The 107,190-nt window shown below is 37.2% G+C and overlaps 3 protein-coding genes across 52 annotated transcripts in view; all 3 read right to left on the bottom strand.

The window, feature by feature from the left end:
* Positions 1–5,004: 5,004 nt before the first annotated feature.
* Positions 5,005–38,232, bottom strand: LOC117291697. The gene is made up of 30 exons (XM_033773544.1): positions 38,146–38,232; positions 35,826–35,891; positions 34,947–35,085; positions 33,456–33,487; positions 33,112–33,157; positions 32,441–32,466; positions 32,193–32,229; positions 31,193–31,206; positions 29,282–29,366; positions 28,322–28,417; positions 27,230–27,325; positions 26,507–26,617; positions 25,830–25,945; positions 24,746–24,871; positions 23,757–23,879; positions 22,920–23,048; positions 22,166–22,285; positions 20,991–21,113; positions 19,222–19,362; positions 18,321–18,401; positions 17,895–17,921; positions 16,642–16,812; positions 15,766–16,056; positions 15,022–15,192; positions 13,457–13,741; positions 12,225–12,401; positions 10,582–10,860; positions 9,062–9,235; positions 7,774–8,053; positions 5,005–6,254 (listed from the first exon to the last, which is right to left on the bottom strand). Exons 2-30 carry the CDS (start codon positions 35,878–35,880, stop codon positions 6,251–6,253), a joined length of 3,555 nt encoding a protein of 1,184 aa, XP_033629435.1. The 5' UTR covers positions 35,881–35,891; positions 38,146–38,232; the 3' UTR covers positions 5,005–6,250.
* A 7,917-nt stretch (positions 38,233–46,149) lies between these two features.
* LOC117291880 (neurogenic locus notch homolog protein 1-like) lies at positions 46,150–98,729 on the bottom strand. 50 transcript variants are annotated; one of them, XM_033773826.1, is made up of 76 exons: positions 98,667–98,729; positions 97,047–97,144; positions 96,463–96,535; positions 95,057–95,091; positions 93,981–94,100; positions 92,246–92,321; positions 91,777–91,808; positions 91,457–91,556; positions 91,047–91,078; positions 90,717–90,836; positions 90,469–90,588; positions 89,966–90,059; positions 89,587–89,618; positions 89,225–89,324; positions 88,748–88,779; positions 88,427–88,546; positions 88,179–88,298; positions 87,676–87,769; positions 87,297–87,328; positions 86,935–87,034; positions 86,446–86,477; positions 85,998–86,097; positions 85,516–85,547; positions 85,195–85,314; positions 84,947–85,066; positions 84,444–84,537; positions 84,064–84,095; positions 83,702–83,801; positions 83,215–83,246; positions 82,767–82,866; positions 82,286–82,317; positions 81,965–82,084; positions 81,717–81,836; positions 81,214–81,307; positions 80,834–80,865; positions 80,472–80,571; positions 79,981–80,012; positions 79,521–79,632; positions 79,268–79,299; positions 79,029–79,128; positions 78,538–78,569; positions 78,080–78,179; positions 77,671–77,702; positions 77,223–77,322; positions 76,734–76,765; positions 73,527–73,646; positions 73,024–73,117; positions 72,643–72,674; positions 72,389–72,500; positions 72,136–72,167; positions 71,895–71,994; positions 71,417–71,448; positions 70,969–71,068; positions 70,480–70,511; positions 70,161–70,280; positions 69,914–70,033; positions 69,409–69,502; positions 69,082–69,113; positions 68,717–68,816; positions 68,062–68,126; positions 66,898–67,014; positions 66,634–66,679; positions 66,275–66,300; positions 65,803–65,916; positions 65,099–65,221; positions 63,560–63,679; positions 63,227–63,343; positions 62,340–62,459; positions 61,316–61,330; positions 60,294–60,461; positions 59,358–59,636; positions 58,510–58,683; positions 57,235–57,510; positions 55,804–55,974; positions 54,875–55,163; positions 46,150–47,653 (listed from the first exon to the last, which is right to left on the bottom strand). In XM_033773826.1, coding segments are annotated over exons 2-76 (6,660 nt in total). In that variant the 5' UTR covers positions 97,102–97,144; positions 98,667–98,729; the 3' UTR covers positions 46,150–47,652. The 50 variants fall into 50 exon arrangements, with proteins under 50 accessions (XP_033629717.1, XP_033629716.1, XP_033629722.1 ...); XM_033773825.1 differs by lacking the exon at positions 46,150–47,653 and adding an exon at positions 52,560–53,861; XM_033773831.1 differs by lacking the exon at positions 46,150–47,653 and adding an exon at positions 52,560–53,861 and having other exon boundaries at positions 70,969–71,062.
* Positions 98,730–105,480: 6,751 nt separating this feature from the next.
* Positions 105,481–107,190, bottom strand: part of LOC117291879 (neurogenic locus notch homolog protein 1-like) — a 36,701-nt gene continuing 34,991 nt past the window's right edge. Inside the window, exons 42-43 of the mRNA XM_033773824.1 lie at positions 106,664–106,952; positions 105,481–105,663 (exon numbers count right to left, since the gene is read on the bottom strand). Coding sequence (XP_033629715.1) covers position 105,663; positions 106,664–106,952 — 290 coding nt within the window. The 3' untranslated portion in view covers positions 105,481–105,662. The remainder of the gene's footprint in view (positions 105,664–106,663; positions 106,953–107,190) is intronic.

Below are 107,190 nucleotides of genomic sequence, written 5' to 3'. Positions count from 1 at the left end.
AAACTTACTTGGTTGATAGTATCAAGCATTGTGAGAAACGGCTCCCTCTGAAGTGACATAGTTTTCGAGAAAGAAGTAATTTTCCCCGAATTTGATTCCGAGACCTCAGATTTAGAATTTGAGGCCTCGAAATTAAATATCTGAAAACACACAATGTGTGACAAGGGTGTTTTTTTCTTTCAATATTATCTCGCAACTTTGACGACCCATTAAGCTCAAATTTTCACAGGTTTGTAATTGTATGCATATGTTGAGATACAGTGAGAAGACTAGTTTTTTACAATTACCAATAGTGTCCAGTGTCTTTAAAAAAGCTAGAGATAAAGCCGAGCTTGGGTTCATTAACATACCGTGTTGTGATAGGTAGGTCTACGACGAATACAATTTTACTTTTTTTTTGGGGGGGGGGGGACCCTTTAGCGCGTAGTTGTGCTAGCTAATTGAAAAGAGTGTAATTTGGGATTGCTTGCGATTCGAATTAGCTCTCAAATTTTAAATGTATTTTACAAAAGCATGGACATTGATATTACATATGGACAAACAACAGTTGTTAGTACAACAGCAGGCCACATTGGGCTACGAGGATGAGATGTTGTAGACATGCTTGGACTATTATTACTGCTGTTAACTTCTTATATATTTGATTGTTTAAAATATGGCGATTTATTTGTTAGATTATTAATATTTTGGTTGAATTAGTTAACTCAATTATTTATTTATTTTTCTTTATTTTGTTATTTGTTTATGATATATAATTATTTTAATTTCTTTGCACTGTTTAGTCTAACAACTCCAAAATGAACAATAGTAGTCCTATTGTTGTTACACTATAAGTGTTCCTTATTTATTAATTTGCTGTTTGGGTGTTCGTTTGTTGATTTTTGTATTTGTTTGTTTGTTTGTTTGTTTGTTTGTTTGTTTGTTTGTTTGTTTGTTTGTTTGTTTGTTTGTTTGTTTGTTTGTTTGTTTGTTTGTTTGTTTGTTTGTTTGTTACTGTTGCTGCTGTTTTTTACGAGGGGTGGCGGTTAAAATCATGTGTCATTTTGTGCTCGTTTGTTCTGCAAAAAGAATTCTGCAGAATCGAAATACATGACCGATGCCACAACCGCAATGGGGGGGGGGGGGGGATAAGCCAGCTATGTAAATCCACGCCGTGGTTAAACAAACCATAGAGCTATAACAAACATTGGCATAACGTTAGATCTTACAAGGAAAGTGGTCAGTTGTGGTCCTGTCTCTTTGGTTGAACAATGACGGTATACGTAGACCTTTAAAATACGTAGCCACAGGCCACACCCAAAGAGAGTAAGCAGTCTGCCCTATACACACAGGCCATTCGAGAAAAGAAACAAATCCGAACATTGCCATATCGGCTATCGCAGCTGTCAAGTTCTTGATGCTGCAACATTTCCCCCGCGACTTTACTTTTTTTCAACAAAAATAGCATATAAGTTATCATTACATCATTCAACCCTGTATACCGTGTAGCATTCAAGCCTTTATATCGCGTACAATGAGTGAACTACTTTGAAAGATTCAATTTTGAAAATTTGAGCTGTATTGATGAATGATGACTAGAAGTTTTCTTCCGTAAAATAACAGAGAAAGGACTACTATTATAAACACCTCACAGAGTCCAGGTCTGATGCTTCACGGAGGCAACACAGGCCACTATTGGGTGCGTTCGTTTAGCTTCCCTGGGTCGACCCCGGTGTGTGGCGTTTTCTCCCCCCAGGACGAACGTGGGTAATTATCTGCACACGTTCATCCTGGAAAAAAAACCGCCACACACCGGGGTCGGTGCCTTAGTGCCCCTGAAATGCTCCAGTAGAAATGCACAATTCATCATAGGGTGCACTGATAGGGTGCCTTAACTTGCTCTTTCAGACACGAAGCATCTGATGTCCACCGTAATGTATTGAAATAATTCGGGGGAAAACTAAACTGACTAAACTAAACTAATAGTTACACTCCCATTGACATTCAGTGTATTGTGATCTATTGGATTTGTGTTGGATTTAAGCAGATAGTATGTCAAGAATTTTAAGCGTAAAATCAAACATAGAAAATGTAAACACACATAGTGGTCTACATAAGACCACTCAGAGAGGTAAATCTATTTGAAACACGCATTTTGTTAAGGCTGAGTCTCACTCTGAAATGCTATGCTTCCTTGCATTTAAAGTTTGTTTTATTTGGGGTTATTTATTTAAATATTAATTTTTTTAACAGTAAATTTAATTATGTATTTTTGTTAAGCCCTCCCCTTGAGTGGAGTCACACAACGCCATTTCAGACATGCATGCATCGTTTGTGAAAGGGCAAGGGCACCAAGGCATTTTCTCCTTAGTGAAGGGCACCCTATATGAGGACATTGTCAATTGTTACCCTATATTATCATTTCAAGGGCACCAATACAATTACCAGGGGCATGGGGGCAATCGCATTCGTTGCTTCCGTGAAGTATCCGGCCTGCAATTTGTTTCGTCTGTAATTTGCAACAATTTAAAGGGGCACACCGGCTCACCATTTACGCAATCCTGCGACCTTCGTTTTTTGTTTAAAAATGCTCAAAAACGGCAAAATTTGATGATTTGTTAATGGACTATCCTACTTCGTTCATTGAAGGCCGTTGAAGTCATATCTTACTCGATTCTGTAGCCCAAATAGCCAAATTCAGCCGTTGAGATCCTTTAACTCTCCAGCAGGACTGGCTCGTCATTAACCCTGATGAGGGAGTATATACACATATTGTGTGATATGCATGATATGAATGCAACTGTCTACACGGTCGAGCCCATTTCACACGAGAGAGCATTTTAGCAAGGGTCCCTTGCTAAATTGTACCAAGGTTGTGTAACATTTTACAAAGTACCTCGTGTGAAAATACAACAATTTGTGTAAATCGTCCAGGGTCCATTGAAAGAGGCTCGGACATTATATCTTCCGCTTGCGGATTAAACCAAGGACGTGCGCGAAATCATCGTGTGAATGATTATTAGTTGCAGATGTGAAGAGGACCAGGGACCAAGTTCATATAGCTGCTTATGCAGATAGCTAAGTGCAACACAATTTTGCTTACCAGAAAAACCAAAGCTAAATTACCATGTCATGTGTACAGTTTGTGACTGGTATCCTGCTCATTTTCTGCTTCGCAAAATATTGTTAAGCAATAATTATGTTCTGCTTTATTACTATCCGCAGTTCTGTACCCGCATTTATGTTTGCATTTTCGTTAAATCTTTCAAAAAGAGATGAATTTGCCCCGTACCGTCACTAAGAAGTATCTTCGTCGCGTATCACAAACCAAACTAAACTGTCACTCTTATTAATTGATGAAGCCCACAACCATCATTGCCTTTTTTTATATTAAACCCAAATTGGTTTATTATTTTACTCTAGTGCTTTGAAATACGTTGTTATAGAAGTCATGAAAAATCCTTCAATGTTTGCAGTCATTATAAATATTTCACATTGTCTTTAAACCCAACACAAGTCCTTCCAAGTAAAGCATGTGCGTGTGATGTATAAGGAGGTACAGCCCCAAGCGATGTTTCTGGCAATGCAAGGCTACACTTGATTCAATTTGTTCTTGATTGACCCCCTCTTTCTCTCACTCTGCGTCCAGCCGTAAACGTTTTCTATCGGACTGCAAACCATCCAGCCCTTTACTGCAAGTCCCGGTTTATATGTACTGTGAATGCACTTCACCACCGAGCCGAAATGTGGATTCAATTCTTATTGCCCTGGGGTTTTTGTTTCAAGATGGGACTCATTATGTAGTTCACTATTACAAGTTTGCATACCCGACATATGATAGCGTGTGAAGAAAATTAATGTTTTTTTTATTTTATTTATATAGGCCCATATACACGTATCCAATACATTACATGTAACTTGCGAAAGATCCCCACTGCTGATATAAGGAAGTTGGCAAGTAGCTTTCACACGGCATCCCGTCACAATGTTGTTTTTGTTTATAAAACGAAGGATACAAGAAAATCACGACATCGGTATTTAGGGTGGGGAGGGGTAGCTTTAATACGGTAGCACACCAGACAAGCAACCTTTGATTGAAGGTGATCCTATAATTGTGAAAATCATATCGACATATTTTGTTATTGTGTAAACGTTTTTGTGCGGTTATTCATGTTATACTTAATGTAATAATTCAGACGTCGCCAATCGCAAAAACACCTCTGTGTCTATGGGGTGTACCGTCTTTCAAGTTAATATTCTCAATTTTTGACGGTATCTGATGGCAAATGTTTATGAATGGTTTGTGTATGAAGATGCATTGATAGCAAACTAGCTCAGGTCTGGCTGGTCTGGAATTACGATACATTGATATGAATTCAGCCTGTTAACATTATTTTGATAATAGACTGTGCAGGTCTTTCGTATGCTATTCAAACGTTGGGACCCATTTAGTGCCCGAATTTGTTTCCTTGTATAGCCCCCATTTTCCCCCTTTTTTTAAAAGAAACATTTACATGAGGGGAAAAAACGAAGTCAAATCATCCACGACCCCGAACAATTATTGGTTTTGCGTTACGTGCAGACTCGTGTGCCGCCTTGCTGTTAAAATTCAAACTCCCCTACTCGTTTGCCGGTTTTTTTTTCACAGTTGTCCTATACAATGCCAGTCAGTACAATCGAGTTCCTCGGTTGTACACGTCACAGATCTTTACATGAGTATTTACACGTCACAGATCTATATATAAGTATTTACACGTCATAGAGTTATATATAAGTATATGATACACTTACATGTACATGTACGTGGTACCAAAGTGATTCCAAAGTTCGAAAACGCGCGAGACTTGGACTGACCGTTGATCCATCACAGACATGTATCTGCACGCGCGTCACCTAAAAAAAACCACTCATCAGGCACTTGACTCCCAAAATAGCACAACCAAGTATCATAATATTATTATGACGTCAGATAAACTTAAACAATACCTAGAACACTCAATAATGAAAACATCTCGTGTTAATCTGTTAATTTGCTAAATTAGTTTATTATTGACCAACAAAAGCAAGTGTCCCCTTAAATATTCAAACACGTTTCTAAAACTCATTAGACATAGGCCTACTGGTGTTTTTGGAGTTAAAGTATCCACATTCAAACCGGGGATCTATAACGAAGATGATTATTCTTTTTAATAGGGTCCCCCGGTTTGGTAGATATCCCTACTTGGAAAGTGTGTTCAAAACCAAAGGACCTTTGCAAGGAAAAAGACAAGAGAATCTCGGGGAAAAACCTCACAAAATCCAAACAAACTACTAATAAACTACAAACAACTACACTACAGACAGTGGATATGAAGTCCACAAACTTGTGTGTGATGTTGGATTAAACAAAAGAAGTTTTGTTCTATTGTGGTGCGAAACTCAACCGTCGATTCGATGGCACGAGTAGGTTTAAACATGTGTTTAAACTGTTTAAAAAACATGGTCCTGAAAACACAGAACCAGACTACATGTATTTGGAAACGTATAGTAAGACTACATTATGACTGATTATCAATCTTTGTCTCAGCTGAAGTTACAATATCGTACCATCCGAACGTCAACAAGGGCGCCACCAACGTGACCAATGACTTCAAACAGTGTTTTATTCAAGACGTTCTCCTTGTTATGAACTTTAATTTGAAAAGAATAAATGATTCGACACGAACCTATCAATTGGTAAATTTAAAAAAAACTGCCACCAGTTAAGATTATTTTTTCTTTTAAATTTTATCAGATTGACATCACTTGAAGTTGTGAGATTTCCCGGATTTTATTATTCTCTGCATTGGACATTTTGTGTGTTTGTCACACAAAATGTCCAGTTTGAACTTGTTAAATTATTCCATCTGACTAATCAGTTTAATTGCGACGACAAAACCCACTTTTGGCACTTTAAATACATTTGAGAATTCTTTGCAATACGAGCTAAATGAAAGTTGAATAATCTAAAATAAGTAACATCTCATGTAGGATGACGTAATAGTTACATTTAATACGGAACCGTAGTAATATTTTACCGAACAGATAAACCAAATCAACAATTAATCCCAACTTAAGTTACCCAAAATGCTAACTTTTCATGCGTGCTTATATTGATGCTAAAAGTCAAAACCAAATCAATTAAAACCTAGTATGGTACCGTTAAATCAAACGAACAACATACTGAGATTTAATGCGTTGTCCTTGGTTGTTTTACCCAAAATTCTTGTAGCTACAACACCAGCGACAGTATTTATCTGAAAAGAATACCAAAAAGTGTCAGTTAATTTAAACACGGTCAGAAAACCAAACAAGTCAAAGAAACAATGCACGTCAAAATTCAGTGTATACAATCAAATGACGTATGAGGGCGCTGTTGTATGAGTAACAGCCCTGAGTAACAGGACTTCACAAAACTTATCGCAAAATTAATACTAGCTACGCGCGCTTTAGGCGTGGAATGAGGTGCATGCTGGTCTAACTGGCGATCAAGCTTGATCCCTGGGTAGACCAGCATGCACTTCATTCACCAGTTAACGCCTGCGCAATGGGTATTTGCGAAATGGTCTTTTCAAATGAGTCGATCAAGAAGATCCCTTTTTAAAGGGAAGGTACACGTTTGTTAATTGTAAAAGACCAGTTTTCTCACTTGATGTATCATAACACAAGCATAAAATAACAAGCCTGTGAAATATTTTCTATATTGGTCATTTAAGTTGCGAGCAAATAATAAGAAAACAAAACACCCTTGTTGGACGAATTTGTGTGCTTTCAGATAGGAATAAAAGACTGCTGGCTAGAAGTCTTTAATTTTTTTAGGGAGGAATTACCTCTTTCCCAAAATCTATGCTACTTCAGAGGGAGCCGTTTAAAACAATGTGTTTTACTATCAACAGCTCTCCAATGCTCGTTACCGAGTAACGTATTCAAGTTAATATTTGTTTTGTGTAATTACCAAACGTGTACCTTCACTTTTAACTTGAACGAAATTTGCATTTCAATATTGGCATCAAAGTTAAAACAAAACACTACCACGAAAACAAGTAGTAACAAGCAAAAGGGTATTTTGTTAACATTCTGATTTAATGAAAAGTGGTTAACATAATCTGTAACCTCAAAGTACAACTTCAATCGTATTGTGGTCATATCAAAATAATGTATTCTGCTATCGAGCCTTTTCATCGCCTCCCCTGCTACTAACGATGACGTCAGTTCGGACACGGCCTTGTTTATTTTGATTTTATTTGATTTGAAAAGGTTTATTCACAATTAAAAATGTATTCGCGGCAAGTGGCCGAATAAAAACATTTGCACCTGTACACATTACAAACTTTAAAGGCAGTGGACACTATTGGTAATTACTCAAAATAATTATTAGCATAAAACCTTACTCAGTATAAACAAGTAATGGGAGCTGTTGATGGCATAAAACATTGTGAGAAACGGCTCCCTCTGAAGTAGCGTAGTTTTCGAGAACGAAGTTATTTTCCACGAATTTGATTTCGAGACCTCAAAATTAAGAATTTGAGGTCTCGAAATCAAACATCTGAAAGCACACAACTTCGTGTGACAAGGGTGTTTTTTCTTTAATCGTTATTATTTTGCAACTCCAATTGAGCTCAGATTTTCGCAGGTTTGCTATTTTATGCATATGTTGAGATACACCGAGTGAGAAGACTGATCTGTGACAATTACCAATAGTGTTGTCCTTAAGAAATACGAGTGGTCCCTAGCAATTATAAAGTCAGATATAAAAACTTTTCTAAATTAACTTACGGATGGTACAGTATCCAGCGAGATGTTCCAGAACTTTGGAATCCAGTAGCCGTTGCCAGGTGACCCACGTTTTGTATTGGGTTAGGGTCGTCCCATTCCAGAAGAAGCTTCTTGGAAACTCCTCTTCCTTTGTGAAGTTTCAGATGACCATTATTGAACTCGAAGGTGTAATCTTTGGGTTCAGTTTCGTCAAGTAAGCCTGGACAAGCCCCCTCTGCCACCGCCTCACATCCCTTGCAACGACGGAAGAGACACCCTTCGGAACCTTGAGTTCCCATGACTGCAACAAATCAACACTATACTGCTGATTTTGTTTTTATACATAGTATGCTGTAGTTGTAGTAAATCATAATAATAGTAGCTGCTCTTAATGCGCATTCCCGTCCACATGCGACGCTGAATGCGCGTATTTTACTGCAAGGTTGGTTGTTCTCCGTTTGAATCACGAGACCTACTCCTTCCAACATAGCACCGCCATAGTTTACAAGATACTGTTGCGCAATACGATGCCAATCAAACCATGAACACATGGGCGAACCTCTTTTTCTTTTCGATAAGTGCACTGGGTTCACATAAGTGCGTTAATACACAACACACGGAACCAACGGCTTAACGTCCCATGAAGCATAATGGTTCAGTGTATTGCTTAAAGGACACATGTGTCACGGCTGGGACTCGAACCCACACAGTGCGGATCGGAAGCACAAGAGTTTGAATATGGTGCTCTTTACCTCTAGGCCAGGACACGTCACAACGTATTGATAGATTTGCAAGTGAGTCATTGACCGATTGAGCCATTATCTAAAAAATATAACAATCTGGGGAGTAAGGCCGAATCGGAACTGGCGGCTATAGCTATACGGCTATGGCTGTTGCTAAGAACTTCATATGACGCAGGAATCAAGCCATAGCCGTAGCCGCCTGTTCGGACAGTGTCGGCCTAACTTTCATAGATATCCTAGACTGGATTATTCCACAATATTGGGGGGGGGGACCGAACACTTTGTGGGAATTGCACAATTTCAGAATTATGTAAACTGGGTATGAATATTGGCCCCACCAAGCGTTGGGATAAAGTGGGAGGCTGTCACGCATAAGGGTTCTGAACACATGAATTTTACAGTCATATCTTTGATAAAAAAAAGCAGCGGAAATCGGAAGAAGAACTTTTGCAACTTGCTGGTTTGGGAATGCGACAGCTTGAGTGGTTCGGGTGAAGAAAAAAACTCACACATTTGGAGACAGATCACAGAAACATAAACCTTATTATTGTTGAGAGTTAACTTACCAAGCTCGTACATCGGTGCAGTCGGTGTGTCCGCACCTTGGCAGTTAGATACGGCCATATGTGCATCACTGTCTGTCATGACTCCAAACTCCAATACGTTGTTCGTCATGCGAGCTCGTTTGAATCGCAATGGGTATGCCATGTTGCTGTCGTAGGTAGAGAAAATGCCATAAGCTGGAAAAAAAACATTTTATTTCGTAATTTGAGTTTTATACTTTCACTTCCATTAATATTTTTTGTTCCCTAAAGGCACTATACACAATTGCTTATTACTAAACACAAGTATAACAGCTGACTTCTAGAAAGCATTGGAGAGATGTTGATAGTATAAAACATTGTGAGAAACGGCTCGAGCTCTCTGAAAAAACACAGTTGTTGACGAAAAAAGGTAATTTCTCACTCAAATAATAAAAGTCTCCAGCATAAGCCTTTTATTATATAAAGCTGAAACCAGACAAAGTACTGCAACAAAGAAGTTGTTTTTCTTTCTTTAATCACATGCAAATTCGATGACCAATATCCACAATTTTCACAGATTTGTTATGTTATGCATATGTTGGGATACTCTAAGTGAGAATACTGGTTTTTGACATAGGTGTCAAGAGTGCCTTTAAGCATTGACGGAAGTGGACCCTACTGGTAATCACTCAAACTAATTGTTAGCATAAAACCTTACCTGGTGACGAGTAATGGGGAGAGGTTGATATTATAAAACATTGTGAAAAACGTCTCCCTCTGAAGTGACGTAGTTTTCGAGAAAGAAGTAATTTTCCACGAATTTGATTTCGAGACCTCAAGTTTAGAATTTGAGGTCTCGAAATCAAGCATCTGAAAGCACACAACTTCGTGTGACAAGGGTGTTTTTTCTTTCATAGTTATCTCGCAACTCCGACTACCAATCGAGCTCAATTTTCCACAGGTTTGTTATTTTATGCATATAATGTTGAGATACACCAAGTGAGAAGACTGCTCTTTGACAATTACCAATAGTGTCCAGTTTCTTTAAACGTTTACTTCCTTTCCGGTCTCTTCTCCTGTATAATATCTAGCTGCGTTTTTTTTTTTTCATTTAGATTGTTAGATTGTTTAAAGACAGTGGACACTATTGGTAATTGTCAAAGACCAGTCTTCTCACTTGGTGTATCTCAACATATACATACAATAACCAACCTGTGAAAATTTGAGCTCAATCGGTCGTCGAAGTTGCGAGATAATAATGAAAGAAAAAACACCCTTGTCACACGAAGTTGTGTGCTTTCAGATGCTTGATTTCGAGACCTCAAATTCTAAACTTGAGGTCTCGAAATCAAATTCGTGGAAAATTACTTCTTTCTCGAAAACTACGTCACTTCAGAGGGAGCCGTTTCTCACATTGTTTTATACCATCAATCTCTCCCCATTATTCGTTACCAAGTAAGGTTTTATGCTAATAATTATTTTGAGTAATTACCAAAAGTGTCTACTGCCTTTAACATTGACTGTGGCCTGAAGGTCAGCAAGTTTGACTGAAAATAACTCACAGACTGCGTACTCAAACGAGTAGTATATGATGTAGTCCATCATGTCGCCCTTGAAACCTGCCCATGTGAAGACTTGATCTTTGACTGGCACAGCAATGCAGGCTAATGCGTCGTTCTTCTTGTAGTTGTCAATGTCACCCACGCACAGGTTACCATCAGACCAACCAATCCAATAGTCTGAGTAGTCATCATAACTGCCACTGGAGAGGACATGGTTCGCGGAAACGCTCTGGGAACCCTTCTTGACAATGACCTTGGTGTTGGACTCAGCTCCGATAACTATAAGATTTGAGAGGAGATACAAAAACCTTAAGTGTCTTGCCACAAACTGCGTTGCTTTCTGAATGGTATTCGTCTTTGATAACAGATTTACATAAAACTGTCTGGAATTTCTGTCATAAATGTCATATTATTTGATGAGAAATAAACAAAACTAATTTCCCGTTTGGAGATTAAATTGATTTTATGCAAAATGTGTATTTTTTTTATATACTCATGACCAAGATGGCCGATCAATCCCAAACTTCTACAGGTTTGTCAGTATAATGGTACCAGCGAACTGTTAGCAAACTGCTTTGTTAGCAAAATCAATTCTGTAATGTTCTTTTAAAATGTTACTTGCTGAATCCATACTTGGTATCATTAATGGTAAATGCGTTGTATGCTAAAATATCGATCGTCTTCTGAGACGAAAACTATTTTTGTGGCATGAATGTTTTACTCCTTTTTCAAAAACGACCTTTCTCAGTGAGTAAAACATCAAGGGAAGCTTTCTACCATCATAATCTTCAATCTGTGTAAATTTAATGTAAATCTGTGGACATTGCGTTTGTGTTAGGAAAAAAATACACAGACCCTTTAAGCTTCTCTACCTTGCCCAACCTTCTTCACTTAAAATTCTTGAGATTGTGTTTGTCACTGGTATAATTATACAAATTTAAATAATAATTATTACCAATTCTTATATAGCACATTTCACACTAACCGTGTCAATGCTCTTTACATTAGTGCCCTGGTCATAGGGCCAATAAACATCCCTGTAATGTTTCTCAGCTCCCTAGGGAGTATACAAACCGGGCAACAGTTTATATCGCTCCAAAGGCTCTTTCATTCACAATATCAACCTCTACTCTCGCAGGTATCCATTTATACCCCTGGGTGAAGAGAAGCAATTATAGTAAAGTATTTTGCTCAAGGACACAAGTGTCACGGCCGGGATTCGAACCCACACTCCGGTGAATTGTAGCATCACAACTTGAATTCGATGCTCTAAACCATTTCGGCCATGACACTTCTTCACTTATAATTCTTGAGATTGTTGGTATAATTATTAGCCGTGCTCAAGGCAGTCGCATTATTCGCTCCGAAATAAACCCTGCTGTGAACCCACCCGTATACACTGTGCGTGGTGCGTGTAATCGAGTACTGTGCACACAAGTCATCCGCACTCGTACCACTAACCGCATGCGGAGGCCGTCATGCCGACTGACGGCCGACGCATGCGGATAGTATCGTGTCGTGCGATGTTACGCACAGTGAATACGGGTGGGTGTTAATACAGCGGCAGTCTTTTTTCAGAGTGAATAATTCGACTGCCTTGAGCAAGGCTATATAATTATACAAATATAAATAGGTATACTTACTGATTTCGTATGCACTATCTGCCTTTTCTTTGTCTCCCGTAAGCACAATGTGAATCTGTGCATCAGCAGCCAAGCCCACTTGGATCTCCTTTTCGAATGAACGAAGAGGTTCGGTTATGAAGGTCCATGTTTTGTCATTCTGTTCGATAGGGTGTGGCTTCAACGTAATCGTGTCCTCTGAAAAACAGTCCAGACATCATAACAAAAGTTAAAGGCACTGAACACTATTGGTAATTACTTTAAAAAAAATATTATCATAAAACCTTACTTGATTACGAGTAATGGGGAGAGGTCGATGATATAAAACATTTTGAGAAACAGCTCCCTCTTTCAAAAAAGAAGTAGTTTTCCACGCATTTGATTTCGTGACCTCAGATTTAGAATTTGAGGTATCGAAATCAAGCATCTGAAAGCACACAACTTCGTGTGACCACTGGTGCGACAAGGGTGTTTTGCCTTTTTCTAATAATCATCAGCTGGTATATCTGGAAACAATGCTGTACAGTGCTAACACACATCGGTGTATGGGTAAAAACCAAAATTAATATTCATTTCCCCTAATGCAAATTTAACATATATTACATAGCTGGTATATTATCCTTAATGGATATCTTCCCAAAACATAATTGCAAGATCTAATGGTTCCATTTAAACGTGTTTTTCAATGTCTTTGTCAAGTCTCCCACAATGTACGATATACGTAGGCTTACTGGAATGTGTTCTTGCGACGAAACTTGGTTTATTGTTGCCCCGTTCATGCTTCCATGCGATACGATTTTGTACGTCACAGCCCTGTTTTCACAGCGATTGTTTCACATAATATGAGTTAACATTTAACCCTATTTTGAATTTCGAATTCGTGACGACATTGCATTCACTTTCGCTGGAAGTATGAACCGGACTTGAACTAGACTTGATGACAAGTCGTTAGGCGCTGCCTATTTGTCTGCCGTTCATGCAACAGTCACAGTATGATTATACACATGCAACAGTCGTATGAGATAGCGCGTGGATTCACACACACACAACTGGGATCGAGGGTGTGTGTACCGTCCCCGTTACTGCACCGCGCTCCAACTGCACCGCGCTTATTACCGTCTTGACTTCAAGACTAGACTTGAACCAGAAGGATAACATCACTATATTGAACCCAACGTTTTGTTTCGGCAGTTGTTTTTGTTTTGTACAACCAAGACAAATCTTCATCAATAAATAATTGAGTTTCCGCCTACCTTGTATAGTGGTTGACTGGTGTACTTTCCAGCTGGCCTGGCCACCATGTCCAGAACTGATGAAAACGTTAAAAGAGCCCTCTCGTGGTTCAATGATACTGTAAGTGATAAACTCTGTCTGTGTATCCTCATACACGACGCTTACAGAACCGTCACGGCGGAATAAGATAAAGTAGTTGACGAAGTGATCACTAGCAATGTTCCCTGCCGTGTCGAAGTTTTCGCTCACCGTGCATTCCTCGTCCTCATTACACTCTTCAACATGAGAAGACTCCTTGCCGATGTCTAAACAAAACAAAAACAACAATTACAAACATATTATAACATTATGTGGAAAGTTGCGCACAAGAACACGATTGCAACCGAAGGTGGGCTGAATGAATTCAAGGGGAAAGAAAAGAGGAAAGACGTCATTATTGGGGATACAATCAACTTCATGGCCGGTGTGGCAGGAGATTCTGCGCCCCCGGAGATTCTGTGCCCCCCCCCCCCCCACTCCCATACGGCAAACTGTGTACAAACTTCTTCTTGTGGCGCCCTCTTTTGAATCCTCCTCCCACAGCCCACGTTAAATTCCCATGAAGGGGACCAAATCTCCTGCGGACAGAATTCCCTGGGACACCGGATCTTGAGATGTACTAGTGTACAAGCTTGATGATACAGGACCAATCTCTAAGGACAGAATGCAATCAAGGCAACTCTAGAGAAAATAAATGACTCTCTTTGTGAATTCTGTGTAATAAAGAAGTAAAAGCTCCACTCCAAACTGTTGGGCGGTTGTATGCAGAGGGCACTATAGTTTGTCCTCTAAATTAGAAATGAATAGGGTGGACATTGAGGGCGCCATTTTGGCACCCTTGGCCATATCATGTATCTGTAGTACATCTGTTAGTAAACGAGAAATTGTTCTCTGTTTAAAGGTGTTGGTTTTTATTTGTGTTCAACTTGAAAAGGGCTTCGAGCCATAAAATTATGCCACCAAGTTAGGTGGCAAAAGGAAGAACAGTCTGGACATTTTGGGTATGACCATTGGCAAATGAAAATCCCAAAATGAAGGAAATAAATATAAAATGCAAAACGTGATTTTTCGTCAAATGATCACTGTTGACAAATGAGTGACCTGGCCAAAATCTGTAATCAGGCCAACAATGCAGTGGACACCATTGGTAGTTACTCAAAATAATTATTGGCATAAAACCTTTCTTGGTGACGAGTAATGGGGAGAGGTTGATGGTATAAAACATTGTGAGAGACGGCTCCCTCTGAAGTGCCATAGTTTTCGAGAAAGAAGTAATTTTCCGCGAATTTGATTTCGAGACCTCAGATTTAGAACTTGAGGTCTCGAAATCAACCATCTTAAACGCACACAACTTCGTGTGACAAAGGATATATTTTTCTTTCATTATTATCTCGCAACTTCGATGACCGACTGAGCTCGAATTGTCACAGGTTTGTTATTATATGCATATGTTGAGATACACTTACTGTGAAGGCTAGTCCTTGACAATTACCAATAGTGTCCGCTGCCTTTTAATACAAACAATGATATGTTAGAATTCACTTACGTATGATGATGTACTTCTTCAAATTGATCGTCGATTTAAGTCCAATCTGCAACTGCTCTCCGTGGATGACGCTGAACCTTATTTTGACAGTTTGACGGACATCGATAGCCCTGATTCGCTGGAGATCCACCACTGTGTCGCGACCATCTGTGTCTATCTGTACCATTGGAGCTGAATTTACATAAAAATAGAATGGAAAACGAGTCAGTTTAGATTCGAAACCTGACGTAAAATCGGCAGTGACAAAACATTATGAGAAGTCCATTGAGATTTGTTTATTGAAAACGTTTTAAACCAAACTTACTCAACACTGTAGAGAATATAACGAGGATACAAAACTTCGAAATGGCAATAGACCTAACAATAATGTTTATTATCTGGAAGATAGATGTTCACAGCCAAAACGCCAAAATCTTACAGCACCCCAGGGGTTCACCCCCCTCCCCCCGAACCCACAGGGGTCGAAGGGCTAACCCCTGGATCCAAACCTGTAACATTTCTTTGGGGCCAACTATCTAAGAGCTGCTAGCACAAACATTTACCTAGCATGACATTTTTGCCATGATAAAAACAGGATTTTCAGGATAAGCAAAACAACAGCTGAATACCAGCAACGAGCATTATGCATCAAATGGAAATTTGGTTGGTAATCTTGTTTTAATCAAGGAAGAAATTCCATGGTAAGCAAAGCTCTATGAAATTGGTCCCTATGGTTTATGCATACAGAACATGCGACGAACTCACAATCTTCAATTGTTGGTGTTGCAACCGTCCAGTCCACTGGGTACACGCCACCAGCGAAGATGTACATGTTAGCGAAACCTGTCACAGGGTTGGGATCGTTGTAACTCATCAACTCGTAGTCCGGATTGTCAAGGCCTATAATGAAATCGCCTTCTGGTGAAATGATGATGTAGAAATTGATGGATTCAACCGGAGACTTCTTAAGGATGCCCTTGGTATTGACGTCTCTAACCATTTTACAAGTTCCACTTGAAGAACACCTTTCGATGCGGGCAGTCTCCCAACCAATATCTAGAAGGTCAAGACAAATGATTATTATTAAACACGAGGAAACTATAGAGCATGTTCTAGCGTGCACATTTTTGTAGACTACCCGAGTAACGTACATACGCAGCGATGCACTCACTTGAACCATAGAGCTGTTCCTTGCTCGAACGACTCGTTTGGAAGCCTAAAGGCCGGTTTATAGTCGGTCTCGCGATGGTCGCGCAATGGAAATATTGACGCGCGATAATAAAAAGACACAGTTTTTAGGCCTCAGTCCTAGGATTGCGCGCAAGATTTCCATCGTGCGACCATCGCGCGACCGACTAAAAACCGGCCTTTAGTCAACACGGTATTCGACACTCCATTGCTTTCCGCCCTTTCGCTATAGTGTCACTGGTTGCCCCCTGCGCTTTACACATGTTAAAATGGTACGTGAAAACAAAATAAACCATAGAGCAAGAGCTTCGTCTTGAAAAAAAAAATAATAATAAAATCAAATAAAATAATAACAATAATAATAATAATAATGATAATAATAATAATCAATAATCACCACTATATAAAGGCTAGACAGGGAAAACACAACAAATAAAGCACATCTTGACTCACATATGACGTAGAATGCATTAGGTGAATTAGGGTGTTTGAAGGAGATGCGCAGATCATCGTCCCAAATGACGCTGAGACGAACTCTAGTTGTCTTAGACAGATCGATTTTGGTGTTGAATGCAATGTTTTCCTTTCCCACTTGATCTGCTACTTTAGGCTTTGGTGGTACAACTGCAAAGAAAACCACGACCATGCATCAGTTTTGTTGGTTAAAGCCATTATACACTTTCGGTACAGACAACAAATTTAAAGTTCACAGATTTACAAATAATTCACAGGGTTTCACAGAAAGTAATGGTGAACGACTTATCTTGAAATATTATTCCATGAAATGCTTTACTTTTTGAGAAAACATTAAATCAATATCAATTCTCGATATAGCGAGAATTACGGATTTCTAGTAAACACATGTCACGACACGGCAAAACGTGCGGAAACAAGGGTGGGTTTTCCCCGTTATTTTCTCCCGACTCCGATGCCCGATTGAGTCTAAATTTTCACAGGTTTGTTATTTTATATATAAGTTGTGATACACGAAGTGTGGACCTTTTTGGACAATACTGTTAACCGAAAGTGTCAAATGGCTTTAATACGAACTACAACTTTGATATTAATAGTCAGAGCTAGTTTTCATAGAGCTACTTAAACATAAAATTTTGCTAAGCACAATACAACAAAATTATGATTACCAGAATATGGTCATCAGTTTACATGTCACAAATGTAACTCTTATGTATCCTGCTTAGTTGTACTTAGTGGGAACCGTTTCTAACAATGATTTATACCTTCAACAGCTCTCCATTGTTCATTACCAAGCAAGTTTGTATGCTAACAATTTTGTGTAAAGTGTTAACCGATAATGTCCGGTGCCCTTAACAGTATTGAGCAAGGACTTAATAGGGACCGTTCTCATTTTCTTTCCTACTACCAGGAATGATGCACCAGCCTACATGTGCGAACTACGGAACTGTGCGGAAAAAAAATTCGTCTCAGGGATCATGAGACGAAAATTACTTGAGCACATAAAAACGTATATTCATGATTTGTTTTCACTAATTTCTCATATTGAAACTACAGCACCTCAGGAACAAGGTACGCTTTCTATATATCATCATCTTCAAACGGTGTAAAATTAATGTAAATCTGTGGACATAGTGTTTTGTGTTACAACAAGTACCCAAAATCCTTGGGGTAACCAACTTCAAGTAACCAAACAAATCGTGTACAAGCTAAATGTTAAGAAATATTATTACCTTCTTCTTTAGGTGGCAGCGGTAACTCTGAAAACAATTATTAAGAGTAACATGAGTCAAAAAGAAAATGAACACAGTTTTTTTTCATGAGCTTTTTGTTAGGGAATTCAATAGCAAAAGATTTGCTAAACGTATCAATTTGATGAGCTGTGGTGGTTTTAAAATTAATTATCAAAACAAATTACACAAATTCTCATTAATTAAAGGTTCTTTATAAAGTTAAAGACATTAAATATGGTAGGTTTTAGGTTTCTTTATTCCCTTTTTTTTTTTTTTTTTCTTTAGGGGGGTGATCGGCATGTCTCGGCCGAACAAATATTATCGGTACAGCATTTTTTTACTCGCCAAGATGTGGAGCAACTAAACTTTTACATAAAAATTAATTAATCAAAAACAAAAGTTAAGTACAACAAAATCATCGCATACCTTTGCATTGGCATGTTGGACAGCCATCGTTATCATACACGAAACCGTTCGGGCAGAAGTTGTAGCATACACCTCTACATGCTATGTTAGATAACCACAAACAAAATGGTGTATTAGTAACATAAACAAACTCAAATTTTCTGAGTATTACATAATTTGCTGCACTTTCTTTTAAGGTGGTCGGCTTACACAGTGAAACCCATCGCTACACTACTGTTTTTTTCATTCTCATTTTTGTCACCAACCCTTCACTAACTGATTTTTCCAATAAAAGCTTTGAAGCAGAAAATACTGCTTCACACATTTCTTTGCCGAGCAAATAGTGAGTGTGCAAACTTAATGTAATTTTAGCTAGTAGCATGTTTCCGTTAATCAATGATTGTCTGTGCTTAGCAAGTTTCTGTTGCTTAGGCCTATAGACTTTATGAAGATAGGCCCTGATCGGAGCCGGAAGTGTGGTGTAGATGCTTTCAACGATGCTAGTGTCCGGCAACAATGGTAGGATTTGAAACTTTGCATGTGAAAGTTAGGTGAGGTTTGCAACATAATTGGGTCTCAGAAATCATCACTTCAATAGCCTATCTCCCTGAAAGCTTGTATATCTTGAGCACCTTGAGTACCTTGTTTGGTAGATACGTGCGCTATTAAGAATAACTGCGATATTACTATAGTTTTATTATTATTATTATCAACAAAAAATGCAAGTCTCCACAATGTGTGAATTTTGTTCTTTTTCTCTACCCTCCTTTAAACGAGAGGGAAATATTAAGGAGGGAGTTGGGTGTAACAATAAAACAATTGTCTCCACAATATGTGCATTGTTCTTCTCCTTCTCTACCTCCTTTAACCCGGGGAAAATATTAAAGAGGGGGTTGGGTGTAACAATAAATAAGATTCTTACGTTTTCGGCAAACGCGACTGCATCCAGTTGAGCAGCATTTCTCATCTTCTCCTGGACATTCGCTATCTGAATTGCACCCATCTATACCTCTCACACAGTTACCTGTGTTGGAGATAGGGCAGAGTCCGGGTCTCATCTTACCTGCAGAAAAAAAAAAGTTCCCAAAACAATGTCACACTTACGGTTCTTGAAACTCAAAATGATCAGCGGGTAAATACGTGAAGGATAATTTTGAGCTTCAAACTGGTTACGGAAAACGTAAAAGAACGATGATCTACAAAATAATCAGTTTTATTATTGTTGTTCATAAAAGTTGTCCTACATTGGCCCTACTGCTTGTTTATTAATGTCGTGTACTACTGATTAATGTATATTATTGTGAAATATTCATATTTGTTTTATCTTTAGTTTACTGTGTATTACTTGGCATTACTTATAATATGAACATAATGCATTGACAAACTTTGCTTTGAAACATGACATGTAAGGACAGCAATGAAACAAAAGTTTGATGATGATGATGACGATGATGGCAAAAATACATGTAAGTCTAACTGAAACTTGCTTTGACGAAGAAAAAACCAACACCCCTCTGGAAATCTGGACTAGTTATGCGGTAATATTATCAACTCAATTGACAATTGACTATTCGCTTATGTAATGTACAGAATGTAGAAATGAGTTTAGATATTAAAGCTGGACAAATTATGCGGTGATATTGTGACAACATCAACTCATTCAGTTGATAATTCGCCTATAGGTAATGCATATAGTGTAGAAATGAGTGTAGATATCACATAAGACATAATAATAATAAAGATCAACAACAATAATGATAAGCTTTTATATAGCGCCTTTACCCTAAGGCGCTTTAAATAGGTTAAACATTAATTTAAGCAAGCTAAGAAAAACACAGAACAAAATAAGATAAACAGGTTAAAGTATTTAAGAAAATTACAAATGTCAATAGCAATGGTCAAAAATTAAGAAAGTAAAGAAAAAATGCAGACTAATTTAAGATAAACATAATTCGAATGCTTAAGAAATTACAGACTTCATTAGCAGTGATCAAAATTAAGAAAGTAAAGAAAACAAAACAGAAAAAATTAATATAAACAGAATTAGAATGCTTAAGAAAATAACAAACGTTACAAGCATTGATTTAAAGGCAGTGGACACTATTGGTAATTACTCAAAATAATTATCGGCATATAACCTTTCTTGGTGACGAGTAATGGGGAGAGGTTAATGGTATAAAACATTGTGAGAAACGGCTCCCTCTGAAGTGCCATAGTTTTCGAGAAAGAAGTAATTTTCCACGAATTTGATTTCGATACCAAGTTTGGAACTTGAGGTCTCGAAATCAAGCATCTGAAAGCATACAACTTCGTGTGACAACGGTGTTTTTTCTTTAATTTTTTATCTCGCAACACTGACGAATAATCGAGCTCAAATTTTCACAGGTTTGTTGTTGTATGCATATGTTGAGATACACCAAGTGAGAAGACTGGTCTTTGACAATTACCAATAGTGTCCAGTGTCTTTAAGAAATTACAGACTTCATTAGCAGTGATCACAATTTAAGAAAATAAAGAGAAAGAAAACAGGAAAAAAAAATATATAAACAGAATAAGAATGCTTAAGAAAATAACAAACGTCATAAGCATTGATTAAAAAGGTAAGCAATTTGGGAAGAATACACAACAATTCAAAATAAATAGATAAAGCTGCTAAAGAACTTTATGTTTTAGGACATCTTTTGATCTTACCCGTCTCACAGAACGCGCCTTCAAAGCCACTGCGGCACTTGCAGTTGAAGTCACCCGTTGTCAGTGAAATACACTGTCCATTATTTAGACATGGATTTTGTAGACATGGATCTTTTTTGGGAGCTGAGTTAAAAAATAAAACAACAACAAAAATCACAAATGTTTATACATATTTCTAGATTTTGCAATAAAACACAAATAAAATAATCCCTACTGAAGGGAACTGCCAAACTTTAATACGATTAACGTAGCATGTTTACTTCTTTAAAAAAATATGTCATTTTTGCAATTAAAGCTGATATTGCCAATGATATGTAAATACAAGAAAACAAGTGTTCGTATTTAGTGTATGCAAACAACTTGATTACAAAAATTTGTAAAATTTGCTTAAGCTCGAAAACAGCTCGCTTTTTGTGCACATGTTACTGTTCAAAATACCATGCTGTCTACATGGCTTGTGACTGGTATATGGCTGTTGTTAACTTAACATAACTATTGAGTGGAGTCTTGCCCGGTAACCTGATTTTACTAAGCAAGGATTGTTTTTAACTGAAACATATAATATTGTGCTTTGAAAAGCAGCTCAATGAAATTGGGCCTAGCTGTGTAATATCACATTAATAATAATAATAATAACTATAGTAATAATAATCATGAACAGGTTTTTATATAGCGCAAAATTACAATAGGTCTCAAAGCGATTTTGGAAAGTGAAAGAGTGAAACCAGGAACATTGATCACAAAAATGACAGAAAAAAACAGAAAGAACTACAAAATACATTCAATGAAAAAAATAAGATGTGTCTTCAGATTAGATTTAAACTGTTCTACAGAGGAGCTATCTTTTATGCTATTAGGGAGTGAACTCCAGAGTTCAGGTGATGTAACCTGAAAATCCCTTTGCCAAAAGCTTTGGTAGTGGCTGGAAAAAGAGTGTGAAGATTTTATGAGCCCAAACGAAGGCATCTAGTGAGGCAATAGTCATGGATTAATTCTATGAGATACTGATGAGCTATACCATGTTTGCATTTTGTAAGTTGATACTTAGAGTTTGAAAGCTTACTGGTAACCAATGTAAACTATGCAAAATTTGGGAAATGGATTCATGTGAACGAGTATTTATGTAAAAATTCTTGCAGTAGAGTATTGAATTCGTTGAAAGCTTCACAACTTACGAACGTCACATAGATCTCCAGTGTAACCGCCCGAGCACAAGCAACGGAATATGTTTCTAGACGGCACGCAATGGCCATGTGCACACGGGTTGTTGTCGCAAGGTCCGCTATGATCGATGGCTGAAATAATAATGACAGTAAAGTAAGTTTGATAATGGACATAACATTCCCATTAAGCTTGTACAGCGAATATCGATAATGATAGATATTGGATACTGTACATTCACATGGGTTTGTACAGTGAATGTCTACACTCTACATCGATATTTAACATTGGATATTCTTGTAGGTATATAGAGTGAATGACTAAACTCTACATCGATATTGGATTTTGGACATTCTCGTAGGATTGTACAGTGAATGTCTACCCTGTACATTGACATGTTATTCTGACTGTTGCACAAATGAAAGCATTCATTACTTTTTTTCATATAACACCCAGGTAGATATTTTTCCTTTACTATAAAGGATAATACATGTACAAGAACGTTTTCTCAAGTACATCCACTTAACTTTAAAAATCAACAATCAAAAGTCACTAACACTTCAAGTTAAAAGTTATCAATCGTTCAGTGGATGGAATGAAAATGCACAATGGACGGGATAGCGTATACAATAATACGCTAATTCGCTACCACATGACGGACAATCCTCCAATCAAATGAAAATGATCTGATTGGTTGTTATTTAAATTTTACTAATCTTTAATTGCATACACAGAAGAAACCTGAAATAATTTCAATATTTTGCGTACCGATTTTACAAGTCACACCTTCCCAGTCGCCCATGCAGTTGCAATAGAAGGTGTTGCCGTTGTCGATCTCGTGACAATCACCATTGTGTTTACATGGGTTGTTTGCACATGCTCCACTCCTATCGACCTCTGTGAGAATTCAAGAAACAACGGGTCGTTTTGGTTTTGTGTGTGTGTTTTTTCGCTGTTTATAATGTGACACCTACATTATAGTCACTTGTAAATAACCTGTACATGTCTTTGTAACTGCCGTGTAATAATATACAAATTATAACATGGTTTGATGGTGACTAGTCGATATTAGCTCCCCGAGGTATTGGACGTCGACAAACTAGTTCCCGAGGCGAAGCCAATACTTCCAAAACCGAGGGGAGCTAATAATCGACTAGTCACACGAAATAAACCATGTTATATTTGTATATATTGAATTGAACTAATTTGAATTGAATTGAACTGTGAATTGAATTGAATTGCATTGAATTGAATTGAATCGAATCGAATCGGATCAGATTGAATTGTATTGAATTGAATTGAATCGAATCGAATCGAATCGAATCGAATCGAATCGAATTGAATTGAATTAAATTGAATTGAATTGAATTGAATTGAATTGAATTGAATTGAATTGAATTGAATTGAATTGAATTGAATTGAATTGAATTGAATTGAATTGAATTGAATTGAATTGAATTGAATTGAATTGAAAGGTGTCCAGTGCATCGGACACCTTTGACAAGTATTTTCACTTGGTGTATCACGACCTATCCATATTACGATCCATAATTTAACAAATGTGTGAACATGTCTACTCAATATAACATAAATTGGAAGTCTTACTGTTTCTGCAGAGTGTCCCTTTGAATCCAGTCCGGCATTTGCACTTTGCTTCGCCATTTTCTGCGTAACACGTACCTCCATTGTGGCAAACCACGCCTGCACAGGGGTCAAATGATTTCGGCACTGCAGAAAAATAATACCACAAACATACATTCATTATTGCAACACTTACTGTCAATGTAATTATTATTGTGCTTGAAAAACAGACGTTATGGATAATCAAAAATTGAATAAGACATTTTAAAAGGCATGGCAATATTAATAAAAACTTAATTAATCATTAAAAATATTAACATATTATTGAATTTGCTTGTAAAATAGTTTTCATTATACGATTCCTTGTATATTGTTTACCTTAATGGATTCGAAATATTTACAAAGTGAATTGAGTTGTAAAACAAGTTTTGAAACGGTAGCTAAAGGGCAATGAAGAGCTGTTGATATTATAAAAGATTATGACAAAAGCTCCCTCTGAAGTAACATATAAAAGGGTTTGAGTAAAGGGGAATTTCTTATTTAAATAATAAAAGACTTCAGCTGAAGCCTTTTATTATGCATCTGAAAGCACACAACACTTTGTGCAAAAAGGGTAATATTTGTTCCCATAATATTTCCTTGCAACTTCTATTGACCAAAATAATGAGCTTAAATTTTCTCAAGTTTTTTATTTTGGGCATTTGTTGGGATACACCTACTAAGAAAAATGATCCTTGACAATTATTAACCGTGTCCGGTGCCTTTAAAACGAAGAACTGTTTAGAGGGAATTGGCCAGTTTGTTCATGTTTCAGACCTGTGTCTCTGTGTGGCCATCTTGATTTCACTCCGTTACAACTAATTGCAACCAAAATGAGGTTTGGACGAAATAATAGATTGGTGCCATGCTTGCGCAATGAATGTTGGCATTCATTACTTTTATTGAAAACAGGGAACATGACCAAGATTGTGACAGCGTGATAATGGTCTAGAGAATACGTGTATCGTTTTTACCAATTTGACAATTTTCCCCAGCGAAGCCTCTTTCACATCTACACCTGTACCCCGAGCCGCTGGGAATGCATTGTCCATGATTCAAGCACGGGTTGCTATCGCAAGGACGCACCTTGACGACTATTTCTATAACACACAAAAAGTGTCGGTAATATTAGTACTAACAAAAGCAATAATAATCTCAGCTCTGCATCAACAATTTCACGAAGTATCGTGACAGCAAAATAGTTTTATCTATCTGAGTCTCTCCAAAATTTGCTTGACTGATAATTTTAAACCATGATTGTGTACTAATTGACTGGTTAAATTTTTCAGTTCTGCACGAAAACAAGTATTCTGTGACTCCAATAGTATGCCCTCGGTATTATTTGAGGTTCTTCAGCACCGGGATTGATGGCGAGACATTCGGTTAATTTATTTTTCTACGACCATGTAATATCGGAAACACAATTACACGTAACACTCCAAGCCAATTTGCTACATTCCTTTCCAGCAGTTAAGAAAGCTAAACAGTTTTTTTTCAGAACTGAGGAGTCTCCCGAAGCTCCGATGAATCTACTCCGCAAATAATTATAGAAACACACTTGGTGCGATACCGCAAACCGAATATTGATACCTCACCATGGCAACGCCTCAAATCACTATAGACGATGTGACCTATGTTAACATTTAAACCGCCCTCTGTTGACAAAACACTGTGAATGTCATGTTTCGTCGGGCAAAAAGACGCGTAGTCGTGGTGAGATTGCGTGTACTTTCTTGCTGGCTGCCAAACATAAAGGTTTTGCCCGGCGTGGCGGTTTCAGTCTTCCGCCGTGTTCAGTTTTCCGGGAGTCAGTACGGCTATAACAATTGACTACTTTCGCTTGCTGTGCGCAGGCGTGGCATGACGTAATGTTACCGTATTTGGTCATTCGGAAAACTTAACACGGCGGAAAGTTGAAACCGCTACACCTGGCGGTATGCGCGGGATACATGCTATGGTTTTCGAGTGACGTCAGAGATCACATCGTCTATACACAAGATCTTGATTGTAAGTAAAGATATATATTTTTCCCACGTTTGTCTAATTTTATTTACTCACTTTGCTCACAGCGCGTTCCTCTAAATCCAGCTTTGCAAGAACAAGTGTAATCCCCGTTAGGTTTCTCGTAACATTCAGCTCCATTCTGACACGGGTTACTTCGACAAGGATGCTCCCTAGGAGAAGATATCAATATAGTTGAGTTGAGAATAGAGATGGGGTAGAGAATATATTGATATTGGGACAGAGGGGATTTGAACTTAGAGGTAGAGAAGCGGTGGCGACATGGATAGCCCTGGCGGCCTTTACACTTTCGTATTATGCTACAGTGTTTACATACAGCACAGAGGAGGAGTTTTTTATAGGGCTAGCGGCATGGATAGAGATTGAGAGGTGGTGCAGACGAAACAGACAGACAGACAGACGTGTATATGAGAGAAGAAAACATGGATAAAGATATTGCAGAGATGGAGATAAAATAGAGATAGATGTATAGGAGATGTGATGACATGGGTAGAGATAGAGGTAAAAGAGAGGTGGAGACTTTTATAAAGACACCCAGTGATAAACATGGATATAGACAACGTATAGGAGAGATAGAGATATGGATAGAGATTGAGGTAAGACACAGGTGGGCGAAGATGGACGTACGAACAGGAATAGAGAAGTAGGAATAGGAGGGGAGATTGAAATTGAGCTTTTCTCAATAGCTATAATTTAGAGCAAATATTAATTACTTTTTACTGGGAACTGGCCTCTTCTTATCAACTGTATTTGTTTGTTGATGGTCGGAGTTACCACCAGAACTGGATGATGAACTGGATGATGAACCACGTTTCTTTTGCCTCCTACAATTAAAAAAAAGGTAAATAATTGTTTAAAGAAACAGAAGAAGGTTTTAATAAAATTGAGGTAGGGATATAGGTAGGGATAGAGGTATGGATATAACTACGGATGAAGGTTGGGATACAAATGGAGGAGAATGACAGCAATTAGGGATTAAGATAGGAGGAGATAGATGTATGGATTAAGATAGGAGGAGATAGATGTAGCGATAGATGTGGGGATAGAGATTGGGAGAAGGAGGTATATAGGGATAGAGATGGGGGAGATATAGACGTAGGGATACAGATACAGCAGTAATAGAGGTAGGGATAAAGATAGAGGAGAGATATAGTTAGGGATAGATGTAAAGATAGAGATTGGGATAATGAGGTATATAGGGAACGAGATGGAGGAGATATAAACGAGAGATACAGTAGTGATAGAGGTAGGGATATAGATAGAGGAGAGTTAGGGATAGAGAAAGAGGGGGTGGAGATATGGATAGAGTTATTGGAGAGATAGAGGAAATGATGGAGATAGACTAGGGAGTGATGAAGTTCATTAGGGATAGAGATAGAGGGAAGATAGAGCTAAGGATAGATATAGAGGGGAAATAGAGGTAGGGGTGATTATACCTTGTCCTGTTCCTTCTCTTATTGTTTTTGTTCACGTGATGACTGCTGCTGCCGCTGCTGTCCTTGCTGCCAGACCCACCATGTTTCTGTCGTTTCCTAAAAAAACAAAAACAAACAGTATTTACTTGTTTACAAAAACAGAACAGGAAGATGGAGGTAAGGATGGTAGAAGGGTAATATAAAGAGTATAGAGGGAAGTAGGAATAGAGAAACAGGAGAGAAATATGTAGGGTAGAGATAGAGGAGGAAATGGAGGTGGTGATAGATATAGAGGAGAGAAAGAAGTAGGGATAGATGATAGATGGAGATAGCGATAGAGATATATAGAGGGAGATGGAAGTAGCGATCATATAAGATGGAGGATAAATGGAGATAGAGATAGAGATATAGATAGAGGAGAGGTCGAGGTAGAGATATAGATATAGGAGAGATAGGGGTAGCGATATAGATATATGAGAGATAGAGGTAGCGATATAGATATATAGGAGAGATAGAGGTAGCGTAAGAGATAAAGGAGAGATAGAGGTAGCGATAGAGATATAAGGCAGATAGAGGTAGCGATAGAGATATAGGAGAGATAGAGGTAGCGATAGAGATATAGGAGAGATAGAGGTAGCGATAGAGATATAGGAGAGATAGAGGTAGCGATAGAGATATAGGAGAGATAGAGGTAGCGATAGAGATATAGGAGAGATAGAGGTAGCGTAAGAGATAAAGGAGAGATAGAGGTAGCGATAGAGATATAAGGCAGATAGAGGTAGCGATAGAGATATAGGAGAGATAGAGGTAGCGATAGAGATATAGGAGAGATAGAGGTAGCGATAGAGATATAGGAGAGATAGAGGTAGCGATAGAGATATAGGAGAGATAGAGGTAGGGATATAGATAAAGGAGAGATAGGGATAGAGAAAGAGGGGGTGGATATATGGATAGAGTTATTGGAGAGATAGAGGAAATGATGGAGATAGACTAGGGAGTGATGAAGTTCATTAGGGATAGAGATAGAGGGAAGATAGAGCTAAGGATAGATATAGAGGGGAGATAGAGCTAGGGATAGATATAGTGGGGAAATAGAGGAAGGGGTGATTATACCTTGTCCCGTTCCTTCTCTTATTGTTTTTGTTCACGTGATGACTGCTGCTGCCGCTGCTGTCCTTGCTGCCAGACCCACCATGTTTCTGTCGTTTCCTAAAAAAACAAAAACAAACAGTATTTACTTGTTTACAAAAACAGAACAGGAAGATGGAGGTAAGGATGGTAGTAGGGTAATATAAAGAGTATAGAGGGAAGTAGGAATAGAGAAACAGGAGAGATATATGTAGGGTAGAGATAGAGGAGGAAATGGAGGTGGTGATAGATATAGAGGAGAGAAAGAAGTAGGGATAGATGATAGATGGAGATAGCGATAGAGATATATAGAGGGAGATGGAAGTAGCGATCATATAAGATGGAGGATAAATGGAGATAGAGATAGAGATATAGATAGAGGAGAGATCGAGGTAGAGATATAGATATAGGAGATATAGGGGTAGCGATATAGATATATGAGAGATAGAGGTAGCGATATTGATATATAGGAGAGATAGAGGTAGCGTAAGAGATAAAGGAGAGATAGAGGTAGCGATAGAGATATAAGGCAGATAGAGGTAGCGATAGAGATATAGGAGAGATATAGGTAGCGATAGAGATATAGGAGAGATAGAGGTAGCGATAGAGATATAGGAGAGATGGAGGTAGCGATAGAGATATAGGAGAGATAGAGGTAGCGATATAGATAAAGGAGAGATAGAGGTAGCGTAAGAGATAAAGGAGAGATAGAGGTAGCGATAGAGATATAAGGCAGATAGAGGTAGCGATAGAGATATAGGAGAGATAGAGGTAGCGATAGAGATATAGGAGAGATAGAGGTAGCGATAGAGATATAGGAGAGATAGAGGTAGCGATAGAGATATAGGAGAGATAGAGGTAGCGATATAGATAAAGGAGAGATAGAGGTAGCAATATAGATAGATGTAGCGATATATATATAAATCGGGTTGGGGTTAACTGTACCTGCTCCTGTTTCTTCTCTTATTGTTTATGTTTAATTTATGACTTCTGCCCCCACTGTGACTGTGACTGTGACTTTTCTTGTTTCCTACGAGAAATTGTAATAATTTTTTTTTGATAAATAAACATTCTGAGAGTTTCATATAAAACACAATACTCATACAAACACGCAACAGTGAATCAACACTGTATAAGTTACGCTAGTGGTTTTAGTGTTCTAAGCACTACGTACTTTTTTTATGACAACAAACACAATGTCCACAGGTTTACATTAAACTTACACAGTTTGAAGATAATGATAATAGAAAGCTTCCCTGAAAAAATTACTTGCTGTGGTGTAAAACGTATTTTATTACATTGTTTTACTCATTTCTCAAAAACTACAGCACCTCAGAAACTAATACTTTAAGGTTTGCTTTCTACTAACATTATCTTCAAACGGTGCAAGTTTAATGTATATGTGGACATTGTGTTTGGTGGAACAAAAACTACCTAAATCCTTTAATGTAAAGCGACAACCATAATTACCTAAATCCTAGTTCAAACATTATTTTAAACAATGTGATTTAGATCAAATTGACAGCGCAGTGTGAAACAAAGAACACCACGAGGAGAAAGAAGAAAACAAAAGTAAGAAATATTATGTGTTCTGTTTCAAAACATGTTCAAACCAAAAAGGGTGGTTGGGGGTGGGTACATCCATTTAAAATCAGTGTTAATCCGACTTGACGAAAAATACCAATCAGTCTTTATCATAAGAATTCATTTCAATTTGACTATAATGAAAATCCACAAAGACATCTGGTTAAGTAAAACATCAATATTATTAATCCATTGATTAGGTTGTATTGTAACGACTCGCTTAATCAACTGTTGTCTGCGCGTCCTGTTGTTCTCGCTGTTGCTGTTTACCTCATTTGTGCAATATCCAATCAATTAATGAAAAGTAAAGTTTTCTACAAACTTTTCTCTCTGCATTCCTCTTTTTTTTTTCTTTGCCTCACCGTGGACGTCCTTTGCTTGTTTAAAAAAAAAAAAAAAAAAAGGAGAATTGCAAGAATCATTGTACTTGATTCGACTTGAGTTAGTTACCAAAGAAAATACCACTTGACTGTCAAATTAAGTGAACAATGTCCACATCCCACAAATCAAAACAACTTTAGAGGAGAAGGCATGATGGAAGGGAACTGTTACCCCTGTCGACTTATCAAGAAGTCGACAGGGGTAATTAATTATCATGTGGTCGCTCCTCACTTTTTACGTCCACCATCCGATTGTATTTTGTTTCATTTCCTTCAATCAATAAATAACATTTCTTTCCACATTCACATGAAGGCACCATCCTCAAAGTCGAGGCTTGTGGTGGATGTGCCCGTTACAACCATTTTAAAACTCTTTAACTTTTTGAAATTCAAACTCGATCAGCTTGTCTCCAAAACGTATGTCTATTTATAGAAGGGTCGTGCAGTAATGACAATGGACATCTTTTTAATTGATTTGTATTTACGTAAAGGAATGCGCATCTGGATCTACGACGCGCTAATTTTAGAGGAATCAATGATTATTGCAGACTTTGACTAAAATATTGACAACAACTATTGAATATGACGAGGTCAACAATACTCAATTGTGTCACGGTAAAGTCTCTAAACAAAGGTTTGTTTAACAACTGCTTATCGGAAATAGCTTAATAAAAAAACGTACGAGGACAAGTGACAACCCCTAGAATTGTGCAGGACTAACTGTTGAATACAACAGATGTTGAATGTGACATTGGTAAACCATGTTTGAGCAGATGTGGTTTTTATTTAATGACGTACATTCAATTGTACGTGTAACTATAAATGGGAAGTATCGAACTGTGGGAAACTTTCTTAAACATGAGTTTCAAAAATTACATACGCTTATTCTTACCTGAGACGGACAGGCTGAAATTAAATGTAAAAAGGAAAAGAAAAAGCAAATTAGTCAAACAACTTCCGGTTGAATGAATTCTTATTTTTGTTGTTTGTGAATTGCCAAATAAATAAAAAATAACACTTAATAAATGAACACGTCGGTTCTTCATAAAGAAACGTGTTTATATCAATGGTTCGGGCGAACTTTTGTAAAGCAACTCCCAGATGAGCAGAACCTGGGCCCAATTTCAGGACTCTGCTTACCGTAAGCACAGAATTGGCGCTTACGGAAGCAGGGAATTTTGTGCTTACGGCAAGCGGTTTTCAATGGTTAGCGGCGAATTTTGGCTTCTGCGCGTTCGGGAAAGTACTGTGCATCAGTGCTAACACACATCGGTGTATTATATGGGTCAAACCAAAGTTAATATTAGTCTTCATCCACGATGGAAATTTCCATCTTATGACTCCAATAACGTTTCTTAACCTAGCAAAAAAAAGGTAACCCCTTTATTTTAATTATTTTATTTATTAATTTATTTTAAATCTGTTTACATACACAACAGTTATAAGTTGTACAGGGGCTGCCAAGCTTTGTTATAATTCCAATTTTTTGTGTACTTCCCCAATGGTTTGTTAATGTAACGGAACATCTAGTTTCGTTTTGTTAAAGTTGTGTGTTTGAATGGTATGATATCTCCGCTCACAACAAAGTATGGCTTGTGTCATAGCGAAACACCCGTCTGCTCTCAGATTGTTTGCACTTTTTTTAAGCGACATTGTAAACGAAAGCGTTTAGCGAGAACAATGTAATTTCCACAGGGCCAACAAAACAAAAACAAACTGATGTAGCACAACAATTAGCTATAATGATTACCCGAGCAGCCTCATCGCATGCTCTCGCTCTTGTAAATAGTTAATTCATATTTTTTTGTATAAACACAATCGGGGGATATTAGTGTTTTCCTAGCAGTAATTTCACAAAATGCACAAATTAGTTCAAAATAAGTACATCTTACCCATGTTTTCTTCTCCTTGATCCACATTTCTTGATGTCTAAAAATAAAACATGAAATTACTTTAAAAAAAAAAACACACAAACTGATAGAAGTGATAGCAACAGTCTTGTTTAAAAATCTATGTTTTACCTCTCCAAACTTTTTAAATTGTTATCAAACAAAATCCATCGACATATACTGCCAGGATTATCCCTTGTTAATGTAAGATTTCGAGGAAACAAAACAAACTTTTGGAATTTGCAACTCACCACCAAAAGCCTTGAAAAGACCATGTCTGAAATGAAAAAAAGGAAAAAACAAGTCACGTGTGAAAATTTAATCAAGTTGCACAACAGTGTTACTATACAAACCAGACATTAAGTTATCTTTGCCCCCCCCCCCCTCCCCCCGCACCACTTCACTGCGAAATGTGTACAAACTACTTCTGATAGCGCTTCTTTTGAATTATCCTCCTTAGCCCCACCTTTAATTTCCCATTAGGGGGACCGAATATCCGGCGGACACAATTCCCCTGGACACTGGCTCTCATTGCGCGGTCTGCGGAGAGAGAATTCATTTCGCATGGTTCTTCGACGGTATGGGAAGTTTTCAGTTAAACGTTGTCGTTTTCAGCTCAACGCAGATTCATCCCGAGTATTGTCGTATTGAGGGAGGACCGTCCTCAAATGACGACGCATGTGCAGATGACACCAAATGTCATCAATACCGTCGCAGAACCATCCGTCGGCCAAAACGAAATCTCTTATTCTTCTCAAAATTGAGCGGGGAACGGGGAGAGAATCTTTATTGTCACGAGGGAAGGGGAGAGTGAATGTTTATAGTCACGTTAGGAATGGGTTGCCCAAGCATTTTGGCCGGGATTGTTGTATCCTAACTGTTAATAAATTCGGCATGATTTAGATGAACTCGTGTAACTTACCCGTGTTTATGACCACTATGACTCTTATGTCTTCTCTTTGAGCATCCTGAATGGATACAATAGTAACAACTCAATGTAAATAACGTAACAGTGCCATACGCCCGATGCTTGGGTGATTGACCCCACAATTTATAGATTTAAACAGGGACTACAGGATAATCTCAATATTTTAACGTTTACTCTTTTTGGCCAAACATACATCGTAGATTTAACCTTTATTTACGCTTAACATGTGCGTTTAGTAATAAATAATCTAAGTCAAAAATTCAACTCTCCGAGCGGCTTTTTCAGCTGAGAGTAAAAAACTGCCTATCTATGTTTACCAAAGTGTTGTTTTTACCTACCTTTTTTGGCATATAGACTTCCCAAAACTCCTCTGCAAAATAAAGGGGGGAAGTCACATTTTGAATAACTAGTTTTACAGTCATTTTACAACCCCTTTAAGTTGTTTGTAGTAAATTTGATGGTTTCAATTTAGGTAACAACTGGTATGGCACTAATTTAAATAAATATTTTAGTGGGCTTAAACTGGGAAATTACATATAAGTTATCTTAAATGTTCATATAACACTGATCATTTAGTTTTGTTTTATCTCGCAGTATGAAACACTCATTCACTCATTAAGTGTAATTTGGCAAAAGAACCGATCAGCACAGTGTGTAAAAAGTGTTTAAAGACAAAGGACACTATTGGTTATTGTCAAAGACCAGGCTTCTCACTTGGTGTATCTCAACATATACAAAAAATAAAAAAAACACGTGAAAATTTGAGCTCAATTGGTCATCGAAGTTGCGAGATAATAATGAAAGAAAAAAAACACCCTTGCCATACGAGGTTGTGTGGTTTCAGATGCTTGATTTCGAGAGCTCAAAATTCTAAATTAACTTGAGGTCTTCATAGAAATTTAATTCTTTCCCGAAAACTACGTTACTTTAGGGGGAGCCATTTCTCACGGTGTTTTATACCATCAACAGCTCCCCATTACTCGTTACCAAATAAGGTTTTATGCTAATCATTATTTTGAGTAATTGCCAATAGTGTCCACTGCCTTTAAGATAATACAATATTGAAATATTTTAGCATGTGCTATAAGCGCCCTTACTGATACAATTTCCGTGTATTTACGGACCCCGTAAAGTGAAATATTTCGTAATTTCGCCGTGATTTCGCCGTTATTTTACGGACTATCCGTAAATGCAAACATAGTTTTTTTGTAATTACAATCAACCATATTAATTGTCCAGACACCTAGACATAATAAAGTACATGTACTAAAACAACTTTTCCGGTAACTTTGCTGCCAGCAAAAAAAAGAAAGAAAGGTAATGATGCAGCAAAGTTAACGGAAAAGTTGTTTCATTCCGTCAAATACAAAGTCCCTTAAAGGGTGTATGTACTTTTTGTAGGACAAAAAAACACAATGTCCACAGATTTACACTAAACTTACACAGTTTGAAGATAATGATAGTAGAAAGCTTCCCTGAATATATTCTGTGCTGAGGTGCTATATTTTTGGGGAATTAAGTAAAACAATGTCATGAAAATAGTTTTCGTCTCATGAGATGAACATTATTTTAAGCATTTACAAACGTATTTTCATGAGACATTGTTTTACTCGTTTCTCAAAAACTACAGCACCTCAGTAAGTAAGATTTGAAGGGAAGCTTTCCACTATCATTATCTTCAAACCCTGCAAGTTTAATATAAATCTATGGACATTTTGAAAAAAATACCAAAATCCTTTAACGTGGGTTTGTACATGTGTTTACAAGCATTTTTAACGGTGCAGCTTTTAACTCAATGAAGTGATATCACTTACTGAAGTCCAACTTACATGTTTCCACGTGGGTAGCTCTTGCGAGCATGATGGTGTCCTATATTTCGTCCTTTGCTTTTGCATGCGCCTTTGCTTTTATGATGGTGATATCCATGGCGATGCCCATAATGATGTCCATGTCCTTCGGCATCGTTAGCTGAGCGTGAAGTTAATTTTAATCAGAAACAAAAAGAAGGATTTGCTTAACCTGAATAATCGAAGCAATTCCTTCAACCAATATATTTTTCAAAAAGTGTGAGTATATTAACAAATATTTATTTTATTAGTTTTTATTATGAATACTATAATAGTAGTATACTATTTTCTTTTAAATATGTATTTTTTAGTTTTAATGTTGCGGAAAGCAGGCTGATTCGAATAATTACATCAAAAATAGTTAATATCTGCTAAAAAGTGACATCTCGTAACTTGTTTTCCCATATAGTATAGCACTGTTGATTTGGGAGATTCAAACACAATTAAGGGATTACATCGGGACAATGGTCTTAAAGAAACTGGACACTATTGGTATTTACTAAAAAATAAATGTTAGCATACAAATTTACTTGGTAATGTTCAATGGAGAGCCGTTGATAACATAAAACATTGTGAGAAACGGCTCCCTCTGAAGTAGCGTAGTTTTTGAGAAAGAGGTAGTTTTTCATTTAAACAAAACTTCAACTGAAGCCTTTTATATGCTTTTCTGAAAGCGCACAAATTAATGCGGAAAAAGGGTAATGTTTTTTTTTCATTATTCTCTTGCTAATTCGATGCCAAATTGAGCCCAATTTTTTGCAGGTTTATCATTGTATGCATAATGTTGAGATACACCAAGTGAGAAGACTGATCTTTGACAACTACCAAACGTGTCCAGTGTCTTTAAGTGTTGAAACTTACCTAGAGCAATGAATACTAAAGCACACAAAGCAGCAGCCAACCAGAGACGCGCCATGTTGACTGCAACTGTTTGAAAGACGGGGGTAAAGAGCAAGAAAGAAGGGAGAACAAAAAAATAAACACACCAACAATCAAACTCCTGTAACTAATGACAGTTCTTTGTAGACAAGATATTTAAGGATCTTGGTACTTTTTGTAACACAAGACACAATGTCTACACATTTACATTAAACGTACACCGTTTGAAGATAATGATAGTAGAAAGCGTACATTGAAATATTAGTTGCTGAGGTGCTGATGTAGTTTTTGAGAAATGAGTAAACAGTGTCATGAAAATACGTTTTTACATGCTAAAATAATTATTATTAATTTTATTTATATATTATTTATATTTTTTTATATTAATTATATGTATAAATATATATAATTATTATATGGTGGGGGGGGGGGGGGGGGCGTCTGGCCCAGAGTCAACCCGTGTCTCCTCGTCCGTTTAACGGGTGTTTGTTTGTTGTTTGTTTGTTCTTGTATGTGTGTTGTTGTTTTAAAAATAATTATTGATAATTAACGAATTTGTAGTATCCATCCGTCTTCGGCGCTTGTGCTGTGGATGTTGAATGAAATAAATACATAAATAAACAAAATCATCAGATAACTTTATACATTGGCATGTTCAGATAAAGTTGTCGTATTTATGGTAGGAGAAAATAGTGAATCGAAACACAATGCTATTCTGTGTCGGTAAAGTTCCTTCCCACACGTCACAAACACAGCAAAGTGGATCTTATACAAATGGTTTACGAACAGTATCAATGTATTGTCACCATAATTTTAAACAAACATTTCAAAATGATTCTAAGTTAATGCAAGTCGCCAGATCCATTGTATTATTACAACTAATTATGTTTACCCTTACACTGACTGGATATTCAGTAAACTTTCCTGAGGCAAATCACTCGGGTTGGATTCGAACCCGCAAACTTTGCTTTGCAAGTATATATGTCTTTCCACTAGACCACTTAGCAGCTTGGACCCAATTTCACAGAGCTGCATAAACACAAAAAGTAGCTAAGCCCAGCAACATTATGCTTACCAAACTAAGTCTACCGGGCAAAAATATCATGTCGCATGTACAATTTGTGACTGGCATCAAACTTTTCTGATTAAGCAATTAAAATAATTGTATTCGTTATCCCCGAATCAAAATAACAAAATCGTGAATCGTATACCGGTACCTGCCTGCAACGCATTACAATATGAATTACATCAGGGCCCAATTTCACAGAGCTGCAGTAAGCACAAAAGTAGCTAAGCCCATCAACATTATGCTTACCTGACTAAGTCTACCGGGCAAAATACCATGTCACAGTGCAATGTGACACTGGAATTCCTCTCATTTCTGCTCAGCAGGAATATGTTTTTCTGCTTAAGCACGCAGCTCTATGAAACCGGCCCTGGTAACTAGAGGCAATTCAATTTATATTGCGTTGGTGGCGGATATCGGTACGTTTCATCATTATGTTATTTTGAGTCGGGGATAACGAATATAATTTTTTTTAACAGAACTCGGGAAAGTACTTACCGAATAAAAATCCGGCCCAAGGATAAGCCTAATATTCTTTCTTCTTTACCCCTTAAGCAAAATTAAAATCTTATAAATAACAGATACAATTTCACCGTGTTCTAGTTGTACGCGACTTGCAATCACAACGCTGTGTGTTCGAATCCTAACCGAGCTTACCACTGATTTCACCATAATTTAATCAGTACATTTATTTTCGCGTGGAAACAGAATCACAATTTCTTAAATTGGTTAATTCATAACAAATACGTTTAACTAATGCATGTATTAGATAGATTGGTTGTTGCTAGCTTTGCGTTTATATCCATTTGTGGTAGAGTGCCGAGTTCATCTTAAAGACAGTGGACACTATTGGTAATTACTCAAAATAACTATTAGCATAAAACCTTACTTGGTATTGGGGAGAGGTTGATATAAAACAATGTGAGCAACGTCTCCCTCTGAAGTAACTTATAGCTTTCGAGAACGACGTAATTTTCCATGAATTTGATTTCGAGACCTCAGAACTACAATTTCTCTCGTAATCATGCATCTGGAAGTACATACCTTTGTGTGACAAGGGTGTTTTTTCTTTCATTATTATCTCGCAATTTTGACGACCAATTGAGCTAAAATAATCATAGATTTGTTATTTTGTGCATAATGTTGAGATATACCAAATAAGAAGACTGGTCTTTGACAATAACTAATCGTGTCCACTGTCTTAACAAACAAAAATAAACAATAAAATATACTTACCGACTTTCTCTGTCAGTGCAGGAATGTGCAACTAATGACCATGTTCTGCTCACCTTTGCTTTATGTACTCCAGTTCGCCCTTGAGGAGTTTTATAACATCGTCGAATCAATTAGTTAGCACAGATTATAAATCAACTAAATCCGATTTAGTTTCCAATGGTGTTTTCCAAGTCGATATGTTACATATGGGAGACAATAGTCTGTAGCCTCGACCCAAAATATTTCAAGAACATTATTGATAAATTTGTTGGAACAATAGAGGTGAAATTACGCTTGCTATTGTTGTCGTCTGTTTCAAATGAGTGGAAAGTTTTCCGGTGGCGTCAGTTGTTGTTAAGCAACTTTTTAAAACTTTTACCTTGTGGACTCACCATTGATTTAACTTTTAATATTGTTACATATACAGCTGTTGTTGATGAAGTTAACAAACTTTAGTTTTCACTTATACATAATTTTATATAATGTCGAAGTTTGCAAACTTTATTTGCCACTTAAAAGGGCCTATAGATCCATATTTCATCTGAAATTTCAGCTTTAAAAAAATGCGTTTTCATCTCATAAAGCTTAATTAAAGTACATGTCCCTGTATAATAAGTTACTGCGCTGTCTTTTTCATGATTTTGGGAAATCTGAACTTTTTCGTTCTTTTGGTTTTCATATTCTCCAAATAATAAGACAAATTAACAACATAGTCGAGTAAATTGTGTTTCGGCCACACTAGTATTGTAATATTAAAACGTCGATGGAGAACAAAAAACAATACAAGATGTAGGCCTACTGGTGTTACGCAACATCATGACCTACATTGGACCATGATTGGACCTTGTCAGACCTAGTTTTTTAACCATTATATCCGCCCCATTGTGTCCTGTAAACTCCATTGTGTCCGCCCCATTATGTCCTACAAACCAATGGGGCAGCTCTATTGTGTCCAACAAACAAAAAGATAGCCCAATTGTGCCCTACAAACCTATTTGTTTGACCCATTTCGTTTTTTAGGCAAGGCCATCCGGTTTTGAATTTTTTTATATTTATTTTAGATAAATCAATAGGCCTATAATTAGTTAATACGTTCTCGAAAGGCCCCATTTATCTTGGTCATCAGATTAGCCCATATTATCTTAGTAGTACACATTAGTTGTTCAAAATGTCTTCAATGGTTTGCAAATAGCAACATCCCCCTCTTCAAAGCAGCAGGAAGGGAGGGAGGGGAAGATGGAGGGGCCAGTCAATTACCCATTATGTTTCCATTATGTTATCTGCAAACACTAATTTATCATTTATCGCAATTATTTTCCAAACTCGTATTCCTTTAGACTTAACTAAACTAGGAAACATTTGAAACTTTTGCATGGTAGGAGTATTAGATGATACGCGGCAGCACCATGTGTAAATCTAGTGTAATTGGTTCTGATAAGTTAGGCAGGATCCAGTCATGCCTCTAATAATGAAAATGCTTGCATGTGGGTTACAATGTTGTTAATTAGAATAATGTAAGTTTTACACGTATTAAGATTTTTATTTTATTTTATTATATTTTCCATTTGGTGAAATACCTTTGAAAAAGTCTGAGAGTGTAATGACTAAAGACTACTGACTGAAAAAAAGTTGTATTAAGAGTCAGTTCAGGTAAATAATTGACACACTTGCTCACGGTCAAAAAATGATTTTTTTTTAATACTTTCTGGGTGAAAGGGCCTTGGGGTGCAAGTAGACAAAATTGCATTTTCAATTCCATATATAGCCCGTTGCCATGGTTACGGCTCATTTTGTTTTGTTGGTCATTTTGGGCCGATTTTGGGGTCTGAAAAACTGTTTTTTAGCTCATTTTTACAACTCCACCCCACCAAAATGCTAAATTATTTCAAAAAACCTGGTATATCACTACAAAGTATCATCCTTGGCCTTCCTTGAGAAAAAAAATTATTGCTTTAAATATCACCCTTGTGCCATTTTTGCATCGTTTATTACAGTATGTTTTTAGAACTTGCAAAATCGCAATTTTTACCCTATTTTTGGACCCCAAAATGTCAACTTGCCAGCGGTCTCAGAAAATTTTCCTTTCGGCTGTGGTTAGGGCCAACATTGGTATTCTCATATCTGGTGAGGAAAACTTGGGCAATTGTATCCTGTTGTGACAGTACTGCCTCAAAACTAAACTTTTTCCCCCAAAACGTAAAAAAATGCTTTTTAAAGGTCTTTTCAAATAATATTGGCATACGTGTCCACGGTGAAAAAGGGAATATTTTTTCTTATACTTTGTGGATGGTACGGAATTGGTGTCCAAATAAACAAAATTTACATTTCAAATCATTATATAATACGTTGCAATGGTAACAGTTCATTTGTGTTTAGGCCACTTTAAGCCCATTTTGGGGTCTGAAAAACTCCACCCCACCCAAAACCTTTTCTATCACTACAAATTACCCATTGGCTTTACTTGAGACAACAAATTATTGTTATAAATTTCACCCAAGTGCTATTTTTAGAATGTGCATTAGAGTATGTTTTTAGAACTTGCAAAATCAACATTTTTGACCATATTTTTTACCTCAAAATTTCATTTTTTTTCAGGAGAATATTTTCCTTTCGGTTTTGAATAGGGCCAAAATTTGTCTTTTTATTTCTGGTAAGGAAAACTTGGGCAATTGTATCCTGATGTAACAGTGCTGTCTCAAAAGTAGACCCTTTTCCCCAAAAACATGGAGAAATGCATTTTGAAATATTTGTTTCATTTTGAATTTATAACAGAAAGAAGTAATAATTCCATCAATCTGGCAGCTTTTCATATAAACACTCTGTAGGCTTAGTGCATTACCCAACATTGATCAGGACTTGTTGTTGACCCAAATCTTAGAATTTACCCCACATTGGCTCCGCCCCACTCATATTTCTTGACATTGCATAAAACAAAGTTTTGTGAACAGCGCCTCTTTTTTGAAAGTCACATTTTTTAATTCCCCTTGCACATCAAGAAAGTTTGTGCTGTCTTAATTTTTATTTGTTCTCAGAATATTTCCCATTTGGTTGTGATTGGGCTATCATTGTGGTTTGCATGTCTGCTGGGGCGAAGTATTTTTTTTTTCCGAAAACAAGAAAAATTCATTTTGAAGATAACCCTTAGTTTGAATTGATAAAACACAAAAACGAGCATGATCGTTAAACACTGTTTCCATGCTCTTTAAAATAACAAGTACAACATTTTTATTTTTAAGCCACAACCATGCTTTGCCACTGAGAGTTCTTGTTTTGTCATGACTACTTTACCTAGTTGTCCAGGTATGATTCACAAGCATAGAGCTATATATATTGACTAGAGCGCTAACTTGCTCTGGGTTTTGAAGCCACCCTGGGCGCAGACATGTTTGATGTGTTGCGTGAATTCGGAATTTTAAGAGAACACACATTGCCGCGATTATTTTACATTCTGCGTGTGCGTATACGTACGCAACTGTCCACTCGCGTACGTCTGCGCTACGAAAACCGTAACTTTGACTTGATTGCCGTACTAAAAAAAGTAAACGCAACGCGCCTTTTAATCATGACGCACATGACGATCGCAGTTTGTGCGCTGATCAGCAGATTGTGCGTTCACATTTACTGCATTTTTTGCTTCGGTGGCACATAAAAAAGAACAAACGCACTATCATGCAAATAGCCGTACAATTGCCGTACAAAATTTCAAGCTTTTGTATTGGTTTGTACATAACATGGATGCGCCCACACGGCTTCAAAACCTTAGTGCGTGTATAACGGGCTGTTGGCGCTCTAGTCAATATATATAGCTCTATGTTCACAAGAGAAGTAGTGCGATGAGCGTTCTTTACAAGTTGTCTATACATGGCCTTATAACAGTCTAATTGGTCCCCTGCCTGCTACCAAACTAAACATTTTCATCCCCATCAGAACAAAGAGGCTCTCAAAGTGAGCAAGTACTGTCTCCAAAGTATCTAAATGGCCTTTCACCTGTCTTAGCCTCCGGTAAGCAGTTCCCCCACCCATGGTGGGGTTCCTTTAAATTGTACTGTTGCAAACAATAACAGAGCTGGTTTATTTAACGTGATAAACAATTCAGCAGGTAATGTTTGACAATGTTTTTTGTTGATCGTTCTCAGAGACATATATACCAAATATGAATTAGTAAGATAGTGAATGGAAAAAATAATCAAACTAGGATGAATAAACTTTTGTCACTGCAATTGCATCTTACTAATTTAGGTTGAGCAGGTGCAAGTATTTACAACTTCTTTCAATGTTGTTTCATTAAAGGAACATGTTGCCTTGGATCGGTCGAGTTGGTCTTTGAAAAGCGTTTGTAACCGGTTATTACAAAATACATATGATTAGAAAGATATTTTAAAAGTAGAAAACAATGATCCACACAAGTATCACCCAAAAGCATCTTTCTAAGCATATGCATTTTATAACAAACGGTTACAAACACATTTCAAAGACCAGTTTGACCGATCCCAGGCAACGTGTTCCTTTTAAATGATCTCTTACGCTCATCTCGCAAATCGTTAGTATCATTGTTTTTAACAAGATCTTGGCAAACTTTTTCCAACACTTTTAAGCGGAGGCTTTTTAATTTCCCACATTTGTGCTGGACATGATTGGATGCTCCAAACCATCTGCAGCACAGAAACTATATTGTTTATGATCTCTATCTCTATGAAAAGTTGTACATTTGGTAGCAGGCAGGGACCAAGGAGAGTAGGCCCTGTATTAAAGCAACTTGTAAAGAATGGTCATCGCACTCTACTTGCAATGGGAATAATAATGTCCCTGTACAATAGGTGAAGCAGCCAAATCAAGAACTCTCAGTGGGCAAAGCATTGGTTATGGCTTGGTTGGATACCATTATGTTTAAATAAAAACTTTGTATTCAATACTCAAAGGGCATGGAAACAGTGCCAGATTTTTACAAGCATGCATTTTTTTTGAAAAGAATTACTATAGTTGAGGCAGGTAGTGTCACAACAGGATACAATAAACCCAAGTGTTTTCTCCCCAGAAGACATGAAAACACCAATAATCGCCCCAATCACAACAGAAAGGGAACACTTTCAAAGAAGAGGCGCTATTCACAACACATTGTTTTATGCAATGTCAAGAAATATGATCGGGGCTGGGCCGCCAAACTCTAAAATTCATGTCACCAAAAGTTCCTGATCAATGTTGGGTAATCCACTTAGCAAGAGCTGCAAGATTGATAGAATTATTACTTCATAATGTTATAAATTCAATATGAAGAAAAAACAATTCAAAATGCATTTTTCTATTTTGGGAAAAAAAGTCTATTTTTGAGACAGTACTGTTACATCAGGATACACTTGCCCAAGTTTTTCTTACCACAAATAAAAAGATCAATTTTGGCCCTAATCAAAACCGAAAGGAAAATATTCTGAGACCCCTGAAAAAATGAAATTTTGAGGGAAAAAAATATGGTAAAAATGTTGATTTTGCAAGTTCGAAAAACATACTCTAATGCACGTTCTAAAAATAGCACAAGGGTGACTGTTACAGCAATAATTTTTTGACTCAAGTAAATCCAAGGATGATACTTTGTAGTGATGTAAAAGGTTTTATCAAATAATTTTGTTTTTTGATGGGGTGGAGTTGTAAATATTAACTAAAAAACAGTTTTTCAGACCCCCAAATCGGCTTAAAGTGGCCTAAACACAAATGAACTGTTACCATGGCAACGTATTATACAATGATTTGAAATGTAAATTTTGTTTATTTGGACCCCAAGTCCCTACCATCCACAAAGTATAAGAAAAAATATTCTTTTTTTTTTCACACGTATGTCAATATTATTTGAAAAGACCCTTAAAAAGCATTTTTTCACGTTTTTGGGAAAAAAGTCTAGTTTTGAGACACTCTGTCACAACAGGATACAATTGCCCAAGTTTTTTTCACCAGATATGAGAATACCAATGTTGGCCCTAACCACAGCCGAAAGGAAAATTTTCTGAGACCCCTGGCAAGTTGACATTTCGGGGTCCAAAAATAGGGTAAAAATGGCGATTTTGCAAGTTCTAAAAACATACTGTAATAAACGATGCAAAAATGGCACAGGGGTGATATTTAAAGCAATAATTGTTTTTCTCAAGGAAGGCCAAGGATGATACTTTGTAGTGATATACTAGGTTTTTTGAAATAATTTAGCATTTTTGTCGGGTGGAGTTGTAAAAATGAGCTAAAAACCAGTTTTCCAGACCCCAAAATCGGCCCAAAATGGCCAAAAAACAAAATGAGCCGTAACCATGGCAACGGGCTATATATGAAATTGAAAATGCAATTTTGTTTACTTGCACCCCAAGGCCCTTCCACCCACAAAGTATACAAAAAATTAATTTTTTGACCGTGAGCAAGTATGTCAATTATTTACCTGAACTGACTCTTAATTGACAACCAAAGTAAGTATCCTAAAGCTACACACACACATAATAAACATAAAGTTATCACACAAAACAAATACTTTTTTGTGGTGGTGGGGGGGGGGGGTGGTGGTGGGGGGGGGGGGTTGAATTACGTGCAGATGAGATCGGTAGGATAGCTGGGTACAAGGGGTCAACATTTTTAACAGAGAACTTACACAGTGGATAATGCCTTAATGATGAAGACAGGGAAAACCAGCACTAAACAAAATTGTTTATCAAGGAAATCACAATCAGTAACAGAAAATAATCGAACCGACTTGCTATAAAAAAATGAATATTACGTAAAAATAGAAATTGAAATACCATAATGACGTCTGCTAAAACAACTCCGGTCTCGAGATTAGTGCAAATTACACAGTCACACGTAGCGGGGTAGTGGGTAGCCTTCACATGGGACATCTCGTCAGACAAGCCCACAGCAAGAGCATTACATGCCAGTGGTAGTTTAGTGCCGTCTGTTCCCTTGGTGTGGCCGGTCAGCGTCCCATACCGAGCTCAGAGTAAAAGTAGGCCGTAGCGTGGGCATACAATGCCTTAAAATGCGCTCAATAGAATTAAACCAAATTGGACCCTTTGCTAAAGTAATGAAAGAACTTAGGAATTCAGGTAGCCGAGAACAATCGACACAAAAGGAACATTTAAACATAGAATGTTCAGCTTGGCAATAATGTGGCTATAAGAAATTACACAAATAAAACAGATGGTACAAAATGTGACCATAACAATACCCATGATGGGTCACTTCACATTCTAGACAGAATGGGATTGGCCATGTTTTCCCCTTTGTATACCCATAAAGGGACATTGCATGTTCTGCCCAGATTGGGATTGACAATCTGTTCCTTTATATCCATATGGGTCACTGTATATTCTGCCTAGATTGGGATTGGCCATTATTTCCCTTTAATAAACTCATATGGGCCACTGCATATTTTGCCCAGATTGGGATTGGCCATGTTTCCTCTTAAAAAACTCATATGGGCCACTGCATATTCTGCCAAGATTCGGATTGGTCATGTTTCCTGTTAAAAAACTCATATGGGCCACTGCATATTCTGCCCAGATTGGGATTGGCCATGTTTCCTCTTAATTAACTCATATGGGCCACTGCATATTCTGCCCAGAATGGGCATGACCATGTTTCCTCTTAATTAACTCATATGGGCCACTGCATATTCTGCCCAGAATGAGATTTGCCAAATTTCCTCTTAGTAAACTCATATGGGCAACTGCATATTTTGCCCAGATTGGGATTGACCATGTTTCCTCTTAATTAACTCATATGGGCCACTGCATATTCTGCTCAGAATGGGATTTGCCATGTTTCCTCCTAGTAAACTCATATGGGCCACTGCATATTTTGCCCAAATTGGGATTGGCCATGTTTCCTCTTAATAAACTCATATGGGCCACTGCATATTTTGCTCAGATTGGGAGTGGCCATGTTTTATCTTAATACACTCATATGGGCCACTGCATATGCGTCTCCAATTTGAACCGACCCTTAGTTCAGTCCAGACAACACGATACGCAAGTAAGAATCATTTCCAGTGATTCTGTTGCTATAGGTTGTTTTGTTTATTGCTTTCGCGTTCATCAACGTGACCAGACAGCCAGACGACTCTCATTTCACTGTTATCTTCAATGATCGTTTACATTGATTTACACGTCTACACTAAATCTACATCCATGTAGTTGGTTACCATAATAACATTCCTTATAGTGAGATCAATGATTCAACAATTGGTTGTCAAACGAGATTCAGTTAGATTTGATGCAGGATTTATTATATTAAAACAATTTCCCAAATACCATATGTTTTAATTACTGCACATATTGCTAAATAGATGTTTTTTTTAACTTGTTATTAATAACGCCTAATAATTTATGCATTTTAAACGTAAGTTATCAATATCCTTTAAACTCATATCAAACACGTCAAAGATTATGTGTTAGCAACGGTTTAAACTGAGTGAGTGTTTCACATGAGTGTTTCAAGTGAGTTTTTCAAAAGATGGCTTCATATTAGTGCTTAAATTGTGTCAAATGAATGTTTGAAATAATTATGCGCTATAATTGAGTGTTTCATTTGAGAGTTTCAAATGAGTATTTAAAATGTTTCACTTGAGAGTTTCAATGAGTATTTAAAATGTGTGTTTCAAATGAGTTTTTCAAAAGATGGCTTCACTTAAAAATAGTGCTTTAATTGTTTCAAATGAATGTTTTTATTATGCGCTTCAAATTAGTGTTCAATTGAGTGCTTGAAATGAGTGCTTCAAATCAGTGTTTCAATTTACTTCAAATGAGTTCTTCAAAAGAGTTTTTAACTGAGCGTTTCAAATGAGTGCTTCAAGTGAGTTTATCAAAAGATTGCTTCACATTATTGCTTTAAAATATGCGCTTCAAATGGGTTTCAAATAAGTGTTCCAAATGAGTGATTCAAATGAGTGATTCAAATGAGTATTTTGAATGAGTGCCAAACCGATTCAAAAGAGTGCTTCAAATGAGTGCTTCAGTTGAGTTTTGTAAACGAGTGTTTCAAAAGTGCTTGAAATAAGTGTGAATTACCTGTAGATGTTTCCTCGTCCTTTGTCTATTAAGGAGAAATTAAAAGTTCTTCTCAAACAAGTTTGACAGTCACTAGTACAAGGGCTACAAGAAGATGAAAACAAAGTTTAGGGAGCTAAATGTTGCTGTTCTGAATCAGCCTATTTTCTTAGCTGACTCATGCAGTTGATAGAGTTTCTAAACCTGAATACTAACAACAGTCTATTCGGAATTGATGCTTTATCATAATATATTATGTTATTATAGCTTTCTTAACAATCGAAATATTAGTGTTTAAAACTAAGACAATATTTTCTTTAAAATTATATTGTTTCCTCTAAAAAAAAAAATCCCTGTAAAAACCAGCATAATCACTATTAAAATAAGTTTTGCTTACATGTTAAGAAATTGTTCTTGAGTAAATGTTGCTGTTTTTAAATAAATTCATTGTCACTCTTTGTGTAGTCGTGTGTCTATTTCCATCGAATTTGAAGAAGCCGTGTGACCTCCAGAATCTGAAATCAAAGAAGATTAAAACATTATTCCTTGATTACAAAACTGAATTTAAACATATATTCAGGGTTAGCTATGAAAGAACAAATAAATAATTGATACGTGTGTCAAACAAACTTGTCCAAACCATCAAGTCTTACAAATGATATGAAACTTTATGTCGGACCCATTGGTTTTACTGGTCACTAGTATAGTGTCCGACAAACCCCTTGCAGACTTTATGGTCGTTGTCGGCCATAATGATGTTTAATAGTGACGCTCGGTGTCCCACCTAGTTTCACTGATTTTGAGTAACTACACTCTATTGACATTAAAGGCACTCGACAATAACTATTGGTAGTTGTCAAAGACCAGTCTTCTCACTTGGTATATCTCAACATATGCTAACTATTACAAACCTGTGAAAATGTGAGCTCAATATTGGTCGTAGAAGTTGCGAGATAACAATGGAAGAAAAAACACCTTTGTCACATATAGTTGTGTGCTTTCAAATGCTTGATTCCGATACCTCAAAATCTAATTCTGAGGTATGAGTGAGCCGTTTCTCACAATGTTTTATACTATCAACCTCTTCCCCATTCCTCGTTACCAAGTAAGGTTTTATGCTAATAATTATTTTGAGTAATTGCCAATAGTGTCCACTGCCTTTAAAGGCACTTCACACATTTGATTGTATTTTTTCAAATTATATGTTAGCATAATCCCTAATTGAAACCCGAGCAATGGATAGCTGCTGATAACATAAAGAAACAAAGTTTTGGAGAAAGAGGTAATTTATCACTCAGTATATTTTAACCAAAGAGAGATATCAGGCCTGAAGCTTTATTAATGCATCTGAAAGCACACAACAATCTCTACATATTTGATTTGTTTGATTGTTTTATGCATACACCTAGTGGGAATACTGGTCTTTGACAATACTATCAAACGTGTCCAGTGCCTTATGTTGAAGACCATGTTAATCAAGTGATAATAATAAACATACTTTTGTCAACTTACCACACATTATATGTCCTCCAGTGTGATTCTGCAAACTGTGAAGTCTCTTTTAAAATATGCATGTGGGATTTCTGTAAGCAGCCCAATACAACAATCTAACCGAGAAAGAACATGGCTGTGAATCACATGATGTTATGCATCGTCAGATTCATACTTCCTAATCTGTGACACATGAAATCGAACAGACTTGCAAAGCTGGAGCCGATTTCACGAAACGTTAGGGTTTCATGTTACGGTGCAAGGCTGGGACTCAACTCAAGTCGTAAGATTAACACAAGTTGGAAAGAGTTTGGTGAAATCGAAAGCAGGTCTATTTGATCAGTCATAGACAATTCTATCAAAATATGCACCAAAGTTCTTGACTGATGTGGATGGTGCATTCTGAATGGTTCCAAATGTAAGGATGACATTTATACTGTGCAATTACCAAAAATTATTTTGCTCATTTTAGTTAAAATTTATTCTTTCCAATCCAAATACTTAAATATCCAAAGCACAGACTTAGAGGGTTTGATAATGTATAAAGGCTCGGCGGTTGTGCAACATAGGTAGAAAACCCATTTAAAATGTTCATTCAAGTTAGTTTTCCCCTATCCACCACTGTTTACATTTCTTTACGGTCTTCTACCGGTGTCCACCCGAAGGTCCATTAGTCCGAAGGTTCGATTGTCCGAACACACAAATTTCCCATAACAGGGGGTTCATTAGTCCCAAAATGAAGTAGGTTTCATTAACCCATACATTTGATACGATAGTCCGAAGGTTCATTGATCCGAAGGTTCACTGGTCAAAATAAGGTCCGATAGTCCGAATCGACGATCAAACCTTATTGTCAATTCGGACTATCGGACCTTATTGTCAATTTGGACTATCGAACCTTCAGACTATTGAACCTTCGGACCATCGAGCTGTAACCCTTCTAGCACTCGCCTAGTTTGTAAATTGTTTAAAGTGTTTTGTAATAAACAGGTTTTGCAAAATCCGTGGTCAACTACTCACTATGTTTATATAGCAACCTGGAGGTGCAAGGGAAACACTCCACATTTTATTTTCTTTATTTGCAGTTTCTACCATCAATATCCATTAGTCTGAAGGTATTTTAATTGTTTATTGCTCAATTTAATTTATTTATTTCAACCACAGGTTTGCATTTGTTGATCGATTTATCAATAAATTTGTTTCTTGTTTTTTGTTTGAGGCAAACTACAATTTGAGTCACTGTTCCTTTTTTGCATTTCACGGTGTCTTTACCCTATTTGAGCCTTATATCAATTGTTATGATTGCTTGGAAGTGAGAAGTATTTTTCGTGGTTACACTTACAGTTGCTAACCACAGCCGAAAGGAAAATTTTCTGAGACCCCTGGCAAGTTGACATTTCGGGGTCCAAAAATAGGGTAAAAATGGCGATTTTGCAAGTTCTAAAAACATACTGTAATAAACGTTGCAAAAATGGCACAGGGGTGATATTTAAAGCAATAATTGTTTTTCTCAAGGAAGGCCAAGGATGATACTTTGTAGTGATATACTAGGTTTTTTGAAATAATTTAGCATTTTTGTCGGGTGGAGTTGTAAAAATGAGCTAAAAACCAGTTGGATAACTTTCCGTATGGCGCCACCACTTTTTCACTCATTTTTACAAAAAGGGATATATCAATCAGGTAAATTAGATACTATATTATTTTATGTCGAATAAAAAAGTGGTGGCGCCATACGGAAACTTTTCCAACCAGTTTTCCAGACCCCAAAATCGGCCCAAAATGGCCAAAAAACAAAATGAGCCGTAACCATGGCAACGGGCTATATATGAAATTGAAAATGCAATTTTGTTTACTTGCACCCCAAGGCCCTTCCACCCACAAAGTATACAAAAAATTAATTTTTTGACCGTGAGCAAGTATGTCAATTATTTACCTGAACTGACTCTTAATTGACAACCAAAGTAAGTATCCTAAAGCTACACACACACATAATAAACATAAAGTTATCACACAAAACAAATACTTTTTTGTGGTGGTGGGGGGGGGGGGGTGGTGGTGGGGGGGGGGGGGGTTGAATTACGTGCAGATGAGATCGGTAGGATAGCTGGGTACAAGGGGTCAACATTTTTAACAGAGAACTTACACAGTGGATAATGCCTTAATGATGAAGACAGGGAAAACCAGCACTAAACAAAATTGTTTATCAAGGAAATCACAATCAGTAACAGAAAATAATCGAACCGACTTGCTATAAAAAAATGAATATTACGTAAAAATAGAAATTGAAATACCATAATGACGTCTGCTAAAACAACTCCGGTCTCGAGATTAGTGCAAATTACACAGTCACACGTAGCGGGGTAGTGGGTAGCCTTCACATGGGACATCTCGTCAGACAAGCCCACAGCAAGAGCATTACATGCCAGTGGTAGTTTAGTGCCGTCTGTTCCCTTGGTGTGGCCGGTCAGCGTCCCATACCGAGCTCAGAGTAAAAGTAGGCCGTAGCGTGGGCATACAATGCCTTAAAATGCGCTCAATAGAATTAAACCAAATTGGACCCTTTGCTAAAGTAATGAAAGAACTTAGGAATTCAGGTAGCCGAGAACAATCGACACAAAAGGAACATTTAAACATAGAATGTTCAGCTTGGCAATAATGTGGCTATAAGAAATTACACAAATAAAACAGATGGTACAAAATGTGACCATAACAATACCCATGATGGGTCACTTCACATTCTAGACAGAATGGGATTGGCCATGTTTTCCCCTTTGTATACCCATAAAGGGACATTGCATGTTCTGCCCAGATTGGGATTGACAATCTGTTCCTTTATATCCATATGGGTCACTGTATATTCTGCCTAGATTGGGATTGGCCATTTTTTCCCCTAAATAAACTCATATGGGCCACTGCATATTTTGCCCAGACTGGGATTGGCCATGTTTCCTCTTAATAAACTCATATGGGCCACTGCATATTCTGCCCAGATTCGGATTGGTCATGTTTCCTGTTAAAAACCTCATATGGGCCACTGCATATTCTGCCCAGATTGGGATTGGCCATGTTTCCTCTTAATTAACTCATATGGGCCACTGCATATTCTGCCCAGAATGGGATTTGCCATGTTTCCTCTTAATTAACTCATATGGGCCACTGCATATTCTGCCCAGAATGGGATTGACCATGTTCCTCTTAATTAACTCATATGGGCCACTGCATATTCTGCCCAAAATGAGATTTGCCAAATTTCATCTTAGTAAACTCATATGGGCCACTGCATATTTTGCCCAGATTGGGATTGACCATGTTTCCTCTTAATACACTCATATGGGCCACTGCATATTCTGCTCAGAATGGGATTTGCCATGTTTCCTCCTAGTAAACTCATATGGGCCACTGCATATTCTGCCCAGAATGGGATTGACCATGTTTCCTCTTAATTAACTCATATGGGCCACTGCATATTCTGCCCAGAATGGGATTGACCATGTTTTATCTTAATACACTTATATGGGCCACTGCATATTTTGCCCAAATTGGGATTGGCCATGTTTCCTCTTAATAAACTCATATGGGCCACTGCATATTTTGCCCAGATTGGGAGTGGCCATGTTTTATCTTAATACACTCATATGGGCCACTGCATATGCGTCTCCAATTTGAACCGACCCTTAGTTCAGTCCAGACAACACGATACGCAAGTAAGAATCATTTCCAGTGATTCTGTTGCTATAGGTTGTTTTGTTTATTGCTTTCGCGTTCATCAACGTGACCAGACAGCCAGACGACTCTCATTTCACTGTTATCTTCAATGATCGTTTACATTGATTTACACGTCTACACTAAATCTACATCCATGTAGTTGGTTACCATAATAACATTCCTTATAGTGAGATCAATGATTCAACAATTGGTTGTCAAACGAGATTCAGTTAGATTTGATGCAGGATTTATTATATTAAAATAATTTCCCAAATACCATATGTTTTAATTACTGCACATATTGCTAAATAGATGTTTTTTTTAACTTGTTATTAATAACGCCTAATAATTTATGCATTTTAAACGTAAGTTATCAGTATCCTTTAAACTCATATCAAACACGTCAAAGATTATGTGTTAGCAACGGTTTAAACTGAGTGAGTGTTTCACATGAGTGTTTCAAGTGAGTTTTTCAAAAGATGGCTTCATATTAGTGCTTAAATTGTGTCAAATGAATGTTTGAAATAATTATGCGCTTTAATTGAGTGTTTCATTTGAGAGTTTCAAATGAGTATTTAAAATGTTTCACTTGAGAGTTTCAATGAGTATTTAAAATGAGTGTTTCAAATGAGTTTTTCAAAAGATGGCTTCACTTAAAAATAGTGCTTTAATTGTTTCAAATGAATGTTTTTATTATGCGCTTCAAATTAGTGTTCAATTGAGTGCTTGAAATGAGTGCTTCAAATCAGTGTTTCAATTTACTTCAAATGAGTTCTTCAAAAGAGTTTTTAACTGAGCGTTTCAAATGAGTGCTTCAAGTGAGTTTATCAAAAGATTGCTTCACATTATTGCTTTAAAATATGCGCTTCAAATGGGTTTCAAATAAGTGTTCCAAATGAGTGATTCAAATGAGTGATTCAAATGAGTATTTTGAATGAGTGCCAAACCGATTCAAAAGAGTGCTACAAATGAGTGCTTCAGTTGAGTTTTGTAAACGAGTGTTTCAAAAGTGCTTGAAATAAGTGTGAATTACCTGTAGATGTTTCCTCGTCCTTTGTCTATTAAGGAGAAATTAAAAGTTCTTCTCAAACAAGTTTGACAGTCACTAGTACAAGGGCTACAAGAAGATGAAAACAAAGTTTAGGGAGCTAAATGTTGCTGTTCTGAATCAGCCTATTTTCTTAGCTGACTCATGCAGTTGATAGAGTTTCTAAACCTGAATACTAACAACAGTCTATTCGGAATTGATGCTTTATCATAATATATTATGTTATTATAGCTTTCTTAACAATCGAAATATTAGTGTTTAAAACTAAGACAATATTTTCTTTAAAATTATATTGTTTCCTCTAAAAAAAAAAATCCCTGTAAAAACCAGCATAATCACTATTAAAATAAGTTTTGCTTACATGTTAAGAAATTGTTCTTGAGTAAATGTTGCTGTTTTTAAATAAATTCATTGTCACTCTTTGTGTAGTCGTGTGTCTATTTCCATCGAATTTGAAGAAGCCGTGTGACCTTCAGAATCTGAAATCAAAGAAGATTAAAACATTATTCCTTGATTACAAAACTGAATTTAAACATATATTCAGGGTTAGCTATGAAAGAACAAATAAATAATTGATACGTGTGTCAAACAAACTTGTCCAAACCATCAAGTCTTACAAATGATATGAAACTTTATGTCGGACCCATTGGTTTTACTGGTCATTAGTATAGTGTCCGACAAACCCCTTGCAGACTTTATGGTCGTTGTCGGCCATAATGATGTTTAATAGTGACGCTCGGTGTCCCACCTAGTTTCACTGATTTTGAGTAACTACACTCTATTGACATTAAAGGCACTCGACAATATCTATTGGTAGTTGTCAAAGACCAGTCTTCTCACTTGGTATATCTCAACATATGCTAACAATTACAAACCTGTGAAAATGTGAGCTCAATATTGGTCGTAGAAGTTGCGAGATAACAATGGAAGAAAAAACACCTTGTCACATGAAGTTGTGTGCTTTCAAATGCTTGATTCCGATACCTCAAAATCTAATTCTGAGGTATGAGTGAGCCGTTTCTCACAATGTTTTATACTATCAACCTCTTCCCCCATTCCTCGTTACCAAGTAAGGTTTTATGCTAATAATTATTTTTGATTAATTGCCAATAGTGTCCACTGCCTTTAAAGGCACTTCACACATTTGATTGTATTTTTTCAAATTATATGTTAGCATAATCCCTAATTGAAACCCGAGCAATGGATAGCTGCTGATAACATAAAGAAACAAAGTTTTGGAGAAAGAGGTAATTTATCACTCAGTATATTTTAACCAAAGAGAGACTTCAGGCCTGAAGCTTTATTAATGCATCTGAAAGCACACAACTTTCGATGCCCAATATTGAGCCAAAATCTCTACATATTTGATTGTTTTATGCATACACCTAGTGGGAATACTGGTCTTTGACAATACTATCAAACGTGTCCAGTGCATTATGTTGAAGACCATGTTAATCAAGTGATAATAATAAACATACATTTGTCAACTTACTACACATTATATGTCCTCCAGTGTGATTCTCCGTCGCTTTCGAATCCAGTACTTAACGCCAAGTACTCCAGACCAATCAATGGTTCTGGATCTTCGCATGACATGATGGGTTGGGCCGACTTGGAAGCCCCCTTACCCTTGAAGAGTTTCAAGTGACCAAACTCAAACTCGAAGGTGAAGTCGACCTGCTTGTTCTTATCTAGGATATGTGGGCAGTCTACTTCGGCCATACACTCACATTCTTTGCATTTGCGAATGAGGCATTTGGTGTTATCCTCAGCTCCAATCACTGTAATAAGATAACGAAATAACAATCAGTATAGTGTACTTTATTAAGTCACCAACCCAATTATTTACATGCAATAGACGATGTGACCTATGTATACGTCATGTTTCGCCGGGCAAAAAGACTCGTAGTCATGGTACGCTTTCTAGCTGGCTGTCAAAACACAAAGGTTTTGCCCGGCAGTATGCGCGCGAATCATGTTATGGTTTTCGAGTCACATCGTCTGTACTCAATACACAGTAACATTGATCGATGAAGCCAAATTAAACATGATACATTATTTTGTCACATTGTGTGCTACAAATTCTTGCTTGCTTTGACATGATCAATAATGACTTTATTATACCACTAGGGTCATGCCGTTGGGGCAATTTCTGATTAAATTGGTATTGATCAGACGCAGCCTTAAAAGTATACTGACAAAAATATGGCAGGGCCACATCGTACCCCCTTCCCCCCAATCCTGATAGAATTAACACAAAACTAAACAAAACAAAAGTATTGAAACATACATTGCAATCAAATTGCAACACAGATCCTCTTCCACTTAAACAAAATATATATAATAATAAAATTAATAGTTTAACGAAAAAAGTACATCGGTAACATTGACAGTGGGCTAATGTATTTAAACTTCACATACCAACTTCGTACATCGGAGCATCTGGGCTGTCTTCGTCTGTAGCAGCAATACTGAAATGAGCATCACAGTCTGCGGTCAAACCAATCTCCAGCGCTGTTTGTGGCATTTTAATTTTCTCAAATGGTAGTGGGTACGCCATGTCGCAATCGAAGGTCCAGAATATACCCCTTGCTAAATATAAATGATCGTCAAATAAAAAAAGATGTTAGAAATCAAGTATGGAAAAGGAATCAATGCAGTCACAGGGGTAAGCTTGAGACTAGGTGTTGTGCTCTTCTCTGTAGCCTTTTTTTTCACAGAATGCCGGTCGTGTCCCCCCCCCCCATACGGCAAACTGTGCACAAACGTCTTCTGATAGCGCCCTCTTTTGAATCATACTCCTTCAGCCCACGACAGAATCTCCGACGGACAGCTTTCCATGGGACACCGGCAACTAAAACCAATGTGCAGTGAATGCTCAAACGCTGCCATGAATTTTAGTTCCTAAGGAACTCAGAAAACAAATCCACACAAAAAACAGGAATGAATTCATACGTTGAAGAATAAGAGACAGAAAGAGCCAAACGAAGTTTACTCGCAGCCACAAAAGTGGGCGCTAACACTTACTTCCCAAATCTTTAAGGTAAGCATTAAAGGCACTAAACACTCTTGGTAATTGTCAAAGGGCAGTATCCTCAAAATTGGTGTATCCCAACATTGCATAAGATAACACATCTGTAAAAATTTGACTCAATTAGCCATCCCAGTTGCAAGAATAATGAGAGAAATAACATCCAAATTGCAAGAAAATATAGAGAAAAACATACTGTACACATTTTGTGTGCTTTCAGATGTCTTAAAAAGCTGTCAGGCTTTAAGTATTTAAATGTCATTGAGTGAGCAATTGCCTTTTTCTCAAAAACTACGTTACTTCAGAGGGAGCCGTGTCTCACAACACTATCAACTCTCTCCGTTGCTCAGTACCAGGTAATTGATATCTGCTAACAATTATTTTGATTATTTACTAATAGAGTCCAGTGCCTTTAACAAGGGAATCAATGTATGGTGAAGAGGTTTTCAACTAGTGGTTTAATCCCATCGAGGCCTGGTTTTTGATAATTTTACCAAGACGAAGTCGAGGTAAATTATCAAGAACCAGGCCTCGGCGGGTTTAAACCATTAGTTGAAAACCGATTCAACACACTTTGATTCCCATTCATCAATACCTTTTCGGTCAAAAACATCCAAAACAATTTGTAACAAAATAAAATAAATGCAAACATTATAATTGTTCAATGATTTCTTTCAACACAACACCCCTCCAGCTTTTTACTGGTCATAAACAAAGGTTTATACACACCCACGTGACGCGCTCTCTACCATTAGGAATAGCGAAACTGTCTGAGGTATTTACGAATATAGAATACAGGATGTTAGCTCATGGCCACTTACCAGTTTGATATTCGAATTTGTAGTACACAAGATATGAAGATGACGCTCCCTTGAAGGCTGCAAGTGAGACCTCAAGTGACGAGGTGTCCGACCACGAGACAAATGCAGGTTGCATGTCCAGACCAACTCGACCAACTGAGATGGTACTCTTAGCGAAGCTTATCCAGAAGTCTTCAAAGTCATCGAGGCTGGAGCTATTAACCACGCAGTCCCCTTCTTTCACAACTTCACCGTTTTTCTTGATTTGCAGTTTTGTGTTTCCTGCGGCTCGGAAGACTGTTTTTGAACAGCAACAAAACAAAGCAAAATTTAGTACAAAATCTACACAAACAATGACATTTAATGGGTTAAGGTATTTTTTGTAGGACACAAAACACAACATTCAACTTGTTGAAGATAACGATGGTAGCAATCTTCCCTCAAAATATTACTTGCTAAAGATGCTGTAGTTTTTGAGAATCTAGTAAATTAATGTCACGAAAATAACTTTAATCCCAAGATACGATTTTTTTAGCATGCATATCGTATTTACCAGTACTAGTAAACTAGTATTTACGCTACTCTCCTGAAAACATCACTCTGTAATTTTCACTTTTGTCTCCAAAACTTGACGATTAATGAAGCTGAAACTTGTTTATGTAAATCATATTACATATCTTCATTCACAGTGAGTACGGATTCATGTCATGGCCAAAAACTTTATCTACAAAAGGTATCATGACCCTTTAAATGTATAAGTAACCACATTAAAACAATTCTTTTAAATCACAGATTTTGCACGTTAGGTCTGTAAATATAATTATAATAATATCGAAGTCTTACATAGCGCACGTATCTACCACACAATGTACACAAGGCGCTGAGTATATACCAACTTTCAGAAAGATAGGTTATTGCAGAGATGAATTCTGAGACCCAATTATGTATAGCACCTTTACAAGGGTGTACAAGGTGCTACTGCGCATACATCAGCCACAGCCAGGAACACCGGGGCAAACCCCTTCGCTTTTTGTACTGGGTTCTTTTACATGAGTTACACAACACGTGGGACCAACGGCTTTACATCCCATCCGAAGGACGAAGCAATGGTAAAGTGTCTTGCTTAAGGACACAAGTGTCACGGCTGGGTATTCGAACCCACACTCTGCTGATAAGAAACACCGGAGTTTGAAATTCGGTGCTTTTCCGCTCCGCCACGACACTTCCACAATCAATACAATTGTCAATACTTATAACATTTTGTTTAGAAGTTACAATATAGCGTTTAGAACCTACCAATCTCATAATTATTGGCGTCATCATATCCCTTGGATAGCAATACCGTCACCTCTGAATCTATCGCTAGACCAAGTCGTAATTGTCGGTCGTATACCTGGAAGCTTTCACCCAGGTAAGTGTACTGATCGGATCTCAGGTTCACGTTGACTGTTCGCCAGGTAATTGTATTAACTGTGGATAAACAGATGACAGCATGATATGGTTAACAACTTTCTTTATATCAATAAAAACCACAAGTGAAACCGACTGAGTAAATTTGTATATGATTTGGGGGCTTGGACAAAGAATTGGCACCCCGAACAAAGATTTTGACATAATAGGGAGACCGCCAATAGAGGGCTAGATAGCTCAGTTGGAAGAGCGCCGACACGTTAATCCGGAGGTCCTTGGTTCGAATCCCACTCAAGTCAAATCTTTGTTCGACCCCCAAACTCAATTTTCGTTATAAACAGAAACCCGAATGACATGTTTTATTATGAAGCCAGTTATTTTTCCCTCAAACTCGCCATAGAAAACAAACAAACTGTAAAAATTGTCCCGTTAGTTTGAAGCGCACTGGGACATTTTGTGTCTGTTTATTAATTTAAATATAATAATGCACCCATACCTATACCTATGAAATACTTATTTGAAAGATCCCCTAGCGATATATTAGTTCTACCAAGAACAATTAATTATAATGACAAATGATAATTAATAAGCAATTATTCGCCCCTTTTTAGATGGATAACACGTAAACAAAAACCAATGAATAAAGTTTAAACAGGATCGTAATAAATAAATAGGCCTACCAAGTTAGTTTATGAATGGTTTTTATCAGTATAAAAAACAAATGATGGGCAAACCTTGCTCGGTGATGGCTTCATATATCTTCCAGGTTGCCATATAACCGTCCCCAGAGCTGACAAACACGAGCAAAGGACATGTTGGTGGTTCACCGTTGAATGACATCAGCTCAGTAAATGATGCATCAAGGATACCAACTATCAGAGACCCAGTTGATGTAAATCGGATGTAGTAATCAGCAAAGGCTGTCGCACTCAGTTGACCGCTAATGTCAACCTCAGATACACTTTGACATGTGTTCTCACAGTGTTCAATCCGAGCTGACGTTTTACCCAAATCTGAAATTAAAAAAACATAAATAAAAAGGTTAACTTTTTTGAATAATGTTCTCAATGTCTTATTATTGTGTTGCTAGTTTTGTGATACTGGCAATCACAGAAGCGGTGACTAGTGTTTGCGTGGGACTTGATTCTCATACTACTTGAGAATAGCAAAATGTTTTTAATAAAATGAATACCGACTTGACCTAAGTAACTAGCACGAAATGAACCAGCTAGTTTTCTGCTCACAAAATGAACAGACACAATATTGTAACCTAAGACTCGGATTGGTAATTATCCAGTCAGGAAAAAAAGAGCCCTGTTTTTGTTCTGTTAAAATCTGCAAAGCTACATCATCAATGCGTTAAAGTAATTCTGCGCTCGAGTCAATAGAAGCCTTTGGAACGCAAGGTGGCAGCAGACTTACCAGGTATTTTGCTATTGCTTACGTAGTTCTGAGCATGCGCACATTAACGAAGTCAATGGATTTTACATGATAAGACTGCTGCCACCAATCATCCCAAAAGTTCCCTAATGCCTTTTGTGCTAAGAGGTCTCCATAATTAAATGGAGAAATGCTTTTAATGAAAAATTACATAATTATTAAACGTATCATTCTTTACATTACGCACAAAGCGTAGCATACTCGAGACTGATATTATTTGTTGTACTCACAAACGTAGTAGTAGACATGCGAATAAACTGCAGATTTGAATCCGATGCGAACACTGTCGTAACACATGACACTGAACCGCAGCAAATAGGACGAATGTGTGTAGAAAGCCAGGAGTGGGATATCAACATCTTCCATCTCGCCATTGGTTGATTCTAGTATCACGTGATCTGTACGTGGGAATCAATAAAAGTGAAACGTTGCTCATTTCTGCGCAGGTTTGCTTCGGAACCGTGGCTCTCTTACAAACACATCTAAAAACAAAAATGTCTTTAATATTAATATTTTAATTGATTGTTATTGTTCTGCTGTATAGTGTTTTCCATAATTTATTACGAATTTTCGCAGCTCGTGTGTTAATTTAGCGCGGTCAATAGTAACTGATTTTGGCTGTCAACACAAATCAACTGAAAGGGCATTTTGTCACCTACTCAAGGGGCTGGAATACAGTTACCCATACACAGTCTCCAAGGATGTAGGCTTAGATATAACCACTAGGAGCCTGGCTGATAGAGCAGAATACACAACCTTCGACGAACACTTTACAAAGTGAAATGCCTTGATCAAGGACACAAGAGTCATGACCAGGATTCAAACCCACATTCTGTTGCCAATAACAACATGGGTTGATATACAGTTACCCCCTTCACAGTATGTAAGGATGTAGGCTTGGGTATCATCCACTAGGAGCCTGGCTGGTAGAGCAGAATGCACAACCTTCGAACATTTTACAAAGCGAGTAAAGTGAAGTGCCTTGATCAAGGGCACAAAAGTCATGACCAGGATTCGAACCCACATTCTGCGGCTGACAACAACAGAGCTTGTGTCTGGTACGTTGGATTGTTTGCCGTTTGCGATATTTAGATTTGTCAACAAGAGACGAAACAAACACCAATAAGGGGCCAAACCATAGTTTTCTAGGATGGAGTAATCAATACAATTTAACAAATCGATAGGATAAATACAAAAAAAGAATCGTTTTCATCATTTACATAGAATGTTTTGACGAAATGAAAAAACTTACCATTTACATCTGGACCTTTTTATTATTGGGGAGAAAAAGAAAAAAAATGCAAAAATTTCAAAAATGCAAATTCAAAGCATTTAGAACAAACCAAACAAAAAAATAAAACAAATTAAGCCTTCAGTTTTGACACAGGCATAGTCTCTCTCTTCATTTAAACAGAAACATAGCTCGAAATAAGTAACAATACATTTCTGTTTTGTAAACTTATATATTTTTTTGTTACAATTTTCGTTTAAATCACAAAAACTTGGTTTCGACCACAGGGCAGTGAATCAAATTAGCAGAATACATAAGGGGACATTATGCTTTGTTTGGGGTTTTGGGACACTAATTTCCAAAACCGAAACTTTGCGTTCCAACATTTAACTCATTAATGGTTTTGTTTTCTGTTAGCGTTCACTTTTTGCAACTGAGACACTAATCAAAAAGAGATTTTCAAGTTATAAAACCTTGTTAATATTACTATTATCTTGATTATTAGTTGTAGTATTATTATATATTCTTCATCAACAACAAAATAACAAGAATGCAATACAAGGCAGAATGAAGAGCTATGCAACAAAAACAGAAACATAATTACAGGCCCAGCCCTAAAACAACCGGATCAGTAAAATACAGAAATTCTGATGACGCGAGGGCGGCTACCTAAACAAGAATAGTTGCCAATGAGTGTATGAGGGGAACAGGCAAATTATTACAAGAAGTTTTTATGCGAAGTACACACAAAAAAAAAACTAACAAAAGGACAAAACAATACTTAGTGGGTCAGGGACAACAACAGTAAAATAAATCACTGTTGCTCGGAAGCCTGTTGTCCCATAGAATCTCGTACACATGGAATCTCGTACGAATCTACACGAGTAAATGTGTGCGTTCGTTTAGCTTCCCTTATGGGTCGACCCTGGTGTGTGGCGGTTTTATTTTTCCAGGACGAACGTGGGTAATTAAAACGGTAGTTCACACAGAGACACAGTTTGGGCTGAATCGGATAACCAATTGGAAAGTGTTTGATTGTACTCACTGTCTTCACATCTTTTCCCAGTGTAGCTTGGCTTACATGCACATTCAAAATCAGTTGCTGTTGGTGTACAAGTTCCTCCGTTGAAACAGGGCTCAGTTTGACATGGTCCAACTTTAAGCGCTGTTAGTAATACAAACAAAAGTGTATCCATCAATTGAATTCAATTTAGACGCTTAAAGGCAGTGGACACTATTGGTAATTACTCAAAATAATTATTAGCATAAAACCTTTCTTGTTAACGAGTAACGGGGAGAGGTTGATGGTATAAAACATTGTGAGAAACGGCTCCCTCTGAAGTGACGTAGTTTTCGAGAAAGAAGTAATTTTCCACGAACATGATTTCGAGACCTCAAGTTTACAATTTGAGGTCTCGAAATCAAGCATCTGAAAGCACACAACTTCGTGTGACAAGGGTGTTTTTTCGTTCATTATTATCTTCAACCACCGATTGAGCTAAAATTTTCACAGGTTGGTTATTTTATGTATATGTTGAGATACACCAAGTGAGAAGACTGGTCTTTGACAATTACCAATAGTGTCCGTTGTCTTTAAATGCACTGGACACTATATGGTAATATTGTCAAAGTACCGAGTAATCTCACTTGGTGTGTCATACATATGCTTAAAATAACAAATCTGTGGAAATTTTGACTCAATTTGTCATCCAAATTGCAAGGGAATATACAAGAAAAAAAACTATTGTTGCACAATGTTTGTGCTTTCAGAAGTCTCTTTAATTTTGAGTTAGAATTTACCTCTTTCTCACAACGTTTTAAACTACCAATAACTCTCCAGTGCTCGTTACTAAGTAAGTTTTTTTTATAAACTCGATTACTATTATTAACACAAAGTGCAGTTTTATTTGCATATCACGTGATATTCTTTACCTATTTCGCATCGTCTACCCTCGAATTGTTTTGGGCATTGACAGAAGAAATCTTGACCGTCCGGAAAGCAGGTTCCACCGTTGGTGCATGGGCTGTCCTCACAGGGACCAGGTTGGACTAAATACAAACCAGATAAAAATAATCATCATGTTACAAACAAAACAGATTGCTTATAACGGCTTTGAATTTTGTATTCAATTCAATTCAATTCAATTCACATTTATTTCCATATTGGTGAAAAGGGGAGAAAAATAAGCAAATTAAGTACATTTTAGTCAAAGTGATTTCAAATGTTAAGAACATTATGCAGTAGTTGATTGATGTTGTTAATACCTTGTTCACAGTTAGTGCCTTCGTATGGAAACATGCAGTGGCATTGGTAGTCGTCACCTCTTGTTAAACATCTGCCGTCATTCTTACATGGGTTTCTGTCACATGGATTTACAGGGATAACTGAAACAAGCAGGGAACAAAAATATCAGTTAAACAATTAAATAATAAGGTAGCACAAATTGTTAGTTCAACATAGAAATGCAAACAACAGGCAACACAAATAATAGTACACTTTAACAATGCAAAAGCTAGATAAAGTAAAATAATACTAGTTCAAAAAGCATGTATTCAACATTAATAACCTTCGTTAACAATGCAGAAAGTATAGATAACACTATGATCAAGGGTTCGTTCACTTTTAATAAACGATGCAAAAAGCAGATTATTATCAACAATATTAGACCAACTTTATTTAACAATAGTTAACCAAATAACCCCTCCCCCCAAAAAAAAATTATACATATAATGGGCAATTCAAAATATACCTTTTTTCTAATTGTTGTTCTTACCTTATATATATATATATATAAATTCATCACTGTAACTATCTGATGTAAGTAACCCCCCTCTTTTTTTCCACAGGTCCCTCATACCTTTTTTTAAAATCATCATACCTTTGATCTTGCTATTCTTATTAATTGACCATTGTTAGTTGCATCATGATGCAACTTGCTCTCTAATCCTACCCTTTCATGTCTCCCTGCATTGTTGTCGAACAATACTTTTACCACTTTTATGGTCCAGTAACCCTTCCTTTCATTCTAAACATCCTTTGTCCTCGCCACTCCACTCCTATTGGTTCATAGCCACCAATATTGTTTCTGAAATAGAAACTTTGATTGGCTGTTATTTTTCCCGCTTCTTTCTGGATCCTTTCCTTAATCCCTTCCCCCTCTCTTTTTCTATAAATGGATATGTATTTGTTTGTACTTGTTTTATGCCTCTGAAGAAGGTCCGGATTGGATCGAAAGCTAAGGCCATCTACCCTATTCATTATATATATATATACATATATTTAAGAAAAAGAAAGAAAAAAAAACCAACGTTGTCAGGTAATGACTGAAAACCCAACCCACGACGTGTTTTGAATAGTGATCCTATAGAGGAGAAAGGCATGGGAAGACAACACTACGCAAACCCTAAAACCAGGGAGATAATGAACAAAGCAAATAGCAGGTACATTTTGAATTGCCCAACAGGTTTATTTTCTTTTCCTTCAAAGTTGTTTTGTTGTTTACGTACGTTATTGTAGCTCATGTGCATTCTGTTGTTAATATTGAATGATTGGTGTACAGAGTTTAACATCACTTGAACGAAAAATATATTTATGTAACAGTTATGCATTAATTGTTGTTGTGAGCAATGTCACATGTAATATGGATGTTGTAAATGTGTGAAAATATGCCTCTGATGACATTTTACTTCCTACATCAATTAAAAAACAACAACAAAAAACAACAAGTCGACGTTTTTGGAAGACCATTTGTTGGGGGGGGGGGGCGGGGGTGGTGGTGCCTGTTTGTTTGTTCGTGCCCTTACCTTCATTGCAACGTTCACCCCCGTAATTAGGATCACATTCACACCTGTATCCTCCGTCCCGGGTCGAGTAGCATTTACCGTGGCCAGAGCAAGGGTCTTGTTCACATGGATGAGGTGTGGGAGCTACAGTAGTTAAACAAAAAAAAAAATAAATAAACAAAATGCAGTCAACTAAAGCAATAACCACTGGTGGTGTTACCATTAATAGTAAAAGAAATAGCAAGAGCTCTGAAAACAAGAGCTATACACAATTGGATTTGAATATTAGGAAATTACTTTCAATTGATTGCAGCTAAACCTCCCGTTTGTCTGGTACAATGACGTGCTTGTTCACAAGTTACTGTTTAAATTCGAATTCCTCCGGCTACAGAAACAGTTGCTATGTCACATGATTTGGGGCAAGCTTTTAGTAACGTAAGAGACGGTGAACAACTACACACAATTTTGAATGAATGTGTATGGCACAGTGGCACCAGGGATTGCTCATGTGGAGGTTGCTGTACAAAAGCTTGTCCCGAACCACTTGACAAACAACTGTCCCCATAGTGTGGGGAAATCAAATGTAGGGGTAACTTCAAAACTATTGATTATTTATAACCATCATATTCAAAAATTTGAGCAGTAAACTGAAGTGTTTTTCAATCGTTTTCAAATGTTTCAGCAAGTGAAACAGGGTATGGAAATAATAACTGCAAAATTCTTACCAATTTCACAACGTCTTCCTTCATATCCTGGTGCGCAATTACAGGTATACGGGTCACCCTCGGGCAAACAGGTTCCTCCGTTCCAACATGGGTTGTAATCACATGGTTGGGGTGCTATAACATGCAAACAAACACAAATCTTACTACATCATATTAATACTATTGTCAGCATTATCTGATTGAGAGACTTTTGGAACGCTTGGTGGCAGCAGACTTACCAGGTAAAATCCATTGTTCTCGGTATTGTGCACACGCTCGGAAATACGTTAACAATTGAAATGTACCTGGTAGGTCTTCGTTGTCATTTGATTGGTTGACCACATATCACGTGTTATCCTTTATTAGCTCATGCACATACACTGCTGTGGTGCCCAAAATTTGATAAATTTATAACAATAATAACAATATTAACAATATTGTCATTAATGTATATTGTTATTATTATCTAGAAGCAAGCGAATTATTCACTTACCTTCGATTTCTGCAGAAGACGACGAGCTGTTTAAAAAGAGGAAAGTAAATCATTATTGTTGTTACAGAGAAAATTAATAAAAGCCCCCCCTCCATCAATTTTTTTAAATTTCGCATATTTAGATGAGCAAGTTTGTAAAACTGTAAGGTTACTACAAATACAATAACCTCTTACATTGAATTGTATTATACGTATTATTTAATGAAACGGTGTAAATGTCTGTTTCACATGGGGAGGGGAAAAACTCAAAGGTTATAACATTAAAACGATCAATTATGTCTAAAATCAATAAATGCAAACCAATAGCGAAGACTTTATAAAACTACATTGGGGGAAATTACACAGAGGACAATATTTACCCGCTCGATTTGCTCCCATGGGTATGAGTTGTGCGTGGTCTTTTTGCTTCGAGGGAATAAGAAGGAAAACAATACTGTTAAGATTTCTGAATACAGATAACGGAGGGACTTTAAAACTTCTTTCGTGGAAATATTGTATCTTCCTGCTTTCCACAACGACACTGAATCAGACTTACAAATGCACGCAAATTTGTTTCGTTCGCACGCAGATTTTTTTTTCCCGTTCGCACGCAAATGTTGTTCAATACAAATAGGCATACTTACTGTATTGGCAGCGTCTTCCTTTGAAGCCACTTGGACATTTGCACTTGAATGTTTTGCCGAACTCTTTGCAAGATCCCCGTTTGCAAGGGTTTTTCTCACACGGACTTCTGTAGTAGCCTGGTAAATAGAACAACACAAACTTTTAACAATTTTTTAACATTAATTTTTAAGGAAAAGTCAACGGTTAAGATTACTGAATTATTGAAAAGTAGTATCTAATATTTAATTTATTTTATTGGTATTTACTAGTAATGTATCTACCTGTGTTTGGATGTTCAACTGTTCATGTTTGAAATCTTAAGGATGAGTATCTTTACATTTGTTTAGAATAATCTTTAAGGAACACGTTGCCTTGGATCGGTCTTGTCGGTCTTTGAAAAACGTTCTGTAACCTTTTGTTATAAAATGCATATGGGTAGAAAGATGTTGTAAAAGTAGAATACAATGATCTACAAAAATATGCCTCGAAATTGCGTGGTTTCTGTTTACCTCGTCGACGAACACGGTCGGCCAATTTTTGACTCCCATAAATGGCCGACCGTGTTAGTTCGTGACGTAAAATGAAAACCGTGCAATTTCGAGTGCTACTTGTGTGGATCATTATATTCTACTTTTAAAACATCTCCCCCCCCCCCCTTCATAACAAACGGTTTCATACGCTTTTTATAGATCAACTCGTCCGATCCAAGGCAACGTATTCCTGTTAACCCAAGTAATAAACCCAAAGGGAAGCTGGAAGGGTTAATTTTAGTAAATTTGTTGTTGAACAAAGACAATTCTAATTGAGAAGAGTGGGATTTGAACCAACGACCTCCGGACTAACGGTGGTACAGATAATATTGCCAACTGCTATAACATATATAGATTTTACCTTCCTAGCCACCATTTTTTAAAATACAATTAAACAAAAAAGTTTGTTCTCAACGGCATCGCAATATCAGTAAAGCTATGGTTGGTCAAAACGTTGGTCAAACTGTTGTTGTTTTCGCTGTGTAGCTCATAGTTGGTTGAACACGTTAACGAGGAGGTCGTTAGTTCAAATCTTGCTCCAGTAATTTGTCTTAGTACACACCCACCGAAGAGTATGTTTGCATTGATAGTTTGTCTTCCTTTGTAGTAAGTTGTTTTGATTATAGTATTTACAATAAATCCATTCTTAATTACCTCTTCTTTCGTTACTGCCTGAGCCACGCCCTGAACCACTCCCTGATTTACTTCCTGATGCATGTCTGGAAAGGAGTACAGTGTTAAAACAAAAAACATTTATGGCAGAGACACTAAATAAAACAACCTCAACGTTCCCGTCGAGAGACTGCACAAGTTATTATACTTTAATTCCAACTAATACAAACCTTTTGGAAGTTTTTGAGAGTACAAATATTAAACGTGTCTGCGAAATGTTTAGTTATCACAAGCAGTAAATGCTGGTGGTTTTGTTCGCTAAACTAACTTTTTTGGAAAGTGCTCACGACTGCCAGATCGCGAAGATTTTGATCCGGGTCCATTATATTGGATTAAATAAGAAAGCAAACTGGAAAAGTTGGCTTTGATTGGTTTGGTTTTAATCTCAAGTTCGTTATTTAAATAAAAGTTAGACTTAAAGATCTGCGGAGAAAAAGAGATAATGGTCTTCTTCTTTTGTTTTTCTTCTTTTTTCTTCTTAAATTAACAAAATAACTAAAATGGAAGAAGACTTCTGCATAGATTGTTCACGTTATCGGTCACAATGCACACCAAGGCAACATCTTGACTTTAAGTTTCAGCACATTCTGGAGAAAAACAAATTCTACAAAAATGTGGTCGAATGAATGAAACTTACGAGTTGACGTGATCAGGGTCTGTATGACTGCTGCTGCCAGGGGAAGAGGGGCGGTTCTCTTTACTCGCAGACTTGGTTGGGTTTTGTGTATCTCCTAAGGCTTAAGTGCAAACAGAATAGATCAATAATGACGTCCAGAGAAACTTGGAATGGTAAAACATAAAATTTCTTAAAGTTTTCAAGGTATAACTCAGCTTGGTTGAGCAATTCTACTAAGAAGAGGATACAGGTGCCAAGTTTGAAAAGCAACTGGCCGTTGTTATCAGAAGATAACGATAACTGATGCAGTGATTTAAAGAACTAAAGGCTTGAGATGAGCAACATAGGTAAGATAAGGCCCCTAAAGATCGTATTGATTCACTTACCTGGCACTTCATTGCTTCCAGAATTTGATTTTCTGTTAAGAAATATAGATTTTCGGATTAATCATCTACAATTCGTTAGTTACTTATACATTTTGAAAGAGAAAACAAATGAAAATGACATATTACGTATGTAATGAGATGTGATTGGAACAAAAGCAGCTTGAGAAAAAAAAACTAACCTGTTCTATCCAAGTTCGTAATTTAAAGAAATCTTAAACTTTAAGGTTTGCTGAGAAAAACAGATAAGGCCTTCATGTTTTTTATTTATTTTAGTTGGGGGAAAAAACAAAGATCTACCATATTTGTGGTTGCATGAATGAAACTTACGGTTTGACATGGTCAGGGTCTTCATGACTACTGCTGCCATGGGAAGAATGTCCGCTTTCTTTACTTGCAGATTTGGTTGGGTTTTGTGTTTTGCCTAAAGATTTTATATGAACAGATTAGTTAAATATTGGCGTTCAGAGAATCGTGGATTAAAATTAATAGTGCTTATTAAATCCTTTCAGGTAATACTTGGTATTAACATATGCCGAATTTGGTGATAAATTGCATTGGAATGTCATCGGTAATCAGATCAAAGTTAACGAGAGTTAGTGATTAAATAATAACTTTAAGAGCAATACCTCTCGGGTTTATTGTGCTCAAATTGTGTCAGTGGAGATGAAAAGAAGCAGTATTTGTAACAGTCGCATGTTACACCAGTGCGTAATGATCTGCTCAATTGTACTTTTGGTCTTGATAACTGATTGACAAAGACCAAACAAAACATAAAATTGGTGGTCCACAGTTCAGAAGTAACTACGCTCGAACAAGTAAAAATCATTGATACCTAATTGGCATCTAGAACCCATGTACGCTGACGGGCAACTGCATCGGTAGCTGGATCCATAAGGTGAACATGCTCCCCCATGCTCGCAAGGGTTATTCGCACATGGGTCTTGAACAGGTCCTATACATTGTAGTTAATGTAAGACAAAATTAAACAGAAATATCAATCAATATCTAAAACCATCAATTCACATCACTCACATCTTAAACTTAGGTGTATATAAGACGGTTTGATATTACATGCTTACCATTTTCACAGCGTCTTCCTGAGCAGCCACTGGGGCAAACACACTCAAATAATTGTCCTTTATTTTGGCATACACCGCCATGTTGGCATGGATGACTATCGCAAGGCTGAGGTTTAGGTGCTGAAAAAAAAACAATTTAAAAACATGATCAAAAATCTAAACTAAGATTCTACTAAGAAGAGGATACCGGTGCCAAGTTTGAAAAGAAGTTTGCTGTTGTTATCAGAAAATAACGATCACCGATGCAGTGATTTCAAGAACTAAAGGCTTGAGATGAGCAACTAGATAAAGCCCCTATGGATTGTATTAATTCACTTACCTGGCACTTCATTGCTTTCATCACTTGATTTTCTGTTAAGAAACATAGATTTACGGATTGATCATCTACCAATCGTTAATTACTTATACCTTTTGAAAGACAAAGCTATAATACAAAATGAAAATGACAGTTTACGTATGTAATAAGATGTAAATTGAACAAAAGTAGCTCTAAAAAAAAACTGACAAACGACCTACACAACTAGTTTCCATGCAGGCTTTTCTTTAGCTTTTTATTCCAACTCGTTATTTAAATAAATCTTACGCTTAAAGGTCTGCTGAGAAAAACAGATAGGGCCTACATTTTTTGTATTTTTTTGTATGTTTTGTATACGACAAACTCAGTAAAATGGAAGAAGACTTCTGCATAGATTGTTCACGTTATCCGTCACAATGCACACCAAGGCAACATTTTTGCCTTTAAGTTTCAGCACATTTTGGAAAAACAATAATGTTTTACCAAAGTTGTGGTCGCGTGAATGAAACTTACGAGTTGACGTGGTCAGGGTCTGTATGACTGCTGCTGCCAGGGGAAGAGGGGCGGTTCTCTTTACTTGCAGACTTGGTTGGGTTTTGTGTATCACCTAAAGCTTAAATGCAAACAGAATAATTCAATAATGACGTCCAGAGAAACTTGGAATGGTGAATCAAAAAATTGCTTAAATCCTTTAAGGTATAACTTGGAATAAAAAAAAGCTGAATTTGGTGAAAACAATGCGCGGGAATTTCATCTGAAGGTAGTCACATGAAAGAAAGTGAGAATTGGTGGTTAAATAATAAGGCATTACTTCTCTACGGTACCAAGTTTGAAAAGTAGCTTGCCGTTGTTATCAGCAAATTACGATCACCGATGGAGTCATGTCAAGAACTAAAGGCTTGAGATGAGCAACATTATAGGTAAGATAAGGCCCCTATAGAGATCGTGATGATTCACTTACCTGGCACTTCATTGCTTTCAGAACTTGGTTTTCTGTTAAGAAACATATATTTTTTTTTATTAACCATCTACCATTCGTTAATTTACCTTTACCTTGTGTAAGACAAAGCTGTATTAAATCTAACGAAAACGACAATGAGATATAAATGGGGGAAAAAAAATAGATCGAGAAAAAAACTGATGAACGACCTACACAAATAGTTTACAAACAGGCTCTTCTTAAGCTTTTTTATCCCAATTCGTTATTTAAATAAAAGGTAAACTTAAAGGTCTGCTGAGAAAAAAACAGATAGGTCCTAAATATTTGTGTATTTTTTTTTGTCGATAAACTCAGTAAAATGGAACAAGACTTCTGCAGAGATTGTTCACGTTATCCGTCACAATGCACACCAAGGCAACATTTTTGCCTTTAAGTTTCAGCACATTTTGGAAAAACAATAATGTTCTACCAAATTTGTCGTCGCGTGAATGAAACTTACGAGTTGACGTGGTCAGGGTCTGTATGACTGCTGCTGCCAGGGGAAGAGTGACGGCTTTCTTTACTTGCAGACTTGGTTGGGTTTTGTGTATCTCCTAAAGCTTAAGTGCAAACAGAATAGATCAATAATGACGTCCAGAAAAACTTGGAATGGTAAAACATAACTTAAAAAAACTAAAGGCTTGAGATGAGCAACATTATTGGTAAGATAAAGCCCCTATAGATCGTATTGATTCACTTACCTGGCACTTCATTGCTTCCAGAATTTGATTTTCTGTTAAGAAACATAGATTTTCGGATTAATCATCTACTAATCGTGACAGTTTACGTAAATGATAGTAGCTTGAAAACCAAAAAATGAAAAACGATCTTCACAAATACTTCACATGCAGGTTTTTCTTAAGCTTTTCTAGCCAAGTTTGTTATTTAAATAAAACCTAAACTTAAAAAACAAGAATGTTCAACCAAATTTGTGGTCGCGTGAATGAAACTTACGAGTTGGCGTGGTCATGGTCTTTATGACTGCTGCTGCCAGGGCTGCTGCCAGGGGAAGAGGGGCGCCTTTCTTTACTTGCAGACTTGGTTGGTATGTGTGTATCACCTAAAGCTTAAGTGCAAACAGAATAATTCAATAATGACGTCCAGAGAAACTTGGAATGGTAAAACATAACATAAAACAAACTAAAGGCTTGAGATGAGCAACATTATTTGTAAGATAAAGCCCCTATAGATCGTATTGATTCACTTACCTGGCACTTCATTGCTTCCAGATTTTGATTTTCTGTTAAGAAATATAGATTTTCGGATTAATCATCTACCATTGGTTAGTTACTTATACCTTTTGAAAGAGAAAACAAATAAAAATGACATATTACGTATGTAATGAGATGTGATTGGAACAAAAGCAGCTTGAGATAAAAAAAACATTACTTATACAAACGTTCTACAAAAATAGTTAACATGCAGGCTTTACTTAACCTTTCTATTTAAGTTCGTTATTAAAAGAAATCTTAAACTTTAAGGTTTGCTGAGAAAAACAGATAAGGCCTTCATGTTTTTTTTTTATTATTTGTTGGGGGAAAAAAACAAAGATCTACCTGCATATCTGTGGTCGCATGAATGAAACTTACGGTTCGACATGGTCAGGGTCTTCATGACTACTGCTGCCATGGGAAGAGGGGCCGCTTTCTTTACTTGCAGACTTGGTTGGGTTTTGTGTTTTGCCTAAAGATTTAATATGAACAGATTAATTAAATATTGGCGTTCAGAGAATCGTGGATTAATATAAATATTGCTTATTAAATCCTTTCAGGTAATACTTGGTATTAACACATGCCGAATTGGTTGATAACATGCATTGGAATGTCATCGGTAATCAGATCAAAGTTAACGAGAGTTAGTGATTAAATAATAACTTTAAGAGCAATACCTCTCGGGTTTATTGTGCTCAAATTGTGTCAGTGGAGATGAAAAGAAGCAGTATTTGTAACAGTCGCATGTTACACCAGTACGTAATGATCTGCTCAAGTGTTTTTGTCTTAAATAACTGATTGACAACGGCGAAACAAAACATAGAGTTGGTGTTCCACAGTTCAGAAGTAACTACGCTCGAACAAGTAAAAATCATTAATACCTAATTGGCATCTAGAACCCATGTACGCTGACGGGCAACTGCATCGGTAGCTGGATCCATAAGGTGAACATGCTCCCCCATGCTCGCAAGGGTTATTCGCACATGGGTCTTGAACAGGTCCTATACATTGCAGTTAATGTAAGACAAAATTAAACAGAAATATCAATCAATATCTAAAACCATCAATTCACATCACTCACATCTTAAACTTGGGTGTGTATAATTACATGCTTACCATTTTTTTTTGGGGGGTGATTTTAACATTCATATGGATAATTTAAATGATACCAACGCCATCCGGTTTAAGACCATATTACAATCCTATGGTCTTCATCAGCATGTCTCAGGATCAACGCACATACATGGGGATTTGCTTGACCTACTCATAACTCGTGAAAATGCTACACTTGTTTCTGGTATTTATCTTCATCCTGGATTATCTGATCACTTTGCTGTTATGTCTCAATTATCACTTTAGAAACCACAACCCCCTAAAGTTATTATTACAACACGTAACATTAAGTCTATTGATGTTGATGTTTTCCGCAATGATCTGGTTGTGTTACTCTCCGACTTTGATATGACTTCTACCGATCTCGACTCTTGTGTGCAAAATTATGAGGTTATCCTTAGTAGTCTTTTGAACAAGCATGCACCAGCTCGCACTAGATCTGTTCGTTTGAGACCTCATAGTCCTTGGTTTAATGATGCTATACAGACTGCTAGAAAGCTGCGCAGAGTTCATGAGAGAAAATGGAGGCACTCAAGACTTGAGATTGATAGACAGTTGTATTGTAATCAAAGACAAAGGGTTAATGAATTAATTAATGTAGCTAAGATTGAATATTACTCCTCTCAAATTACAGATTGTTCAGGAGATCAGAAGAAACTATTTAAAGTTGTTGATGGGTTACTAAATCAAACAAAGGAAAAGCCTGTATTACCCAGTAGTGTATCAGATGCGGTTCTGGCAGATAGTTTTTCTAACTATTTCAGCAACAAAATTGTTAATATTCGTAGTATTTTTCCTGTAGCAACTAGTTCTACTGTATCGCAGATTAACCATTTACCTGTGTGTGCTCATGTAACAAAAATTTCCCAGTTTGAATCTGCTACTGTGTCTGAGATTATAAAATTAATAAGCAGTTCTCCTTCTAAATCATGTGAACTGGACCCCATACCTACACATCTTCTTAAAAGGTGTATTAATGTTCTAGCACCTCTTATTACTACTATTGTGAACAAGTCCTTTGAACAAGGTAATTTTCCAGACAGTCTTAAGACTGCTTACATTCGTCCCCTAATCAAGAAGCCAGGTTTAGATATTGAGACTTTTTCTAACTACAGACCGGTGGCTAATTTGAAGTTTGTTGGCAAGACCATTGAGCGCATAGTCGCCTCCAGATTGAATACTGTTATCTCTGACTCTGGCCTTGCTGATAAATTTCAATCAGCATACAGGTCCAAGCATAGCACTGAATCGGCACTATTACGGGTGCAAAATGACATTTTATGTGCTATGGATGAAGGCCATGTGACTGCCCTGATTCTGCTTGATTTAAGTGCGGCTTTTGACACCGTGGATCACACTATTTTGCTCAAGAGACTACGTGATATTATTGGTTTACAGGGCAATGCCCTTAAATGGTGCCAATCCTATTTGCAAAACAGACCACAACATGTACGCATTGGCAATTCCACATCGGACCCAGTTGTTCATGATTGTTCAGTCCCTCAGGGGTCGGTTCTTGGACCGCTGTGGTTCACGGTGTACACCTACCCAGTTCATAGCATCATCCTGAAACACAAACTGAACTATCATGTATATGCTGATGACACTCAGTTGTATTTCTCTTTTATACCATCCAAACATTTTGCTGATGAGAGCATCAGTCGTATTGAAACGTGTGTTGGTGAAATTCGTGTTTGGATGCAAGACAATTTCCTTAAACTTAATGATAACAAGACTGAATTTATGATAATTGGTTCACGCCAACAACTCTCTAAAGTTACTATTCCCCATATTAATATAGGTGACTCCGAAGTTACCGCTGTTACCAAAGCTCGTAATCTTGGTGTGATCTTCGACTCTTCCATGACACTTATTCACATATTTCTAGTATTGCACGTTCTACAACATTTCACATTCGTAATATAGGCAAAGTGAGGAAATATTTAACACAAAAAGCAACTGAGCAAATAGTCCACTCCGTCGTCGTTTCCAGAATTGACATGTGTAACTCACTTCTATATGGTCTTCCTAATACTCAAATTGAACGACTTCAGCGTATTCAGAACTATGCTGCTCGTGTTATCACCTTAAATAAAAAGTCCTGTCATATAACTCCGATTTTGAAAGAATTACACTGGTTACCCGTAAGCAGTAGAGTCAAGTATAAACTTCTGCTTTTTGTGTATAAATCACTCACCAACAATGCCCCTGCATATATTGATGATCTACTCAAACCATACAATCCTCCTCGCAAACTCCGGTCTTACAATTCTAGTCTCCTTATTGAGCCCATATCCAATCATTCATGGGGAGACCGATCTTTCTCACATGCTGCCCCACGCCTTTGGAACAAATTGCCAGCACTAGTAAAATCATCTGTTTCTTTAACACAATTTAAGAAAAACCTTAAGACACATCTTTTCAACCAAGTATTTGAGAAAATGGTTTGATTTCTACCCTTCGATGTTTTCTTTGATATTGCATTTGTACTGTATTTTCTCTTCAACATGATCTTGATTTCTTCTTAGCTTAGGCTTACGTTTCAATTTTGGTTATTGTACATGTCAATATTATTCTTTGTATTTAGCGCCATGAGCACTTTGATGGATTTGTGCGCTTTATAAGTTCTCATTATTATTATTATTATTATTATTATTATTTTCACAGCGTCTTCCTGAGCAGCCACTGGAGCAAACACACTCAAATAATTGTCCTTTATTTTGGCATACACCGCCATGTTGGCATGGATGACTATCGCAAGGCTGAGGTTTAGGTGCTGAAAAAAAAACAATTTAAAAACATGATCAAAAATCTAAACTAAGATTCTACTAAGAAGAGGATACCGGTGCCAAGTTTGAAAAGAAGTTTGCTGTTGTTATCAGATAATTACGATCACTGATGCAGTGATTTCAAGAACTAAAGGCTTGAGATGAGCAACTAGATAAAGCCCCTATGGATTGTATTAATTCACTTACCTGGCACTTCATTGCTTTCATCACTTGATTTTCTGTTAAGAAACATAGATTTACGGATTGATCATCTACCAATCGTTAATTACTTATACCTTTTGAAAGACAAAGCTATAATACAAAATGAAAATGACAGTTTACGTATGTAATGAGATGTAAATTGAACAAAAGTAGCTCTAAAAAAAACCTGACAAACGACCTACACAACTAGTTTCCATGCAGGCTTTTCTTAAGCTTTTTATTCCAACTCGTTATTTAAATAAATCTTACACTTAAAGGTCTGCTGAGAAAAACAGATAGGGCCTACATTTTTTGTATTTTTTTGTATGTTTTGTATACGACAAACTCAGTAAAATGGAAGAAGACTTCTGCATAGATTGTTCACGTTATCCGTCACAATGCACACCAAGGCAACATTTTTGCCTTTAAATTTCAGCACATTTTGGAAAAACAATAATGTTCTACCAAATTTGTGGTCGCGTGAATGAAACTTACGAGTTGACGTGGTCAGGGTCTGTATGACTGCTGCTGCCAGGGGAAGAGGGGCGGTTCTCTTTACTCGCAGACTTGGTTGGGTTTTGTGTATCACCTAAAGCTTAAATGCAAACAGAATAATTCAATAATGACGTCCAGAGAAACTTGGAATGGTAAATTACAAAATTGCTTAAATCCTTTAAGGTATAACTTGGAATAAAAAAAAGCTGAATTTGGTGAAAACAATGCGCGGGAATTTCATCTGAAGGTAGTCACATGAAAGAAAGTGAGAATTGGTGGTTAAATAATAAGGCATTACTTCTCTACGGTACCAAGTTTGAAAAGTAGCTTGCCGTTGTTATCAGCAAATTACGATCACCGATGGAGTCATGTCAAGAACTAAAGGCTTGAGATGAGCAACATTATAGGAAAGATAAGGCCCCTATAGAGATCGTGATGATTCACTTACCTGGCACTTCATTGCTTGCAGAACTTGGTTTTCTGTTAAGAAACACAGATTTATTTTTATTAACCATCTACCATTCGTTAATTTACCTTTACCTTGTGAAAGACAAAGCTACAACAGCAAACGAAAATGACAGTTTTATACGTATATACTATATAATGAGATGTAAATGGTTTACAAACAGGCTTTTCTTAAGCTTTTCTATCCCAATTCGTTATTTAAATAAAAGTTAAACTTACTTTTTGTTTTTCTTAGTCGCTAAACTCTGTAAAACGGAAGAAGACTTCTGCATAGATTGTTCACGTTATCCGTCACAATGCACACTAAAGCAACATGTTTGCCTTTAAGTTTCGGCACATTTTTAAATCCAATAATGTTCTACCGAATTTGTGGTCGCGTGAATGAAACTTACGAGTTGACGTGGTCAGGGTCTTTATGACTGCTGCTGCCAGGGGAAGAGGGGCGGCTCTCTTTACTCGCATACTTGGTTGGAATGTGTGTATCTCCTAAAGCTTAAATGTAAACAGAATAATTCAATACTGACGTCCAGAGAAACTAGGAATAGTAAAACATAAAATTGCTTAAATCCTTCAAGGTATAACTTGGAACAATCACAAGCTGAATTTGGTGAAAACAATGCGCGGGAATTTTATATAAAGGTACAGTCACATGAAAGAAAGTGAGAATTGGTGGTTAAATAATATCTTTAAAGGGCATTACTTCTCTACGGTACCAAGTTTAAAAAGAAGCTTGCCGTTGTTATCAGCAAATTACGATCACCGATGCAGTCATGTCAAGAACTAAAGGCTTGAGATGAGCAACATTACAGGAAAGATAAGGCCCCTAAAGAGATCGTGATGATTCACTTACCTGGCACTTCATTGCTTTCAGAACTTGGTTTTCTGTTAAGAAACATATATTTTTTTTTATTAACCATCTACCATTCGTTAATTTACCTTTACCTTGTGAAAGACAAAGCTTTAATATATCTAACGAAAACGACAGTTTACTTATACAATGAGATATAAATGGAAACAAAAATAGATCGAGAAAAAAACTGATAAACGACCTACACAAATAGTTTACAAACAGGCTCTTCTAAAGCTTTTTTATCCCAATTCGTTATTTAAATAAAAGGTAAACTGAAAGGTCTGCTGAGAAAAAAACAGATAGGTCCTAAATATTTGTATTTTCTTTTTTTAGTCGATAAATTCAGTAAAATGGAACAAGACTTCTGCAGAGATTGTTCACGTTATCCGTCACAATGCACACCAAGGCAACATTTTTGCCTTTAAGTTTCAGCACATTTTGGAAAAACAATAATGTTCTACCAAATTTGTGGTCGCGTGAATGAAACTTACGAGTTGACGTGGTCAGGGTCTGTATGACTGCTGCTGCCAGGGGAAGAGGGGCGGTTCTCTTTACTCGCAGACTTGGTTGGGTTTTGTGTATCTCCTAAAGCTTAAGTGCAAACAGAATAGATCAATAATGACGTCAGAAAAACTTGGAATGGTAAAACATAACATAAAAAACTAAAGGCTTGAGATGAGCAACATTATTGGTAATATAAAGCCCCTATAGATCGTATTGATTCACTTACCTGGCACTTCATTGCTTCCAGAATTTGATTTTCTGTGAAGAAACATAGATTTTCGGATTAATCATCTACCAATCGTGACAGTTTACGTAAATGATAGTAGCTTGAAAACCAAAAAATGAAAAACGATCTTCACAAATACTTCACATGCAGGTTTTTCTTAAGCTTTTCTAGCCAAGTTTGTTATTTAAATAAAACCTAAACTTAAAAAACAAGAATGTTCTACCAAATTTGTGGTCGCGTGAATGAAACTTACGAGTTGGCGTGGTCAGGGTCTGTATGACTGCTGCTGCCAGGGCTGCTGCCAGGGGAAGAGGGGCGCCTTTCTTTACTTGCAGACTTGGTTGGTATGTGTGTATCACCTAAAGCTTCAGTGCAAACAGAATAATTCAATAATGACGTCCAGAGAAACTTGGAATTGTGAATCAAAAAATTGCTTAAATCCTTTAAGGTATAACTTGGAATAAAAAAAAGCTGAATTTGGTGAAAACAATGCGCGGGAATTTCATCTGAAGGTAGTCACATGAAAGAAAGTGAGAATTGGTGGTTAAATAATAAGGCATTACTTCTCTACGGTACCAAGTTTGAAAAGTAGCTTGCCGTTGTTATCAGCAAATTACGATCACCGATGGAGTCATGTCAAGAACTAAAGGCTTGAGATGAGCAACATTATAGGAAAGATAAGGCCCCTTTATAGATCGTGATGATTCACTTACCTGGTACTTCATTGCTTGCAGAACTTGGTTTTCTGTTAAGAAACAATTTTTTTTTATTAACCATCTACCATTCGTTAATTTACCTTTACCTTGTGAAAGACAAAGCTATATTAAATCTAACGAAAACGACAGTTTACTTATACAATGAGATATAAATGGGGAAAAAAAAAATAGATCGAGAAAAAAACTGATAAACGACCTACACAAATAGTTTACAAACAGGCTCTTCTGAAGCTTTTTTATCCCAATTCGTTATTTAAATAAAAGGCAAACTTAAAGGTCTGCTGAGAAAAAAACAGATAGGTCCTAAATATTTGAATTGGTTTTTTTTTTTCGATAAACTCACTAAAATGGAACAAGACTTCTGCAGAGATTGTTCACGTTATCCGTCACAATGCACACCAAGGCAACATTTTTGCCTTTAAGTTTCAGCACATTTTGGAAAAACAATAATGTTCTACCAAATTTGTGGTCGCGTGAATGAAACTTACGAGTTGACGTGATCAGGGTCTGTATGACTGCTGCTGCCAGGGGAAGAGGGGCGGTTCTCTTTACTCGCAGACTTGGTTGGGTTTTGTGTATCTCCTAAGGCTTAAGTGCAAACAGAATAGATCAATAATGACGTCCAGAGAAACTTGGAATGGTAAAACATAAAATTTCTTAAAGTTTTCAAGGTATAACTCAGCTTGGTTGAGCAATTCTACTAAGAAGAGGATACAGGTGCCAAGTTTGAAAAGCAACTGGCCGTTGTTATCAGAAAATAACGATAACTGATGCAGTGATTTAAAGAGGCTTGAGATGAGCAACATTATAGGTAAGATAAAGCCCCTATAGATCGTATTGATTCACTTACCTGGCACTTCATTGCTTCCAGAATTTGATTTTCTGTTAAGAAATATAGATTTTCGGATTAATCATCTACCATTGGTTAGTTACTTATACCTTTTGAAAGAGAAAACAAATGAAAATGACATATTACGTATGTAATGAGATGTGATTGGAACAAAAGCAGCTCGAGAAAAAAACCTATTACTTAGAAAAACGTCCTACAAAAATAGTTAACATGCAGGGTTTACTTAACCTGTTCTATCCAAGTTCGTTATTTAAGAAAAATTTTAAACTTTAAGGTTTGCTGAGAAAAACAGACAGGGCCGTCATGTTTTTTTTATTTATTATTTGTTGGGGGGAAAAACAAAGATCTACCATATTTGTGGTCGCATGAATGAAACTTACGGTTTGACATGGTCAGGGTCTTCATGACTGCTGCTGCCATGGGAAGAATGTCCGCTTTCTTTACTTGCAGATTTGGTTGGGTTTTGTGTTTTGCCTAAAGATTTTATATGAACAGATTAGTTAAATATTGGCGTTCAGAGAATCGTGGATTAAAATTAATAGTGCTTATTAAATCCTTTCAGGTAATACTTAGTATTAACACATGCCGAATTTGGCGATAAATTGCATTGGAATGTCATCGGTAATCAGATCAAAGTTAACGAGAGTTAGTGATTAAATAATAACTTTAAGAGCAATACCTCTCGGGTTTATTGTGCTCAAATTGTGTCAGTGGAGATGAAAAGAAGCAGTATTTGTAACAGTCGCATGTTACACCAGTACGTAATGATCTGCTCAAGTGTTTTTGGTCTTGGTAACTGATTGACAACGGCGAAACAAAACATAGAGTTGGTGTTCCACAGTTCAGAAGTAACTACGCTCGAACAAGTAAAAATCAATAATACCTAATTGGCATCTAGAACCCATGTACGCTGACGGGCAACTGCATCGGTAGCTGGATCCATAAGGTGAACATGCTCCCCCATGCTCGCAAGGGTTATTCGCACATGGGTCTTGAACAGGTCCTATACATTGTAGTTAATGTAAGACAAAATTAAACAGAAATATCAATCAATATCTAAAACCATCAATTCACATCACTCACATCTTAAACTTAGGTGTATATAAGACGGTTTGATATTTACATGCTTACCATTTTCACAGCGTCTTCCTGAGCAGCCACTGGGGCAAACACACTCAAATAATTGTCCTTTATTTTGGCATACACCGCCATGTTGGCATGGATGACTATCGCAAGGCTGGGGATTAGGTGCTGAAAAAATAACACAATTTAAATACATGGGCAATAATCTAAACTAAGATTCTACTAAGAAGAGGATACCGGTGCCAAGTTTGAAAAGAAGTTTGCTGTTGTTATCAGATAATTACGATCACTGATGCAGTGATTTCAAGAACTAAAGGCTTGAGATGAGCAACTAGATAAAGCCCCTATGGATTGTATTGATTCACTTACCTGGCACTTCATTGCTTTCATCACCTGATTTTCTGTTAAGAAACATAGATTTACGGATTGATCATCTACCAATCGTTAATTACTTATACCTTTTGAAAGACAAAGCTATAATACAAAAGGAAAATGACAGTTTACGTATGTAATGAGATGTAAATTGAATAAAAGTAGCTAAAAAAAAGACAAACGACCAACACAACTAAGTTACATGCAGGCTTTTCTTAAGCTTTTTATCCCAACTCGTTATTTAAATAAAACTTACTCTCAAAGGTCTGCTGAGAAAAACAGATAGGGCCTACATTTTTTTGTATTTTTTCGTATATTTTGTATACGACAAACTCAGTAAAATGGAAGAAGACTTCTGCATAGATTGTTCACGTTATCGGTCACAATGCACACCAAGGCAACATCTTGGCTTTAAGTTTCAGCACATTCTGGAGAAAAACAAATTCTACCAAAATGTGGTCGAATGAATGAAACTTACGAGTTGACATGGTCAGGGTCTTTATGACTGCTGCTGCCAGGGGAAGAGGGACGGCTTTCTTTACTTGCAGACTTGGTTGGAATGTGTGTATCACCTAAAGCTTAAATGCAAACAGAATAATTCAATACTGACGTCCAGAGAAACTAGGAATAGTGAAACAAAAAATTGCTTAAATCCTTTAAGGTATAACTTGGAATAAACAAAAGCTGAATTTGGTGAAAACAATGCGCGGGAATTTCATCTGAAGGTAGTCACATGAAAGAAAGTGAGAATTGGTGGTTAAATAATAAGGCATTACTTCTCTACGGTACCAAGTTTGAAAAGTAGCTTGCCGTTGTTATCAGCAAATTACGATCACCGATGGAGTCATGTCAAGAACTAAAGGCTTGAGATGAGCAACATTATAGGAAAGATAAGGCCCCTTTATAGATCGTGATGATTCACTTACCTGGCACTTCATTGCTTTCAGAACTTGGTTTTCTGTTAAGAAACAATTTTTTTTTTATTAACCATCTACCATTCGTTAATTTACCTTTACCTTGTGAAAGACAAAGCTATATTAAATCTAACGAAAACGACAGTTTACTTATACAATGAGATATAAATGGGGGAAAAAAATAGATCGAGAAAAAAACTGATAAACGACCTACACAAATAGTTTACAAACAGGCTTTTCTGAAGCTTTTTTATCCCAATTCGTTATTTAAATAAAAGGCAAACTTAAAGGTCTGCTGAGAAAAAAACAGATAGGTCCTAAATATTTGTATTTTTTTTTTTTCGATAAACTCACTAAAATGGAACAAGACTTCTGCAGAGATTGTTCACGTTATCCGTCACAATGCACACCAAGGCAACATTTTTGCCTTTAAGTTTCAGCACATTTTGAAAAAACAATAATGTTCTACCAAATTTGTGGTCGCGTGAATGAAACTTACGAGTTGACGTGATCAGGGTCTGTATGACTGCTGCTGCCAGGGGAAGAGGGGCGGTTCTCTTTACTCGCAGACTTGGTTGGGTTTTGTGTATCTCCTAAGGCTTAAGTGCAAACAGAATAGATCAATAATGACGTCCAGAGAAACTTGGAATGGTAAAACATAAAATTTCTTAAAGTTTTCAAGGTATAACTCAGCTTGGTTGAGCAATTCTACTAAGAAGAGGATACAGGTGCCAAGTTTGAAAAGCAACTGGCCGTTGTTATCAGAAAATAACGATAACTGATGCAGTGATTTAAAGAGGCTTGAGATGAGCAACATTATAGGTAAGATAAAGCCCCTATAGATCGTATTGATTCACTTACCTGGCACTTCATTGCTTCCAGAATTTGATTTTCTGTTAAGAAATATAGATTTTCGGATTAATCATCTACCATTGGTTAGTTACTTATACCTTTTGAAAGAGAAAACAAATGAAAATGACATATTACGTATGTAATGAGATGTGATTGGAACAAAAGCAGCTCGAGAAAAAAACCTATTACTTAGAAAAACGTCCTACAAAAATAGTTAACATGCAGGGTTTACTTAACCTGTTCTATCCAAGTTCGTTATTTAAGAAAAATGTTAAACTTTAAGGTTTGCTGAGAAAAACAGACAGGGCCTTCATGTTTTTTTTATTTATTATTTGTTGGGGGGAAAAACAACGATCTACCATATTTGTGGTCGCATGAATGAAACTTACGGTTTGACATGGTCAGGGTCTTCATGACTGCTGCTGCCATGGGAAGAATGTCCGCTTTCTTTACTTGCAGATTTGGTTGGGTTTTGTGTTTTGCCTAAAGATTTTATATGAACAGATTAGTTAAATATTGGCGTTCAGAGAATCGTGGATTAAAATTAATAGTGCTTATTAAATCCTTTCAGGTAATACTTAGTATTAACACATGCCGAATTTGGTGATAAATTGCATTGGAATGTCATCGGTAATCAGATCAAAGTTAACGAGAGTTAGTGATTAAATAATAACTTTAAGAGCAATACCTCTCGGGTTTATTGTGCTCAAATTGTGTCAGTGGAGATGAAAAGAAGCAGTATTTGTAACAGTCGCATGTTACACCAGTACGTAATGATCTGCTCAAGTGTTTTTGGTCTTGGTAACTGATTGACAACGGCGAAACAAAACATAGAGTTGGTGTTCCACAGTTCAGAAGTAACTACGCTCGAACAAGTAAAAATCATTAATACCTAATTGGCATCTAGAACCCATGTACGCTGACGGGCAACTGCATCGGTAGCTGGATCCATAAGGTGAACATGCTCCCCCATGCTCGCAAGGGTTATTCGCACATGGGTCTTGAACAGGTCCTATACATTGTAGTTAATGTAAGACAAAATTAAACAGAAATATCAATCAATATCTAAAACCATCAATTCACATCACTCACATCTTAAACTTAGGTGTATATAAGACGGTTTGATATTTACATGCTTACCATTTTCACAGCGTCTTCCTGAGCAGCCACTGGGGCAAACACACTCAAATAATTGTCCTTTATTTTGGCATACACCGCCATGTTGGCATGGATGACTATCGCAAGGCTGGGGATTAGGTGCTGAAAAAATAACACAATTTAAATACATGGGCAATAATCTAAACTAAGATTCTACTAAGAAGAGGATACCGGTGCCAAGTTTGAAAAGAAGTTTGCTGTTGTTATCAGATAATTACGATCACTGATGCAGTGATTTCAAGAACTAAAGGCTTGAGATGAGCAACTAGATAAAGCCCCTATGGATTGTATTGATTCACTTACCTGGCACTTCATTGCTTTCATCACCTGATTTTCTGTTAAGAAACATAGATTTACGGATTGATCATCTACCAATCGTTAATTACTTATACCTTTTGAAAGACAAAGCTATAATACAAAAGGAAAATGACAGTTTACGTATGTAATGAGATGTAAATTGAATAAAAGTAGCTAAAAAAAAAGACAAACGACCAACACAACTAAGTTACATGCAGGCTTTTCTTAAGCTTTTTATCCCAACTCGTTATTTAAATAAAACTTACTCTCAAAGGTCTGCTGAGAAAAACAGATAGGGCCTACATTTTTTTGTATTTTTTCGTATATTTTGTATACGACAAACTCAGTAAAATGGAAGAAGACTTCTGCATAGATTGTTCACGTTATCGGTCACAATGCACACCAAGGCAACATCTTGGCTTTAAGTTTCAGCACATTCTGGAGAAAAACAAATTCTACCAAAATGTGGTCGAATGAATGAAACTTACGAGTTGACATGGTCAGGGTCTTTATGACTGCTGCTGCCAGGGGAAGAGGGACGGCTTTCTTTACTTGCAGACTTGGTTGGAATGTGTGTATCACCTAAAGCTTAAATGCAAACAGAATAATTCAATACTGACGTCCAGAGAAACTAGGAATAGTGAAACAAAAAATTGCTTAAATCCTTTAAGGTATAACTTGGAATAAAAAAAAGCTGAATTTGGTGAAAACAATGCGCGGGAATTTCATCTGAAGGTAGTCACATGAAAGAAAGTGAGAATTGGTGGTTAAATAATAAGGCATTACTTCTCTACGGTACCAAGTTTGAAAAGTAGCTTGCCGTTGTTATCAGCAAATTACGATCACCGATGGAGTCATGTCAAGAACTAAAGGCTTGAGATGAGCAACATTATAGGAAAGATAAGGCCCCTTTATAGATCGTGATGATTCACTTACCTGGTACTTCATTGCTTTCAGAACTTGGTTTTCTGTTAAGAAACAATTTTTTTTTATTAACCATCTACCATTCGTTAATTTACCTTTACCTTGTGAAAGACAAAGCTATATTAAATCTAACGAAAACGACAGTTTACTTATACAATGAGATATAAATGGGGAAAAAAAAAATAGATCGAGAAAAAAACTGATAAACGACCTACACAAATAGTTTACAAACAGGCTTTTCTGAAGCTTTTTTATCCCAATTCGTTATTTAAATAAAAGGCAAACTTAAAGGTCTGCTGAGAAAAAAACAGATAGGTCCTAAATATTTGTATTTTTTTTTTTTTCGATAAACTCACTAAAATGGAACAAGACTTCTGCAGAGATTGTTCACGTTATCCGTCACAATGCACACCAAGGCAACATTTTTGCCTTTAAGTTTCAGCACATTTTGGAAAAACAATAATGTTCTACCAAATTTGTGGTCGCGTGAATGAAACTTACGAGTTGACGTGATCAGGGTCTGTATGACTGCTGCTGCCAGGGGAAGAGGGGCGGTTCTCTTTACTCGCAGACTTGGTTGGGTTTTGTGTATCTCCTAAGGCTTAAGTGCAAACAGAATAGATCAATAATGACGTCCAGAGAAACTTGGAATGGTAAAACATAAAATTTCTTAAAGTTTTCAAGGTATAACTCAGCTTGGTTGAGCAATTCTACTAAGAAGAGGATACAGGTGCCAAGTTTGAAAAGCAACTGGCCGTTGTTATCAGAAAATAACGATAACTGATGCAGTGATTTAAAGAGGCTTGAGATGAGCAACATTATAGGTAAGATAAAGCCCCTATAGATCGTATTGATTCACTTACCTGGCACTTCATTGCTTCCAGAATTTGATTTTCTGTTAAGAAATATAGATTTTCGGATTAATCATCTACCATTGGTTAGTTACTTATACCTTTTGAAAGAGAAAACAAATGAAAATGACATATTACGTATGTAATGAGATGTGATTGGAACAAAAGCAGCTCGAGAAAAAAACCTATTACTTAGAAAAACGTCCTACAAAAATAGTTAACATGCAGGGTTTACTTAACCTGTTCTATCCAAGTTCGTTATTTAAGAAAAATGTTAAACTTTAAGGTTTGCTGAGAAAAACAGACAGGGCCTTCATGTTTTTTTACTTATTATTTGTTGGGGGAAAAAACAAAGATCTACCATATTTGTGGTCGCATGAATGAAACTTACGGTTTGACATGGTCAGGGTCTTCATGACTGCTGCTGCCATGGGAAGAATGTCCGCTTTCTTTACTTGCAGATTTGGTTGGGTTTTGTGTTTTGCCTAAAGATTTTATAAGAACAGATTAGTTAAATATTGGCGTTCAGAGAATCGTGGATTAAAATTAATAGTGCTTATTAAATCCTTTCAGGTAATACTTAGTATTAACACATGCCGAATTTGGCGATAAATTGCATTGGAACGTCATCGGTAATCAGATCAAAGTTAACGAGAGTTAGTGATTAAATAATAACTTTAAGAGCAATACCTCTCGGGTTTATTGTGCTCAAATTGTGTCAGTGGAGATGAAAAGAAGCAGTATTTGTAACAGTCGCATGTTACACCAGTACGTAATGATCTGCTCAAGTGTTTTTGGTCTTGGTAACTGATTGACAACGGCGAAACAAAACATAGAGTTGGTATTCCACAGTTCAGAAGTAACTACGCTCGAACAAGTAAAAATCAATAATACCTAATTGGCATCTAGAACCCATGTACGCTGACGGACAACTGCATCGGTAGCTGGATCCATAAGGTGAACATGCTCCCCCATGCTCGCAAGGGTTATTCGCACATGGGTCTTGAACAGGTCCTATACATTGTAGTTAATGTAAGACAAAATTAAACAGAAATATCAATCAATATCTAAAACCATCAATTCACATCACTCACATCTTAAACTTAGGTGTATATAAGACGGTTTGATATTTACATGCTTACCATTTTCACAGCGTCTTCCTGAGCAGCCACTGGGGCAAACACACTCAAATAATTGTCCTTTATTTTGGCATACACCGCCATGTTGGCATGGATGACTATCGCAAGGCTGGGGATTAGGTGCTGAAAAAATAACACAATTTAAATACATGGGCAATAATCTAAACTAAGATTCTACTAAGAAGAGGATACCGGTGCCAAGTTTGAAAAGAAGTTTGCTGTTGTTATCAGATAATTACGATCACTGATGCAGTGATTTCAAGAACTAAAGGCTTGAGATGAGCAACTAGATAAAGCCCCTATGGATTGTATTGATTCACTTACCTGGCACTTCATTGCTTTCATCACCTGATTTTCTGTTAAGAAACATAGATTTACGGATTGATCATCTACCAATCGTTAATTACTTATACCTTTTGAAAGACAAAGCTATAATACAAAAGGAAAATGACAGTTTACGTATGTAATGAGATGTAAATTGAATAAAAGTAGCTAAAAAAAAGACAAACGACCAACACAACTAAGTTACATGCAGGCTTTTCTTAAGCTTTTTATCCCAACTCGTTATTTAAATAAAACTTACTCTCAAAGGTCTGCTGAGAAAAAAACAGATAGGTCCTAAATATTTGAATTGTTTTTTCTTTCGATAAACTCACTAAAATGGAACAAGACTTCTGCACAGATTGTTCACGTTATCCGTCACAATGCACACCAAGGCAACATTTTTGCCTTTAAGTTTCAGCACATTTTGGAAAAACAATAATGTTCTACCAAATTTGTGGTCGCGTGAATGAAACTTACGAGTTGACGTGATCAGGGTCTGTATGACTGCTGCTGCCAGGGGAAGAGGGGCGGTTCTCTTTACTCGCAGACTTGGTTGGGTTTTGTGTATCTCCTAAGGCTTAAGTGCAAACAGAATAGATCAATAATGACGTCCAGAGAAACTTGGAATGGTAAAACATAAAATTTCTTAAAGTTTTCAAGGTATAACTCAGCTTGGTTGAGCAATTCTACTAAGAAGAGGATACAGGTGCCAAGTTTGAAAAGCAACTGGCCGTTGTTATCAGAAAATAACGATAACTGATGCAGTGATTTAAAGAGGCTTGAGATGAGCAACATTATAGGTAAGATAAAGCCCCTATAGATCGTATTGATTCACTTACCTGGCACTTCATTGCTTCCAGAATTTGATTTTCTGTTAAGAAATATAGATTTTCGGATTAATCATCTACCATTGGTTAGTTACTTATACCTTTTGAAAGAGAAAACAAATGAAAATGACATATGACGTATGTAATGAGATGTGATTGGAACAAAAGCAGCTCGAGAAAAAAACCTATTACTTAGAAAAACGTCCTACAAAAATAGTTAACATGCAGGGTTTACTTAACCTGTTCTATCCAAGTTCGTTATTTAAGAAAAATGTTAAACTTTAAGGTTTGCTGAGAAAAACAGACAGGGCCTTCATGTTTTTTTACTTATTATTTGTTGGGGGAAAAAACAAAGATCTACCATATTTGTGGTCGCATGAATGAAACTTACGGTTTGACATGGTCAGGGTCTTCATGACTGCTGCTGCCATGGGAAGAATGTCCGCTTTCTTTACTTGCAGATTTGGTTGGGTTTTGTGTTTTGCCTAAAGATTTTATAAGAACAGATTAGTTAAATATTGGCGTTCAGAGAATCGTGGATTAAAATTAATAGTGCTTATTAAATCCTTTCAGGTAATACTTAGTATTAACACATGCCGAATTGGGTGATAAATTGCATTGGAATGTCATCGGTAATCAGATCAAAGTTAACGAGAGTTAGTGATTAAATAATAACTTTAAGAGCAATACCTCTCGGGTTTATTGTGCTCAAATTGTGTCAGTGGAGATGAAAAGAAGCAGTAATTGTAACAGTCGCATGTTACACCAGTACGTAATGATCTGCTCAAGTGTTTTTGGTCTTGATAACTGATTGACAAAGGCGAAACAGAACATAGAGTTGGTGTTCCACAGTTCAGAAGTAACTACGCTCGAACAAGTAAAACTCATTGATACCTAGTTGGCATCTAGAACCCATGTACGCTGACGGGCAACTGCATCGGTAGCTGGATCCATAAGGTGAACATGCTCCCCCATGCTCACAAGGGTTATTCGCACATGGGTCTTGAACAGGTCCTATACATTGTAGTTAATGTAAGACAAAATTAAACAGAAATATCAATCAATATCTAAAACCATCAATTCACATCACTCACATCTTAAACTTAGGTGTATATAAGACGGTTTGATATTTACATGCTTACCATTTTCACAGCGTCTTCCTGAGCAGCCACTGGGGCAAACACACTCAAATAATTGTCCTTTATTTTGGCATACACCGCCATGTTGGCATGGATGACTATCGCAAGGCTGAGGATTAGGTGCTGAAAAAAACACAATTTAAATACATGATCAAAAATCTAAACAAAGATACTACTAAGAAGAGGATACCGGTGCCAAGTTTGAAAAGAAGTTTGCTGTTGTTATCAGAAAATAACGATCACCGATGCAGTGATTTCAAGAACTAAAGGCTTGAGATGAGCAACATTATAGGAAAGATAAGGCCCCTATAGAGATCGTGATGATTCACTTACCTGGCACTTCATTGCTTTCAGAACTTGGTTTTCTGTTAAGAAACATAGATTTTTTTTTATTAACCATCTACCATACGTTAATTTACCTTTACCTTGTGAAAGACAAAGCTACAACAGCAAACGAAAATGACAGTTTTATACGTATATAATATATAATGAGATGTAAATGGTTTACAAACAGGCTTTTCTTAAGCTTTTCTATCCCAATTCGTTATTTAAATAAAAGTTAAACTTACTTTTTGTTTTTCTTAGTCGCTAAACTCTGTAAAAAGGAAGAAGACTTCTGCATAGATTGTTCACGTTATCCGTCACAATGCACAATAAAGCAACATTTTTGCTTTTAAGTTCCGGCTCATTTTGGAAAGTCAATATAGTTCTACCAAATTTGTGGTCGCGTGAATGAAACTTACGAGTTGACGTGGTCAGGGTCTGTATGACTGCTGCTGCCAGAGGAAGAGGGGCGGCTCTCTTTACTTGCGGACTTGGTTGGGTTTTGTGTATCACCTAAAGCTTAAATGCAAACAGAACAGTTCAATACTGACGTCCAGAGAAACTTGGAATGGTAAAACATAAAATGAGAAGAGGATACAGGTGCCAAGTTTGAAAAGAAGTTTGCTGTTGTTATCAGAAAGTTACGATCACTGATGCAGTCTTGTCAAGAACTAAAGGCTTGAGATGAGCAACATTATAGGTAACATAAAGCCCCTATAGATCGTATTGATTCACTTACCTGGCACTTCATTGCTTCCAGAATTTGATTTTCTGTTAAGAAATATAGATTTTCGGATTAATCGTTCTCCATTCATAAATTACTTATACCTTCTGAAAGAGAAAGCTATAACGACAATTGAAAATGACAATTTACGTATGTTATGAGATGTAAATTGAGCAAAAGTTTAATTGGAAAAAAAAAACTTGGAAAAATGACCTGCAAAAATAGTTTACATGCAGGCTTTTTATAAACCTTTCTATCCAAGTTCATTATTTAAATAAAACTTAAACTTTAGGCATGCTGAAAAAACAGATAGGGCCTTCAATTACCATTTTATTAATTTTGTACTAAAACGGAAAAAGCCTACTGCATACGTGTTTTTGTCACGATATCGGTAACAATGCACAATGAATCAATGTGTTGGTTTCAGCACATTATAAAGATCTACAAGATCTACAATACTCGTGGTCGCATGATTGAAACTTACGAGTTGACATGGTCAGGGTAAGTTTGACTGCTGCCGCTTCCTGTAGCTCCTTTGATGGTGTCCAACAGTTTATTTTCTAAAATTATAGAGAAAACATCATGACATGAAGGTGTAGATTCGTATATGATTCTACCCTTAACTGTAGATTCATTACGAATCTACTCTTGATCGAGATGGTATTTGAATGTGCGGCAGCTGCAATACTGAGAGCTTTAATAATGGTCTCTTGGTCCACATAAGTTTTCTCTTTATAGAAGACTGTACATCAAATGAATGATGACTAGTAGTTTAGCATACACATATTGACTGGCAACGAGGTTACTAGTATACGTCTATTCCCACGAGGGTCTTTGAGTGACCAGAAGAGCGACCTATTTCCCGAGGCCGAGGGAAATAGGCCCCTCTTCTGGTCACTCACAGGCCCGAGGGGGAATAGACGTACACTAGTTACCGAATTATGCCAGTCAATATGTGTTTTATAACACAGGTCGGTCTTAAAATGTCAAATAAGAACAGATAAAGGAATTTTGTAGTTTGTTCACGGTTCAAGTCAAGAGAGGGCGCTGTTACCGCGGGCACTATTTGCAAAGACTAGTGCCCGCTCTGGTACTATTCCCGCAAAACACGCGCGCGCGATCACTAGCCTATATTAGTTCATCCCACGTGACCGTGTTTCAGCCAACCAGAATACAGAAAAAGCAAGAGGTGTGTTATAACTACAAATATTTATGCACGAGTAATTCTACGAGTCCACACTCATTGTTGAGAAATAATAACGTCCACAGTTTACAAATGTTTCCGTGCCATACGTTTCCATCGGTGACGCTCGAATAGGTCTCACACGGAACTTGAAGGGTTATTTTTGACACTTCAACTACATATCAACATCAAAATTCGTCTGTCATCATATCACATGGGGGAATATTGGTAAGATTCGCAAGTACTTGGACAAGAGTACCACTGAAAAGGTCATTCGTGCATTTTGCTAATTACCTCTTTTCTTGACAAAGTCATTGCTCTTCTCTACAGTCGCCCTTGCGACCAACTATCCCGTTTTTAATGCCTCCAAAACACCGCTTCGTGACACTGTCTAGAAAATCATGTTCTTTCACCCCCATATTGAAACAACTTCACTGATCCCTCCCATCAAGGAATCTTCGATCAAGTGCCATGCATCATTGAACCCAAGTCTCAGCTGCGCCACGCATCTGGAACTCTCTACCACCTGATCTTAGATCTTGTCTTTGTATCACACAATTCAAATCTCTTCTTAAAACTTATCTTTTGTCACAGGTTTTCAAGGACTCCATTTATTGTGTCTGTTGTTTATTTTTTGCTTTCGTTTTGTTTTTACTGCGCCTTTAATTGAACACCCAGCAGGATAGTTGTGTTCGCATTGTAAGTCAATTATTAAATCTAGTTCATATATTGCTGCTACTAGTTAATAACTTTGGGAGAATAGTTGTCAGAGAATAGTAATCCATTGTTTATTGGCATGTTTATCTTGGGTGTATATAGACGATGTGACCTATGTTTACATTCAAACTGCCCTCTGTTGACAAAACATTGTATACGTCATGTTTCGCCGGGCAAAAAGACGCGTAGTCATGGTAAGAGTGCATAATTTTTCTAGCTGGCTGCCGAAACAGCGGTATGCACGCGAATCATGTTATGGTTTTCGAGTGACGTCAGAGGTCACATCGTCTATAAGACGGTTTGAAACGTACATACTTACCTAGTTCACAGCGTGCTCCTGAGCAGCCACTGGGGCAAACACACTCATATGTTGTTCCATGATTATGGCATATACCGCCATGTTGGCATGGATGACTATCACAAGGCTGAGGACTTGGTGCTGAAAAAAAATACGAAATACAAAAAGATACCCTCAAAAGAATAGCACAAAGAGAGTGTTTATTCAAAATTTCAAGAACAGTGCCTGTTTATTCTTTTTTAAAGGTGAGTTAACCTGTGTGAAAACTAGCAGTATTTCTTTTGGTTGAATGTCACTACCAGCACAAAGACTTTTTAAAACACTTGACCTGGTGTTGATAATACTGATTGTTTTTTATAATACTGATTGCAAAATTACATGGTTAAAGAACAAACAAATACAACATGTTAGATTCAGTGGGCCTTTAGGCAAATGTTAGGAACATGCCATGAATAATTTCAGAATGTTCCGGCTTCCAATGTGTAAGCATCTATCAAAGTGTAATGAATAAATTGAATGTTTTGGTAACATTTTGGATGAACAATCATCGAGATAAAAACTGGACTACAAACGACAACAAATCAAATGTAAACTCTCTAAAACACTCCCAAATCTGGTTTGTATCACTAAAACGTTCAAAACAGTGACCTCGTGTTGACCTTTACTTCCAGTTCAGCCGGAAGTGGGACCTTCTCAAGAACTACACCACCGATTTGTATTAAATCTATACCCAGTTATAGACTCCTTGGGCATAAGCATTGAATAACAGTGAACCCATGCTGACCTTTACTTCCGGGTCAACCGGAAGTGGGACCATATCTAAGAAAGTACACATCCGATTTTCAAACTTATTTTCAGTTATAGGTTCATTGGCATTTGAGCTTAGCTGTGGTAAACTTGACCCCATGTTGACAATTACTACGGGAAGTTGGACCATATCTCTAGAGCTACAGAACCGAATTTAATTTTAATTTTCAGCCATAGACTCATTGGGCATTGAAAACTAGCCTTTGGTAACCGTACTTAATTAAGCATAAGCAAAACAACACGGATAGGTCTAGTAGTATATGATATGAACTTAAGGGTAAGTTTTTTACCGTGTTGTTCATGAGAGCCTCCTGTTGAAGAACCCCTGCAGAAAAAAGAAAGAAAAAAACCGAATATCGATTATCAACTACCGAAAGGCAAAGTGTTTTCAGATTGTTCCAAAGGTTTTGAGCAGCTCCATTAAACAACTTTTGACGAAGACATTGTGGTTTGTGGTGTTGTGAGAATCCTTGTATCTGAGCTGGAGCGGAGTGTGCAATTTTGCTGGTAAGGTGTAATGAATTCATTCAGAGACAGAGGGAGCAGTTTCGATCGAACATGTATATGTGATTATTGACAGTTTGAAGTATCCGACACATTTTGGAAATTGCACAATACAGCAACCCCTAATAACAAAATGCCACTAAAATGTAAAGTGGTTAGGGGTACATTATGAACTTTGTAAATAATTTCGTTAAATAATAAATTTACACTTAGCGCCTAATACAACCCGTCGTGCAGACAGGCAGCTCCAGATGTGGCATCCACGTACGTCAACAGTTACATGACTACGTCATACTGAGGCTTTGCGCATGCGTCAATTCGTCACCAACGTTGTCTGAAGAAGTCGAGGACCCCAAAACTATGATGTTGACGTTCACTCGAAAAAGAAAAAAACACAACCGTGGTCGAGGTGAACGTAGCCTTTAGTCAGGGCTCACGCGGCACCCAGATGTCACGCACAACCCCGAATGTCACTCACAAAAAAAGACCAGTGACGAAGCGCCTTGACGAAAGGCTAACGTGAACGAGGTCCGCTTTATTCTGATTTTAAAGGCCGAGGCACACTTCCGCGATAACGAAAACGATAACGAAGCAAAGAGTACGCATTGTATTGCTTGAATTGCTCCAGCAGAATACGCCCACGCTTATTCAACCAATCGAGGGCATGCGATTTTAACATGTTTTTATTGTCGTTATCGAGGCATGTGTGACCGGGCGTTTAAAGGCGGTGGACACTATTGGTAATTTCTCAAAATAATTATTGGCATAAAACCTTTCTTGGTGACGAGTAATGGGGAGAGGTTAATGATATAAAACATTGTGAGAAACGGCTCCCTCTGAAGTGCCATAGTTTTCGAGAAAGAAGTAATTTTCCACGAATTTGATTTCGAGACCTCAAGTTTAGAACTTGAGGTCTCGAAATCAACCATCTAAACGCACACAACTTCGTGTTGCAAGGGTTGTTTTTGTTTCATTATTATCTCGCAACTTCGATGACCGATTGAGCCCAAATTTTCACAGGTTTTTTATTTTATGCATATGTTGAGATACACCAACTGTGAAGACTAGTCTTTGACAATTACCAATAGTGTCCACTGCCTTTAATCTGCCCATTCTTACCGGACTGCATAGATTTGTACAATGTTCTTGACGAAACACACAGTTATAAGCCGAACAAGTTTTTCTCACTCACCCGCTTCCTTTTGTACTTTCCTGAGACCCAGAACCTCCTCTAGAAATAGAGTAACCGTCGACGCTGTAGATAGCTGTATTTCAAAGGAATTCATGACTATTGAATGCAATCACGAAATAAATGTATGGTGTGTGTGGAGTCGAAGCGTTTTAATTAAATTGTAATTAACCAAAAGGGGTAACGGTAAGTTGCATGTCTTCAAACACAACAAGGTTACACTTTAAAGGATAATTATAAAAATAAAAAATAAATGCTAACAATGTTAACACTTGTAAAAATTTAAAATCGATCGGCTATCTGGGTCATGAGAAAGTATGATTGCTACTATCATCATTAGACTCGTGTAAGTTTTATGTAAACCTCTGATCTTAGACGAGTTTTAAATTGTCAATTTTATTCTATAGCCAGGGGCTTTATGTCAACACATAGCTTTCACATAAGTTTGTTGTGAAATGACATGTTGAAACAGGTATTTTTGTTGCCCAAAACAAGTTGGTAAACGGTAATATTTTCAGCCCATCTTTCTTTTTGAAAAAGCCAACAAAATTAAATGGCTAACCTTTGTGCAAAATAAACTCACTTACCGAGGAACAAACATACCAGACTGCAGAAGGCGATATCAAAGCAGAATCGCCCCATTTTGGCTCCTTCAGAAGTTTCAAGACTCCTGTGGTCTCTCAAACTAGGAAAATATACATCAGGTTGACATTATAAATCCTGCATTCTAAAATAGGGTGGCATTATTAGGCATGCATTCCACAATAGGGTCGCATTGTTAGGTATGCATTTCCAACAGGGTGGCAACTTTAGGCCTTAACCAACACGGTGGCAACTATAGGCCTGGCCAACATGGTGGCAACAGGCCTCACCAACAGGGTGGCAACTTTAGGCCTCACCAACATGGTGGCAACTTTAGGCCTGACCAACATGGTGGCAACTTTAGGCCTGACCAACAGGGTGGCAACTTTAGGCCTGACCAACAGGGTGGCAACTTTAGGCCTTAACCAACAGGGTGGCAACTTTAGGCCTGACCAACAGGGTGGCAACTTTAGGCCTGACCAACAGGGTGGCAACTTTAGGCCTGACCAACAGGGTGGCAACTTTAGGCCTGACCAACAGGGTGGCAACTTTAGGCCTTAACCAACAGGGTGGCAACTTTAAGCCTGACCAACAGGGTGGCAACTTTAGGCCTGACCAACAGGGTGGCAACTTTAGGCCTGACCAACAGGGTGGCAACTTTAGGCCTGCATTTTCAACGGGGGGGGGGGGCAACATTAGGCTTTCATTCCGAACGCGGTGACAATACTGAGGCCCGCATTCCCAACAGGGTGGCATCCCGGACAGGCCGGCAATAGTACACATAGGCATACATGCATCCCCCTTCACGGTGGGAGTATAGGGCATGCATTCCCAACAGGGTGGCATTGATAGGCATGCATTCCCTAATGGGTGACAAGCGGTGCGTTCGTTTAGCTTCCCTGGGTCTACCCCGCGGTTCTCACTCGGGTGAGCCCCTGACAAGAGCTAAACGAACGACCACTCACCGCTCTCGTTGCGACCCACTCCGCAAGCAGGGCACTCGGGGCTGACCTGGGTGAGCCCCTGTAATGACGTCAAAAGCTATTCAAACGCACCGGGGCAGACCGGGGATGACCCAGGGAAGCTAAACGGACGCACCCATTTTGAGGCATGCATTCAACATTGAGGCATTATGGGGCACGCATTTTAAAACACGGTGGTATTATTAGGTCTGCATTTCCAACGTGGTGGCAATATTAGGCCTGCATTTCCAACAGGGTGTCAATATATTATTAGGACTGCATTTTCAATATGGTGGCAAGGCCTGCATTTACAATAAGTAAGGTAGACATTCCTCAGCACGGTTGCATTATTGCATGTCCCATCACTGGCCCTATCTATTTTTCTTAAGTTCAAATATTTTAGTGAGAAGTTACTTCTTTTTAGAAAACTACATTATATCAGAGCATGATCAGAGGTAGTCGTTCTTCACAAATATGTTTATCATCAAGAACTCTCCGTTGCTCGTTGCCAAGTAGGCCTAAGTTGGTGGTATAACAAATTAGAGTAATAACCAAAAACGTATCCAGTTCGAAAGCAAAACAAAAACGTTGTCTGTCCACCCTTAACCAAGAAATACGTCGTCGTGGTTGTTAGCAAATTAATAATCGAGGAAAGATACTCACAATGCCCGTTGTACTACTGCTGCCTGGCGCTCCGCTCAAGCAAGTGTAGAATAAGAGCCCAAGTAACGTGGTTTTACTATTGACCGCAACCTTGTTGAGTTGGCTAGTTTTATCGTTTTTATCTTTTTTGTTTTACATTATAACTTCAATTCAATAAAATCAATGATTTGCCAATTGCTTTTGTGTCAATGCATTGAGGGCGATGAATAGGTGGTGTGCAGCTTGAGTTAGCAGATGAAAACCTAACGGACCAAGGTTATACATGAATAGCACGTTACCCATAACTATAGTTAATGGTTTCATATTATGTTACTGTGTTGAAATAATACAGACGTAATAACATGAATGTTGGGTTTAAACGCCTTTGGATCAATACAAATCTATGTTTTTTTAGGCTATACAATATAATTTAAGTTGACCTGGATCAATGTATGATTGACTAGTATCTCTAACCAATACTGTAGCGAGGACTAGTATCTCTAACCAATACTGTAGCGAGGACTAGTATCTCTAACCAATACTGTAGCGAGGACTAGTATCTCTAACCAATACTGTAGCGAGGACTAGTATCTCTAACCAATACTGTAGCGAGGACTAGTATCTCTAACCAATACTGTAGCGAGGACTAGTATCTCTAACCAATACTGTAGCGAGGACTAGTATCTCTAACCAATACTGTAGCGAGGACTAGTATCTCTAACCAATACTGTAGCGAGGACTAGTATCTCTAACCAATACTGTAGCGAGGACTAGTATCTCTAACCAATACTGTAGCGAGGACTAGTATCTCTAACCAATACTGTAGCGAGGACTAGTATCTCTAACCAATACTGTAGCGAGGACTAGTATCTCTAACCAATACTGTAGCGAGGACTAGTATCTCTAACCAATAATGTAGCGAGGACTAGTATCTCTAACCAATACTGTAGCGAGGACTAGTATCTCTAACCAATAATGTAGCGAGGACTAGTATCTCTAACCAATACTGTAGCGAGGACTAGTATCTCTAACCAATACTGTAGCGAGGACTAGTATCTCTAACCAATCAGTGTTGTAACCAATACTGCAGCGAGATACATTATTTTCAAAGAAAGCCAACATAAATAATGGCCATGATACTTGACTAGATACAAACATGAAGAAAACATAAATGTCAACCAACTAATCAAGCGACTTGTAAAAGAAAGAAATTATAAATAATAGTAAACTTGCGGGTACAACCATGTGCACATCTATTTTGTAGAGTGTTGTTGGCTCAGCTCGACGTTTCGACCAGTAAACTCTGCTTTTGTTCAGAAGACTGCTCCAAAAGACGAGCATTTGCATCGAGGATAAAATATATATAACTTGTTTTTCGTCGTTTGTTTAACGAAATTAGTATAGGCCTATCATTTGTAACCTTATTCACAATGACTTTTACCCAAAACAGTTGCTACGTCGCCTTGTGATAGTGTGTTTACTTTGAAACACAAGCCGCAGTAAGTTAACTTTTTGATATCTTAAAAAAAAAGAGGCAAAACGAAGTTTGATTGATTTTGCTATTATGTTATTCCGTCCTCGAGTCTAAATATGCCTTCTTTGTCACGTGCAGCAGCTGTTTTTTTTTAATTATAACCTTGCGTTTGACAGCTCAAATATTGATTGATGTGTTGCTGATTTTGATTATTAATTTGGCTTTACTGAAACGGTAGAATTCTACTTACAGTACCTTTTGAACTTGTGTTTTAGTCCAACCCTACTTTACAAACAACTTATATAATATAAAGCAACTTCAAAAGAACCTAATGCATATGTTAAAGGGAAGGTACACGTTTGGTAATTGTCAAAGACCAGTCTTCTCACTTAATGTATCCCAACTTAAGCATAAATTAACAAGCCTGTGAAAATTTTTGAAAAAAATTATGAGAGAACAAATACCCTTGTTGGACGAATTTGTGTGTTTTCAGATAAAATAAAAGTCTTTTATTATTTTAATGAGAAACTACCTCTTTCTCAAAATCAATGTTCATTATAGAGGGAATCGTTTCTCACGATGTTTTTTATTATCAACAGCTATCCAATGGTGTTACCAAGTGAGTTTTTAAGTTAAATTGTTTTGAGTAATTACCAACCGTGTACCTTCCCTTTAGTTTAGAGCAAACGTCTGCGAAGTGTCTAAACTTTTCGTATGTGGCAATAATCAGTTAACATATCAAAACAATAAATTTTCTGAGTAAACATTAATAATGTACACATAAACTACACTAAGCAATCAGTACTAAAATAAAAACTCCAATAATCAACTTAGAGTCGTCACTAAGAAGTGGTAAGTGTTGTATCATAAAGTATAACCCAAGAACACATCCAATGTATCCTACATGAAATACACAATTTAGGAACATTATTTGTTCACGACCAAAGCATTTGTTTTTTACCTTCTTCATCATCTCAGCTGTTTCTCTGAAGTTGCATGATTATCCGTTAATTCATTTATAAATGGATGGCAGAGATGTTACGTGATGAGTTCAAAATCACAGTGTCACTGCCGCCATTTTTATTGAGTCCGTGTTCGGTGTATTAAAGTGAGCAGAACTTGAAGTCGTTTGCCAAACAGGAACTGCAGGACCCCGCTCTATCAATGACTTGACCCTATTAAAGCCAATTGTACATTGATGAATGGCATCTTACAATAACAACACATTAACAATACACCAGACTAGACTCCGAAGCACCAATAGTTGTCAATTTAGTGGTATATCAGTTATGTTGGTGCTCTTTTCTTTCTAAATAATAAGCACAATCTTACCAGCTCTGAAATTGTCGTCCGGGTGTTTTAAAACGAGTTTCTATATTCAACAACAATCTTGTTTAATGCCGTTGTTTTTAAAATTCATTGGCCTTCACATTCCTAGTTTTTGTTGTTTGTTGTTTGTTTGTTAATTCTTTGTACTAGGGTCTTCAAAGTTAATGACAGCACAGACTCAAAAACTCTAAATGTGCGCAAGGACTGAGCCCGATCGAATTGGTCGGATCTATACAGAAAAAGAAGTCTTTATGGAAACTAATTGTAGGACTTATAATTAACCGAGTAGAAACGATGTAAGGCCAATACATTCAAGAAAAAAACTGAGGGAAAATAAGATCAGAAGGTTATCGGTTCAAATTGGTGACCCAAAATAATTTGTTTACTTCAAAATGACAACTGTGCAGGGAAACAAGGCCGGTTCAAAGTCGGGTACTTAAGCATATACTTGTTTTCGTTCAAAATCATCATTGATCTCAGCACAAAATTAGCCCAGAACAATGCAAGTTTGACAGCTGGAACGGATTACAGGCCTGAAATAGCATTGCATCAGTATTGATTTCAGATAGTATGTTCCCGCCATTCAATTCGGATTCTCTCTAAACCAACAATTTAAAATGTAGGCCCTACTGAGAGTTACTTTATATCGTGTAGTATTGGTGGCTTGTTTACGCCAATGAATGATTATAATTGATCGCAGTGTATTAAGCTTTTCCGGCTGGGTTTGTTCGCATTGTTTTGGCAAGGCCTTACCCGTTTAATATTTTCACCAACGAATTTGTCGAAAGAGAGGGCAAGGATTTTTTTTTAAAGTAGCACAACATGGGAAACACAAACAAGTGAAAGGGGGAAAGGTACACAACACACGAACTATACATTCACCTGTTTAACATGTTTTTGAAGAAAAAAAACAGTAAAGAGGGCAATATGAAGTTATTTGATTCAAACCAATATCACAAGCATAACAGAGTGATGTTTAAAACATTCAACATATGGCATAGGAACATTATTGGAAGACAAGTCCCAATCCCGTACCAATCTCAGAAAACTATTGCTTTGTGATGCTCTGCATTCCACCCGACCTGTTCCGCACCACGATAGCTACATTTGACGGCGGTGGGTATGCCTAGGGACCTCTCGCACGAGAATGGGACTTGAATCAAGTCTACTCAGTGGTCTGCACATTGGGTGCGTTCGTTTAGCTTCCCTGCGTCGACCCCGGTGTGTGAGACGGGGTTTTTTCCCAGGACGAACGTGTGCAGATAATTACCCACGTTCGTCCTGGAAGAAAAAACCGCCACACACCGGGGTCGACCCATGGAAGCTAAACAAACGCATCTATTGTAGTCTGAGAAGGTTTTTTTTACTGTTCAGGAAACAACTACCTCAGACCGAACTAGCGTGGTCATACCATCGTTGAACGGTTGTTAAATTACGATTGTTAAGTAACCGTTTATATCGACAGCGTGCCTATAAAGAACCAATGAACCCCTTCACATCACAAAGCAACTTTTACAGGCAACCTGGACGCAATCAACTGCAGTGCAAGTTACACGAGTACTTAGCGCTCAAACAGACATAATGTCGTACGATTCTAAATACAATGTGAACACTAATGTGATTGCCTTTTATTCATGGAGGTAACCTATATATTGCCTCGAGTGACATGGGTTTTAGTATATATATATAGAGAGAGAGTGGTCTTAAAAGCAACCGGTTTGCATGTACCTATGGCATGCAAATCAAACTTGAATCCCAATCGCAAGCGCCTTAATCTTGGACCTGTAAAACCATGGCTAGTACCAGCGAACAACTGATCAATTTCGGTTGATTTAAGATCGGGATGAGTATCATTAACATACATTGTCGTAAATATACTCCAACCTTCAATTGGGTGGATAATGTTGTATTCCATAACTGTTCGGAACCGTTACCGTCAGTATCCTTAGTCCTCAAAATCGGTATAATCTTTAGCGCCAAAGTTCCCTTTGTAGCTCTTGTTATTGTCAATCAAGTCAACAAAGGATAAATATAATTTACCCCTATTATTACAACCAATAAGGCACTGGACACTAGAGATAATTATTGTTGACATAAAAACTTACTTCTTAAAGCTTACTTCTAAACCATATTTAAAACTTGTTGGTCAGTCCCCAAGCTACGGAATAGATGCGTCTCGAATTTGAACAGACCCTTTAACACTATACGCAATTAACACGCATTAAGACATTCTGTTGCATGCTATATATTGTTTTATTTATTGCTTTCGCGTTCATCAACGTGACCAGACAATTCTCCCTCCACTTGTGTCTTCAATTGTATTTTTCAGTTATGATGTATACTTCTTCACTAAGTCTACGTCCATGCAGCTGGTTATCATAAATACATTCATTTTAAAGAGATCAATGATTCAACAATGGTTGTCAAACTAGGTTCAGTAAGATTTAATGCAGCGTTAATATTTAATAATACCCGAAATACCATATTATTTAAATTACTGCACATTTGCTGAAAGGGTTTTATACCGTATTATTTAATAACGCGTAATATGCTTTTTAAACGGAAATATCCCCTTTAAACTCGTATCAAACACGTCAGTGATTGTATGTTGGCAACAGTTTAAACTGAGTGAGTGTTTCACACGACGGGTTTCAAAACAGTGCTTCACACTAGGGTTTCAAATGACTGCTCCAAATGAGTGATCAAAATGAGTGCGTCAAATGAGTGTTTCAAATGAGTGTTTCAAATGAGTGTGTCAAATGAGTGCGTCAAATGACTGCTTCAAATGACTGCTTCAAATGACTGCTTCAAATGAGTGCTCCAAATGAGTGCTCCAACTAATGTGTTTCAAATGAGTGCCTCAAATGAGTGCCTCAAATGAGTGCCTCAAATGAGTGCTTCAAATGAGTGTTTCAAATGAGTGTTTTCAATTTAGTTTTCAAAAGATTGCTGCACACGAGTAATTTAATTATTGCAAATGAATATTGGAAATATGCGCTATAAAATGAGTGTTTCAAATGAGTATTTTAAATGAGTGTTTAAAATTATTGTTTCAATTAAGTTTTTCAAAAGATTGCTTTACTTTCATTGTTTCAAAGGAGTGTTTGAAACATGCCCTATGAAAATGAGTATTTCAATTGAGTATTTCAAATGAGTGTTTAAAATGAGAGTTTCAAAGTAGTGTTTCAATTGAGTGCCTCAAATTAGTATTTAGAATGAGTGCCTCAAATAACTGATTCAAAAGAGTGTTTCAATTGAGTGCTTCCAATGAGTATTTTGAATGAGTGCCTGAAATAACTGATGCAAAAGAGTGTGTAAATTGAATGCTTCAAATGAGTATTTTGAATGAGTGCTTCAAACGAGTGAATAAAAAGTACTAGAAATGAGTGTAAATTACCAGTAGGTTTGTCTTCTTACTTTTTCGTTAAATTTAAGTTCGCCTCAAACACGGCTGGCAGCTAGTCTTGGTATAGGGACTACAAGTAGATAAACAAAATAAGGAAGCAGTTAAATGTTGTTGTTCGGTTGACAGAGTTTTTACCTGAATATGAACGACATAAATGTTCGAAATTGATGCTTTATCATTATTAAGTTAGTATAGCTTTGTAAATAATCGAAATATTATTGTTTAAAGGCAGAGGACACTATTGGCAATTACTCAAAATAACTCATAGCTCAAAACCTATTTTGGTAACGAGTTATGGGGAGAGGTCGACAGTATAAAGAATTGTGAGAAACGGCTCCCTCTGAAGTTATGTAGTTTTCGAGAGAGACCATTTTTTCCAAGAATTTGATTTCGAGACCCCAAATACAGAATTTGAGCTCTCGAAATCAAGCATCTGGAAGCACACGACTTCGTGTGACAAGAGTGTTTTTTATCTTGCAACTTCAACGACTGATTGAGCTCAAATTTACACAGGTCTGTTATTTTATGCATATGTTGAGATACACCTACTGTGAAGGCTAGTCTTTGACAATTACCAATAGTTTCCAGTGTCTTTTAAACAAAATCAGGATTTTTTATTTATTTTTTTTCCTCTGAAAAAAAAACTTCCTGTAGAAACCAGCATAATTACTATTGAAATAAGCTTTGCTTCAAAATAAGAACGGATTCTTGAATAAATATTGATTTTTTGAAGTAAATTCAATGTCGTTTCAGGTGTAGTCGTGTGTCACTTTCACTTGAATTTTAAGAAACCGCGTGACATCAAGATTCTGAAATCCAAGAAGATAAAAACAATAATTATAACAAAACTGAATGTAAACACTATTTAAGGTAAGATTAAAGTCATACTTTTGTCAAACAATCTATCTTGTACAACCCATCATGCCTGACAATTGACATCAAACTTGTATGTCACGACTCCCTCTGAAGAAATAACGTAGTTTTGAGGTAGTTCTAAGGTGATTCGTCGCAAAATCATTTAAATCTGAGAGAGGATTCAGGCCTGAAGCTTTTCTCAGACATCTGAATACACACACAATTTCGTGTAAATTCGTGACCAATGTGCCTTATTTTTGACCGCGCGAGGGCGCTTCATATAGTTATCACTTTCGCCCTGGACAGGCGATCTGTCACCTTTGTTGCGCCGTAGTTTAAATTTTGCTTTAGAGATGGATTATAACGGCTCTTTTTAAAGTCTTATTGTCAGTGATGGATTAGATGTATGTGGTGTGTTCCAATCTTTGATAACTGTTTTGGGTATAAACATAGGCCGTATCCGAATTGGCGGCTACGGCTACGGCTACGGCCGGACCGCCGCGTCATCTTGCATTGAAGTATAGAACGCCCTTACAACACCCCTAGCAACCGTCGTAGCCGCAGTCGTATCCATCAATTCGGACACGGCCATACAGATATACCCCGGAAGTGATTAAGAGCGCCCTCACGCGGTCAAACGTATGGCCCATTAAGCCCAAATTTAAACAGATTTTGTATTTATGCATTTAGTTTTGGGATACACCAAGTAGGAATACTGGGGTCGATTTCACAAAGAGTTAGGACTAGTCCTAACTTAGGACTAGTCCTAGGAGATATACAAATTGCATGGATAGTCCTAAGTTTGGACGAGTAACTGGTCCTAAGTATAGATAAGACTAGTCCTAACTCTTTGTGAAATCCACCCCTGGTCTTTGGGGGGAATTATCAAAAGGTCCAGTGCCTTTAGGTCGTATTGAGGGCAATGTTTAAATGAAGTGATATGTGTCAGCTTACCAATCATTGTAGGTCTTCCAGTGTGATTCTCCGTCGCTTTCGAATCCAGTACTCAATGCCAAGTATTCCAGACCAATCAATGGTTCTGGATCTTCGCATGATATGATGGGTTGGGCCGACTTGGAAGCACCCTTACCCTTGAAGAGTTTCAAGTGACCAAACTCAAACTCGAAGGTGAAGTCGACCTGCTTGTTCTTATCTAGGATATGTGGGCAGTCCGCTTCGGCCATACACTCGCATTCTTTGCATTTGCGAATGAGGCATTTGGTATTATCCTCAGCTCCAATCACTGTAATAAAGAGAATTTTAACGAAGATCAACATAAAGGTCCAAAAGTCATCAGCCCAAATATTGACATGCAATACTCAATACACAGTCACGTAGATCGAACTAAAGTACAGTCAACATTTTATCGGTAAACATTAACCTTTTCAATTAGTATTGAAATCTTTTGAAATTAAAGGGACCGGGGCAGGGAGACAGAGCGACCGGGCAAACGGGAAGGGGGGTTGTCACATGAACTGTTC

The sequence above is a fragment of the Asterias rubens genome, chromosome 6, assembly GCF_902459465.1.
Source record: "Asterias rubens chromosome 6, eAstRub1.3, whole genome shotgun sequence".
Lineage (NCBI taxonomy): Eukaryota > Metazoa > Echinodermata > Asteroidea > Forcipulatida > Asteriidae > Asterias > Asterias rubens.
The sequence above is the reverse complement of the archived record's forward strand: the minus strand, read 5'-3'. Positions and strand labels throughout refer to the sequence as shown.

Excerpts from the sequence above, each read along its gene's own strand:
- LOC117291880 (XM_033773826.1), bottom strand. The coding sequence starts at position 97,101 with ATGGGGCGATTCTGCTTTGATATCGCCTTCTGCAGTCTGGTATGTTTG. Across the intron at positions 81,837-81,964 it reads AGGAAGACGCTGTGAAAATG|GACCTGTTCAAGACCCATGT; the intron begins GTAAGCATGTAA and ends TACAATGTATAG. Across the intron at positions 79,633-79,980 it reads TGCAAGCAATGAAGTACCAG|CTTTAGGTGATACACACATA; the intron begins GTAAGTGAATCA and ends TTTGCACTGAAG.
- LOC117291697 (XM_033773544.1), bottom strand. The coding sequence starts at position 35,880 with ATGGCGCGTCTCTGGTTGGCTGCTGCTTTGTGTGCTTTAGTATTCATT. Across the intron at positions 32,230-32,440 it reads TCTTTTCAAGGCTTTTGGTG|ACATCAAGAAATGTGGATCA; the intron begins GTGAGTTGCAAA and ends TTTTATTTTTAG. Across the intron at positions 9,236-10,581 it reads CTCGTTTGAGTACGCAGTCT|CTTATGGCATTTTCTCTACC; the intron begins GTGAGTTATTTT and ends TTTTTTTTCCAG.